The sequence below is a fragment of the Vigna angularis genome, chromosome 4 (assembly GCF_016808095.1).
Source record: "Vigna angularis cultivar LongXiaoDou No.4 chromosome 4, ASM1680809v1, whole genome shotgun sequence".
NCBI lineage: Eukaryota > Viridiplantae > Streptophyta > Magnoliopsida > Fabales > Fabaceae > Vigna > Vigna angularis.
This window is the reverse complement of record NC_068973.1, coordinates 35,996,052-36,137,941: the sequence shown is the minus strand read 5'-3', so window position 1 is coordinate 36,137,941 and position 141,890 is coordinate 35,996,052. Positions and strand designations below refer to the sequence as shown.

The 141,890-nt window shown below is 31.5% G+C and overlaps 13 protein-coding genes and 2 non-coding genes across 31 annotated transcripts; 6 read left to right on the top strand and 9 right to left on the bottom strand.

Moving 5' to 3' along the window:
* Window positions 1-11,601: 11,601 nt before the first annotated feature.
* LOC108330084 (uncharacterized) lies at window positions 11,602-17,073 on the bottom strand. 5 transcript variants are annotated; one of them, XM_017564562.2, is made up of 10 exons: window positions 16,879-17,073; window positions 16,098-16,186; window positions 15,846-15,960; window positions 14,844-14,880; window positions 14,380-14,449; window positions 14,096-14,200; window positions 12,925-13,075; window positions 12,710-12,792; window positions 12,048-12,141; window positions 11,602-11,961 (listed from the first exon to the last, which is right to left on the bottom strand). In XM_017564562.2, the coding sequence occupies exons 2-10, from the start codon at window positions 16,126-16,128 to the stop codon at window positions 11,871-11,873; spliced, it is 777 nt and encodes a 258-aa protein (XP_017420051.1). In that variant the 5' UTR covers window positions 16,129-16,186; window positions 16,879-17,073; the 3' UTR covers window positions 11,602-11,870. The 5 variants fall into 5 exon arrangements, with proteins under 5 accessions (XP_017420051.1, XP_017420052.1, XP_017420053.1 ...); XM_017564563.2 differs by lacking the exon at window positions 16,879-17,073 and adding an exon at window positions 16,680-16,729; XM_017564564.2 differs by lacking the exon at window positions 16,879-17,073 and adding an exon at window positions 16,674-16,692.
* Window positions 17,074-36,783: 19,710 nt separating this feature from the next.
* On the top strand, window positions 36,784-41,147 carry LOC108331791 (uncharacterized). 9 transcript variants are annotated; one of them, XM_017566722.2, is made up of 6 exons: window positions 36,784-36,933; window positions 37,494-37,922; window positions 38,102-38,706; window positions 39,322-39,375; window positions 39,670-39,792; window positions 40,919-41,147. In XM_017566722.2, exons 2-5 carry the CDS (start codon window positions 37,524-37,526, stop codon window positions 39,764-39,766), a joined length of 1,155 nt encoding a protein of 384 aa, XP_017422211.1. In that variant the 5' UTR covers window positions 36,784-36,933; window positions 37,494-37,523; the 3' UTR covers window positions 39,767-39,792; window positions 40,919-41,147. The 9 variants fall into 9 exon arrangements, with proteins under 9 accessions (XP_017422211.1, XP_017422212.1, XP_017422208.1 ...); XM_017566723.2 differs by having other exon boundaries at window positions 40,916-41,147; XM_017566719.2 differs by having other exon boundaries at window positions 40,850-41,147.
* A 1,798-nt stretch (window positions 41,148-42,945) lies between these two features.
* LOC108330487 (U-box domain-containing protein 14) lies at window positions 42,946-43,881 on the bottom strand. The gene has a single exon (XM_017564970.1). The coding sequence runs from the start codon at window positions 43,879-43,881 to the stop codon at window positions 42,946-42,948; it is 936 nt and encodes a 311-aa protein (XP_017420459.1).
* Window positions 43,882-46,532: 2,651 nt separating this feature from the next.
* On the bottom strand, window positions 46,533-49,001 carry LOC108331507 (GTP-binding nuclear protein Ran-3). The gene is made up of 8 exons (XM_017566222.2): window positions 48,857-49,001; window positions 48,710-48,779; window positions 48,454-48,510; window positions 48,228-48,345; window positions 47,494-47,583; window positions 47,221-47,400; window positions 47,041-47,118; window positions 46,533-46,751 (listed from the first exon to the last, which is right to left on the bottom strand). The coding sequence occupies exons 1-8, from the start codon at window positions 48,857-48,859 to the stop codon at window positions 46,682-46,684; spliced, it is 666 nt and encodes a 221-aa protein (XP_017421711.1). The 5' UTR covers window positions 48,860-49,001; the 3' UTR covers window positions 46,533-46,681.
* Window positions 49,002-50,617: 1,616 nt separating this feature from the next.
* On the bottom strand, window positions 50,618-52,944 carry LOC108331506 (GTP-binding nuclear protein Ran-3). Its single transcript, XM_017566221.2, has 8 exons — window positions 52,786-52,944; window positions 52,634-52,703; window positions 52,416-52,472; window positions 52,194-52,311; window positions 51,619-51,708; window positions 51,337-51,516; window positions 51,168-51,245; window positions 50,618-50,827 (listed from the first exon to the last, which is right to left on the bottom strand). The coding sequence occupies exons 1-8, from the start codon at window positions 52,786-52,788 to the stop codon at window positions 50,758-50,760; spliced, it is 666 nt and encodes a 221-aa protein (XP_017421710.1). The 5' UTR covers window positions 52,789-52,944; the 3' UTR covers window positions 50,618-50,757.
* Window positions 52,945-55,215: 2,271 nt separating this feature from the next.
* Window positions 55,216-56,528, bottom strand: LOC108331351 (protein DUF642 L-GALACTONO-1,4-LACTONE-RESPONSIVE GENE 2). The gene is made up of 3 exons (XM_017566003.1): window positions 56,459-56,528; window positions 55,875-56,369; window positions 55,216-55,748 (listed from the first exon to the last, which is right to left on the bottom strand). Exons 1-3 carry the CDS (start codon window positions 56,526-56,528, stop codon window positions 55,216-55,218), a joined length of 1,098 nt encoding a protein of 365 aa, XP_017421492.1.
* Window positions 56,529-69,765: 13,237 nt separating this feature from the next.
* LOC108330823 (probable boron transporter 7) lies at window positions 69,766-77,085 on the bottom strand. The gene is made up of 14 exons (XM_017565391.2): window positions 76,310-77,085; window positions 76,104-76,215; window positions 74,988-75,107; window positions 74,799-74,881; window positions 74,485-74,677; window positions 74,245-74,383; window positions 73,988-74,153; window positions 73,739-73,905; window positions 73,410-73,583; window positions 73,224-73,319; window positions 71,130-71,422; window positions 70,690-70,951; window positions 70,461-70,607; window positions 69,766-70,374 (listed from the first exon to the last, which is right to left on the bottom strand). The coding sequence occupies exons 3-14, from the start codon at window positions 75,080-75,082 to the stop codon at window positions 70,348-70,350; spliced, it is 1,842 nt and encodes a 613-aa protein (XP_017420880.2). The 5' UTR covers window positions 75,083-75,107; window positions 76,104-76,215; window positions 76,310-77,085; the 3' UTR covers window positions 69,766-70,347.
* Window positions 77,086-79,249: 2,164 nt separating this feature from the next.
* LOC108332005 (probable 1-deoxy-D-xylulose-5-phosphate synthase, chloroplastic) lies at window positions 79,250-86,320 on the bottom strand. 2 transcript variants are annotated; one of them, XM_017567085.2, is made up of 10 exons: window positions 85,950-86,320; window positions 84,267-84,386; window positions 84,006-84,170; window positions 83,641-83,791; window positions 83,155-83,423; window positions 82,360-82,651; window positions 81,430-81,722; window positions 80,638-80,916; window positions 80,166-80,450; window positions 79,250-79,752 (listed from the first exon to the last, which is right to left on the bottom strand). In XM_017567085.2, the coding sequence occupies exons 1-10, from the start codon at window positions 86,088-86,090 to the stop codon at window positions 79,597-79,599; spliced, it is 2,151 nt and encodes a 716-aa protein (XP_017422574.1). In that variant the 5' UTR covers window positions 86,091-86,320; the 3' UTR covers window positions 79,250-79,596. The 2 variants fall into 2 exon arrangements, with proteins under 2 accessions (XP_017422574.1, XP_052732709.1); XM_052876749.1 differs by lacking the exon at window positions 85,950-86,320 and having other exon boundaries at window positions 79,251-79,752; window positions 84,260-84,384.
* Window positions 86,321-89,010: 2,690 nt separating this feature from the next.
* On the top strand, window positions 89,011-92,413 carry LOC108331305 (EG45-like domain containing protein). Of its 2 annotated transcripts, XM_017565956.2 has the most exons (4): window positions 89,011-89,059; window positions 91,240-91,362; window positions 91,554-91,854; window positions 92,106-92,413. In XM_017565956.2, the coding sequence occupies exons 2-4, from the start codon at window positions 91,245-91,247 to the stop codon at window positions 92,110-92,112; spliced, it is 426 nt and encodes a 141-aa protein (XP_017421445.1). In that variant the 5' UTR covers window positions 89,011-89,059; window positions 91,240-91,244; the 3' UTR covers window positions 92,113-92,413. The 2 variants fall into 2 exon arrangements, with proteins under 2 accessions (XP_017421445.1, XP_052732660.1); XM_052876700.1 differs by lacking the exon at window positions 89,011-89,059 and having other exon boundaries at window positions 91,096-91,362.
* Window positions 92,414-94,903: 2,490 nt separating this feature from the next.
* Window positions 94,904-96,560, top strand: LOC108331025 (uncharacterized). The gene is made up of 6 exons (XM_017565637.2): window positions 94,904-95,143; window positions 95,220-95,262; window positions 95,344-95,499; window positions 95,698-95,793; window positions 95,875-95,952; window positions 96,268-96,560. The coding sequence occupies exons 1-6, from the start codon at window positions 95,025-95,027 to the stop codon at window positions 96,352-96,354; spliced, it is 579 nt and encodes a 192-aa protein (XP_017421126.1). The 5' UTR covers window positions 94,904-95,024; the 3' UTR covers window positions 96,355-96,560.
* A 13,140-nt stretch (window positions 96,561-109,700) lies between these two features.
* On the top strand, window positions 109,701-109,807 carry LOC128196398 (small nucleolar RNA R71). The gene has a single exon (XR_008248681.1). It is a non-coding gene; the product is annotated as a small nucleolar RNA R71 (small nucleolar RNA).
* Window positions 109,808-112,584: 2,777 nt separating this feature from the next.
* Window positions 112,585-112,656, bottom strand: TRNAG-UCC (transfer RNA glycine (anticodon UCC)). Its single transcript has one exon. It is a non-coding gene; the product is annotated as a tRNA-Gly (tRNA).
* Window positions 112,657-116,578: 3,922 nt separating this feature from the next.
* On the top strand, window positions 116,579-123,640 carry LOC108330687 (pleiotropic drug resistance protein 1-like). Its single transcript, XM_052876580.1, has 24 exons — window positions 116,579-117,036; window positions 117,175-117,295; window positions 117,413-117,501; window positions 117,611-117,695; window positions 117,799-117,958; window positions 118,065-118,141; window positions 118,253-118,306; window positions 118,398-118,488; window positions 118,583-118,884; window positions 118,972-119,253; window positions 119,362-119,678; window positions 119,761-119,921; window positions 120,119-120,222; window positions 120,320-120,476; window positions 120,548-120,655; window positions 120,739-120,902; window positions 120,994-121,326; window positions 121,590-121,880; window positions 121,969-122,052; window positions 122,145-122,278; window positions 122,391-122,618; window positions 122,716-122,887; window positions 123,028-123,282; window positions 123,373-123,640. The coding sequence occupies exons 1-24, from the start codon at window positions 116,714-116,716 to the stop codon at window positions 123,628-123,630; spliced, it is 4,350 nt and encodes a 1,449-aa protein (XP_052732540.1). The 5' UTR covers window positions 116,579-116,713; the 3' UTR covers window positions 123,631-123,640.
* A 1,563-nt stretch (window positions 123,641-125,203) lies between these two features.
* Window positions 125,204-128,108, bottom strand: LOC108330586 (probable protein phosphatase 2C 22). 3 transcript variants are annotated; one of them, XM_052876581.1, is made up of 4 exons: window positions 127,541-128,108; window positions 126,628-126,831; window positions 126,206-126,417; window positions 125,204-125,974 (listed from the first exon to the last, which is right to left on the bottom strand). In XM_052876581.1, exons 1-4 carry the CDS (start codon window positions 127,664-127,666, stop codon window positions 125,410-125,412), a joined length of 1,107 nt encoding a protein of 368 aa, XP_052732541.1. In that variant the 5' UTR covers window positions 127,667-128,108; the 3' UTR covers window positions 125,204-125,409. The 3 variants fall into 3 exon arrangements, with proteins under 3 accessions (XP_052732541.1, XP_052732542.1, XP_017420566.1); XM_052876582.1 differs by lacking the exon at window positions 127,541-128,108 and adding an exon at window positions 127,241-127,466; XM_017565077.2 differs by lacking the exon at window positions 127,541-128,108 and adding an exon at window positions 126,980-127,212.
* An 8,824-nt stretch (window positions 128,109-136,932) lies between these two features.
* On the top strand, window positions 136,933-137,742 carry LOC108331207 (protein CHLOROPLAST VESICULATION). The gene is made up of 2 exons (XM_017565853.2): window positions 136,933-137,220; window positions 137,296-137,742. The coding sequence occupies exons 1-2, from the start codon at window positions 137,126-137,128 to the stop codon at window positions 137,654-137,656; spliced, it is 456 nt and encodes a 151-aa protein (XP_017421342.1). The 5' UTR covers window positions 136,933-137,125; the 3' UTR covers window positions 137,657-137,742.
* The last annotated feature ends 4,148 nt before the right edge of the window (window positions 137,743-141,890 follow it).

Genomic DNA, 141,890 nt, shown 5'->3' with positions numbered 1-141,890 from the left:
TACGACACAGAAACCCAATTACAAATTAATGTTGAAAATATAATTAGAATAAAAATGTATGTATTATTAGAGCTACATATATAATTCGTTTTTTATGGTTGCATGCACGTGAGTTGGTAGAAAGATATGAGTGACGCCATCAGAATGATAAAAGTTTTCTCTTTTCTTTTACTTTTTAGACCTCCAATATCTTTTTTAATATGCTCTGAGAGTCCCCAAATGTCCATCTTCTTTCATTTTAGACAGTTTTCGATCAAAATTACTGAATTGTAGTAAACTTCAATATTTGTGTGTGTGTTTAAAAAATTGATGTACGCCTTTTAAAAATACTATTGACGACAATCAAAATTAATAATGATCTTGCTAAAAAGTTGACGATTAATATTATTCATTTAAAAAAATATATATATGCACTTTATGTTGAAAATATTTATTGCAATAAATTATATATAATCAAGTACAAATTAATATAAAATCTACGGTTTAATTTTATATGCTTTTAATGTAAAGATTTTGATAAGAGAATAAAATTATAAAGATATTTAATAAAAAATATTATATATAAATGAAATTTAGAATGAAAATTTAATTTCTTAACACTATTTAAATAATATTGCTTATATTGAAATAAATGTATGATGTATGTATTATATGAAATTAAAGTACGGATGTTGATTTTTAAGAATAATATCAATGTTCTCCACCTTCTTTTTTATATTTCATTTTTAGGGTGGTTAAAATATATATTTTTTCTATAAACATTGTTCAGCAGTATCTTAAAGTTTCATTTTAGCCAAATAACTTGATTAAGAAACAGGTAAAACTTTAGCAAAATGAATTGTTTGATTCAACTTAGTGGACAGAAGCTTAAAAAAATAGACTGCATAATACAAAAATATTGTAATTCATAAATTTGCTCACCTCATTTTGTCGACATAAAAAATCGAAAATATTTAAACTTTTTTAAGAAGAAAAAAAAATATGTTAACTTATTAACATTTAAATAAATAAAAAATCCTTTTTAAATTGAAAAAAAAAAACATTTGGATAGTGTCCCAAATTGTGTATTTTACATGAAATGGACACATTAATCCACACACGAATTTGTTTAACTATTAAGAATTTTATGGAAAAAAGGAGGGGTTTCTTCCTGCACCCCTAACTTTTTCAAAATACCACAATTAACCTTTGACTTTGATTAGGGTTAAAAAGGTTAAATAGGATAAAAATCATCCTTCTTTCATAACTTTTATCTCTTATATCGCACCTCCAACTTGTGTTCACCAAGTCCTCCCTCACTCCTTCACACACTGCACCCATGTTCGTCTCGTACCATTCTCACTTTCATTTACTCAGTACCTTACGATTTTCATATCCTGCACCCTTTTCATATTTTCATCGCTACACCTTCTTCTTCATTTTTGTTTGTGATATTTTACAGCATTTTTGTGACCGTTGTTAAGCATTCATTTGATTCGTTTTGATTGATGTTCGTAAGGGATTTTTGGTTGAGAGGTAGATTGTTTTTGGTGAGAGGTGCATTAGTGAAACTCGGTTGGGACTAAGGTAATACTTCAAATCTGGTTAAGTTGTTTTCAAAATATGTCTAAATGGATGCCATGGATTTAAAAAAATATATCGAATTTCGAAATCCAGTTTATAATATAAATTGGATTTCAAGTTTAGATTATGTACCAAATATCAAAATATGATTTGGATATGTATTTTTGAAAATTGGTTGATGTCTTGGATTTTGAAAAACACTGGATTTTGAAATCTAGTTAAGTTAGTTACAGAATTTCATAATCCGGTGAAGACTGATTTAGGGAAAGTATCAAAATTTGAAATTTGGTCAGGGAAATCATTGAATTTTAAAAACTAGTTAAGATAGATTTATGGAAGATATCGGATTTCAAAATTCGGTTAAGGCATTTATTGGATTTTGAATTTTGATTAAAGTATTTACCTAATTTTAAAATTTGGTTAAGACATTTACTCGATTTTAAAATCTAGTTAGGAAAGTTATTAAAATTCAAAATCCGATTAAAGAATGTCCCTGATCGAGTTATGAATTTTTTTATTTGATGTCTTTTTGTGTTCTTATTTTTAATTTTAGTTATTTGTTCAGTTCTGGTTTTGTTATTTTTCTTTTTAAGTTTAGTTATTTAATGTGTTTTGTTTGATGATTTTGGAATTTATTTGTTACATAAATGACAAGAACATGTGGTGTTTCTACATAACGAGTTGAGAGCTCGGAACATGGTGAAGCTAAAAGGAAACCATGACATCTCCTCGCAAAGAGGCCATCATGGTGAAGCTGGAGAGCATGCACCATTAGTTGGACCTGATGTTAATGAGCAACATGAGGATCTTGTTGAAGAAGAACACGAGGATGTTGCTCAACAAGAAGATGAATTAGGTGGATATCCTGGAGGCTTATAGGACACTTCTTTGCTGACCAACTATGTTGATCACGTTGCATTGCGTTGTGGGAATGTTAGGTTAGTAAAGTAGATGAATATTTTTTTATGTTTTTAATGCTTGATTATGTATTTAAATTTTATATGCAATTGTTTTGCCTAGAACAAGGAAAGATAAAGTTGGTCTCTCATGGACAAAAGTTAAACAATTTTAGAGTATGTTATATGATTGTTTAGAAGTTTGTGATGAACTCTAGTTTAATGCATTTTTGCTTATATTTCTCATGATTACCCTAATAAGGGATTGATGTTGGCATAGAAAGACAAATATTTTACATCTTGTTAGTGAGATAACCATCACACTAGATGACGTGTTGGCACTCCTACATCTGCTTAGTGAGACAATTTTGTTCCAATGAACCATTAGACTTTGATATTTCTATGGAAATCCTTATAGACCTTTTGGGCATGGAATGCATGAGTGTTACATATGAGTTTAGGCAATGTCGCAGTCCCCACATAAGACTAAGTTTGTTGATAGACGTATATAATAATTCTTATGAGAATCAGCATTAGGAGTATGTCGCACGAACCTATTTGTTGCACTTTGTTGGATGCACAATTTTCATGGATAAGAGTGCCACATACATTTGTCTATCCTACTTGGTTCGGTTTAGATATCTCTAGTCATGTGATAGACTTGTATGGAGAGTTGTTACACTTGTACACCTATATGAACACCTTGGAGATATTGACTTTCTAGAGACTAACCAATTAATTGAATATCTGACTCTTTTACATGTACACATATTGTTGTAATTTGAGATAATATCTTTAGAATCTTCCTAATTAGAGGAAATAGATACATAATATTTTATTTTATTTTATTTTTCCTAGTTTTCCTAGTTTCCCTATTTCCCTTTTTAGGAGAACTAGATTATTACAAATAGAGGGTATGAGAATGTATTTTTTATGATTTGAGAATAATAAAATAAGTCTTATTTTCAACTTCGTGTCAGAGCTCCTGATCTTGGGGCTCGATTCCGCTGCAACAAGTCGCACCACTGCTGCTGTCCGACCACCGCCGCTGCCGCCGTCACCGGTTGGGGTCGTTAATAGGGCAGAAAGGTGCACCCAACACCGGCGATCACAACGCTGGAAGTCGCTCCGTGAGAGGAGCAGCCACGCGCCGTCACCGTCACCGGCGCGTGTAGCCCACGCGCCCAGCTCTGGCTGACCCACTCACCGCCATCGCCACAGACAGAGTCATCGGAGCCCCCTGAGTCTATTCCTAGGGTCAGTGATTGTAAGACCCATAAAAAAATATATATATATATATATATATATATTTCTAATAGTAATTTTAGCATTTTATTAGTAATAATAATTTTAATGGATAGAAAAATGTAAATTTTTGGATATAAAATTATAGTAATTCTAGAAGGAGAGCTTCAAATTTTTGATAACTTATTTAGGATTTTTTTAGAAAAGTGAATAGTGAATAGTAAATAGTAAATAGTAAATAGTGAATAGTGAATGGTTAAAAAAAATATATATTAAAATAAATTGTGGAAGAGAACACTCCACGTAGAATTAATCATTCAGAGATAAGAATGGTGAATAAAAAATAATTTTTGAATAGTAAAAATGAATAGTAAAAGTGAATAGTAAAAATGAATAGTAAAAATGAATAGTAAAATTTTTGACTATAAATAGCCAAGGGGGGAGGCTGAAGATTTACACCAAAATTCTAGAGAAATTGTGAGAGAAGAGAGTTGGAGGAAATTCTAGTTGAAGAAGGGAAATTCTGGAAGTTTCCGGAGAACGGTTTGAGAAGAGGAAACTAAGTCTGGAATAGAGGTAAGGGGAGCTAACTTTGAGTATTTCTTTTTGTATTATCTTAAATCTTGAATATGGAATATTTTGTTTCTGTATGATCTTGAATTTAAATAAGAGTATGCTTTTGTGTTGATATCCAAGTGTGATAGTTGTAAATTGTGATGTTGAATATGTTATGCCATTTGTATGTTATTAGTTGTTTATTTTTGTATTTTGGAAGGATTAGAAATTGTCTAACCGGCTCTGCCAGATTCAATTTCTTGTTTCCCCAAACATTTTATTGTTTTCCTTATTTATTTTTATTGTAATTTGGAAGGATTAGAAATTGTCTAACCGGCTCTGCCAGATTCAATTTCTTGATTCCCCAAATTTTTTATTTCTTTCCTTACTTATTTTATTACATTTTTGGAAGGATTAGAAGTTGTCTAACCGGCTCTGCCAAATTCAACTTCTTGTTTCCCCAAACCATTTATTGCTTTACTTATTTATTTTATTACAATTTTTGGAAGGATTAGAAGTTGTCTAACCGGCTCTGCCAGATTCAACTTCTTATTTCCCCAGACATGTATTGTTCTTGTTATTTAATTATATTGTATTGTTGGATGGATTAGAAGTTGTCTAACCGGCTCTGCCAGATTCAACTTCTTATTTCCCCAGACATGTATTGTTCTTGTTATTTAATTATATTGTATTGTTGGATGGATTAGAAGTTGTCTAACCGGCTCTGCCAGATTCAACTTCTTATTTCCCCAGACATGTATTGTTCTTGTTATTTAATTATATTGTATTGTTGGATGGATTAGAAGTTGTCTAACCGGCTCTGCCAGATTCAACTTCTTGTTTCCCCATAAAATTTTATATTAAGATTATTTTTATGATTGTCAAATATTGTATTCTTCTATGACCATTTATAGTAATATTTTATTATTGTTAATTATTTATAATTATCTTGTATGAACTCTATTATGGATGTTTATTGTGATGAATTTATTGAATGAGTTTGTTGGCTGAAATTGATCTTGTTGGAAGGTTTGGAGAAAGGGTTCTGTAATAACTTGTATATGGGTATTAAATATACAGATACTGTTTGAGGTTGTTGTGAGAGGAAGTAAAATATTAAAATTAGGCATTTTAGATTTAGAGCATAAGAGAATAAGGTAGATAAATTAAATAAATAAATTGTAAATTATTAAGGGCCTCCCTTTGTTGGTAGGATAGAGGAACCTTAAAAACCTGAGTTGGCACATCCCTGATCATAGAGCAGCCCTGGCCTGGTCCAGTCAGTTGTGACTAGTCATATGTGCTGGCGTCGAAGGTGAGTTTGATGCGTTCAGACATCTGGGTCCTCTCCGGTGACCAATTGGGGTAAAGAAAGATCTCTAATAGGATGAAAATAAAATAAAATAAGTCAATTGTAGATGCATAACGTTATCATGGTAAAAACTTAATATATATTTTATTTGTCATTACATTGAGCCTAGACTTTAATATGTAGTTCCTAAGATATGTTGATATATTTTGGTTGTTCCATAATCTTTGTTTGGTGAAAATACGTTGAGTTATACTCGTTATGGGCAAAATGAGTTTATAATATGAAGCATGATATTTGGCAATATGTTTAATTTATTGATACCAAAACGGGTTATTATGAATTCATGATTAAAGAATGAACATGATTGAGTTAGGTGGATAAGAGGGTATGAATTGTTGGTTTTATGAAATGTTGGGGTGGATATGAGAAATTCATTACTTATGAAATGATGTTACTACCGGGAGTAGTATGATCGAGTTATACCATGAGAGTTTGGTATGAACAAAGTAACATTGAGGTTTATAGAAGCAGGCAGAGAGGGGTCTGACCATAAGGCTTCAGAAAGTAAGACATAGTATATAAGTGAGGCTTAAGAAAGCAGGCAGAGAGCGGTCTGACCATAAGGCTTCATGAGTAAGCATGGTACACTAGTAAGATTTATGGAAATGAGGAAGATGATTTTGATAATGATGAATTAATGACATCGGAATAATGATATTATATCAATTGCAAAAATACATGATTATAATATTTTTATTACAAGTTTAATGATTTTATGATATGGTTGGCTTACCCATAATTGTTTGTACTATGATCATATAACTCATGTTATATGTGATTAGATAATGTTGCAGATGCGGTTGAAAAAGCTTAGAGATGAGAGAGATGCGGGGAAAAACTTTCAGGAATTTTTGTAAAAAGAATAAATTTGTATTGGGAAGATTATGTTGTGTAAAACTTATAAGTTGAAATTTCAATGGTGAAGACTATTTGTTTAAAGTTTGTATGTTTGGTATTGTACTTTGGAGTAATTGAAATAAAGTTTGATTGTTTATATGAGATATCAAATTAATTTAGTCTCTACTATCAGTAATACCCTTTAAATTATTTGGGTGTTACAGTGATGACTCGTTTTGGCTGGATTTGAGTAGATTTGAGTTTTAAGTTTTGATCTTTTTTCCCGGTGTGACCCACTCGCCGTTGCCGCCACAAAAGAGTCGACGGAGCCTCTTGAGTTTGTTTCTAGGATTGGTGACGATCCGTTTGCCCTATATTTTAGTAGATCTGAGTTTTAAGTTTTGCTCCTTTTTTTCTAGGTGTGACTCATACGCTGTCATCATCTTGGAGACTCTTGGTTGCGTTCTACAGGATGTCTGAAGTAAAAATTATTCCTTTGAAAGCAATGGATGAATCAATGAGTAAGCCCTTTGGATCATGTACTTTGTCCATAAAAGGTAAGATTTGCCTCAATATTGTTGATCATGTGTCTCAAGGTATTTGGATCCTTGATTCGGGTGCAACTGATCATATGACACCTTTCAGTGTGTCCTTCAACTCATATGGTAAAAGAAATAAAGAACAACTTATTACAGTTGCGAATGGTCAGGGTATACCTATATGCGGCTCTGAGAATATAATTTTGGACTCATTTATTGTATTAAAGGATGTTTTACATGTTCCTCAATTAGCTAATAGTCTTATCTCTGTGCAAAAACTCACAAAGGATTTAAATTGTTCAGTAACATTTTTTCCAACTTATTGTGTTTTTCAGGATCTTGCCACGGGGAAGACAATTTTAACTGCTAAGGAGCAAAGTGGGTTGTATTTTTTAGTGTTTAATGACCAAAGCAACACAAAAATCATGAGTCAACAAGCTACATCTGAGACGTGAGCAAAATCTCAAATATGGTTGCATCATCAAAGGCTTGGGCATCCTTCATTTAGTCTTATCAAGTCCTTGTTTCCCCACTTGTTTACCAAAGAGTCTGTTGAGTCTTTTAAATGTGATATTTGTCAATTGTCAAAACATCATCGTGCATCTTATCCTATTAGTCACAAAAAATATATTTCTCCATTTGATTTAATTCACTCTGATGTTTGGGGTCCTGTCATAGATTTTATTTTCGGAGCCAAATGGTTTGTTACCTTTATTGACGATTGTACCCGTGTCACGTGGACATACCTTATGAAAAATAAATCCGAAGTTTTTCAAATTTTTGTTAATTTTTTCCATCTTGTTCAAAATCAATTTGGAAAAAATATCAAAAGAATCAAGTCTAATAATGGTACTGAATATGTGAATCATGAATTTCTCAATTTTTTGTTTCATAATGGTATTGTTCAGGAACTAACTTGTGTTAACACCCCTCAACAAAATGAGGTTGCAGAAAGAAAGAATTGTCATCTTCTTGAAGTAACTAGAGCTCTTCTTTTTCAAATGTCTGTTCCAAAAAATTACTGGGGAGAAGTTGTGTTAACTGCCACATATCTCATCAACAAGTTACCCACTCGTATCTTAAATGGCATTAATCCTATAGAGTCTTTATTGTCTTTTCTTCCTTCTTGTTCCCTATTAACGAGTCTACCTAGTCGAGTCTTTGAATGTGTTGTTTTTGTTCACTCTCATCATCCTAATCGTGGTAAATTAGATCCCAGAGCTCTTAAATGTGTCTTTAATAAGGTATCCTTCTAATAAAAAAGGGTACAAATGTTATCATCCTCAGAGTCATCGCATCTTTATCACCATGGATGTCACCTTTCATGAAACACAATCCTTTTATGTCAGTCCACCACTTCAGGGGGAGAAAGCACTTGAAGTGAATGAACTCTACTTCTTGTCATTACCATGTTTGTTTTTGCAGGATGTCCAAGACTTGAGCAATGAAGCTACCATAGTCCATAGTGAGGAAGAAGACAGATTTTTTGGCAAAAAATATGAAAGAAGAGAACAACCCACTTCGACTCTCAAGCAAGAAAAATTGTCTACTCCGGAGGTGAGGATCCCTGAAGATATCAATGAGGAGGAGGTAAGTATTATTGAGGATTTACCTGTAAGTATTACTGAGGATTTACCCATTCCATTGAGAAAGGGAAGAATATCATGTGCTAAATATCCTATTTCTCAGTATGTTTGCACTAGCAATCTCTCTGATAAGCATAGAAGTTTTATTGCTGCCATTGATGCCACAAAAATTCCTACCTCAATCCAGGAGGCCATGAGACTTGAACATTGAATCAAGCCATGAAAGAAGAAATGAATGCATTAGAAAGAAATTCAACTTGGGAGACGGTTGATAAGCCAAGAGACAAGAAGGTAGTAGGGTGTAGATGGATATTTACAGTGAAACATACGGCAGATGGGACAATAGAAAGATATAAAGCTAGATTGGTGGCAAAAGGATATACCCAAACATATGGGATTGATTATGAGGAGACATTTTCCCCTGTGGCAAAGATGAATACAGTTCGAGTTATTCTCGCTTTGACTGCCCATTTACAAAACCAATGGTTTCCTTGGGATACAGACAAAGCCAAGGAGATCATACTCTATTCATAAATCACTCTTCTACAGGTAAATTCACTCTATTGTTTGTCTATGTGGATGATATGATTATTGCAGGAGATGATGAAACAGAAAAATTGACATTAAAAGAAAAATTGGCAGCTCAATTTGAAATGAAAGACCTAAGAAAACTCAAATATTTTCTAGGAATAGAGGTTGCCTACTCCAAGAACGGAATTTTCATCTCCCAAAGGAAATATGTACTTGATCTCCTCAAAGAAGCAGGAAAGCTAGGATGTAGAACCTCAACAGTTCCTATAGAATAGAATCACAGAATTGGAAGTGAAGAAAGTGCTCCTGTAGAGAAGGCTCAATATCAGAGATTGGTGGGGAAATTGATTTATCTATCACACACAAGACCAGACATTGCTTATGCAGTTAGTGTAGTAAGCCAATTTATGCATGATCCTAGAGAGAGACACATGCAAGCAGTTGACAAAATTCTCCAATACTTGAAGTCAAGTCCAAGAAAGGGGCTATTATTCAAAAGAGAAGACATTGACTATGAAGATATATATTGATGCTAACTATGCAGGTTCTATTACTGACAGAAAATCTACTTCTGGGTATTGTGTATTTCTTGGAGATAGTCTAGTAACATGGAGAAGCAAAAAGCAAGATAGGGTATCTCGTTCTAGTGTAGAAGCTGAATTTTGAGCCCTTGCTCAAGGAATGTGTGAAGGACTCTGGATGAAAATCATTTTGGATGATCTTAAAGTCAAAGTGGAGAACCCGGTGCAACTACACTGTGACAATAAGTCTGCTATAAGCATAGTCCATAATCCAGTACAACATGACAGAACCAAACACATTGAAATTGACAGACATTTCATCAAAGATAATTTTGACAGAGGCTTTGTGATTACAACTCATGTTCCTACAGAACTTCAAATAGCAGATATTTTTACAAAAGGGTTTCTTAGATTTCAAGATCTTGTAGACAAGTTGGGAATGATTGATATTCATTTACCAATTTAAGGGGGAGTGTTGTAATTTAAGATAATATCTTTAGAATCTTCCTAATTAGAGGAAATAGATACATAATCTTTTATTTTATTTTATTTTTCCTAGTTTTCCTAGTTTTCCTATTTCCCTTTTTAGGAGAATTAGATTATTACAAATAGAGGGTATGAGAATGTATTTTTTATGATTTGAGAATAATAAAATAAGTCTTATTTTCAACTCATATATTGTTAAATACATACCTCTAAGTTTCAACCAAAACAAAGATGAAATGTGAAATTTATTGAAGAAGAGAAATAATAACTTTGTTGAAGGAGAATAACGGGTTGAATAAGAATGAAAAATAAAGAAAAGCGTCATTCAATGCTTTGTGAAAATAACTTGAGAGTGTAGAGAAAAGCAAATATAGGAGAGCCAACAGTAAATACGGGTGACTGAGCAATAATTATTATTTATCTAATTATTTTAACAATTTATATACATAGGGTTATAATGGTCATCATAGTGAAATTTGGGGAGCAGGAAGAAAAACACGGGGTTGTCGGAAGAAAACTAAAAAAACACATCGTGAAGATGAACAACATAGAACAACACTAACTAGCCCAGTATCCCTTTTGGCCCAAACAAATTCGATACCAAAGGCTTTTTCATTCTGTACCCCTATAACTACTAACACGTTCATATTAATAGATACGGACTAAAATATACTCTTTCTAAAAGGCTCATTCCATACAGCATTTTGAAAAGTTTATCTTACAAAACTCTTTCCAAAAGGTATCACATTTTAAAAAGTACATTCCAAAAAATTTGTTGAATTATATTTTATGTATTTCAAAAATTTCGTTTTAGAAATCTCATTTTGAAAATTGCGTTAAAAAAAACTAGAAGATTTTTAAAACAAGTAATCTGGAAGTTTCTTATACAAAAACTAAAACGTCATTTTAAAAATGAGGGAGGTGCAGCTAGAAATTATTGGAGTGCTATCATAAATAACTCATTTTTCGTTTTAGTTAGTTTTAGCTTCAATTAGAGAGTTGCTCCCTCCACCAAAGCCCATTGCAATTTGCAACTCAGATATGATAAAAAACGAAACAGGTGTTGCTTCCTATACCCATCATTTTTCTACCTGCACCGTAACACTTCCGGAATTTACTTTTTGGAACACAAACAGTTCCGGACAGCAATCACCCCTTTCTATTACTCAAAAAAAAAATCCTGAAGCTTTTTTGATGGAGTGGATGAAGAAATGTGATAGGATGCAGGAAGCAACACCCTAAAAAAACAATGCAACATGTGGATTCAAAATGCATTTACATAACTTGGGTAAACAATTAACGTTGATTTTTTCCAAACATCTTATATTCAATGGTTTTACAATAAAAGTAAAAACAATATGAAACATTTACTCTTAAGAATTGACATAGCTCAATTAAGAGAATTGGCGAAGAAAATAGTTAACCTAACGACATCTGCTTACAAAATTAGAGTTTATTTAAGACAGAATATGAATACAGAAAGCAACATAGATATCCATGCCCAAATGAAATAAACAAAATTTGCTGGATGTAAAGGAAACTATCCATGTCCTTCCATCAAAGCACTAAAGGTTAAGAACATTTATTGAGTAGCATGAAAATATAAAAGAGAAGGAAGCAGCTATACCATAACCAATATACCCCCACCACACACCACTATCTATTCTATAGCGCCTCTTTCATTCGCCTAAATTAAAAACTATCTTTTTATATTTGTCACCTCTTTCAACTTTTCTTCTCTAGTTCAACCGAAACCCCTCCAATCCCAGATTTGCAGTTAGCCACCTGCAAACTTCATCAGTCTCTTCAGGGATTGTATAGTGACCCAACCTGCAGAACAAGAATATGATATTCATTACACTAATGTCATCCACAAATATGATTAGTGATAGCCTTAGCAGCACAAAGCAGAGTACCCATTGTAGCTCCTAAACATAAGATTTGGGAATCCTGCTGAACTTAAGGCTATTGCAGACTTCTCTCCGTGTTCGTATGCAACCACATCATCACCTGCAAAAACAATCCAAACGTTGATCAGGAATAAATCAGGACTATGCTGCATGATTCAAGATTTTACCACATGACTTCAAAGTCTGCACTTTCAACAGAAAATGGAAGCAGAGTGTATTGCGGCAACTTGTACAAGCTCGCATACGTGATGTACAGAATGAATACTATACTTTTGTTAGAAGTTCAGATAATTCATAGAAGCCAGAAAAAATTTCAAAAAGTTGAATCAAATGAAGATCTTCATATGGTGAATTCAAGAACCGGTGAATATTTCAACAAGGTGAATTGCAACATGTGATAATTCTTGTACAGATAATTGCAAGGAATTCTTCAAGTGAAAATTGTTCACTTTCACAGTCAGTATTATGTACAGGTCAAGAGTTTTGACAGTGACTCCAACAAGGCTTTTCCTCCATATAAATGTATCAAGGAGATGTTTAATTCTGAAATATTGATTCGAAAAACAAATATAGTGCGCCTATAAATGGAAACTGGAAAGGAAAAGATTCCCAAGAATAACAATTTTAACTTTTAAGCTATAATGATATAGGGTACAACTTATGAATACCTTTTCCATGGCAGAGAAATAAGGGCAACGATGCTGCACGCCTTATACCATCACGTGATTGTTCAATTTGATTCTTCAAGGTCCTGGATCAATTACAAGCTTCTAAGTTGATTACATAATGTAAAGCTTAAGGAAAAGGCAAGGACATTATTGGTGGATGTGTAATATTAGTAGATCATTTACATATTCACTATGGCAAATGGTAAAAACCAAACCTTGCACAAGGAAGCCAGCCACTCAAAGAAACAACAGCACTTAAGTTGATAGGGTAAATGTTTCCATTCCTATAGTGCCCCAAAACATGGCATGTAGCTGAGTAAAGTGCAGTTGCAGCACCCATACTGAAGCCCCCAATACCAAGTTTGACTGCACAGTAAACAGTAGAATTTAAAGTAAATTACAAGCAACTTGAATTTAGTTAAAACATTCCTACGAATAAAATATAAATGTATAACTAACTGCCTTTACTCTAATCTATTGATTTACTAAATACCAGTTCACTCAATATGCATATTAACCTAAACCCCTTATTGGTAGAAAATGTGGAAGGTTATTTCAAAGGCTCAGGTGTGGACTAGTAAGCTTGCAACTTTTCTAGTTCTACCAGCATACGAAATTCTGTGCAGATAAATACGAAATTTAGAATAGTTTTCTGCTGCTACTTAAACAAATGATTGTGGTGCTTATTATTCCTGTATGTACTAGCAAGGAAACAGTAAAAAGATAAAATAAGTTGTTTTCCTTAGTAAAAAATGCTCTATCTCTTTACAATACTTTTCCCCCCAAACAAGTATGCATATAATTAGAGAATGCTCAATAAAATGAGTTTCTCTACAGCATAACTAAGTTGAATTATTATATGGAATCTACAAAAGAATATAGAGAGCATAAACCTGCTGATTACTTCAGTAATCTTCAAATATTTTTGATAATTTCATTGAACACTTCTAAAATACAGGAAAACCCTTTACTTTTTTACACTGTCATGAGCAATAGCTCACTTCATGTTTCCATCCATATATGGCTAAGCAGATTGTAAAAACATATATTAAAAGCTAGCAACGGTCAGTAGGGGGGTTTATTCTGTATTTGCGATCTTAGCACCAAGTATCATGTTTTCCATTAGTCATTTCCTATTAGATCTAGTTAATGCAGTAGATTGAGAATGGATTCTCTCTTGTTCAAATTTCACACGACCAGGTCATGTGCAACTTTTGTGTCAATCTTCACATGATAGACACTAACAAAAAGAGAGACACATACAAAACTGGTAAATGGCCTATTATAATGTCAGGGATCCTTTCCTATAATGAAATATAACCCTTGAGCAAAAAATAAATGCCAGATCTTATCAATGGGTTTCTTAAGTGATCATGGAAAACTTACTGTTAGGAGGCTCTGTTGACAAAAGATTGGCAACATGTGCTGCAGAAGCATCTAAACCCTCCAAATCACTAGGAACATCTTGTGAAATCTCCCCAACATCAAACCCTGGTAGAAATGCCTCAATCAAATTAGAGTATTCTTGACAGTTAAAAAGGAGCTGGCATTATAGTTCTACATCACATATACTGCAGTGTAGAAGCAAATTTTGAAGTCAAAAGGTATATGGTAAACGAAAAATGATGTTTGCAAGTGAATTACGTATAATTTCAAGCATTGAATCTTACAAGCAGTGCAAGGAAATCCACCGAATATAGCTACAGGCCGTGTAGGAGCAGTTGGGCAAATCCATTTAATCTGCAACATAAATTACGAGAAAACAGATGGTGACTGATTGAGTACCATGAGCCTATTTGGATGAGCTTGTTTATAAGCTCCTTTTAAAAGAGAATATAAGAAGAAAATTGAAATTAGTCATTTTATAAACTAAAACTAGTTTATGCATAGGTTAATTTTTAGAACCTTTCTCATAGTTTCTCTAACTTCTTATTTTTAACTTATGTATAAAATAAATTTAGCTTATGAAGAAGTCACATTTATTTTTTTCTTATAATTGCTCTTCCCTAAAAGGGCCTATGGAGAAGCTCGTTGAGACATCCCAAGTGCTTTCCAAAGATTGCATACTAGCATGTGGTGCAACATCAGATGTACAGTAACTACTGAAAAAATTCCAAAGTATGCTTATTCTTACATTTGGAAGAGGAAGAGATTCCAAGAGTTGGGACCAGCTGCAAAACAAAATAAAAGTCCAGTTTATTCACCATAGGCTAATCTGGAACTTGTGAAATAGCTATACAAACAAGTTAAAGTAAAAAAACGTTCAGGTTATGTGCTAAGGATTATACTTGAGCAGATTAAATACACATGAGAATTACATCACCCCTACCTAACTTTGGGCCTTATATTATAAATGGCATAATTTACATTTATGAATACAGACAGTAATCAACCTGATTTCAAATTCTTGATGATCAAGAGTTTATTACTTAAGCATTGGAACTATTTGTATCTTTGTTTGGTGAAGAGACCTACACGACTTTAAGTTTTGGTAACATCATAGCTAGTGAAGTGGTCCCCTTTCTATTTTTTGGCATATAAAAATCTCAGAGTCTAGGTTTCCTTTACTGCAAACTTTCAAGCTAGAAGATGAAGTAAAATGAATTTTATAATACCTTTTTGGTGGCCAGTACTTTTTGTGTCAATCAATTGGCAAGAATCTCCCAAAAGAGGATATGGAGTCTAGGAACTTATTTAATAAACAAACTTCACCAAGATAGGACAACATATCAGCATTCGCTTACCCCTCTCTTAAATTTATTAAAAGAAATCAAATCCACCATTTCATTGAAAGCATATTCTCAAGCATGAAGAGAAGTCTCCACTCAACTGAGTCTGCCAATAGAAAAAAGGAATAAACCTATACAAATATTAAAATTCTAAACCTCACCCACTCCAAACTGTTCAACCATGCAAATTGACAAGGACGGTCATTGAGAAAGTACATGGCTGTTTATTGCTAAGTATAATGAGCTTTATTTTTCAAAATATAACCTTCTAATTTCATTTGCCAACCAGCCAACAAAGAAGAAAACTTTTCACTTAAATAAATCTTTAGATGTATTCCGATTCTAATAAAGATAGCATCCCTCATTAAACCATATGACTGCATAGCATATTCATGTTATCGATATACCTCGAGCCATTGTCACCAAGGCCGTGTAGCCAAACTATAGTTGCCTGGTGTTTCCCTTTAGGTCTGACCACATGGGTCCTCCCAAACTCAAATGCCCTTCTAGAACTCCCACTACCTGAAACGTGGCAGCAATAAATTTCATTTGAAAAATGCCAGAAATCCAAGATGATATAGTAGCTAGAAAGGTTCGCTAGTAAATCAATATATGCAGAGTGCAGGAAGATGGAATGGCAATGAGGAATAACAACTGACCAGAACTCATTGAGGAGCTGCTGTAGCTCATATCTTCTACTCAAATAGCTAAATGCTCAGGTCACTGCCACAATGCTTAAGATGAGCTTCTGCAATGAAGAGCACCAACATCAGCAATCTCTATTTATACCCAAATGGGAGGGATGGCAATGGAAAATAAAAATATGAATGAATCTGCATCTGCTACCCTGCTTACAACACTAGCTAAAATCTCGTTGAAAATTGACAGAAAGTGAAAAGCACTTAAGAAAAGGAGATAGAAACAGATGCAGCCAAAAAAATCTTCTTTTAAAAAAAAAAAGTCTTAACCCTTTTGTGAGCAACAATCCACAATAAATGTAGCACCAAAAATGCAGAGAAGGAGCCAAGGCAAGTATTTTACTTTGTAATGCACAAAGAGAATAAGATTGGAGAATCTATTCTCATAGAAATTGAGTAAAGCGAGGAAAGCACTTGGCCTAAGACAACAATAAGAATATTTGGCTATTATAAAATCCATTTTTTTCAGCCATTTGCCATCTTGAATTTTCCAAAAGAAATAATGTGCAAATAGCGTTAAGTAAATGAAGTTGAAACCTTTACTTTGCAATGGTGTCATTCATAGCTGGTGGTATGAACTTGACGGTATATTTATCGTTTATATGATAATATATTTATGTACACACACATATATATATATACCAGAATCTTACACAAAAAAAGAAAAAATTAAAAGAAAAGGAAGATTGAAAGGTGAAAAGGAAATGGAAAAAGTGAGCAAAGTTTTGTGCTTTGCACAAACCTAAACAACTCTAGCTGGTGAGAAACAAACCCAAAAAAGCATTAGAGCTTTTTTCTTTTCTCCTTGATTTGTCTTTGTTGGCTTCTTCGTTCCCACCACTTTCCCCAGCTCTTATTGTTTCGTTACTTCTCTCTTCACTCTTCGCACTTACAACACAAAGCCCCAACCATATACATGTTTTTTTTTCTTACAACCGTTTGTCGACCCAAAAACCCCTTATTTCGTACTCATAATCACCTTCAACTTCAGGGATAATACTATAATGTGTATGAGTTTAACTTAATTTCTTAAAAAAAATTGATTAAATAATTGCTTATTTAGACTTAATTTGACTAAGATTATGTATCATACATGAAGTCAAATTGGTCATATAGAATTTATAAAATAGAGCTATAACTAAAATATACCAGTATTTCAACTTATATATATTTCAACTTATGTAATTTAAATTCATAGTAAAAAAATAATTTCAATGTTTATATAATATATAAAAAAATATGATAAATAAATATTTGTGTAGATTAATTATATTTTCAAGTTATGGTTGACAATTAAATTTTGATATGAGATTGGGTTTAATTATTAATGATTTATGCTAAAATTTATTTAGAAATACGTTTAAAATATGATAGAAAGAAAGGAACATACCACTCAAATATTTAAGAGATATTTTCTTTTTACTATTTACAAAAGTAGCGTATAAAATGCACTTCCAGTAGCATTACTTAGTCTAAGTGAAATTAAATTTGAATATCTCAAAGACAATCTTTAATTTGAGTTATGTAGATAAGAAAAAATCCGCTAAAGAATATATATACAAAAAATAAGTTTCAAATGTTTTTCTTTCGAAATATACCAATATTTTTTTCAAAACCTAGCCTTTTCAAAATTAACTCAAAATAGATCTTGCTACGTGAAAATCTCCTTCATTATTGAGATTGTTTATACTTTTACTTTTTTAATAAAATGGATCTTGCTACATGAAGATCTTGCTAAGCTAAAAGTTTTAAAATGTATTTCTGGGTTACTTCATTTCAATATATATATATATATATATATATATATATATATATATATATATATATATATATATATATATATATAATGATTGTTAAAATACATGAGTAAAGAATAATATTACTGTAGTGATGTGGAATGTATATGTTATAATATATTAATCGTTTAAGAACAATTCATTATACTCTTTACACGTGTGTGCATGAAAAGCATCACTCGCTTACATGACTACAAGTAGGTAAGTTTTGAATATGACTTCATTAATATATATATATATATATATATATATATATATATATATATGTGTGTGTGTGTGTGTGTTATATATACAACTATATATATAATATATAACCTAAGCAATTATTTATTTAATAGTAATTTTCGACGAGACTCTTAAACAAAACATAAGTTTATTATTCTTCAACAAAATTTGTGTGTGTGAATAAAGTAGAAAAAATATATAAGATATTATAATAGTAAATAAATAAAATTTTGTAAAGAAACTTGGAGTGAAAACAGAAAAAAAAATTAAAAATAAATTGATAATTCTTTGAACGGATATAGTTGTTCAACGAAACTGAAGTTGCAAAATTTGAATGTATTATTGGAAAAAAAAAATCTTATTGAAGTCAATTCGTTCAACCAATCTTTAAAAAGCGCTTAATGTAAGTAGTCTATCTATAATTAGTATTAGATGTAACAATCCAATTATTGAACTTGTATTACTTTTAATACAGGTTAAAATTCAGTGTATACCATTTTGTATACATTATATATCTTGAATAATCATTTTGTATACATTATAGTTTGAATAAGTTAACATAGTTATGTAATCATGTGGTCATTATTATTTATTAGTGGACGAAAATAACTCCACAAAAGATCATCAGAGATATGAGTTAATCATACCAAATCATCACAAACTTTGACTTCTTCAGTTATTAATGACTCTTCTGGATCGTGATCTTCATATTTTATTAATCGTTACAACCGGAATCAGCTGCATCTGCAGTGTTCCAAAATTGTATGAACTTTGTGTATTTTAATTTATATTTTTTCAATTTAGTTAAAATTGTTTTTGTGATGAATTAACTGAGATTAAGCATTTAACTTTTAATTGAAGTCAGAATACTTTAAATTAAAATAATTAGAGTGGTTACTTTGAAAAAACAATTATTAATTGTCTCGGCAATTTCGTTGTCTGTATTAATTATTAAAATAAGTATCGATTTATTAAAAGAAAGGTACAAATTATACCTAAAGTACATTAAAGTGTGATGAACTTTTGTCGTTTTCTTAAACAGAAACATTCGATAAATCGACAACCTTCTTTCCAAGGTTGACTGTTTAAAAGTAACCGCAGGTTTGGGCGCGGAAAAGGGATAAGATTTTCTTTTATTTTTATTTTTTACTATTGCGAAATTAATTTCTAAATTTAAAAATATAATAGAAATATTAAATTAAATACATGAAATAAATATTATTCTAGAAAAAGTTATATATAAATAGATTACTCCTACAAACAAGGGTTTTTAAAAAGTGACGTTATTATTTTTTAATTAATAACCTAAACCTATAAAATAAAATAGAAACATAGTCTGTGAACAGTTTGAAAGCAGAAATTCCAGCTAGTATATTGAAATGGTGTTTGTCGGGAATCTATAGAGATTTAAAACTATTATCTCGTCGTTGATATTCTGTATGCCACTTACAGAAGTTCCTTCAGAAATATATTTTATTTTATTCTTCTCCAAATTATTTATAATTAAAACAACATTAAGATATTGTTTTCTTTGTGAGTGGGTTAGGGTTGAAAAAGCTGTGTGAGGTAGGCTTCGAAAAAGTTATTACGGGGATGTTGCTGCTTTGCTGTAGAATATATTGGATGTTGGACAACTTTTATTTCTTCCAAGACTATATTTATATTTATATTTATATATACACGCATTCATTTTCTTTCAAACAAAAGAGTGGAATCTTTTAGTTCTTAACTAAGAATGCAAAATTAAATACATAATTTGGCATAACGTGGATAAATTAATTATAGTTTTAAGGTTTAATTAAGTATTAATTTTCTCATTAACTTTGATGTTTTGAATTAGATTTTTATAACTTTTTCTCAAAAAAATATACATTCAATGTTTTTATATTTTTTTAATTAAGTTTTATCAATTAACCTTTTTGCCTATTAATGATACTATATTTTAATTCAATAAATGCATGATGACAATTAATTTGGCCACTATTTTTTGTAACTTGAAGACAAAGAAAATTTTTTGTAACTTGAAGACAGAGAAAATATTGAGAAATTTGTTGTGAGTTGCACAATTATACTGTGAAGTGGATTAGGTGGATCGAGTTACAACTTATAAATATGATTTTTAATAGGATAATTGTTGAAAGAAATATTGTTAAGAGTAAATACCTTAATTTGATCTTCTTCGCATGTCTTGACCTTGATTCATACAGACCAAGGTTAAAAAAATTCACAAAACCAAAACAATTTTATTGAAAAAGTTTACCAGATCAAAATATTCACAAAAGTCTTATGGATCAAAGTTAGTCTATAAACCTTTTTTTTAGAAAAAAAGTATTCATTTTGAATACAATAAAAAAATATAATTAACTCATAATTTGTCGCAAATATAAATATTTTTAATTTGTCAAAAAAACTATATAAAAATATTTTAATCAAATTAAGATATACTTTATAAGGGTTTTTAATAAACTTATTTACTTACTTATATAAAAAAAAATTACACAAAGTGTGACATCCCAAAAATACAGTGATAACTATAAATTCAGAAAAATCACATTTAATAATAATTCAATACAGTTTTCCACTAAAAACAAAAAGAAGAAAAATTAAAATTTAGAACGAACGAACGTTCAAGGACGAACGTCCTTGAGTACAGTTCCATAGCTAAGGACGAGCGCGCAAAGCCGCACGTCCACACAAGAGTTTACAAAATAAAACCGAACGTACAAGAAACCTGACCGAACGATTTACACAAGACAAATACCGAACGGTCGAAATCAACTTAAACGAATACAAGAGATGGTCGAACGACCACTCAATTCAACAACTACACTACTGGCCGAGCGGTCTCACTGCTCGGTCTTCACTTCCAGATCTACCAGATTCTCTTCTTCTAGCAACTCTTCTAAACGCTCGTCTCCCTCTGCTCACATCCACACGGATGATCATTGCAATGACAAGATGGACGTACAAGGACAAAGGACAACACAAGGAAAACGAAAGGGTAAGCTTACGTAATTTAACTCATGCATCAACATATAGATTCCAGCAAACAGTTCATTTCACACATACATATCAACGTACGCATTCATCATACATCACATAATTTTTCGCACGTACATAATAAAACTCAACACGACTGACTGTCCGGACTGTATGAAATCTGCGTAGTTACAGGCGTTCGCGCACCCGGGTGGTGTGGTAACTGGCATCCTCATCAGCTGCCACCCGAGGTTAGTACGCTCGTCCAAAGTACCTCTAAGGACGACGACCTCCTGCCGTTCCCACACATGACGTGCGTTCTCTACTTGAGGACGAGCACTCACGGAACATCAGGATCGAACAACCAATATTAACTTCCCACAATCATACTTGACAATTTCCAACAATTTCCAAGAGTCGTTCCTACCTGGAACGCTCGTTCAATATTCATAACTTTCATTTCATCTCAGATACTGTCCATCATTCACTATTCATCAATCCATAATCATTTTTCATCTTAATGGGGAAAACATCAAAAATTGAACATTCTATCTCCAAAGAAACGAGAACGAACGCTGTGAGCGAGACTAAAAGAACGCTCGTTCGTATTAAAGTACGAACGGCAAAGAAACAGTTACGTTCAGGAAATGGCCAAGTATGGTACTGTTTATTGGACGAACGCTATTTAGTGGGAAAAGAGAACGAGCGCTCAAAATGATACCGAGCACTATTCGGACGAACGCTCAGTTGGAGACCGAGCACTATTAGAACGAACGCTCAGTTGGAGACCGAGCACTATTAGGACGAACGCTCAGTTGGAGACCGAGCACCATTTGGACGAACGCTCGAGGCCGAGCACTATTTCGGACGAACGCCCATTGTAAGGCCGAGCCTCATTTATAACGAACGCTCGGTATGAAACCGAACGACACTTTGAGAGTACGTCCAGTGTAAGACCGGACGCCTTCCAATACGATCGTCCGGTGTAAGACCGAACGATTTTCTGGACGAACGTCAGGTGTAAGACCGAACGTTCAATAACTCAGATTGATAGATCTTGAAAGTAAACTAAGGGAGTTTGAAGAAGTAATACGAACGGAATATGCACTGTTTCATATATATATATATATATATATATATATATATATATATATATATATATATATATATATATATACAAGTACAAAAAGAAAGAAGTTTATCATACGTACAAGATTCAACAGTGCCAAACCGAACGCTCAAACAGTGCATTCTAGGATGAGGACGCTCGTCCTCAACCACAGATTTAGTCAAACGACAGAATCAACATTTCAACCATATTACTAAAGAAAAACCGAACGGTCAATGACCGTTCAGAACGAACGTACAATGTCTCATGGAAGGTTCATTTCTCATAAAATCATATTCATCTCATTCGTTCATATCAACCCAAAATCTCAAATTTCATATATCTCATTTTATCCAACATCTCATGCATAATATGTAACTTAGTCATATATCATTCTCATTCCATAAAAACGAACGTTCATAAAATCAACCACAGCAACATCATACAGTGAAATAACGAACGTTAATATCATCATTCATATCGTCCATCATGCATTATCCTTATACAGTAAAATAACGAACGTTCACATACACACATACATCCAAACAGTTAAATTAAGTAAGCTTCCCTTACCCGGAAATGAACGAACGTTCACAGACGCACACAGACGCTCTCCACTCAATCCTTATTGCCAACGCTCGTTAATCCACTATTCAGACGAACCCCAAGGTCAAACTCAGAACTTCTCTACTCAAAGAAAATAACGAACGCACAACTCAGAATTGAGTTTGCATGCACGAAGAACGAACGTCAGAGAGGAAGGAAAGGACTTACCGGTTCAGTTTTAACGAACCGAACGTCCTTCTGGAGTCTTACGTCGAGCGTCCTTCAGCTGCGCCGGAGATACTGATCGGAGGAGGTGCAGTGGTGGTTCCTTAGAGAGGGAAGGGTGCAGAGAGTGTAGAGAGAAGGAGGAGAGAACTTAGGTTTCTCAGAAATGCAGAAGAGAGGTGCGTGCAGGGGAAGTGGGGAATAAGTTCAGAATTCCCACTTGCCAGCGCACGTTCGCACACCACCAGCGCACCCCATCCCGCCAGCGCACGTCTGCACTCTGCCTGCGCACTCCACTACGCCTCTGACAACCCACGCCGGACGGTCGACCACTGCACTGTTGCCACGCGTCTTCCACCACCGCGGACGCACGTTCAGGCTGACACACTGTTCTCCACTACGCCGGACGCACGTTCTCTCTGACTGTAGATGCCGGACGTCCACTCTCAGGGAGACACGTGTAATCCACTACACTGGACGCACGCTCCCACTGTGCTCTGACTCAGTTGGGCGTGCGACAGCTGGCGTTCGGCAGAGGGTATTGGGCACTGTTTGTCGGCCATGTGTACTGCTGAGATGGCGCGCTCTCCTGCTGCCACGTGGACGCCATGTGGACGCACGTTTTTCTAGGCCTGACACAAAGGATCTTAAAATCCTTGATAACTATATATATTTTATTTTCTTTGACTAATTAAACATATTTTTAACATTCTTTAATTTGTTTTGTTTTTGAAAACTTCATTTAGATCTCAATCAAAACTAGATAAGACGTGTCAATTTAAAAATTTAAAATAATAAATTTATGGATTTTTTATTATATGTTGTTTATATTTTTTTTAATGTATAACTTCAATTTTTACGAAATATTTATTTCTCTCTGATAATATATATTAAGTTAGTATGACATTTTGACTAAATTCAATGTTTATTCATCTTGTTTAGGACTTTATCTGGATGTATTACGTACTGTTTTACAAAATAAAGTTTTTTTTTAAGAAATTAATAAATAGATTATAGTGAATAATTTAATTAGAATATATGTTATATTTGATTTAATAACATAATAATAAATATAATATAAAAATTAATTTAAATATAATAAAATTACAATAAATTAGACTATCTAATAAAATATATAATTTTATATATGTATATAAATGATATTGTTTCTAAAAGTTAATTAAAGTCTTATAATATGATCAAAATTACCTTAACCCTAATCATAACCCACTTAAGATAGTGCTTTGAGAGTTGAAGTTCTTTTTACTCCCATTTTTAGAGGATCTTCTAAAAAGAAATCAACTTTTTTAGAGATGGACTAGGATTGAATTATAAACCAAAAGTCAAATTGACGGTTCTAGTGACCGGAAACATCAATTGTTGCCATAAGAATTGCGTCCTAACTAGTTATAAGTGCTTAATACAACAAAAAAGTTGTTAAATTAGAAAAAAGAAAAGAGAAAACTCATGTGAACAAATAATGGGAGCCGAAGAGGTATGAGTAATGAGAGATAAATGTGTGCCCACTAATAAACTATGAATTGACTTTATCTCTAGTCGATGTGGGACTTCCAACACACCCCTCACATCGAGATATATACATCTCGAGCACACCCGTGGGATTAGACATTTTTAATGGGTGGTCGATAGCGACCCGATAGGGGGTGGAACAATATGTCCAACAAACAACAGATATCGCTAGGATAGGCTTTATGGCTTTGATATCATGTTAGAAGTGGACTTTAAGCCTAACTCAACCCTACAAAATCGACTTGTAGGGTGAGGTTTGTACCTACTTATAAATTATGAATTGGTTTTATCTCTAGTCGATGTGCGATTTTCAACAAAGTGAGTAAGAAATTAAGGAAGCAAAGAGAAGGGTGAGTAATATTAAAATTTCAAAAATAAATTAGAAAGCGTAAACAAAAAAAAAGGGTTGGTGTAAATAGAAAAAAGATGTACAGTGTTAGTACATGGATCGAGAAGGGCTAGGAGGTACCGCATTACCCAAATAGTCACAATATTTTTGGATAAATTAGCATAATACATGGAATATTAGTGCTTGAGTGCCAAATAATTTAGTATTAATAATTTTGGAAGATAAAATCATTGTCAGTTAGTAATCAAAGGATTTAAATAATGGTATGTTTATCAATTTTGAGCAATGAAATGAACTTTTTCACAATTTTAGGAACTAAATTATAATATTCTTAATTCAGGAACCAAATCAATATTCTTCGGATAAATTAGATGGTCCGCTCGAACCCTCAAAATTTACATGTGCATAAATTGAGAAAGGACTGTTAAAAGAAAAAGAAACAATTTTATCTAAATAAAAAAGTATGTGAACAATTTTCTTTTCTTTTTTTCATTTTGGATGTCGAGAGTATCTCTTGATGCTAAAATGAGAAAGTAATATATATAAATTGAATGTTAAAACTCTCACATTAATTAGAGTTAAAGTCAATTCATATTTTTTATAAGTGGATGTAAACATCATCTTACAAATTGATTTTGTGAGATTGAGTTAGACTTAAATTCCCTTTTAACATGAGTGATTAACCTCTCTTAGGGTTTCATTCCCATAAATTATATATATCTTAAAATGTGAATACAACTTTTTTTTTTTTCATTTTAGACGTGGAGGGGTCTCTTAACGTTGAAACTTAGAAAATAATATCTAAATTAAGTAATTAATCTTTTTTATTATTTGATTTTTCAATATACAGAGATTATTTTATGAATCTTTTAAGGGGTTATATTTTAATGAAACATAAACTCAATTTAAATAACAAATTGGCATCATATTTAATCAAATAGAATCCAGTTTGTACTTTTCTTATACTGATGCAACTCTTTCATTTTTACCTTAAATTTGATACTGAAATATCCGAATGCCAAATATATCTATGATGTCAAAAGTTAACGTATTATTTGAGATTCAAATTATTTTCATCTTGTACTAAATATCTGTTTGCTTGGTAGTAAGGACATTTTATTTTTTACAAAATAAAGAAGAGTCATTAGTCATGATATATCAAATGAAATAAATATTTTATGTCATTTATTCCGTATATAAAAATGATTAATAATTGTATAAGAAAGAATTAGCCTTGATTCGCATAAGAATGATTCAACATTTGATATTAGTGTGAATTCATTTTTCTCTAAATTATGCTAACAGTGGATGTTGACGATGAAATATGCATGATAGACATTGTGATTGTCATACCTACCTATTGAGAGGATACTTAAATATTAATTAGTAATTTGTCCATGGTCTTTTGATAAATTATCACTAATAATATATCTTAATCTTTTATACGATGAAAATAAATCTATTAATCTTTTATTTTATTTTAAATTATTTTATATTATCTTATCTTTAACTTATGTATCATAGTCCTTAAAACTTATAAATACATAATAATATCATATCAAATACTTATTCATTAGTTTATTACTTTAATGCACTTTTCATTATCTTATATAAGAGTTTTTTTTGACGGAAATGTGGAGGAATGTTTTATAAGTGAATCTTTTTAATAAATAATATTATTTTTAAACTTGGAAATACTCCAATTAAGTTTATACTAGCTATCAATACCATTATGCGATTAAAAAATAAAAATAAATAAGTAAATTAAAAAGAAAAGAAAAATATAGGAAATCACACTAAAATTGTATAAAATTACATCGTACAGAAGAAAACTATTATGAAAAAAAATCATAATTTTCTTAACAAAAATTATTTCATAGAACTCCATATATGGAAAAAGACAATATATCCTTAGTATATTGAAATTTTTATCAATAGTTGATTCTCTCACATTCCAAAAAAAATCTTTAATTTTTTAAAGTTTTTGTTTTGTAGGATTTAGTATTAATTTTCTTTAACTATCTCTATTTTTTTTTTGTAATTTGAACTGATTTATTATCTTCTTCAATATTTTAATCTTTTCTCTCATATAATAATTAGTCCATTCAAAAATTATTTTCATTTTTTCACAAAATGAATCTTCCTTAAACAAAGGAGTATGAAATGTAACTGAATTACTATGAGTTGAATATAATTATTGTAAATTCTATAAACTATTTTAATAATGAAAATGATATTTTCTTAAAAAGAATTAAATTTCAGTAACACACCACCATTAAAATTCTTAACAAAAAAAACTATTCATTCACAAATATTATCATAAAACTATTCATTTATCACTAGCTAACAACACAAATATTATCATAAAACTATTCATTTATCACTAGCTCAAGAATAAGTAAGAAACCATGCCATAAATATTGACCATAAAAAACTCCACCTTAAGTTTTGAGGGTAGACTACCCCTCAAAACTAAATATACTCTTCTTTTCATCAAGTATTCAAATTTTGCAACAAAAACATTTTATTTAGTATGCATAAAGTTACTATATTATTGAATTGTATAGCTGTTTATATCAACACCCAATTTTATTTGAATAGTTTTAAAAAAATTAAAAAAATAAAACATATATATATATATATATATATATATATATATATATATATATATATATATATATGTGTGTGTGTGTGTGTGTATGTATAAGTTAAAAAAATAAATACTTTATTTCACAAAAACATTTTTGGTTTCTGATATAAATTTAAAATTTTTTAAAGTATTCAATTTCATTTATTTAAATAGGTTGTTTTTTTAAAAGAGCAAACAGACAATACATCCTATATAAATGTCAACTTCACTAACGGTAGTAAATGGAAAAATATTAGCGAACTTTAATGTTTAAACGTCTTTACCTTTTATTTTTTAATTTTCTTTTAATGGTTTTGTTTTTTTGGTTGTGTTGTTGAGTATGGGGTACTGGTTAAATTTACTAACCAAGTTATATAACAACTCCAAATTCATTCAAATTTAATATTTGATTTGAATTATTTTCAAAGAAATTATCTTTTTTCCTTTTATAATTAAGCAAACTATTTTCTGTGTGTTTGACTTTGATTTAGTTATATTTTATTTTAATATAACAAAGTTAAATTTATTTATTTATTTTGATGACTTTTGTGTGAAAACTTAGTATTTTAGGAGTAATAGTGTTTTAAAATAGTAAAATTTCATTATTTTAATGATAAAATGTTTAATTATAAACAAAATCTCATAAAAGAATTTAATTACTTAAAAACATAATTTTTCTAAAAACTAATCTTTAAGATTTTTTTTCCTTTTTTTCTAAGTTTTCTCATAATTTACTCATTTATTTAAAGATTTGAGACGGTATGATTATTTCTTAAGTGAGCTCATCAAGATCAATCATTCAGTTTCTTCATTTGGAATAGTTTTCAACTTTTTTTTCCTCATCTTATTCGTTTAATCTTTGTTGCACCAATAATTTTTCCTACTTCCATGTGCCTTTTTTATATTTTTCTTGATGGTCAATGTCTTGTTGGTATGGTCAGATTGTTTTAATGTTGTCGCCAAACTTTTAAAGGGGTACCCTGCAAGTTGGGAAGAGTTTTTGTTGTTTAAGATATTGTGAGCAACTTGGTCAGGTAAGGAAAACTAATATTGATTTGTGTTGAGTAATTTTTTTATTTTTTGGATGATTTGCACATTGTTGCCATTTTGGAATTTTTAAAATGAAATTGGTTATTATGATAAATTTGGTTTGAAGTACTTTTGATGTGGAATGTAAGAGTTGAATGATAATTATGTGTTTAAGTAAATTGTGATTGTTTGAAGTTGCTTTGGTATGTGAATGAGACAATTTGAAATATGAGCAATTAAACAATTAGTACAAGCTAATTGTTTGTAAAATTATGTTGAAACAAGATACTAAAAGAGGAGTACTAAAAGTGATCAGTTGAATAAGTCTAATTATCCTCGATCACAACAAAAAAATTACGGTTTTCTGATACAACGTTGAGCGGTAATAGATTGGCGCTAAGCGGTAACAGATTGGTTCTAAGCGGTAACAAATTGGCATTGAGCACCAACCTCGTATTGCAAGTTTAGGAGAATTTTAACTCCAAGACACTAAGTGTCATATTGTTACCACTAAGCGTCGTATTTTGCTAATGCTTTGGCACTAAGTGGCAATGGGGCACCATTGAGCGCCATCTTCAAACTGCAGGTTTGGAGCAATTCAACTTCAAGACACTAAGCCCCATAAATGTCGTTGAACTCCACTTTTTTGTGAGAGTTTTGATGTTTAATGTTAGTTTCTCTATTGGGCCTCTTTTTCCCTTTATCTATTTTTTGAGGTTGTGGTAGATATTAATTATGTTCATGACTTTGATTGTTATTAATTGAGGTGACAATGTTGTTGTGAGAATGTGTGATGATGGTGTTTAAGGATTTTGAAGAAAAAAAATTGTGGTAACTTTGGTGTATGCATTGATGTATGGATTCAGTAAGGGAGTACCATGATATTTTAACCACTCACACTCACATGGAGTAAAGTTGGTTATGTGGTAAAAGTTGCACAGTCTATGGGCTTGTTTCACCTAAGGCACGAAGGGGATTAACCTTGTGTGTGGTAGGGTGACGACCCCTTGGTTATGGTTTTGTAGAGCGGTAGAGACCACAACAAGTGATCGCCTGTAGTGAATTCCTATCACAAAGGTATGTATTCGAATAACTGATTTTAGTGTAATTATTTTAGGTGCATATATATTCATCGTATTTTATCCATGCTTAGTTTGTATTTGATATGGTTTAGTTGGTTTAGGACAACTATTTTATACACTAACTTACCATGTTGTGTGTCATATGTCTTTTTGTATGTTTGTTTGTCTTTGTTGCAATGATCACCTTCTAGTATGAGCAAATGAGAAGGTAGGTGATGATGTGCCTCTAGTAGAAGGCTATGATGTTGTGGAATAAAATCTTTGGCTCATAGTAGTTTTTGTATAGGAGTCAGTCTTTTTTGTTTTGAAAAACTTTTGTTATTTATAGTTTGGTGTTTATATATATATATATATATATATATATATATATATATATATATATATATATATATATATATATATATATATATTATTTTGGTTATCATTTTGGATAATGCATTAATATCATATATATTTTATAGCTATTTGTTTTGGTTTATTGATTTTATAATATTTTATTTAGTAGTTTTATACTATTTAATAAGGTGTTTTATCTTTGGTATCAGAGCATCATTCTTTACAACACTTGTAGGTATAAACATGCTTATTTTTTGTTATGTGTTCTTTGATAAGTTTTGGTTAATATGTTAGCTTTTTAGAGTTAGACTGGTGATTATTTTTGTATGAGTAGAGTTATGATACCTAGACCACCTCTTTCTCCTCCTCTAACCTTATATATGCCCAAAATGGCTAGGGCAATCGAGTCAACGACAATGGTTCTTCAATAACAAAGTGTTGTCATGATGCAACAACATTAGATGGCCTTTCAACAAATGGAAGCCTCTAGGCTACCTTCTAAGGTGGCCCAAGAGTTGCACCTAGCAACATTAAGGCAAATAGAGGAAAATAGGGTAACAATTGGTCCTTCACAAGCTTCACCCCCTCCATAAAAAAATGAAGTTTGTAAGATTTTCCACAATATCATCCAACAAAGTTGAATGGAAAAATAAGCCTAGATAAAGCAAATTAGTGGGTGAAAAATATGGAGAGAGTTTTGGTGCAAAAATGTGCCTAAAGGATAATAGGTTGACTTATATTGTTCACATGTTCATTAGAGAAGCAAAACATTTGTGGGCTACCATGAGGATGATGTTAGAGGAGAAAGGCGAAGCGGTGAGCTGATATTTATTTAAGAAGAGCTTCCTTGTTGAATAATTTCGAGGCAACAAAAGACATGTTAAAAAAGTGGATTTCTATAGCTTATGCAAGGAAATAAGTCGATTGGTGAGTATGCTGAGACGTTTAAGCACCTGAGGCATTTACACATCATAACTATGGATGAAGAACATGACATGAAGTTCGAGAATGGTTTGAGAAGTGATATCAAGTGGATGATCCCATATCACTTTATGAAGGAATTTCCTGCCTTAGTAGAGAATGGAAAAGTGATGTAAAAGTTAAAGGTTGAAGCGGAAGCTCTAGGCAACAATAGAAAGTAGGAAAACCATATTATAGGTCTAAGCGAAGGCAAAAATATAGGAAGGAAACATACTTTAGGCATCTGCCTCAAGGGTCTAAGGGGTTTTCTTCTTAGTCATAATCTCAACAAATCAAGATCTAGTTCTATTAATATGGAGAGAGCCACATTTGGGGAACTTATGCCCGTAATTGGCTGGTACTATGAGGTGACATGGTTGCTAGAAAAAGGCATTTTATCAGAGAATGTCCTTCTAGCAAAAGCATAGTGACAAAACCTTTATCTCAGTCTCAATCTCAACAGAAGAAGTATGTGACTAGCCTTAAGATCAAGAAGAGTTTATCCCATGGCGAGAGCAGAGGTAGCGGGTTCAAGCAATCTATAGTTAGATGTTGTGTGATAACTGATATAAGTTTATGTGTTTTGTATGACTCTAGAGTGACACACTCCTTTATATCAGAGTCTTGTGTTTAAAAGTTGGGTTTGCATTTAAGGGAGTTGTAAGTCTAGGGACATTTTAACTCTAGGACACTGATTGCCATGTTTTTGTAAATGCTTTGACGTTGAACGACAATAGTATACTGTTGAGCGTCATCTTCAAACTAAATATATAGAACATTTTAGTTTTAGTATGCTCAACACCATAAGTGTCGATGAACTTAACTTTTTGTGAAATGTTTAGTGTTGGATGACAGTTTCTCTATTAGCCATGTTTTTTCCTTTATTTGTTTTTTGAGGTTCTCTCATGGATATTACTTATGCTTTTGACTTTGATTGTTATTAATTAAAATAATAATGTTATCTAGTTTGGTATGTATTTATGATTATTATTTTTGATAACTACATTAATATTATATATGTTTTATAATCTCTTATTTAGTCATTTTATATTATTAGATATGTTTTTACATTTTACAATATATAATAAAACAGTGTAAGTGACATCTATGAATATATTTGAATTTAAGAAAATTACAAATAAATTCACCTAAAGTTTTTTTTTTCATTTATAATATGATGCAAATATGTATTTATGACAATAGAAAGTAATAAAATTATAACAATATAGATAAATATAAAATATCTTTATAATTTAATTATATATAGTTTTTATTTATTTTATAGCTAATATTTACTTATTTAATTTAAAAAATATTATATTAAAAATGGTTAAACAGAAAAACAGTTAAATTTATAGAAATGTCACTTAAAGAGTAAAGTTGAAAAAGAAAAATGTGTACACCAAAAAATAAATCATCTTTATAATATATATATATATATATATATATATATATATATATATATATATATATATATAATAGTGTATATGTAACATCCCAAAATATAGTAATTACCATAAATCAGAATTAATTACAATTAACAGTGAAGTGAACAGTCTTTATATTCCTAAATGAAATTCAAGAGCCGAACGGCTGCAGTACAAAATAACGAGCGTATCATAGCTACAGGAATTAAATCAGACGAACGGTTTTACCAAAGAAATAACCGAACGTCCTCATAAGTTAATATTTACAATCTAAACATCTACGAGCGCTCTAATCAAAATGAAAGACGGACGTCCTACTGCTCCGCTTTCACTTCCACTTCAACTAAGTTTTCTTCTCCCTCGATCACGTCCTCTAGAGTGGCTTCTCCTTCTGCTCACATCCACACGGATGATCATTGCAAGACAGGACGAACGTACAGATACAATGGACAACACAAGGAAACGAAAGGGTAAGCTTATATAATTTAATTCATACAATCTACACATACATTTAACATTTCAATTCACACATACAACATGTAACTTAACATAGAATAACATAGAAATATGTATGTATGTATATATATATATATATATATATATATATATATATATATATATATATATATATATATATATAAGACAGACCGTCCGGACTGTATGAATCTGTGTAGTTACAAGCGTCCTTGCACCCGAGTGGTGTAGTAACTGGGATACACCAAACAGCTGCCACTCGAGGTAAGTCCGTTCTTACGTCGCCCATGTTAACTTATGGACTAAGGACCTCCTGCCGTTCCCACACATGACTACCCTCCTCTACATGAAGATGAGTATCACGGAATATCAGGATGGACAACGAGTCTTAACTTATCCACAGTCATACTTTACCAAATTTAATATTTAACATATCCGAGACGTTCCTCCTTGGAACGCTCGTCCAAAATCCATACTCATATAATCACTCAATATAGTGTTCACATGGTAATATCTTATAATTTATCATCATTCTCATCTTTAAATTTAAGAGCATAAAAGGATGAACGTTCAGTCCTTTGAAGAATTAGAACGAACGTACAAATAAAGTACTGGATGGACGAACGTGACTCTCTGTTTGGTCAGTTAAATGAACTGACTCTATTGAAGGTATAATGATACTTAGAAAATTTTCATGAAAAAGATCTTGGACCAGATTCAATGTACCAAGGATGGTCAATAATACTTAGAATTTTCTTTGTAAAATTTTGTATATGAAGAACCGATGCCAGTATTTGAACGAACGTAAGAGGATGAATATTATAATATTTGAACGAACGCTATTTACGTTCGTTAAGGAATCAAAGATAAGGACGAGCGTGCGGTTTAAGACCGAACACTACATCAAAGCGAACGCTAGGTAGATGACCGAGAATCAACCATGACGAACGCTTGGTATAGGACCGAGCGCTCTTTTTGGACGAACGCTTGGTTTAACACCAAGCGCTATTTAGAACGAACGTTCAGTATATGACCGAACGTTACATATTTTAAAGTGTAAAGTATTTATATACAGCGAAGCTGAACCGAACGCTCAGACATTTAAATGGGGACGCTCGCTCTCAAGCGGAGTTCTTCCCAAATGAAAGAATTCCATTCTAAGTTATTTTCAGGGAAACCGGACGGTATAAGACCGTACGGTGACGAGCGTAATTCATCATAGGGAGTGATTTACGTTTCAGATTTTCCAACAATAACAGATTTCAGATTTCAACATTTAAACTTATACTTTATAATTCATATGATTTTCAATTTATAAACTTTATAACATTCATTCCAATTACTTCATATTCAACATCATCATACAGATGTACTTCATACAACATAAACATCTATGTTCATAAGCACACGTCTCAATCATCATACATCATACATTCGCATTCATACTGCATACATGCATTTCAGTCATCAACATGCATACGTTTTCATACATCCAGATCAGATCACACCACATTCAAGCATAAATTAAACATATAAGCTTCCCTTACCCTGATTGACAACCAAACTTGTCCTAGATGCAAAAGTGGCTTCGTCCAACTACGCTTCCCTTATGTTCTTGACTCTTCCAAAACAAATCTAACCACAGAAAACAGAACACTTAGACTACCTACTTGCATGCAACTACAACCCTAGTTTCCCAGAAACCTAAGGACGAGCTTCTGAAGGAGACTTACCAGTTTCAGCCTTTGAAACTGTTCGGTCCAGTTGGTAGCTTGCAGTTGGGCGAGCGTTCCTACGGTGCTGCAAGTTGATCGGAGAAGAGGCGTGGGATTTACAGTAGAGAGAAGTTGGGAGTTCTAGAGAGAAGTTGGAGAAGAAGAAAGGCCAAAGTTTCGTGAGGAAGAAGGTGAATGCAGAGAGTGAGAAGAAGTGTTTTCAGAGAAATAAATTTTTCTTCCCAACGTCAAACAGACATGCACTCTCATACTGACACCTGTTTCCCACTACAGATTTCCTAAGGTTCTAAAATGACACATGACAGACGTGCATGCGGTGCAAAGTAGGTTTTTAATTTCCCTGAGCAGTGATGTGGCGTGTATTAATGGTGATGTGACAGGGATTTGCAGTGCTGATTTTCTAGGGTCTCACAGTATATTATGAAATTAAATATAAATAATTTCTATAACTTCATTGTAAATATTTTTTGTTTATTTTATAAGTATTTTAATAATTAAAAAAATGGTGAAATTTTAAAAAACGATCTTAAATTTAAAAAACACCATAAAATTGATAAAATATTTATTTTAATTTAGGAATAAAATATTGTTACCTAAAAGGAAACATCCTTTATATTTGTTGATGATTTCTATTTATTTAAGTTTAAAAAAATATTAAATTAAAAAAACAGTTAAATAGAAACAAAATTAAAATTTGAAAAAGTCACTTGAAGAGTAAAATTGGAAAAGATAAATCATGTGTATGTAATAATATAGATACTATAATAAATATAATAGTATATATTATGAAATTAAATATAAATATTTTTTATAATTTTACTGTAAATAACTTTTATTTATTTTATAGATAATTTGATAATTAAAAAATAGTTAAATTTAAAAATACGATCAAATTGAAAAAAAAATGTTAAATTTTAAGAAATTCATAAAATTAATGAAATAATTATTTTGATTTAGAATGGATACTTTTTTTTTCTTTTATATATATAGAGTGAGAGAAAAATAGATAAAGAAATAAATAAATAGATAAAGAGATAGATAGATAAAAAAGATACATAAAGAAATAGGCAAACATAAAATAGATAAATAAATATATAAATAAACCAATAGATAGATAGACATATAAATAAATAAATAGATAAATAAATAATTAGATAAATAAATAGATAATAAACCTTTGATTTTTACAATCAATCAAGTTTTATTAATTAGTATAGCACAGGTCACTCTAGGTTTACATATATTTTAGAATTACTTGATGGGCATAAATAATATAAAATATAAAATTTGATGATAATCAATATTAAATGACAAACTAGTTGGTTTTTGATACAGTAAACAAAACTTATATAGTAAGTGGATTAGAAATTATTTGGGTGTTGTTCCTTCCATCACTCCAAGTATTTCTGCATTTCCTCATTATTTTCTTTTATTCCAAAAATACTCTAGACATCTTTACTATTTATACCTCCTCATTATCCTCAATAATCTTTCTCTCTCTGCATTTAATTTAATGGAGCATTCATATGGCTCAGATTTGAACTTGTGACATATTGCAAAATATAAAATTTAGAGAAACTTTAATATTAGTGCTTCTACCACTTCCACCTTATAAACTTAAAAGTTAGATGCAAATACAAAATAATAAACATAATAATATTAATAGTAAATAATAATATATTATTATTATTATTATTATATACTAACTTTATAATAACAAAATAACTAAATAAATTATAAATCTTTAACAAATAACTTTTCTTTTATATTTTAAGTATTTAATAATATTTTTATATTATTTATCTAATAAATTAAATACTTTATTCAAGTTATTTGAATCATGTAAATAATATTCAAGTTATTTTATATTTTACAATATATCACAAGTTCAAATCTAAGTCATGTAAATGCTCCATTAATACAGAGAAAAAAAGAGAAAGATTGTTGAGAATATAAATGTTCCATTAATGCAGAGAGAAAGAGAAATATTGTTGAGAATAGTGGAGAAATGTAAGGTATTTTTGAAATAAAAAAAAATAGTGAGAAAATGTAAAATATTTTTAGAATAAATGAAAATAGTGGGGAGGTACAGGAGCACTTAGGGGTGATGGAGGGAGCTAACACCCAAATTATTTTTCTTAAAAAATATAAATTACACCGTACCCAGCCTGCAAATGGCCCAATGATTTGCGGCCCATTTGGCTATTTTTATCTCCACTGCGCCTATAAGTCGCACAATTATGCCATTTTTGACAATAAATTCTGAAACCCTAACTTGTTCTTTTTTCCATAATCAAAGATACTCACAGGCGCAGCGATTAGTTCAGATATTGTAAGCGATCTCACATCGTGAATCGTTGATACAGGTAATTTTTCATCATCTTCATTTATTAGAGCTGTTTAGGTTCATTCCACATACATCTATTTTAGGATTTTAGTTGCTTTCAATTAATCGCGTTGACAATTTTTATAGACGATTTTTTTCCTTCATTGCAAATTTTACTGGAGATTTGTTTTGTTTAGATTAGCAATATATATATATATATATATATATATATATATATATATATATATATATATATATATATTATGAATTCATTCGATTGACGCACACTTGATTGATTGGTGATTAGCGACACCGATCAAGGTTTTGAATTGTCGTTGTAATGGTTTTCTGATGAAAAATTGCTGGCAAGTGCAATCTATGCATTCACAATCGTGGTCTGAATTGCGATAGAGATTCGGTTAATCTTGACTTTGCTACCGCCGTAGGCTGTTTAAAACCTTAATTTTGATTATATTTTCATCGTTGGTAGAAGTTGTTAAATATTTTCTTGGAGTTGTATATAGTCTATAATCCTTCTAGTTTATCTGAAATAAACATTATTTTATTCTGTGATATTAACGTAGAAGTATAATGCCACAGCTTCGTGTCTGAGTTGAAGTAGTCATCACCATGACATTGAGAAAGGGAAGCAAAGTGGAGATACCTGGTACTACTGATGGACCTAGTGTGGAATGGCGATGTGCGCGAATAATTTCTGGTAATGGGCACACCTACAGGGTTCAGTATAACCGTTCTAGTACAACAAGTGAGTCTAGCATAGTAAGAGTTTCAAGGAATGCCATCAGACCATCCCCCCCTCCAGTTAAAGGTATTGGGAATTGGGCAGCAAATGATCACGTGGAGGTTTACAATTTTGGTTCTTGGAGAGCAGCCACTGTTTTGAAATTCATTGATGGAGATTTCTTCTTGGTAAGGCTATGGGTATCTTGCAAAGAGTTAACGGTACTCAAGGTAAACATGAGGGCACGCCAGACTTTTCAAAATGGTCAATGGGTTCTTATGTCAAAGGTAAATTTCTATTTGCTCAACATAATTGCTTATGATTTAATTTTTTTTTTAATGTTAGCTAATACTCCAAAGTTTGGACAACTTTCTTTATGGTTGAATTTCTGGTTTATTCATAGAGGCTCCTTGACTACACTTACATTGAATTCAATGTCCTGATATTTTGTTCGTGCTTGTTCCAGGGATCTGGCAAGTCACCAGTTGGGAAGTCTAACTTGATTTCTAACAGCTCTAAGGATCAGCCTGAAAATAAGTGCCGAAATATTTTTTCTCAAGGATTAGATGCCAGTGATCACCAGGAACGCGTGGTCTCATCTTTAACGTTGAAAAGAATGTCCCCTTTTGTCTCCTCTTATCCCAGAAAATTAAGGACTATGTCGAATATGGGTGAGTGTGAAAGATTCAAAGCTGTAACTACAGCCCCCTTGCTGCAAAAGGTACATGCTGTTGTTTACCCACAAAATAATATGGGTGAAAAATGCATGCATACTTCCTTTACTAATGGTACCAACAAATATTATGAAACAGGAAAGGAGAATTCTTGTAATGTTTCAACACACTTTCTTGAACGAATTGAAGAACCTGATTATTCTTGTAGTGATCTGAGTTCTGTTGGCAGTTGTAGTGTGATTAGTAGTAACTCAAATAAAATTTCCAGTGATACCTTAGCAGGTCCTTGCCAAGATGAAGATACCCTTTGCAGTGATGCAGAATCTCTAGATGTTGGAGATGTGGATAAAGGATGCTCCACTTCTACCAGTGAGGTTGCAGCAGAAACAATTCATAGGTTTGAGTTGAATGCATACCACAGTACCCTAGAAGTTTTGTATGCCTCTGGTCCTTTAAGTTGGGAAAAAGAAGAAATATTGACTAACCTTCGTATTTTACTCAATATTTCAAATGATGAACATTTGATGGAGATAAAGAACTTAGGTTCATGTGGTCAGAATTTTTAAATGTTTACATTTTAATCCCTCATTTGTACAGCCTTATTAGGTTCTGAAGAAGAGTACATATTTTTGAATAAATATTTTTTCTTCAAATTTCTATATTGGGGAAATTATGTTGCTATACTCTTTATGTATTTGCTATTCTCTTAATCTCTCTCTTTGACATTTGATTTTGTAATTTTTCCTTTTCAATTGGTACGAGTTCGTAGCTTCTACACGTGCTATGATTTGCTGATATGAGATATTCATCTGATTGTCTCTGACTACTTGTATATCATGTAATTTCCAAGTAATGATTAACGACTTCATGAATTTGCATTTACAGCTTGATTATAGTTCTGAATTTAATCTGAAGTATTGCTTAATTTGAATAAAATATATTAGCGATCTATTTTATGGCATCATCTTTCTGCCATTTGACTATTATTGATGAATCAACTACAATTTTCCAGGGCCAGTGTAGGAGGCTTGCATGCCTTGCTTCCAATGGCTAAATATGATACTAGGTTTGCTTCTCCTCTCTCTGCAAATTAATTGGTCTCATCTACCAATAATTTTCTTACTGAGATTTGAAAATTCTGACCACTGTATATCACTCATGTGATTCAAGAACATGATCTCGCTTTTAAATTGCAGATGTAATCCTCATATGGCAGGTCTTATTGTGCAATTATTCAGATAATAATAATTTAATTCATTTATTTGCATACGGTGTGAAGTATCTTCACTGTTACTTGAATACTTTATCCTGTAAGGAAAAAGAAATGATGCTAGGATGTTCAGAATCTGTTACATATCAGGTATCTAATTGCCCTGGATTTCTGTCCCGTGGCCTCTCCATTATGCATAAGCAGATGTGTGGTGTGTTCACATGGAAGCAAATTGCAGCTGCAATAGTGCTTTGCAGTCACTACTTCAAACGGGTAAAAATCTCACATCTCGGTATTTGCATTATTGACCTAATTATTTTAGGGTCGTTTGCTCAAATATCATGTAAAAATATTCTCTCCATTCCCTAATTTCATCTCACCACTGTCTGACAGCTGTATCTCCTTATTCTTCCGCGTGTATTGTACAATTTGCATTTCCCAATCCTCTATTTTTACTAGTCTATTGCCCACCTTTGTCCTCTAAGAAAGGACACCTTGGTTCGCTTCTGTTTTTCCTTTTGCTTCTTCATTTTGTGCAGCACTTTTTTGAGTAGTTAAATTATGCCTTAAATATGCGGCAAATGTGCATCTTGTAGACTGTGACTAATTTTGTAGGCTTTGATCCTAAAGGATTAAATTACTTGTTTGAATGTACATAATTGTTTTGGTCAGCCCATTATATACCGTCTTATTGTACCTTTTTTAAACTGGTCACTTAGTGCGCATATTTTTCTAAACTTTCTTAGATTTGGATCTTATAATTTCCTCGAGCTTATAAAAAATTTAATTTTGTTCTCTTCACATTGATGAAAATGGCATATAATGGCAACAGGTTAGCAATGTTTTTAACAGGTCTTGGGAAAAATACTCCATGCAGTAGTTTTTTTAATGGAAATTTGACTGTATCTAAGAATTTGTAAAGTAACATAGGAATACGCATGCACCCGTCATACTCAAATCAATTAGCTCATTTCCTCTTTTCTTTCTATAGTGGTTTCTGAGCATGTATCCATTGATTGCTTTGACATGGAGCAGCATTTTCTATGTATATTCTCATTGAGGTTAAATTTGTTTTTTTTTTGCCTCATTGTTTTTGTCTCCAATAAATTATATTGTTTGTTGGGTTTACGTACTAATCGCTAATGAGATCCGTTGGTGACATTCTGTTAACTTTTGCAACGTGATCATTCTGATTCTCAACTGTCTATTTTGAACTGTTATATATAGGAATAGAAAAAAAAATATATCGGCTATTCATAGACATAATTCCCTGTATTTTAATCCTTTGCACTTTTTTCTAAAACTCATTTAGGTCATTCTAGTTGTGTAGTTTTTACGTGGACAATTTGAATCCCATTTGATGAGCTGATCAATGTTTTGGCTTTTGCAAATCAAGAAGGCTTGTGGAAGCGAAGCACCTGGGAAGATGTTGTATTAAGCAAATCTTATGCATATTTGGGATTGCCTCTTTATCTGCGTGTATGTCTGACTTCGATTTCGGTATATGAATTTGTCTGATCATCTTAAATCAGTATTTATTTGATGCCATTATGTGCTGTTAAGTTAATCTGTTAAAATTTTGTATGATTGCAGCCCGTGCTGTGTAAATCAATATAGGTTTCATTCCATCAGTGTTTAGAGTTATTACTGTTCTCTTAATGTGCTTTAAGATCGAAAATCAGTGCTATAAATGTTTACAGTTATTATTCATATCTATTGTCCTAAGCTAAATTCATTCAGTTACCCATTAACAAATTTAGCGCAAGATACTATCGCCTCTTTCATGCTTTTTCATATTGTTCTTTATTATATGGAAATTTGAACAACCAACCAGTTTATCTATCGTGGATTTGTGGACTATAATGCAATTGTGTCTCTCAATTAAGCATGTAAATTACTAAATCACTCCTAAACTTGCATTTAACGACAATTTAGTACGAGATGATGATGTTGAGCAAGGAATTGCTTATGCAGTTTGTGATATAGTAGCAGAAAGTTAAGTTTGTTTTCTTAATTTTGATGTCTCCACTATTCTTGTGACATGGCAAATCATAGATCTTCCAGACATGACAAGAGCGAATAAAACGTTAAGTGAGTATTTTTGATAATTTTCTAAGGTATTTTGTTACATGCGTAGTTGATTCCTATGTCGGTATTTGTGGTGCAAGTAAGATATGGGTAATGTCGCATGTAGATGATGGGACGTGAAATCTTAAATTTTTAGCAATACAAAGTTTTAAGATCATGGTAACAAAATTTTTATTACTATTTACACTACTTTTTATTACTTTTTTTATTATTTTAAAAATATGAAAGATCACTTTAATTCGAACAATTTTATCTTTAAGTAGTTTCAAATAATCTTTTTCTAAACTTATACTTGAAAAAGTAATTGCTGGAGTAGGTTGTTTCTTTGAAAGATTGGATGATATTTTTGGATAAATTAGCATAATACATGGAATATTAGCACTTGAGTGCCAAATAATTTAGTATTAATAATGTTAATTATTATTATAGTTTTGGAAGGTAAAATCATGTCATTTAATTCTGAAAGGATTAAAATAGTATATATTATCAATTTTTCGCAATGAAATGATTTTTTTTTTACAATTTTAAGAACTAAATTATAATATTTATTAATTTTATAAACTAAATTAATGTTGCTTAGATAAATTACATGGTACCTCTTATACTGAATTATATTATATCTTTCGAACCCTTAAATTTACATCACTTTTATACTGCGCAATTTATATAAACTGAGAAAGGTATAAGTTAAATAAAAAAATATTTAATTTGACTCAAATACTACATTTTTCTGTTTCATTGTAGAGAGTATCTCTTGACCCTAAAATGAAATTATAATAACTAAATTAAATTATTAACCTCTCCTAATGTTTGGCTTTTTAATATATAGGACTGAATTATATGTTTACGACATAAATATTTTCTTTCTCAACTTTTTCATTAAGACTCAACTTTATTAGGAATTTTTTTATAAGTGACTATAATATGTATTCATGCGAGTCACTCATCAAGATGAATTTTTAATTTTGATACATTTTTTATAGTCATTGGAAGACTTAGTAAATGCCAATAAAGCATAAATCAAATTCATATAAAGTATTAACATTATTTTTCACCTAGCACTTTAAGATGAAGAGCTTAAAACAATCTTGGCTGTATATTACTTAACTTTCTTATTTCTATATTTCTATGAAATTGAATTTAAACACAAAATTGAATATTCCAAGCCAACACTATGATATTTGAAGCCAAAAGTTAGTCAATAAGATTACATAAACAAATTTCTTTTCGAATCAAACAACTCCAGTTTAAGGAAGAGATGGCTCAACATTGTCATGATAAAATTCAATCGTCTAAATTATATAATGATTGCAAATTGAAAAATAAAAATTTAGCGAGTTAACCATGGAGGGAGCATACTTCCATATCAGAATCCAAGCTCACCTGTGCCATCTTCTTCATCAACAAATCCGCCTTGTCACGAACTCTCACCGAACCCCTCACACAAAGATCAGCCAAGACGGTTGAAAATTCTGGCAACATCAAAGCCTCAGTCACACAATCTTCACTGTCATCAAAAAGACGAATAAGGATATCAGCAGCACCCTCCTTGCTCAACAGAGACCTACCCTTCAACACATTCAACATTACTCTAATTATCTCATCCGTTTTCTTCAAACCATTCAACCCTTCATCAAACCTCGCAAGGAGACTGAGAACAGCGAGAGAAGTTCCTGCCAAGTCCTCGTTATCAGTACCCTTCACCACCTTAAGCAGCACTGCCACTGCCCCGGCTCGCACTGCCAGAGTGCAGTTTCCATGAAAATGAACAAGCTCAGCAAGAGAACTCAGAAGGTGGTTCGCATCAGAACCGTGACACCCTTCAACTGCTTTCACTAGCAACTGAACTGTGCCTGCCACCCCAAACTTGGCCTTGTTTTTGTCATGCATGGCCAAGCTGCAAACCAATGAGGAGGCCAGTTTGGAAGAGTCGAGGGAAAATGATGAGTTGGTGATGAGGGAGTTGAGGTAGTAAATGGTTTCCATGTCAGCAAGAGATTGCTTCAGATCTGGGTTGAGGGATAGGTTGAAGAGGGTTAACAAAGAAAGTGTTTGGATGATGGGAGAGGAAGAGTTTGTTAGTGTGGCTATTGTTGGAATGGCTCCTTCTGTTTGAGCCAGTGAGGTTCTGTTTTGGGAACTGACCTTCGTGATGGAAGCCAGCATTTGAAGAGCTTTCTCTTGAACTTCAACCGAGTCTGATTGAACCAGAAACACACATTCATTGATGGCATCAAAAACACGAGACGAGGATGATGATATTACCGAAGACATCTTTTCTTGGCTTTTGAGCTAGGGTGCCCGTGTTGAATACCACCTTTCAACAAGCCAAGTTTTTCAGACTTTGGAATTGAAGTATTTAAGAAACTTCAACTTGAAACGTATACATCTTTGGTTCTGTAAATTATGTGAATATATAGATAGTTTCAATGTCTCATTAGCATTGGAAATGGCTTCATTTCTTTTAGATTTTTGTCCTACTCTTGGATGTTCCAACACATTTAATCTATATCTCTGTCATTTCTCATTGGTGGGGAACGGGATATATGACTATAAAATTAATTCATTACTTTGATATACGTTGTGGGCAACTAGACAAATTAATTCAAGGAACATATGAAGGTTAGTGAATGTCTACCACACATTTTATTACTCGAGTTTAGTATCCTTTGTAATCACAATGACAGATAGTCTACTACAACTTTTACATTTGCGGACATTTTCACAAAACATAAAAGTTTAGCTCTTCACTTGTTGATAACCATAATTGGTTTATAGAAGATTTTTAAAAGTTGAGTTAGCATAAACATAATTTTTGTAGTACTTTTTCCTTAATCATTTAACTTTTGTTCGGTCTAAATTCACGTAAGTAAAAGCAAACTAGAGTAAGTGGACTAAAAACGTTAAAACCAAAGAATAAATGGAATAAAAAAAAGCTTATTATACTCGCTCAAAAAAAAAATTATATAAAGAGAACAAATTATTGTAAATAAAAGAAGACTTCAATATCGTGTTAGTGTTTGTGTTACCGTCTTTTACCTTGTCTCTTTTCCTGTTTTTATTCCCATGTTAGTATGTGATAAAAATAAGATGTTATAATCAGACGTGTGTCAGGTCATGAGGTGATTATAGATGTTATAATATCGATTGCTTCTTTACATTTATAAATATTAATATTAAATACATGTTATAATCGATTTCTTTTTTATTTATAAATATAAATATTAATATACATATTATAATCGATTTCTTTTTTTTATGTATAAATATAATATCATCAATTGTAAATCTCTCATAATTGACTTAATCAAATTTATTTTCATCATCACATATACTATGGATACTGTGAAAAAACAATTCTAACAAACAGAACACTATTCCGCGAAAACAAAAACTCACCCGAAACACTATTGTTAAAATACACTAGTGAACTTTAAAGGTGCAATTTCATTTCAACAGGTCCCAACCACAGCCAAAACATTTCTTTATAAATTTAGTGAGTTAAACATTTTATAAAAAGTACACTGCCTACATTATTAGATTGTATAAATAATTATTGGAAATTACAAGGCATTGAAGACTATCAAATACATTTCGAATTTCCAACAAAAATCAGCCCAAATAACTAGTTATAAATATTTACTAGATTTGCTTGAAAGATAAAATATAGGCTTAATAGATTTTAAGTTGTCTGCGTGATGACCTGGTAAACAATGAAAGGTTGAGGTGGATTTTACAGATTAGGTTTTAGAATTTGGGGGAAATTTAAGTTTGGGCACAGGGCGCCGAGGTTTGCTTGTGCTCGTGCAATATCTTCTCCACAGAGGACCACGCAGCCGCTGCCATCGCCTGCGACAGCACCTTGATTGGGGCCCCGACGGGGTCCTGATCTCATCATCGACGACGGTGGGTGATTTGCTGGAAGCTTGCACACGGAGGCACATGTGCTGATTTCATTTGGAGAAGAACGGTGCATTTCATTTCGGGCTTTGAAGCGCACACGATGGACACCTTGGAAGAAGTTGCGCACACGGTGATTGGCTTTTAAAAGAGAGAGTGTTGATTTCATTAAAGAAGGGTAGTATGGTGACAGGGGCAACAACAGGTCCAGCAGGTTTGGAGGAAGCGGTGAAGAGGTGCTGATTCATTTTTTTTCTTAGAGAATGAACATCCAGCGTGTGCACGGGAATGTGGAGCAGAGGTAGAAGGCGATGATTTTAATTTGAAAGTAGCACGCTGAATTCATTGGTGAGGAAGGGCACACGGACACTTCAGGAGCGATGGACGGTGACGACAACACACCATTTTTCTGGGTTTTTCTAGGTCTTAATCGCGAGGAAGAAGATGATCTTGTTGGTGGTGATTTGGGTTGCGCGAAATTGATGATGGAGGATAGGTTCGAACCTGGTTTTGCGATTTCTGGCATGGTGGTGATAATGATTGCAGGTTCTTTGTAACATTGACGGTGTGGGTGGTGGCAGCACAGTTGGATAGGGTTTGGACTTCACTGTTGCAGCACGACAAGGTGGTGGTGGCGGATAGGGTTTGGCTGACGTGGAGGAATTAGGATTTCTGTTGTTTGAGGAAGGGAAAACTGACGTGACAAGAAAAAATAAGTCGCCCAAAGATTAAAAAAAAATTGAAAAAAAACTGCCATATCATCAATTTACTAACACCGTTAGTATTTTTTAACAAAAGGGATAACATTGACACAAAATTTACTAAGTCAGGACTAAGTAGACACTTTTTTAAAACCAATGACCAAATTGACACAACCGAGCATAACTGGGGACAAAAGAGAATATTAAGCCTAAAATATAAAGTGATTACTGTATAAACCTTAAGGCGTACCATAAATGCAAAATGTATCTTGTCGGGCGTCAAACACACTGAACAACCGGAATGCCGAACGTGATAACCAAACAAACAATCGAAAACACCTCATAATGATTGAATTTGAAACCTCAAATCAACGACCAAAAATGTCAATAATACACAACCCCAAAAACATATATTGTAGCATACACAAATACCGGTCACTACTAAGGAAATGGTCCACAGACGCACAATTACTCTACTCAAATGTATCATCGTCGTCGTCTGGAAGGGGCTGACTAGCAGCTGCAGCAAGCTCAGCCTCATGTCTGCAAAAGCCACCAATTCATACATTATAAAAAATCTAAAACGAACAATTCTGGATGACCAAAGACAATAATATTTTCAGTCTGATCGCTTGGAAACAACTTGTGAACATTTCTTATAGAAACTAAAAGTACAACATAAATCATGACGACAAAACATTAGGCCATCCTTAAATTCAAAATGTAATCACACAGTTCTGTAAACCTACTTCATCATCCTAGAGAAGCCGTGACTAAAAAACTAAAGGTTGCAGGTAAATAATCAGAATTTTCTTAGGGACAGGTAACTTACTGTTGTTGGGCTGCTAAATCAATTTGAACTTCTGGTGGAGCCAACGCAGGAGATTCTACAAAGTGCAAGTTAGGATCTCTGCAAAATTGACACAAGTAGTATAATTTTAGTAGAAAAGCATTAACATTGTAATTGTCTTATAATATGCACGGCAAATAAATTTAGCAGTTTTGGAGATACCCTGCAAGTTTCCTAGCCAAGTACAAGAATGGCTTTTCAAAATTATAGTTGCTCTTTGCAGATATCTCATAGTACTGCAAGTTCTTCTTTCTGTGAAAAGTAACCTGCTTGGCCTTCACTTGCCTATTCTTTACATCAACCTTGTTACCACAAAGAACAATTGGGATGTTCTCACAAACCCTGAAAAAACAGTTTGGCAAAAAATGTCAGATCTGATGTAAACGGAACTTATATGAAGCTGATAAACGGGCTTTAACAAATTCATTTACGAACCGACAAAGATCACGGTGCCAGGTAGGAACATTTTTGTAAGTTAGCCGAGCAGTAACATCAAACATGATAATAGCACATTGTCCATGAATGCTGCAGTATAAAGAATATAAGGAACCGTGTTAAAAGCAGAGGGATATATATATATATATATATATATATATATATATATATATATATATATATATACACAGAGAGAGAGAGAGAGAGAGAGAGAGAGAGAAACAAGCTTAGCAGTTTTACATCACGGTAGGAAAGATTACATAAACATTTCCAAAAGGAACAAATTAAATATCTCAATGCAGTTCTTAAATGCTATATTTCCTACATATCCAAGTCATCCCCATGAAGATTTAACAGTACAGAAGCAGGAGGCCAGGTAATTTTCACGCAAAAACCTCAATGCAGATAATAAAAAAATCATGGAATCAATGCCCAAGAAAGAATATGATAAAGCAAATAAAAAATCATACAATCTTGATATCCAAAGAAGTAACTCTAATGTAAGAAGCAAGAAACGCATAGATGATGAAAGCTTGCAACACGCAGACAGAAGAAAGAATGCTGTTTCATTATAAGCACTAAAGAATGTAACAAATTTGCATTTCCCGCTTGGGTTGCAGATGATCACAAAAATCGTATAGAAGTAAACATTAAAATAACAAAGTCGCACATGCCATAATGAATACCAAAGAGTCTGCTGTTCTTGTTCACGCAAAAGCCAGAAAAGAACTTACTAATATCCATCCCTGAGACCACCAAACTTCTCTTGACCCGCAGTATCCCAACAGTAGAAGCGAATCTTTCCACAGTTAGTGAAAAAATCCAACGGGTGAACTTCCACACCAATAGTCGCTGTTTGGGACAAAACCATGACAACAAATTAGATAATCGCAAATAAAAAAGAACATACAAGCACAAATCATTAGCCACAGAATAAATGATAAGGAAAAAGATTCTCACGTTCGTATTTCTTTTCAAATTCACCGGTGAGATGCCTTTTCACGAACGTTGTCTTTCCTGTAAAGACGTAAACTTTTAGTGGTGAATAAGTCGATAGCGAAATTATTTATTAGAAAGAGCCTAGATCGTTACGAAAGAATACAAAAAACCTGACAAAAAATATATATTGCGAAATAACGTCAAACCCTAAACCTAACGGTTTTGAATCGAGAAAGAACGAAAGTGGATCACCGGAAAGAAGGAAGAGGTAATTCACCTGTTCCACCGTCACCGACGATGACGAGCTTGAAACTCGGGTAGTCAACTGTTTGCTGATTAGGTAAAGCCTGCGACGCAAACATTAGTGTTAACCGAATGAACAGAGAAAAATGAGAAAAACAAAAGAGTGAAAGAGAGGGAGAACCATAGTGAAAGCTGTGACTGAAAGAGAGAGAGAGAGAGACAGAGCAAAGAAAGCAAGGGTTTATAAAAGTTCGCGTTTCTTCCAAGACCCTCTTAGCGTTAACCTCACGCACCTCTTCCAACTGGACTTTGCCTTTCCGGTCTAATACTACTGTTTTTCAATTAAATGGACTTTATATATAATTAATTGGGTACTTCTTATTGCACCTCCATTATTTCTTCTTGCACTTTTATATATATAAATATTTGAATTGAACTTCATTTCGCGCCGTTTGACGAAAACGGCACTGGAAATCCTATTTATGCAATTATCCCAATCTATCCACTTTTTTGAAAACTAAAATGCGATCAAAACCAAAGCAGTGAAAACGAGTCTAAACTTACGTTTACAAATATCATTAAAAAAAATTATTTTTTAATTCATTATATAATATTTAAATTACGATATTCTTTATATTGAAGAGTCATGTTCCCTCCACCACCCTATCTTTTCTCTCCACTTTTTCAATTTCTTTTAAATCCTAAATTTATCTTTTTTACTTTTACCGATTTTATTTTTTATTTTTTAAAATCCTAATTTCAATTTTCTCTCACTTTCACTCTCAACAGCAAGTCACCACCTCCACTATCACTTTCTTTTTTTCTCTTAATTTCCACTCCCGTTAACACAATTATAATCTACTAAACATTTCTTTCCTACTTTTTTGTCTTTAAATAATCAAACTTGAAAATTTATGTTTAAAATTACCTTTGTACTTACAATGGTACAATGAAAGAGAAATATATTTGATGAGTACAAAATAAAAAATGAATAAAAAAATAGTTAATTTAGTTTATCTTTTTCTTTTTCTATCAAATTTTGTGTTAACTGAAGTGGAAATTAAAGGAAAGTGAGAAAGCATGGGATGGGGTTTATTACTGAAAGTGAAAGTGAGAGAAGACTAGAATTAGAGTTTTAAGAAATAAAAAGTAAAAAAGATAAATTTAGAATTTAGAAAAGATGGAAAGGTGTAGGAAAAAGATGGAGTGGTGAATATGTAGTCCAAAAGTCACGTGTTTCTTATTTGTATCTTTCCTAATTTTTATAACGTCATGGACTTGACAATTATTGAGAAAAATAGTGATAAATAATTTTAATCCATGAGACAATTTTGATATCAAATTATATTAAAAGTCGTTCACAACCGTTATTGTCTTTCTTATTGTAAGAATATATATATATATATATATATATATATAAATATATATTCTTTCAATATTATTTTATAGCTTAATAATATAATATTTCTATGTTTATTATTTTAAATTATAATTTAACAGCAGTTTAATTATAAATCAGTTTCTCATGAATTCAAATCTTCTTCCAAAATAAGTTTAGAAATATAGCCAACCATAAATTAGGAAAAGTCTAATTAAAGAAATTTATGTAAAAACCACCAGACCTTACCTTTATGTGTCTGAAAAAATAATTACTATACCCTTTCAAATTCAAATATGTAAAAACCACCAGACCCATTATTTTAATTGCTATAAATCTAATCAATATTAGGGAGCTAAGTACCACTACAAAGCAATTTGTTTAAAGTTTAAAAACAAATTTGTACTTTGAAATGCAACCAATTTTTCACTCTTGTTGGACGAAAAGATGGGATCGCATACAGCCTCGTATATTAAAAAGACAAAATTGTCTGAAACAATCAATCCACATCTTTCTAACACCCATAATATAGTAAAAGATATTAAAATTAAGCAACGCATGATCTCGGATAATAACTGAATTCAGATATCGAATTCAAATCCAAAAATGTAACACTACAGCCCCAAAATCACTTCACTTCAGTAGAGCATACAAAACAAAAAATAAGGATGACATTCCATAAACACATTACACTAGTTCGTTCTCTACTCAAAAGCGTCATCGTCATCGTCAGGAAGGGGCTGACTGGCAGCTGCAGCAAGCTCAGCTTCATGCCTGCAAAAGTCACCAATACATAAATTTAGGAAATTTAAGATGAAAGAAACAATCATATCAAATGAGAACAATAAGTTATAAAGACCTTTATGAATCAAGCAATGCATTTGGGGAATTTAAAATATTCGATAGGGAGGTTAAATTAATTCACTTTGTTTGGATGATAATGTTGACAGAGGAGTATGGGGAAGAAAACAGTTCCCATGCCCCCCATGATTAAACCTAAATTCTCCTCACTTTTTACAAAACAAAACAATTCTCCGCACTTTTTACAATCCAGTTTGATAAAGCATTTTTAACTAAACGCAAATTGGCAATCATAAAACATAGATGGGCTTACTGTTGTTGTGCAGCTAAATCAATTTGAACTTCAGGTGGAGCCAATGCAGGAGATTCTACAAAGTGCAAGTTAGGATCACTGCAAAAATGACAGTGGCAAAATATAAGTTGATACGCATTTTAAAATGTAAATCAATAGAAAACATGAAATGAAAGTTCAGTGGCTCTACCCTGCAAGTTTACGAGCAAGATACAAAAATGGCTTCTCAAAGTTGTAGTTACTCTTAGCTGAGATCTCATAGTACTGCAAGTTCTTCTTCCTGTGGAAAGTAACCTGTTTTGCCTTCACTTGCCTGTTCTTGACATCAACCTTGTTACCACAAAGAACAATTGGGATGTTTTCACAGACCCTGAACAATCATTTGGCAGAAATCGCCCAAGATGTCAAATACAATTCCAAAAAACTTAGAGACAACATATTCAAAATGGTTTAGAGGACTTCATTAACGAACCTGCAAAGATCACGATGCCAGGTAGGGACATTTTTATATGTTAATCGAGCAGTAACATCAAACATGATAATCGCACATTGCCCATGAATGCTGCAGTATAAAGAATATAAGGAATACTGTTAAAAGCACATAGAGGGATCAAAGAGAGACAGAGAGAGAGAGAAGCTTAGGAGTTTTACATCACAGTAAAATAAAAGATTAAATAAACATTTCCACAAAACAACTTAAATATCTCAATGTAGTTTTTAAAGGCTATATTTCCAACATATACAAACAGTACAGAAGCAGGTGGCCAGGTAATTCTCACGCAAAAAACCTCAATGCCGTTAGTAAAAAAATTCATGTAATCAATGCCACAGAAAAAATATGCTAAAACAAATATAAAAAAAATACAATGTTGATGTCCAAAGAAGTAACTCTCAGAAGCAAGAAACGCATAGATGAAGAAAGAATGTAATTTCAAATATAACAAGTAAACATTGAAATAACAAAGTCGCACATGGCATAATTGAATACCAAAGAGTATGCTATTCATGTTGCCAATAGTTCACGCAGAAACCAGAAAAGGAACTTACTAATATCCATCCCTGAGACCACCAAACTTCTCTTGCCCCGCAGTATCCCAACAGTAGAAGCGAATCTTTCCACAGTTAGTGAAAAAATCCAATGGGTGAACCTCGACTCCAATAGTCGCTGATTGGGACAAAACCATGACAACAAATGAGATAATCGAATACAAAAACGAACGTACAAGCACAAATCATTAGCCACAGAATAAATAAGGAAAAGATTCTCACGTTCGTATTTCTTTTCAAATTCACCGGTGAGATGCCTTTTCACGAACGTTGTCTTTCCTGTACAGACGAAAACTTTTAGTAATGAATAAGTCGATACCGAATCTGTTTAGTGTAGAAAGAACCTAGATCGTTACGAAAGAACTCGGAAAACCTGACAGATAATACCTATTGCGAAATAACGTAAACCCTAATAAGAGTGAGAAAAAAGAAAAACTGACCTGTGCCACCGTCACCAACGATTACGAGTTTGAAACTCGGGTAATCCACAGTTTGCTGATTGGGCAAAGCCTGGAAATTAAAGATCCAATTTGAATCAAAAAGCTACAGGAAAATTTGAAAAACAAGTGATTTTGTAAGCAAAGCATCATACCATAACGGAGAGAAGGTTGTAGGTGTGGACAGTGGAACTGTGTCGTTTTGAAGCAGTGGGAGAATAGGTTAGAGAAGAGAGACGGAGCGAGGGTTTTTAAGAGAAAGAGTTTTCAAGCTTATTTATAGATAGACGTAAGAGCGTCTCTCCCAGCGTCAACATGACGCAGCATTCTCCACCCTTAGATTAAATTACAGATTCAATCTCATTTTCAAATTTCAAACCACCACCCTCACAACTGCTTTTGCACGTTATCCTACTTACTGCCACGGCCTATCCAACCCCTACTTCTTCCTATTTATTTATTACAAAATAAACAATATTAATAACGTTAATCATATACCTAAAGTTTTTAGCCTCATAATAAAAAGTTAATTATTTTAATTATTATTAAGTTTAATTATATTTTAAATCTGGATTAATTTGATAACTTTCACTTGTTCTTAATAAATTAGAGTTAATTATTATTTTGTCTTTATTTTCGTCAATTTTATTTAATGTTATTTTAATTTTTTTTAATTTAATTTTGATTTCTATTTTAATAAAATTTGTTTGATATATATTTTTTCATTATGTCATCTAAATGGTTAACAAAAGAAGGTACATGATGGGAATAATTCTTATGACACAACGATATTTTATTTAAAGAGTGAATTATGACATAACATTTCTTTTTTTATTCATAAACGTTAGGATTCACTCATGTTTTTTAATACGTCAATGATGTTATTAACAATTTCTAAAGAAAAATTCGATAATCTAAAGAAGTTTGATAATTCCAGAGACAAGCTCAATAATGTCAAAGAAACTCATTCTAAAGAGAAATTCGACCATCTTAGAGAAATATTTTTAATTTATTATGAAAAATGATAATGAATGAAGAATGGAATTTGTAATGGTGAAAAAATGATGATGATGACTAGGTTTATGGAATGGGTGAAGGGAATGGTGGTAGAAAATCCAGATTGATGAATGAAATGTGCGTAAAATAGATGATTGTTAATAATGAAATTGAGAAATGATGATTTTTTTTGTGAGTTTTCTGGAAAAAAAATGATTGGGGAAGGGGTTGAAAAAACTTTCAATACAGGTTTAGGAATTTCGCATGCACAAGGGTTTTGCGATTCATATTCACAGGGAAGGTCAATGACCACGTGCTTGAGATGGTTTCACGTTTCGTGATGGTGTGATGCAGAAGATTTGGTAGGTGTATGAGTGTTCGAAGATGGAATTATGATTCTAGCACATATATGTTTTTGTCTGGCGTTGGCGGTGGACTATAGTGTTTTACATCATCGAACACATTTGTATTTTGACATCCATTTGATGATTTTGTATGGAACAATGATATTCGCACACCCAAAAACTGTATGCACTTACACTATCTTTTACTATTTTTTTACAAATATAAAAATTTATTTTTAATGATTATTTTACCTTTATACTTAAAATAATAATTTGACAATTCATTTTAAAGATAAAATAATCATTAAAAAATGAATTTTTATATTTGTAAAAAAATAGTAAAAAATAATGTCAAATGATTTGAAAAAAAATTGGTGTTAAAATATCATCGTCTTCTTTTTATGTAAGCAAAATGTGAGGACGAAAGGTATTTCTGTAATGTTATTTTTAGAATTATAAATAAGAGGTCACCAACATTACTTATATAGTTATTCCTCTTTCTCGTTTTGGACATTACACAATGCATTGCCTTCCAACAGTAACACACTTTAGTAACCACACTTAATTTATTGTTTCATGATCTACTTATTGGTATGGGAAAAAGATTAAACTTGATAACTTTCAAAATATGCTTACCATAAATGCATTAAGTTTAAGAAGATTTTGACAGTGAAGAACCAACCCTATTATTTACAAAGTTTGAAATTGACAAAGTTATAGTAGCACATTAAAACCAACAAAATTAAATACGAAGTGTATGTACCAAATGAAATCAACAATGAAAAAGTCACTGATCCACATGAATTAAAGTTATTGGCATTCACAATCTCTGATCATGTGAAGTTATGATGCACATGTCATATAACTCTAACTCATTAAAAAAATAGTAGAAGATGTATCAGCAAATGACAGGACATAACATAAAAAACTCTTCCATCAATCAATGGAGTCCAAATTTAATCAGCGCATCAAGCCTCATCTGGCTACTTGATTACGATGTGAGACCCGAATAGAAACAACCACCTTCCCGATAAGGAACAATCATAGTCATGAAATTCGTAACCACAACGTTGAAGTAAATGCTGTTGGACAATCTACAGTGTTTTGAATTACTGTTTGCCCGTGTTAAAGCCAACAAAAGGCAAAAGCAATACAATACCACAGACGCCATATATAAAAGCCATGTGTGCATTCTACATTTGATTCATAAGCTGGTTTATCTAATTCTCAAATGTGGTATATTCCCTAAGGTTTACGGAGACTGTTCAAGGTTACATCATCGATCACAGGTCCACACAGCGAAGCGAGGTCATCACTTCTCACTGTGTAGAAGGTGCTAAGGAACACAATATGCGTTCTTATACCAAGAGCCACAAACATGAGACTTGCACGCTTAAATCCACCTTTGCCTTTGGAAAGGTAAGGCACCTTCACACTGTCTTTGCCTGCGTATACTTCAACACTCAACGACCCTTCGCACGAATCACCAGCATCTCCCACAGCAAAGGAGAGGACGTAGGTTTTGCCTGGAATGGTTCTGGCCACTTGTGAAATGGCACTTTCTTTTCCTCCTATCAGCTGCACGGCTCTTTTCCCTTCAGGAACTGAGAAATGCTCCGAGTCTATGTATTTAACAGCTTTTAGGGACTCCACCACCCATCCCGGTAGGGGAGAGTGGTCACTGAGGTCTACAATGTTGGGTGGGATAAGCACACCCGATGATATGTTCGGGAACACATATGGTCCTTCTTCAAACCCACCATTCTTCAATACATTCTCTGTTGGGTTCAGAAAACATGTTAGATTTTCTTCAAAGTATAGAATTTGATCTTGAAATTACTGATTTAATTGAAATAAGAAGTATAACTAGAATTTGAATAATGTGAGTGATTCAGTGGACATACTGGTAGTTAGTCTTGGAGGGTAGAGAGCATGGAGAGCAATAGAATCAATGATTGGTCCACAGGCAGGGTCGTCTTCCATCCCTGGGTTATGAAAAACCATGTCTGAGAGAGAGTAATCTGCTTGGAAGGACCATGCATAAGCATCCCAACCATTTCCACCATACACAGTTTGCATTGGGAGAACCACCCAGTCTGGAGCCACAGACACATTGAGCTTTTCCTCTTGTGCACAAGTGCGTGCTACCACAAACGTTAAAGAATAGAACATTCCCTTCACCACTTTTATCTTTTGCTTAATAGAGGCCTCATTGCCAAGCCTCACCGCATAAGCTCCATTTGGCACCACAAGCAACATGTCATCTTGCTTCTGCCCTGATTTTATGTACTCAACCAAGCCAGAGATCTCCCACCCAGGTATGGCGTGGGGTCCCCCAGTCACCACCGTGCCCTTCATGTCCCGTGCCTTTGGGCCGAGCTCAAACTCTCCATTTACTACTGATCCTGCGACCATTAATAATATATGTTAATGTTATACAGTGCTGCCATATATCTAATCAAAATATGCTGAGTGTTTTGTAGCTTACCATCCCCAAAGGAGAAGGCAACAACATGGAAGCAGCAGAAGAGCGCCAAAAGAAACGGGAACCTTCCCATGTTAGCCGAGTTGTGAAACTGATAAATCTTAGAAGAGAAAGAGAGAAAATTGAGAGAATAGCTTGTAGCAGAGAAGAAACTGATAGTGGTCTTATATGCTTGTTTTGTTATGAAAAGGCACCATGGTTTGTGAAATAGCAAATATGCCATTCATTCTGACTTTTTTTTTCACATTTAAATATGAACTGATTCTCGGATATTTTCTGGTGTAGGTTGCAGACAAAAGCTGTTCAATATCACATGCTCTTCAATGGCCTTCATAGTATGTAATATATATATATATATATATATATATATATATATATATATATATATATATATATATATATATATATATATATATATATATATATATTATATAAACTTGTGGATATTACTAGTGCAAGTATATGGATCTTTGTTATATTTCGATATTTTGTTTGTATAATTTTGATTTTTTAAATAAATATTTCAATTATTATTAAATATAAAAAATATTTAAATGTAAGTAATTATTAATAATTAAAAAAAAACTAATATTGATGATATTTTTTAGTTATTATTATTTAGTTAATGTTATTTTTTTTATCAAAGTCTTTCAAAAATATTTTAATATATTGACAGAAAATATTTTTTGTGATGGTAGCTGAAATTATTTTTATTAGTTGATTTTTTCAATTAATTGTCTTGTTCATCAATGTCAGCTAAAATGTTTTCTAATTGACATTAGTAAAAAAATATAAAAAATTTCGAAGTTAATATTTGAAAAAAGAAATACAAACAAACTATAATGAGGTGATAAAAAAAATTCTGAATACATTAATAAAAAAATAATTATGATATATGGTATAAAAACAAATATAATTTATATATGATAAAAAATATTTTCTCTAATATTGAATCAAAAAATATTTATTGATAATAGTTTATAACAATAAAAAATAATGTTAATTGTTTAAATAAAATATAAAATTTATTAAAATATTATAATCAACAGTAATAAAATATAGTTATTCCAACAATATTTATTCTTAATGAAATTCATTATATATTCAACTAAAATTTATCTAATAAGAAAATACGTATTGAAAACAGGTGAATTTAAAGATATATAAAATTTAAACTATAAGTTTTTTGTAAAATCAGAAAGTGAGACTGTATTTTAAACTAACTTAGTTACTTCAACATATTATATTTTTTCTTTCAAATTTTTTATGTTTTTTTTAGAAAAAATTGAATACTCCATGTAAATAAATTATCTCTTAAAATTCTTTGAAGATGAAAAATGAATGAGAAGACATGAAAAAATTAAAATCCTTAGTTATATAATCAATTTCTTTAAACCCTAGAGAAACATGACATGTGTAATTCTTGAGAGGATTACGGCGGTAGCTATGTTCGAAATTATAATTTTAAATCAACAAACTATAATATATTAATATTAATTCATAACAGATGTCAGCAGTTTAGATAAACCTGTACTAGACGGGCCGCTTTTGAAGAAAAAAATATTCTTAATTTAAAAAATAAATTAAAAATTTGTTTTATATTTTTATTTCATCTTTCATTTTGATAGGGAAAAAGTTTCCATTTTGAGAAATAATTCATTTCATAATTTTCAAAGTATAAGAATAATTATGTTAAATTTAATCTATAGGCTTCACATTTTTATTGTCTGTATTCTTACTTAAGAAATGTTTTACATGGCTAATTTTGGCTGTACAATTTAGTTCGTTTAGTGGACATGTGATTTTTTTTTATTCCTACCTAAGATTTAAGAAATTAAATTTACATATTTTATTAAAAATCCTATAAATAGAAAACAATTATTTACGATGGATCATATATTTTGCTTCCTACATAAGATTTAGACGACATTATTATTTTTACACTAGATCATATAGTTTTATGAATTTTTGGATTGGTTTTATTATTGATGTCTTGGTGACATGTTGAAAAAGCTTATTGTGTCTAAAATAAAATACACATAAAATTGTAGTCGGCTTAATAAGATTAACTCATGTTAGCATAACTCATTGACTTCATACTGGTGATATTTAATAATTATTATTATTTTTGTTTGAAAATTTGTTTTTACAAAATTATATTCGTATATGATAAAAACAAAGGTGGACTAAATTCAAAATTATGTTTATTTTATTTTTAATTTATTCATATAAATTAAGTTAAATCACTTTTAAATCTCCCCTGTTAAATACTCAACACATATGTATTATATAGAGATAACATGTAAGTATAAAATAAATTGTAAATATAGAATTATTGAAATATATTTAAACTTTACAAAAAGTGAAAAAAAGGATTTGATGTTTGGATAAAAAAGAAAGCATATCATATCAGTTGCATTTTTAACCAATCTAATATAATTTTTAGTATTTTTAAAATTACTCGTGTTTATATAATTTTAGCATATACATTGATTTGATTTGGAAGGCAAAAGAATATTGAAAAATTAAAAAATCACATGTTGTGGCTTATTATGACTTGAAAAAGAAAGAAAATAAAAGAAGAAAGGGAAAGAAATGTGGAAAACAATTAGAAAGAAATGATGAAAGTTATACCTAAAGGTGGAGGTTTGAAAGGTGACAAATGATTGAAAAACCAAAAATTTGGAAAAGTGATATATAGAGGTGGGAAATTTGTGTTTATAAAATTTCATTATATACAATGTGTTTCAAATGAATGATTAAAAAAACTGAAAAATGTGAAGATGTGATTTTTTCTGACCGGAATGAAAAAGAGAATAAAAATAAGTAAAAAATATTCTCATACAATTTTGGTCCACAAAATTATCAAAACACTTTTTTTTGGGACAAATACAATTTTAGTCGACAAAATTATCAATTTTTGTTTTGAATCTAAGGAAAAAATTAACTTTATTTTACTTATTTGTTTGTTAGGAACTCATCATTGAAAATAATGAAATAAAAGAGGTGAATCTGGTCTTATCAACATTTTGATCAATCATTTTTAACAATATGTGGAGACTTGTCTATATGACTAACAGATCCTATGTTATACAATAACTATAGGTTGTTGGTCAGGTAATGGTTAGAGATGTAGTTAGAAAGATTGTGTTTTGCTGCTTGTTTTTTTTTTTTTTTCTAAAATGGTTATCTAAAATCAACATGATTAAGGCTGGTCTTTCATGATACTCAAAAGAATATTTATAGTTATTATGCAAACTCAATGTACTGGTCAATAATGACTCTTACTTCAGTTAGTTATGGTGACTTGCATCCTGAAAATACCAAGGAGAAGTGATTTGTCATATTTTATATGTTGTTTAACTTGGAACTAAGAACATATCTAACCGAAAACATGACAAACTTAATTGTTTACGAGACAAGTAGAACTAGAAAATATGTGAGTTGTTATTCATTTATAAAACTTTGTCATATACAATGAGATTTGATTTGAAAGGTGATGAATGATTGAAAAGTTAAAAATGGTGATGGAGTAATCTGAATTGGAAAAGAAAGAAAAATAAAAAAAGGAAAAGAAAATAAATGTGGAAAAGAATTAGAAAGAAAAGAAGAAAAATTATGAATAAATGTGTGGAGATTTGTGTTTATACAATCATGTCACATACATTATGCTCATTTGGTTTGAAAGGTGAAAAATGATTGAAAAGTTGATAAATTGAAGGTGTGGTATGTTTTAACTTGAAAAAAAATGCAAAAAAAAAGAAGAAAAGGAAAGAAATGTGAAAAAAAAAGGAAAAAAGGAAGAAAGTAAAAAAATAAAGGTGAAGAGAATTATGTTTATACAATTTTTTCATATATAATGTGCTGATTTGGTTTGAAAGGTGATGAATAACAGAAAACCTGAAAAGAAATGAAAATTAAAAGAAAAAAGAAATATGAAAAAGAATTAGAAAAAAGAAAGAAAGTGATAAATAAAGGTGGGAGGATTTGTGTTTATACAATTTTACCATATATTGTTCTGATTTTATTTAGAAGGTAATGAATAATTGAGAAGCTAAAAAAACTAGAAGGTTAGGGTTTTATTTTTATACAATTTTGTCTACATTGTGCTTATTTGGTTTCAAGGATGATAAATGATTCGAAAACATAAAAATTTAAAATGTAGTCTTTTAAGACTTGGAAAAGGAAGAATAAGAAAGAAATATGAAAAAACATAGTAAGAAATTAATAAAGTGATGTATAGAGGTGGAAAATTTGTGTTTATAAAATTCTATCATATACAATGTACTCGTTTAGTTCGAAAGGTGATAAATGATTATATCAATTTTTGTTTTTTCTAAGAAATATACTAGTTTATAGAATTCTATCAATTTTTGTTTTGAATCTAAGAAGAAACTAAACATTCATTTACACCTATTTGTTAAGAACTTGTCATTAAAAGAAATGGAATACAAGAGGCGGGTCAGGTCTCATTAATATTTTGATCAATAATTTTTGACAATATGTTGAAAATTGTCTTTATGACCAACAAATCTTGTGTTTTGCAATAATTACAAGGTCTCATTAATATTTTGATCAATAATTTTTGACAATATGTTGAAAGTTGCCTTTATGACCAACAAATCTTGTGTTTTGCAATAATTACAAGTAATTGGTCAAGTTGTTATTGGAGCTATAGTTGGAGAGAGTGTGTTTTGCTGCTTGTTTTTTCTATATTTTTTTTGCTAGAAATGGTGATCCAAATTCAACATGGCTAGGTTTTGTCTCTCATGACACTCAAAAGAATATTTACACGTAACATCAATGTCTTGTCTTGGTGAATAATGACTCTAACATTAATTGCTTTTGGTGACTTACATCCTGTAAACTCTAAGAATATGATGTTTGATATTTTATATATGTTGTTTAATGTGTGACTAGATGTGGGGAGATTTGTGTCAATATAATTATGTTACATATATGATGCCACTACAAAAAAAAGGTTATTTAGTGGAGGTTTTTTTTTTCCGATTTGCGGGAGTTTTTACCCTCCACAAAATAATTTTCGGGGGTTTTTCAAACCGCCGCAATTTGAGTCCCCACAATCTATCTGCGGCCTGGTATCACATTCAATTTGCAGAGGTTTTTCTGCGGAGGGTAAAAACCTCCTCTATTACTGACTATTATTTTGTGAGAGTTTTTAACCTCCTTTATTTTCAACTATTTGATCACAAAAGACTTATATTTTTGACAACAAAAGACTTATATTTTTGACACTATTTTTGTTTGATGATTATTAAAATATACACCTAATATCGTTTTTTTTCTAATTTCAAAATTAAGTAAATTTAAATTCTTTTTAAAATTATTAAATACCAAACAAATATGATTCCTCAGAACAAAAGTTCCTAAGTAGGAAGGAATTTAGAAAAATAAATTGAAAAATAATTGTATAGTTACAACAGAATAGGCTAGAAGTCAATGTAATCTCATTGCAGAAGTAGTTACAAAGGAAGAAATGTTACTCAATTCATAATAAACTAGGTATAGTTTTATCCTAAAATAATATCATAAACTCTCTAAATATTACTTCCACCATATGATTGTCTTGTACCCAAAGGAGACTCTCGCTCATTTGCATCACTAGCTTGCTGAAATAATATAAAAAAAATTAATAAAATAAACTCAATTTCATGTGCTCATATTTTGAAAATAATATATAAAAAATTAATTAAATAGAATTCAGTTTTAAAAGTCATTATTCAAATTGTAGTAGTTTCCATTTAAGGCAACCGAGACAAAAAATTAGAATGTCATCATGGTTAAACCTTTTTTAACGTCGCCCCCCATACCATATTTTTTGAAGTTTAAACATAATGTTCATTAGGTCCAACAAAGTATGATTTCTGTTTTCTTGGTATTTTTTTAATTTTTCCAAATAAGCTTTTGAACAAGACAGGCCATGACTTTAAATATTCCTCCCAAACGTCAACTTCAGAGCTACCTAACATACATAAACGAAGTGTTTGAAATATTCATCAAGAGGGTGCCAAAGGAACAAAAAATCAATTTCACCTCTCATGTATTATAGTACTGTTTATATCATCAGATATTTCTATAGAAGTTCAATCAATCCTACAAGTTTTCCAAGTCAATAAAAAGTAATTAATTAGTTACTTCATATGATTAAATAAAATATATTGGAAAAGCACGACTTATCAACATCTGTTAAACTCATTTCCTAAACTCAATTGCATGTGCTCACAGTAATTACAATATATCAAGCATGCTGATTTGGTTTAGAAGTGAAAAATGATTGAAAAGTTGAAAAGTTGAAAATTTAAAGAGGGATTGATGTTTATACAATTTTTCTACATATAATATGTTGATTTGGTTTGGAAGGTAATGAATGATAAAGAACTTGAAAAATATAAAGATGTGGTCTTTTTTAAAACCGAAAAGAAATGTGAATTAAAAAAGGAAAGAGATGTGAAAAAGTATTAGAAAGAAAAGAAGAAAGTGACAAATGGAGAAGAGATGTGAAAAAGTATTAAAAAGAAAAGAAAAGAGATTTGCATTTATATAATTTTGTCGTATGCATTGTGCGGATTTGGTTTAAAAGATAATGAATGATTGAAAAGCTGAAAAATTAGAACGTATGACATGTTCTAACTTGAAAAAGAAAGGAGAATAAAAAAAAGAAAGGGAAAAAAAGTGGAAAAAAATTAGAAAGAAAGGATAAAAGTGATATATAAAGGTTGAGATGTTTGTTTTTGTACAATTCTATGGTATACATTATGCTGATTTGGTTCAAAACATGATGAATAATTAAAAAAATATAAAAATTTGAAGTGATGAATAGAGGTAGGTAATTTGTGTTTATAAAGTTCTACCATATACAATATGTATGTTTTGACTTGAAATGAAAGGAAAACAAAAACAAGTAAAAAATCCTCTCATACAATTTTGGTCCATGGAATTACGAAAACACATTTTTTTTTCAGAAAAATTGTGAACAAACAATTTTTTTAAACAAAATTGGGAATGTACAATTTTTTTTGTACAAAATCTTTCTCTTCGAATTTTTTGTGGACAAATTTACAAATCCTCCCAATATATAGAGTTTACTCAATTTTTGTTTTGAATCCAAGGAACACCTTAACATTCATGTACTTATCTGTTTGTTCAAAAGAATATTTACAGTCACTACGTAACCAATGGGAGAGACGTGGTAGTAGCACTTGAAACCAAAAACAAGGAGAAGTTCATTGATGGTACTCTTCCTTGTCCACCCACAAGAGATCCACCGCACGAGGCTTGACGTAGATCCAATCGGATGGTGATGTCATGGCTTACTCGCTTCATGACTCCTTCGATCAAGCAATCAGTGATGTGGATTGATACGACATCGGAGATTTGCATGGATCTCCAGGATCGCTTCTTTCATACTGACAAATTCTGGATTTATGATCTTCAGGATCATATTCTTGCTTGTCATCAAGGTGACTTCAGTGTTTCTGAATACTATACGAAACTAAACATATTGTGGAAAGAATTGGAGCTCTATCGATATGTTCTGACTTGCACCTGTTTGACACCTTGTGTGTGTGGTCTTCTATCTAATACAATGTACATTGCATTTCTTCATCAGTTCTATCGTATACAAAAATAAAAAAAGAAAATAAAATAAATGTGGAAAAAATTAGAAGGAAAGGAAGAAATTACATATATATATATATATATATATATATATATATATATATATATATATATATATATATATATATATATATATATATATGAGGAGATTTATGTTTATACAATTAGGTCACATAGATTATGCTTATTTGATTTGAAAGGTGAAAAATGATTGAAAGGTTGAAAATCTAAAGGTGTGGTCTATTCTAACTTGAAAAAAAAGGAAAAAAAGAAAGAAAGGGAAAGAAATAGGAAAACGAATTAGAAAGAAAGGAAGAAAGTTAATACTAGACACAATTAACTTAAATATCCTAAACTATACTGAGAAGAAGCCTAAATGTAATTATTATGGTGATTTGATTAAATATTTAGCTGGAATAAGTGGGATGAATTATTTCATGAGATGCAAAGAAAATCCTAACAGAGAAGCATTCAAAAGGTAAAAACTTTTATCGTCAACTACTAAAGTAAATGTTGGTCCTTCACAAACTATTTCTAAATTTGACTAAAATGAATCTCGAATGAAGTTGGTGAGGATGTTTATGAAGTGAGCTTCTTTTTTATTTGTGAAAAATGAGAAATTTTGTGACTTTGTATAGTTCTTACTACCACGATTTGAAGTCCCATCCCGCATTACATTGAGAGGTGAAATGTGGGAATTCTATGAAGAGAAAAAAACAAAGTTGAAAATTTTCTATCAAAGTAGTGTGAAAGGGTTTGCCTAACTACAAACACATGGAGTTCAGTCCAAATCCAAAACTACATGAGTTTAACCGCTCACTTTATTATAATGATGACAAACTTCAAAAGAAAATTTTGAATTTTTTTCAAACAACGAGATATTCAGGGGAGCTCATTGTTAAACATGTTGAGGCTTGTTTGAATAATTAGGAATTGAAGCGAGTCCTTAGTAACATGTGGATAATGCTACAACAAATTATGTTGGGGTTCGGTACCTCAAAAGAAAGATATTATCATGAAACTGTTTTGTCTTAAGGGATAATATGTCCATATGCTTTGTTGTGCTCAGATTTTAAGTTTGATTGTGAAGGAAGACTTAAAAGTGATCAAATATTCAATTTAAAAATTTTGTAGTGTAGTTAAATATGTGAAATCTTCTCCAGCTAGATTTGCTAGATTCAAGGCATGTGTTGAACAAGAAGGAATTTCTTATAAAGGTATTGTTTGTCTTAATGTTGAAACCAGGTGGAATTCAACTTACTTAATGCTAGAGACAAGCTTGAAGTACAATGATGACTTTGTCTTGCTAGATATGCAAGATAAGAAATTTGGTGTTGAAATGGCCAAAAGTAATGGTGATGTGCCATTAAAAGAGGATTAGGAGTATGCAAGGTAGACATTCCACCATTTTTAAAGATGTTTTATGACTCTACCATACGAATTTCTAATTCTTCTTATGTCACTAGTCATATGTATATGAAGGAGGTGTTTGAAATTGGTAAAAAGATTTGATAATATTTTGATAGTAGTGATGTGAGCATAAGATTGATGACAATGAGGATAAAGGGTAAGTATGAAAAATATTGGAGAAATCCTAATGCAATTAAAATCAGAAGCATAGAAAGAAAAATTGAAAAAGCCAAATTTTGCAGAGCTTATATGCAAACGAAGATGGAAAAAGAACAAGAACCAAATTAGGGCTTCAACGAAATTTTCCTTAATTTTCTTTTTTAAAAATGCAAAATTTCACGTCAGTGAGCCACAATCCAAAATCAACATGGCTAAGTTGGGTCTCTTATGATACTCAAAAGAATATTTACAATTGCTACTTAACATCAATGTATTTGTAAATAATGACTTTTATATAAGTTGGTTTTGGTGACCTGCATCTTGTAAACACTAAGGAGAAGTTGTTTTATATTTTATATGTGTTGTTTAACTTGATACTAATGACCTATCTTATTGGAAACATGACAAACTTATTTGTTTATGGGACTAAGTAGAAGTAGAAAATATGTGAGTTGTCATCCATTTATATAGTTTTATCATATATAATGTATTTGGTTTGGAAAGTGATGAATGATTGAAAAGCTAGAAAAAGGTAATAGAGTCATCTATTTTGAGTTGGAAATGAAAGAAAAATATAAAAAGAAAAGGAAATAAATGTGGAAAAGAATTAGAAAGAAAGGAAGAAAGTATTGAATAGATGTTAAGAGATTTGTGTTTATAGAATTATGTCACATGCATTGGGCTAATTTGGTTTGGAATGTGAAAAATGATTCAAAAGTTGAAAAATCGAAGATGTGGTCTGTTTAAGCTTGAAGAATATAAATGAAAAAAAAAGAAAGGAAAGAAATGTGAAAAAGAATTAGAAATAAAGGAAGAAAGTGATGAATAAAGGTGAAAGAATTTGTGTTTATACAATTTTGCCATATACAATGTGCTCATTTGGTTTGGAAGATGATAAATGATAGAAAAAATGAAAAAGGTAAACATGTAGTTTGTTCTGAGTTGGAAAAATATGAGAATTAAAAAAGGAAAGAAATGTGAAAAAGAATGAGAAAAAAAGTGACGATAAAGGTAAGAGAATTTGTTTTTATTAAGTTTTGCCATATTCATTATGCTGATTTAGTTTTAAAGTTAATGAATGATTGAAAAGTTGAAAATTGAAAAGATGTGACTTGTTCTGATTTGAAAAAGACAAGAGAATAAGAAAAATAAAGGGAAAGAAATATGGAAAAGAATTAGAAAGAAATGATGAGCGTGATGTATAAAGGTAATAGGGTTTGTCTTTATACAATTTTATTGTATTCATTGTCTTGATTTGGTTTGAAAGGTGATGGATGATTGAAAAACTTAAAAATTTGAAGATGTGGTCTTTTTTTACTTGGAAAAAAAAAGAAGAACAAAGAAAAAAATAGGAAAAAAAATGTGGAAAGAAGTTAGAAAGAAAGGAAAATTTGATGTGCAGAGGTGTGACATTTGTGTTTATAAAGTTTTACTATATATAATTTGCTGATTTGGTTCAAAATGTGTTGAATGATTAAAAAGTTAAAAAATCTGGAGGGTATATTTTGACTTTAATAGAAAGAAGAATAAAAACCAGTAAAAAAAACCTTTCATACAATTTTTCTTCACAAAATTACGGAAAACATATTTCTTTTAGTCAAAATTGTGAGTGAATAATTTTTTTAAACAAAATTGGGAACCTACAAATTTTTTTGAACAAAATATTTCTCTTAGAATTTTTTACGGATAAATTTGCAAACCCATTCAAGATTGACAACTGACTCAATTTTTGTTTTGATTTAAGGAAAAACTCAACTTTCTTTTACTTATTTGTTTCTTAGGAACTCATCATTAAAATGAATGAAATAAAAGAGGTGAGTTTGATCCCATTAACATTTTGATCAATCATTTTTGCCAATGTGTAGAGTTGTCTTTATGATTACAAATCTTGTGTTTTTGCAATAATTGCAAGTAGTTGGTCAGGTTGTTGTTGGAGAGATTGTGTTTTACCGCCTTTTTATTTATTTAGTTTCTTGCTATAAGTGATGATTTAAAATGAACATGACTAAGTCTGGTCTCTTATGATACCAGTAGAATATTTATTGTTGCTATATAATATCAATGTATTGTTTGTTGTTTAACCTGAAACTAATGACGTCAGAAACATGACAAACTTAATTATTTACCGGACAAGTAGAACTAGAAAATATGTGAATGTTTATTCCTTTAGAGTTCTATCATATACAATGTGATGATTTGGTTTGGGATGTCATGAATGATTAAAAAGCTAAAAAAGGATTATGAAGTAATCTGTTTTGACTTGGAAAAGAGAGGAAAGAAAAAAAAAGAAAAAAATGTGGAAAAAAATTAGAAAAAAAGGAAATAAATGATGAATAAATATGGAGAGATTTGTGTTTATACAATTATATCATATATTGTGCTGATTTGGTTTGGAATGTGAAGATGGATTCAAAAGTTGAAAAATTGAAGGTGTGATTTATTCTAACTTGGAAAAAGAAAGAAAAATAAAAAAAAGGAAAATGAAAAAGAATTAGAAAAGAAGAAAGTGGTGAATAAAGGTGGATGAATTTATGTTTATAGATATTTTTCATATACAATGTGTTAGATTTTGTTTGAAAGATGACGAATGATAAAAAAGGTGAAAAATTCAAAGATATGGTATGTTCTAATTTTGAAAAGAAATGTTAATAAAAAAAGAAAAAAAAATGTGAAAAAGAATTAGAAAAAAAAGAAGAAAGCGATTAATAGATGTGAGAGGTTTTGTGTCTATACAATTTTGTTGTATATAATGTGCTGATTTAGTTTGGAAAATAATAAATGATTGAAAAGATGAAAAATTAGAAGGTGTGGGTTGTTGACTTGATGAAGAAAGGATAATAAAAAAAAAGAAAAGAAAAGAAATGTGAAAAAGAATTAGAAAGAAAGGATGAAAGTGATAAATACAGTAGAAGGTGTATAGTTTAGTCGTGTATGTTGTACTAATTTGGTTTAAAAGGTGTGGTCTTTTTAAACTTGGTAAAAAGGGGAGAATAAAAAAAAGAATAGGAAGGAAATGTGAAAAATTAGTAAAAAATATTCTCGAATCATTTTGGTCCACAAATTTGTGAATGCACATTTGTACTAGAAAAGAATTTGAAAGATTTTTGAAGATGTTGTTTGTTTTGACTAGAAAGAAGAATAAAAATAATAATGAAAATTTCTCTCATATAATTTTGGACCACAAATTTGCAAATGCAAATTTTTTTCAGACAAAATTGTGAACGAATAAATTTTTTTAACAAAATTAGGAACTTCACGTTGTTTTGAACAAAATCTTTTTCATAGAATTTTTTTTTTTGACAAATTTTCAAATCCTCTCGAGATAGATAAGTGACTCAATTTTTCTTTTCAATCCAAGAAAAAAACTCAACTTTCATTTATTATATTTCTTTTCAATCCAAGAAAAAAAATAAATAGTTTTTTTGCTTTGGATTTTGTATAATTAAAAAGAAAATTAATTTTATGATAAATCTGTTAACATTTTTTCTATAGCTTAAAAAAAAATAACGTAAAGTCTATTGTTTAGAAGAAACTAATTTAAAAAATATTAAAATTTAAAATAATTAATTTTATTTATATTTTAATATTTTATAAGAACTATTTATTTTGAAAAATATAATTATTAATATAATAGTAATAATAAATTATATTTTAAAAAAATACTAAATTATATTAAAATTAGTCTATTATGAATATTCACAATCAATTATATCGTTTCCATGCAAATATTTTCTTTCTTGGGAAGAAATTTTAATCTTACAATAATTTTTGTTTTTCATGTTTTTAATTTATTATTCTTTCTTATTTTTTCACGGTGATGTTTTTCCACTCCTAGAAACAATAAGAGGGATGGTAAATCTGGATTAACATTATGATTAAAATTGGATGCGATTTGTTTTTCCGCAAATGAGACTTATTTTTCTCTAAAGTCATTAACTATTTGCACACAACATCAATACAAATGTGTGTTACACTCATTTAATTTATTGACCAGTCTGGGAAGTGTGAATGTTTTGAAACTGTGGGAAGAAGAGATCCAACATGCATAAAATTAAAATTACACGAATTTTACAACTGCAGTAATAAAAAATGGAATTGATGTATAAGCACCTAAAAACAATCATTCTTCTATAATTTTGTTCCAAAGGTATACATGTATGTTTACTGTATACAAAGTAAAACCAGATTCTATTTCTTTGTTTGTCGTTGAATGCTACAAACAACAAATTCTGCTTACAAACTTTAATATACCCTATCAAAGAATTGGTGTTAACTAAAAGCTAAAAAAATGTTCTAATGATATCTATCTATATTTGAACTATAAAACATATCTATAACAATTGAGTTTTCTTATTTCCTTGCTTTCCCTTTCTTTTTCCCCTCACAACAATCCATTATTTTTCGTCCTCCCACCCTAGGAGGAAATTTATCCTTGATCTCAACATTTCACCGTATTTTTAGGCCAATTTTGAAAGCCTGTTACAAAGTTCAAATGCCTTTTTATCGACTTCTCTTTCCTTCTGCATTTCATATCTTTCAGTTTTCACTGATTGAATCCTTTCTTGTTCCACTGAAGATCATATTCAACTTTAACTAACTACAAAACTATAATCTTGAGGAACACTATTATATCAAACCCTTTCTGCATCCTAAGCAATGCTATGCGCAGACAGATTTCACCATCTTCAGACAGCATCTTCTCTAGGACAAACCTGTGCAAGTCCATCACACAAACACAGTAAATACTAGACAAGTATAGTAAATTGAAACCTTAAAGGATTCTATTCAAGTCATTTACGTGAACTTGTCTGTCATCACTGAAGCTATGATTTCTGCTGGTAGTTATCAGTTTCAACTCTCCCCTGTTGGTTGTCATCTCATCTAATATCTCTGCATAGCAGAAGTCCTCTTCACTTCCTCCAGTATCAGTATCTGACTCCATATCCTGATAAAAAGATTTTTCAAGTCCTAAGCTGAAAAGCTTGGAATACACAAACAAATTACTAGAATTGAAAGATCACCCGTACCATAGCAGGTGGAACTCCAGCAATTTCCTCATACCCAGAAGCATCTAGTTCTTCGAGATGGTTAGGCTTGAATATCTTTGGAAGCAAGCGCTCTCTTATGAATATGAGAAGGAAGAATGGTACAGGGAACAGTATTCCAACAAAAGGAATCCAAGTTACCCCGTAACATATTAAAAAATATCCTAACTGTATGAGTGTAAATGTAACTATGGTCTTGAATGGTACTTTCTCCAGAAAAGAGGCATGAAAACCTTCGAAAATTCTGCCCAATCAGACAATAACCATGACAAAATACAACATTAGCTTCTTACAGTAACGAAAATTATGCTTGGGAAACAAGTATTATCATCACAAAGAAAACTTTGATAGCCATGATCATTAATCTCTCAAATTCAAAACATTAAGCAGAGAAAATAGTTTACAGAAGTTCATGTACTTACTTGTGACGGCGGCCTGGGGTGATGAAGAGGAGCAATATCCTTTCCCAGAACTGATTTCCTGGGAGACTATCAATTGCCATGTAAGCAAAATATCCCCATAGAACTGAGGTTGGTATCTCTCTGATTACAGGCATGGCTAGGATTGAGACACCAACCAGGACAGACTGCAAAAGGTTCGTCACTCTTTGCTCATGAACCTCGACTGGTAGATATTCATATCTCTGTTTCTCATCAAAACTTTCTTCCGCACCACCATTGTTCCTAGATTCCTTTGAACTCTCCAATTCTTTAACCTGCACCAATTTCAAAACATTCTTACCACTCTTTGGACATGTCATTTCCCAAAACAAACCCAGTTTTTTTTTAAAAAAATCCCTAAATAGATGTGATACTTTAATTTTGGGTTAAATATGTTTTTCGTCCCTTAAGTATCACACGATTTTGGTTTTAGTCCCTATTCGAAACTTTGATGGTTTTTAGTCCTCGTAGTTTTGAAACTATTAGTATTAATCCTTAAAAATGAACGGCGTTAAGTTTTAGTAGATGTGGCAAACGGCGATGTCCAGCTGCGCTCTGCACTCTCTGCCACGTTGCTGGCCAATAAGAATCTGACACTCACGTGGCCATTCTCGTTCTTCCTCCCTCACCTGACGACGAAGACGAAGATCTAGCTTTTCGCTGCAGTGCTCCCCTGGCTCTAGCTCTCTCCAAAGATATAGTTATTATCATTTGAAAGAAAATCACGTCTGGTGTAACAGTTAGTTTCAACTTTCAATCTCCAATTTAAAAGAAAAGGTTAATTTGTAGTATGGTCTGTCTCCAGGAGAAGGAAAGTGAGATACTTTCCCTATCACCAAAAAGCAAAGGCACAAAAAAAAGTTTCGTCTCTTATGCCCCATGAGGAGTTTCTTCCTTGTAGAATCCTGTAAAGAGACGCATCCAAATGCTTTGAATCCTCAGTCTTGGCTTCAAATTGAAAGAGGGAAACTTCCCAAGTTGTCATCGTACCCTTCCTCTGCCTCAATGTGAGTTTTTCTCTCTGAACGGGTCCTTTATTTCAATTGAAGCTTTCCCTTTCTGCCAATTTAATTAGGTGTTTTTGTTTTTTGGTGGGGTTGGGATGGGATTTTGTTTGCTTTTATGTACTTTAGAGAATCTTTGGTCAAGGTCAGCCAGCTGTTAATGAGAACTGCATTTCTCAAAATGTTACTTTTACAATTGGCGATGAAGAGATAGTCTGTGATAGACAAAAAATTTCTGAACTTTCGACAGTGTTCCTGGAGAGAGATAGAGGCGGGGGAGCGGTGTAGCGAAAACCTAGATCTTCGCCGTCGTCAGGTGAGGGAGGAAGAACAAGAATGGCCACGTGAGTGTCAGATTCTTATTGCCCAGCAACGTGGCAGAGAGTGCAGAGCGCAGCTAGACATCGCCGTTTGCCACATCTACTAAAACTTAACGCCGTTCATTTTTAAGGATTAATACTAATAGTTTTAAAACTACGAGGACTAAAAACCATCAAAGTTTCGAGTAGGGACTAAAACCAAAATCGTGTGATACTTAAGGGACGAAAAACATATTTAACCCCTTTAATTTTTATTCTAGTCCTGTATGTGGAGAGTCAAATCTTGACTTGACTTGTAATATAATTGAAAATAAAATCTATTATTGGTATAATAGTTGAAACAAAAATTTAATGAAAGATAAAAGAAATATAAAATTTTACAATATATTATTATTCAAATAATATTTTAAAAATTTTAAAAATACAATAGGAACGTGAATAATCATAGGCCAACGTTGTATTATTTGCCAGAATCAAAGATTTACCCAGGCTAACTTAACACATAGTCAAATATTCACACTGAGTGTATATTGGTTTCATTTTAATAATTATTATCTTCTACTTTTTTTTTTCATGCACTTTTAGGTTGCAGTAAATTGAATTTCAATTAGGCGTTACTACATATTAAAATTTTCTTTGTTAAATATCAAGATACATGTATTGTTCACATAAGTTCTTTTCCAAACATTGCTACATAAATTTATTATTATATTTTAAGAACCAGGAGTTCTGACGCAATAGATGATCCTTACCTTTTTCTTAAGAACTGCTAAACTCTTTGTATGCATGGGGGACTGTGGAAGGACTCCATTTGAAGGAGGAAGACCAAGGAGCCCACAAATCAGAGTCTGACAACAATGAAGGTGTCAGCAACTTTATCAACATGGAATAGCACAGAGCCATGTTTTAAGAAGGGTTTCAGAGACAGATTAACAAACCATTATTCCAAGCAGGAAAACATCATAGTGGTAGGCTGATGGTTTTTGAAGGTTAAATTTTTTCTGTTGTGTCATCTGCGCAGCTACACTGTGATCAAAAAAGTATAAGCCTGCTATCATCAGAGCTGGAATACTTGCCCCAAATACAAAAGCTGGGGGTACCTTCCACATATCCTGCATTTTGCAGTAACTGTTAGATGGATGTTTAGATATGCCTATATTCAAATCATCACTGATTTCTGTTCACAATGATGAACTCTCAACATGACAGTTATTCAAATGATCACTTTGGATGGGAAAAGTTGTACTCAATGTCTAAGGGTAACTACCTTCACTACTGTCCAGTGATAGAGTGATTCAGGTTCCCACGGTAGAGGAGAAAAAAGCCTTCTAGGAATGCCATCTGGAACTTTTCTTGGTACAGCATAAGATAGTGCAGTCCATAACACTACCATCAGTGGAATCCCATAATCTGCTATAAATCCTCGTAGCCACCCTGCGCTGGATGCCAGAATAAGAAACAAAGAATTGACAGGGTAAATCAAGCTTTATCTTGCAAGATATCATGCATCATTTACCTGTTCCATATTTCCACGCTCTTGCTCTTCTGCTTATTAGGGCAGTGAAAAGTAATCCAATACTGAAAATGATTGCAAGTAATCCATTTGTATACAACCAGCGGAATTGAAATTCCTCTGCAGAAGAATTTCCTTTATTGACCACGTTGAACTCTCCTATCAATCCCTGTGGTTCAATTCAAGGTTTAAATACCAGTCATGTTGAGTTCTGCAGCACCAAATTTACAATCTGTTTTGCTAGGAAGAGAAAGCAACACCTTTACAGCCTCTTGAAAGAAAAGAACAGTTATGAGCATGGCAAATAACTCCCCAGCAATTCTTGTAAACCTTGAGATAATTGAGCAAGCATTAAAAATTGCAAGCACCACCAGGAAGAATCCCGTCCAAACACAAACCCTGCAGCACAGGTGAGCATTGAAGTTAGACAAATCAGTAATGCAGAATGATTCAGGAAATGAGAAAATGCAGAAACAGAATCATAATGTAAAATGCCGTACCAACTAAGCGCAGCCAGAAAGAGCTCTCTACCCAGTGCAGGGGTTCTTTCGCAAATAGTGTACAAGTAAGTGTACATTATGACAGTGGGTTCAGCAACACCTAAAATTAACAAAGGTTGGCCACCAAATATTGAGTGGATAATTCCACAAATAGCAGTAGATGTCATTGTTTCCAATATGCCCATACTTCCATCTGTTAAAAAAGACCATCTGGAAGCTCAGTAATAGAAGAATCAACCATGATATGGTATCCACCAAATGACAATATCTATTTGCTCAAAGATTTGAGTGTTCATAGAAAGAGATTGTTTTACCCGTATCCCTATGAAGTTGCTGTCCAAAAACAATAACAGGGAGGGCAGAGGCAAAGAATATGTAGAAAGTTGGAGCCCATGTGCTGACAAAGAAGTATGAATCAAAATTTTGTTGATATACATGACATTATAGTAAAGAAAAAGAAAACCTCAAGTTTGCAATGTGTTCCCAAAAAAGAGAAGAGTTACCTAGGACCAGAACAGATATCACAAATCCAATCTTGTTTATAGCACTGAAATCTTCCCTTGAAATCTTCAATTATTCCCTTAAACGGTGCTTCCATGTTTTTTCACTGCTGATGGAGCAAACTATGCACAACACAGATTAGATATACCAATTGACAACTTTTAGAAAACTGATTGCATTTAAAGATACTACCAAATGTGATGTAATGCGATGAACTTTTTGGCTGGTGAAATCAATTAGCATGCATTTAAATAAGAAGAAAGAAAAGAATGAGACAAAGATAATGGAATCAAAGACACTGAAGAACAATAAAGAAGGGACGAAATTGACACTTAAAGAAATCGCAGCCAATAGTTGGATACATGTGATGAAAATGCATCGTTTGAGTTACCGCGTGTGTACACCACAAAAAAATTTTAAAATATAGGAAATCTTGGAACCCATTCCTTGTTTTTATGGTAATCTAGGAAATCAAGGACCAGTCAAAGATTACACACAGCATATGAACATCGCATGATCAATGATGATCTGCTAGTACTTGACGGTGGGATAAACAGAATGTATGTTATTTATTATGAACAACTTTACAACATTATGGGTCGGTGGTTGCAAAATTATTTAGAACTAAAATTGAATAAGAAGAACATGTTTGGGAAACTATAAAATCAATATTATTTTAATAATGGATAATGAATTATATGATTGATTATTGTTATAGCAGATTATAATCAGAGTCAATTTTAAACTTATTTTTCAGAAGAGAACTTTTTTACTAAATTTCAGCAAATGTACAAACATTTCAGCTTGTTTTATGTACAACACCAATTGAAACTAAAAAGGTAAACTTTCCAAAACACACTCATAGTGACACGACTTATGCGTAAAATACTTCTCTTTTAGAAAAAGGTCCATCATAAAATTTTGATTGAAGACAAAAAGGTATCTAAAATTGTTTCATGGGAAGATAAACAAATACAGTATGAAAAGAAAAACGATTCTTAACCTGAAAATTAGACAGGTAAATATTTACATAAAATCAGGCTTAGGTACAACGTAACGTGAATTTAAACAAGAAGATGAAGATGATGAAAGAGGAGTAATGTAAAAGGGGTGCTCACTGCTCAGAAGACACAGAAATGCAGCAATGTAGGCAATGAGGAACTGATAGAAGCTAGGCATCGGCAATGGCATGTATATAAGGCAATTGAGGAGGCCACAGCAAAACCATGACTTCAAGAGAAGAAAAGGAGTTATTAATGCAGGTTAATTAAAATTAGAACGATCATTAATTGAGATAAGTGAGAAAGGGTGAAAAGTGAAACACCTGAAGAATGAAGAGGGTCCACACGGACCTGAAGAAACAAGAGAATTATGTATGGATGGGATGTATTTTGGTTGGTGAAACGGTGCAGTGATGGGACGAGGGAAGAGGGACACCACTGTAGGGAGGGAAGAGGGTCTCAGTCAAATGGCAATGCAAAAATTAGAAACTAAAAACCAGTATTTGTTGGTCCCATGTAATGGAGATCCGATTGAACATCCTAGGATTTCGGAGGGGTCCATGCTGTGGTGCGGTGTGGTTTCACACTCCCCCTTTCTATTTTAAAACATTACTCCTTCAATAGGTTAATTAAGACAAAATATGAGGTTTATTCAGTACACTTCCTTGAAAGTTACCCAACAATGCAACTTTTTTAGTATAGTGTCGTTAACCTCAAATATTTTATGTCGCAATCATAATAAATAAGCTTTATTGGATTCAATAACATTATTTTGTTTAGTTTATAAGGCAAAACGTAAAATGGTTATCGTAACTTGCCTTTCTTCGTGCTTCGTTTAGGGTAAACCAATCTTCCAACTTTCGCCACATTTCTAGCAAATAACATAGCCATCTGCTTCCGCAACAGCAGTGAATGAGGTGAAATAAACAAAGCAAAAAAGTTATAAAACAAGAAGATAACTTGGAGAAAAATTGGCATGTGATCGTGCAGGGTGTGAGCTGGGAAGAAGAAAGTGCGTGAAAGTGAGGGTGAGAGAAACGACAATGGGCGAAGCGCGTATGGCACTGGCTTTAGGTAATTCATTTGGATTTTAATGTTTTGGTTGTTGGAATTTGAAACATCCATTACATACATTCCATTAGTTTGTCCTTGATTAGGTTTTCATTCTTTGAATGCAGAGGGGGCAAATTAGCCCAACTGTCCCATTCCATCAAAAATCCAAAATGGTTTTGGTTTACTTCACTCTCCCACTTTCATCTTCTCTTTATCTCAAAGGATGTTGACAGCAAGACCACCATTACTTTTTCTACACCGACATTACAACTCTTATTACTATTATTTTAATAATTTTATAATATTTAATTATAAACATACTTAGGATGACAATAGATGGGGTGATGCTACCTGCAACTCGCATAACAAAATTGGATCTACTATTCACTTGGAAAAAAAAATCACGAATTTATTTTATCCTATAGATATCATTGACTATCGTTTTCAAGCCGCAAATATTAAAAGAAAATATTTTATATATTTTTAAATAAAATTCAAATTAAATTAAAAAAAAATACAAATAATATTTAAAATATATATCAAATAAAGTTAATGAATAACTAAAAAAGTTACAAATTAATACAAGTTAGTAATAAAATATATATCCACATAAATTCAAATTAATACAAATTAATAATAAAATATATATCTTTTATAAATAACACTTTAAGATTTATGTTTGTTTTTTCATATTTTCATTTTGATCACTTAATTCCTGAAACAAATACCATATAAATAAACAATCAATGACAAAGTGATGCTAATAATAAAATTAGATTAAAATATTATAAACAAAAGTACTAACATTATTATCAATTATCTCCTCTAATATTGTAATAAGCTTCATGTTATCCACTTTAAATTTTGAAGAACTTGAAAAAGAAAAATAAATTCATTTGTCATAGCCAATCATTTGAATTAATATAAATATGTAATTTGAAGTGTTCATTTAATTACCTTGTATGTTACTCTATAGTCAATCTTGAACACACATCAACGTCTCTAAAGTGTTTGGGTGTAATCTATTGCTATGTGAGTAAGAAATCGATCACCAGTACTAAAAGAAGACTCAGAAGCAACTATTGAGATATCAATGACTAAAAAATATGTTGCAATCATTTGTAAGATTGGATATTTTAATCCATTAGTTTTCCACCAAATTAAAATGTCAAATTCTTCACTTGAATCTGATAGTGTTGGTTCTCCAAGTAATAATCAAGTTCTAACTTATAATTAGATGGTTAATTTTTCTTTGCAATATGATGTTTTGCAAAATCTCTCTTTCGAGCATATTTTCTTCATCAATAACTTGCCCTACATTTATGTTCAGATTTTGATAAGAAGAAACTGACTTCTTACCTTTCATGTACATTTCATACTTTCTCACCAGGTCCTTAAAAGGAATTTTCACCTTTTCAATTTCAAATCAAATTCATTACCATATATTTGGGGGAAAAATAATTCAACAAATCAATTTTATACTTGAGATAACGTAATACCTATAGCCATCATTCCACTGATCACACTCCAATACTACCTGTTAAACTTTAATACCATAAATACAGTCATTTGTTGAATAATAGAATTGGGAGAGTTAAGTCAATCCATTAAAGCCAACTTAATTTCATATACATTTGGAAAGAAAATATTGACAATTAAATAAAAGATACCAAAAAACAAAAAGATACCAAAATACAAGAGTATCAAATCATAAAATATTTCTAACTTTTGACAAACTTCATTTGTCAATCATGTACGCTAGACAAAACTTTATATTGACTCTTTCATTGTGATAAACAATCAAATACATATTTTTATTGTATGACTACTTAAAACATTAAAAATGTAGAATTCCACTTAGTTATGTAATCAACAACTAATTTTAATCAATGACCTAGCATTTATGTGCCTTGAGGAAGCTATGGAATTTTATTTTATACAAACGAAAGTTAATATATAAGTAAAATATATTTTTTTAATTTTTTATTAAATTTTATGTATTTAATCTCTCAAATTTATAAAGAACATTTTGGTCCCCGTCATTAACAAAGTCTTTATTAAATAATTACGGTTATTAATACTTATCATTCTCTACTAATATTTTTGCTAATACCACCTGTCATTAATTTTAATAGGGATATTTTAGTCAAAAGATATATAAGGGAAGGAACATTAGGCACTGAGTTTTATTAAAAGATAAGTATGAGTTCATTGTGGAGTTTTACGAATAAGCACGAAGGGAATATTTTTTGGACAAATCTAAAACTATTGCATCCAAAATGCACATTCACAACACTCCATCACAATGACATTCTTATCTTACAATTCCAAATTAAAACTACAGCATCCAAAATTCACGTTCTCAACAATTTACACTGTTAGACGTCAAAAAATAAAAACTGCCGTTAATTACCTTTTCACTATTTAACAACAATTACACCATACAAAAAAACGGCATTCTTGACATCTTTTCTGTCCTGTTGCCCTTCCAAATCGAAGTTATCCAACTTCAATTCATGGTATTTGAAAAAGGGCAGGACAAGAAGCAAATAACAAGTCAGGAGGAACACATAAACTGCAGAGCTTCCCGTGTACGGCCTAGCAAACTCAGTGCCGTGGCAGCAATGTGGTGTCCACTCAACCCCGCTTGGTCAAGCTGTTCATTTGGTGATGCATGTTCAATATATCTGTCAGGTAAGACAATTGGTCGCCACTGGAAAGTTCATCCACAAAAAACATATCACACACTTGTGATCACAAAAAATAAAAATTTACTCATGCCATGCAGACTTGCTATGTCAAAGCTGTGTGTGATTAGAAATGCATAAACATAATATAAAATCAGTGGATCATCTTTAAAACAATATAAAACTAAAATAAACAATTTGCTGCATGAAAGGGACCCCAAGCAATCTCCAATTACATGTACAACACAGTAGAGATATCTTAGTGCTGAAAAGATAAACTTACAACTTCCCACCAAGAAATTCAAACAGGTAGAGAAATTTGTTAATTTTGTATCTTTACGCCAGTTATAAATAGAAGGTGAATAGCACATTCATAATCCAAAATATTCTTAGAACCTAGCAGTATAGCCTTCCCACATACACAGCTTGACCCAATTACCTTAATTCTTCCATCGAGTAGTCCATTAACTGCAATAAACTCGGCAACATGGGAACCAAATCCTCCAATAGATCCTTCCTCGACAGTGATTAGAAAAGAGTGATGTTTACAGAGCTGCCTCAGAAGTTTGATGTCAAGGGGCTTGCAGAACCTTGCATCAGCAACAGTCACCTCAATGCCAAGTTTGGCAAGGAGTGAATGAGCCTTTAGGCAGTTCTGAACCATCGATCCGTATCCCAGGAAAGCAACATCTTTACCCTCAACAAGAATTCTTCCTCTTCCAATCTGTGAATGAATAGATTACAACCACCCCAAATTTAGAGATGGCAGATATATAAAAAAAATATTATGACAAATATTTGGGGAAGTTAAGAACGAATGACGCTTCCTTAGGTTTATTAATCAGTTTACCCTATTCGAAGTTTCAGTCTAACTTTCAATGTATCGAGAAAATAGAGTGTCGCCTAATTACCTTGATGGGGATTCCATCGCCTCCAGTGTAGCCTTTCCCAACCAGGGCACCCCTTGGATAGCGAAAGCAGGCTGGTTGGTCATTGATATGAGTAGCAGTAGCTACCATGTGCATGAGTTCAACCTCATCAGATGGTGCCATGACAATCATGTTTGGTAAGCATGACATAAAGGTTATATCAAATGCTCCACATTGGAGGGGACCATCAGAACCTACCAATCCAGCACTTGTAATGACAAAGCGCACTGGAATTCTCTGTTGATCAACATCGTGTATCACCTATATGTGGTACGTAACATGTTAAAAATCATAATTGCTTAAATCGTATTATTATGCAATGAGAACTAACTATATCTTTTCTCGTGCAAGAGTAAGTAGGCACTAGGCAGGCACACTTCCACCCACTCGCATAGAGCCATATTAAAATTACACAATGGTGGTATAATGAGACGAGACAATTACTTTTCTTTGTTATATATTTTTGTTAACACGGTGAGAGATCCTCCAGTGTACCAGAATTCCTGAAGGTTCATACTTTTTACAGTACAAACACTTTCAGTTAAGTCCTGATAATTTGACTCCCTAAGCACAACCAGATATGTAGTGCTGTTACCACTTTCATTCACTTCATAATAACAGCAAATTAATGATGACAATATTACTAATTCCATTAAACTTAATGATCTATACCAACCACAAATAATCTATTCTGAAAGAAATCCAAATGTTCTATGAACAATAAATCAGGGTTATCGTGGTAGTTTACGGCTTTAAGCTGATATAAAGTTGAACCTGATCATAGGCTCTTTGCAGAAAGGAAGAAGGTATAAGGCAAAATGGCTTCAATCCACCACATGCCAAACCAGAAGCAAAGGTGACTGCATGTTGCTCAGCCATTCCCACATCAAAAATCCTATCTGGAAATTTCTCCTGAAACAGTTCAAGGGATGACTCCATCGCCATTCCAGCATGAACAACCACAATATCTTTGTCTTTCTCTGCTTCTGCAACCAAAGTCTCCACAAAGCAATCACCGTATGTTTGAGGCCGAACAACATTATCTAACGTATCATATTTAAAAGGATCTGAAAAGTAAACATAGTTACTCAATAATAATTATGTGGCCAAATCACATCAATCAAATTTTCAAAATGACGAGAAGGTCAATCCCATAAAGAGCCTAAACTATAATCCCCTGGCATTCAGAAGACATGACTTTGCATCTAAACAATAAATATGTAGTAGAAGCCATAAGAAGCCACTGCTGGCTTCAACTTTTATCAAAATAAGGTCAAAATGCTTGGGAATACTATTGAAAGGGAAAAAGGAAAACATGAAAACACTCAGTGAAAACATCTGAAAAAATATACTGAGATTTTAGTTTTGGTAGAGCTCAATGGTGTCTATTAATCCATATATCAGACTCCAGTAACTGATATGAGGTTCATTAGTTTGTTATGTTTTGTTTACGTAGTATCATATACTTCATAAGCAAGTTATCTTCCAGCTACTGCGTTGAATCTATCTATAAACTAATCAGTATACAAAGATATTCATTTTATTTTCTTGAAAAGCTAGAGCATTTGAAATAAGAACACAACCACGGGGACAAAAGTACAAAAAGAAAGAACTATAGTGTAATCACATAATGGCTAGATAAGCTATTTTGCTAGAAATAACATGCAATGGAACAATTAAAACAATATAATTATCATAGGTTACCAAAAGAAATGCCACCATCTTGTTTCATATCTGTTATATCACTTTTCTGATTGTTTTCATCTCCCTGACTTTCATCAGTTATCACATGTACCAAGACGGGTCCCATTGAATCCAGGGAAGCAACTTCTTGGAGAACGCATATTAGATCCTCAACATTGTGTCCATCCACTGGGCCTATGTAGTACAACCCAAGCTCCTCAAAAAGAGTAGAACCTTGGGGACCTATCATACCACGGGCATATTCATCAACTTTAGCTGCCAACTCATGCATACCAATTCGTTTAGTAACACCCTGTTATAAAGCAGACAAGTTTTCACTCGCTTGAACATGATTTGAAATTGGAGCACAAAGCATTGAGATGTGAAAATGAGATCTAAATGAAGGATCATCATTAAACCCTATTAGGTATATCATTTGTTATTCTACATACAAAAAAATATATATATAGATAAAAATGCACATCAAACCACAGATTTGGGGGAGTGGAAAGCATATTTGTACATATATTTATCTTTCTTAATGCACATGGTGGAAAATCTTAGTTGTTACACTATTTTCCACAGGCCCCATATTGTACATAATAGCATTGCTCTTAATGTACAAACTCAATCCATTTTATACTAAAGTTATGAGTTATTTACCGTTGAAACATGCTTCCTTTAGTAGGCTCGTTTCAAGTTGAATGACATGGCACTATCACATGAACATTGCATGCCAACAGCATATACTGAAGACTACTGATTTGAAGCTATCTAGTATTCTTTTCTTGCAGAGGATGAAGAAAAGAGGCATACCTTGGCAGCTTCTCTAAATCTTCGGAAAGATTTACTGGACTGGAGCTTGCTCAGGGTACTAGATAGGGCATTGACAGATGTCTTTGGACTCTCCTCGATTTTTGGAAGTAAAGAGTGACGACTATCATTCAAAATCACAACCATATTTGAGTCTAAGTATCCTGCATTGCTCATTGCCTCATATGCCTGACCAGCCATAGTTGTCCAATTGCTGATAACTGCAACTACTCGTTCTTGCCTGCCCTTAATATCCCGGGCAACTGCCATACCTGATAAAATAATACACATATGACTTTGAGGTCAATTAAATTTCACATTTCGAAATTTTATTTATTCATTTAAAATGGAAAATGCAGAAAAAGTACAATTTAGCAACCCAACAAATTTACTCAGACCAGTCAATGACAATAAAAGCATATAAACACAGTTTGAATAGTGTTTGAAGAAACAAATATTATTAAAAAGGGAAAGGTCTTTACAAACTACCAAGTCCAGCAGAAATACTGTTGCATCCATGACCTGCACCAAATGCATCATATTCACTCTCAAATCGGGAAGTAAAACCAGAAAGACCGTTCTTTCTTTTCACTGTTGTCATGAGAGATCGCCTTCCTGTAAGAATCTTATGTGCATATGTCTGCACACAAATAATGAAATGGTTACATTATCCAAACCAGGTCATTCATTGAATTCTTATAAATTGGAATATTCATTGTTCTGTGTCAAAATGAGTTCCTTGGAAACAATGATTAACAATTTGCAATTGGCATTCAATTTTCATGCCCAAAATGAGCGAAGAAAATTTAAACGAGAGGGACACTGTCCTTTTGCATGTAATTTAGAACACTTACTTGATCCCCAACATCCCACAATATTTTGTCCACTGGAGCATTGAAAACATAATGTATTGCAACTGTCAGTTCTACCACTGCCATACTTGCTTTCGCTGATATTTGTGTACGTGACATAATAGAAGACAAATCTGAACGAATTTCAACAGCTAGTTGTTTCAGTTCCTGCAAAGACAAATATTTAGGTAATGAGATACTTCAAGATTGTGAGAAGAAATAATGTAAAAGCAAAATGAAAATGATAATGAGCTTACAGTTAACCTTAATAGATAAGTTCTTCAAGCAAAGAGGGTTTTCAACCATATCAAGAATGGGTGTTGGAACTTTCTCCCAGTAGTAATCATCATTATCAAGCTGTGCACATACTCGATCAACTAATCCCTGCATCCACAGCCCCATTAGATTCTACCCACTCTTTCAGTAACTAAATACATGTAAATATTTGCTGTAATATTGTTCGACTGGGAAGGTAAATAATTTTGTACAAGTTAAGATTTGATGCCTCATTATTTCAAAATGGACTCAGTTCCAATATAACAGGATCATCAAAATCTAAGATGAAATGACATAAAAAGCATGCGGAAGACATCATTGTTCAACCAAAGGGTTATCAAATTGAAATTCACATCATAAATTGCCAGGATAATTTTTTATTCATGAATCATAATTTGTATTGAATCAAAAGATTCAGAAACGTGAAAAAATAACTTCAAATATATCATATAGTTTTCAAAGAAATCATTTGAAACTAGAAATAGATGAAACAGTTTTAACTGTAAGTGTTATCAAACCGGTTTATTAGATCTGGATTTGTGGAAACGATGCAATGAAATAGCCAAATAGAGTACATGCACTGAATGAATGGTTGACAATTGACAAATAAAGTAGCAGAATAATCAAATAGGATGAGCTCTGTAGTGTTCCTTCAACTCCTTCTCATTTAACAATTTAAGTTTATATGACTTCTTAATTTCTCACGGGAACTGGTGAAAGAAAAGTAAAAAAAAAAAAAATAAGGAGCACTGAATCATGTGATTCATACCAATGATCATTGCATCATCATTTATGTATTGAATAATACAAAGTCTTTTGAGATTCATTTCGTGATATGAATCATATAAAATCATTTGGTTCAAATAGTGAATCATAAGATTCTAAAAACTATGACAAATAGAATAGTCCTTTTGGTCGTCTGTCACCTCAATGATGATACATTTAGTGCAATAGCCAATTTGCAGTTGGTGACTCCTACCTACTGATTATCCAGCCACTTAATTCCATGCCAAATTAAATTGTCCATGTGATCCCAATTTCCCAATTATGAGAACTAAAAGACCATTGAGTCGTATCATAAAACATAATTCATATACTTACATTAGCGAAATAAAACTATTAAATTGAAGATTGCTTGGGCTAATTAATTAAAAGTTTTTTTCTCTCCTTCAAATTCCTCAATTTTCAGAAGGGAGATAAACTAAGTGAAAGGAGATTTTAGCCCCCTCCATTCCTCTCTGCTTCCCTCCTCTTCATGCTGTTATTGTCACTCCAAATGCCATCAAACACATAATTACCTCAATGTCCCTTATGTTAAACACCATATCAAGTCACCCAAACTATCCCATTTGCACAAAGAATGCTTTTATAGAACTAGAAAGCATACAAACTACCCAGTTCCCAGAGTTAAACACTTTTGTATAAAAGACATAAATCAACAGTGCGAACTTTATTCTGCATAGATCCTCTTTCTCTATTTTCCGTAGCATCTCTATTCCCTCCGGAAACCAGATTTGATTAATCAACGGAACAATTCACCATGTTAGAAGAGTTAACAAAGACAACTAACTAGACAAATCCTAGTACTCTCACATAAGCACGGACTGAAATTCAGGTGAATTGTGTCTTCTGCAATTCATGACACGAGACAATTGCGAATGAGATAGATACCTTCGAAGTAGAACGAGGGGACACCGAAATTGTAGAGAGTTCCACGTGGAGGGGGAACAGGGAGGTTGAGCAATCCACTCTTTTACCCAGAGAGTGGAAAGGAACTCCGAAAGGGTATGTAGAAGAAGGAGTAGCAGCCATGGAGAAAGTAGCAACCAGAATGTTGTTACTATGAAATCTTCAAAATTCACAGTTCAAGGAGAACCATGATTATTGAACCCAAAGCTATTCGCTATTTCGCACGTACAATGATGAATCCAAAATATCAAAAAAAGACAAATAAAATCAAATTTGATATGATGTGATAATTGAAAATGGTAGAAAATGAAGGCAACACAAGATAGCGATTAACCCCTGACGAAAAGGGCCCCGTTTTCCATGGCTCACAAAACTTGGAACCATCACAAATTATAATATAACTATTGGTTTAATTTCTCCAACCACGCTTTAATATCTACTTTACATTATAAAACTAAATAAATCTTTAATTTTATTTTTTATTTTTCATTAAATTTAATGTAAAAAATAGAGAAATTTATTTTTATTTCAATGTTTATCATTTATTTACCTGTCTTAAATGACGACTTGTCTTTCAGATAATAGTTTACAGTTAAGTAAGACCGACATTTATATTCTTTTTATCTCATTAAATGTTTATATTTATTTTCTATCTTCAATACTTTTCCCAATTTGGTGCCCTGTAAAAATTTTACTTCTATTTTGTTCTTGATGTGTTTGTATTGTTTATACATATTTTTAAGCGTTAAAATTTAACACATTATTTTTTTAAAATATATTTTGGAAAAATGTATAATATGATGCAAAAAATAACTTAAGAAAATATTACTTTTATTGAATGAGTAAATGAAAGAAATAGAGAATGCATATCCTAACTGGTTACGTTACATTGATGGTAATTGATAAATAGACGTAACAATCATATCATCCATCAAATTTAAACGATATTTAACATCAATAAATGAAAATCTTTAATAAATACTTAAATTTATAAGGTAATTAATTAAAGTATTGTCACTTTTAATTCTTAAAATTATGATAATTATTTTTATTGTGTTTAGAAAAAAATGAAAAAAATAATAAGAATAACTATTCAATGGGTAGATGATAAATAAGACTTGGACTTCCAAATCTCCTGCAAAATTTGGCAGATTAGATAACAGTTTTTAATTCACTATTTCATTTTAATTCATTCTGTAAAATTGATAAATTAACCGGCAATCCATATTTTTAAAAGAAATAATTTAAAATATTAACTTTTTTTTGTGTATTTATATTATCTAAAAATATAAATATACGATAAAAATGTAATTTAACTTATTTAGACTTATAAATTAAGTTTCATTATTTAATTATAATAAAATAATTTAACAATAATAATTATTTTAATTTATTTAATTATAAATATTAATTTACAGTGTACTAAAATACGAAAACAATATTTAAAATTTAAAAAAATTACAGTGTTTCTATTTAATTTATTTAATTAAAAATAATGTATTTAAAATATTTGCAGTTTACTAAAAATATGAAAACAATATTTAAAATTAAAAAAAGAATTGGTTAGCCAACTCACTAACCTATCTTTTGACAAATAGATTAATATCTTTAATCCGTCTTCCTATAAACCAATTCGTGTGGTGGATCACCAATAAGATAAACTAACTATTTTATTACAATGAAAAAGAGATAAAAATTGATAACTAATATAAGATTGTGTTGAAGATGGTTCTTTTATTGTTATAGAAAATGTGGAATAGGTACAAAAATATGCCATGCATCACCAAATAAATAATCAATCCCCCTGTTAAAAATTCCACTCAATTGATATTTTGATAACTGTCATTACAAGCAAACACCATACAAAAACAACATAACTATATAAACAGTGATGTGAAAATAAGTTGATCTGAAAATGAGTTGTAATCCATAAGCTAACTTGACTTATTACGGATTTAACCTGGATTGAATTTGAAAAAAATATAATTTTTTATGTGGGTTAGTTTTTAATCTGGTTCACTAAGAACTCGGCTCACACGGTCGAACCTGTGGTGAGTCGGATTGGTTCACCAACCTACCTAATTTAATTAAATTATTTATTATTTTGCATTTCAATATTATTAGTTAGCATTTTTTTTATTATATTATAGATGGTGATAAAAAAGATGTTTCAAGAGAGAAAAATATTATGGATTTATTTATTCAAGACTCTAATATTATAAATGGACAATTGATACAAAAATTATCAATATTAAAAACTTATTTATTCGCCTTTTGTATATGTTTTTGGATTATGCTTGATTGTATGATACTTTTTTTTAATTGTCTTTGGAGTTTAATATTATTTAGTGTGAAATTTATTTAAATTTGAATGAATTTTTTTTTTGCTTTAAGAAAAATTGATAATTAAATGAGTCAGTGGACTAGCCTGTTTAACCCACCAACCCGTGATGGGTCGGGTTGGGTTCAAATTTTTTCAGCTCGCTAATAAGTGAGCTGGATTAAGTTGACTCTCTAAGTGACCAATCTATAGTGGACCTGGCAATCTATGGTGGATCTAGCCGGATCGGGTTACCCGTTTTGACAATTCTATATATAAAGAAAAAAATATATAGAAAAGTCATTTCAATTTGGCATCCGTTCTAGCATTATTTGCAACCAAGAATAACACCTATATTATATATACTTAACATGTAAGTTTAATCATTACAGGAAAAGTAGTTAAAAATGATAAATACGAGCAGGTGGGCAAATTTTGATTTTAATATTTAATTGAAAGCATTTTTCTTATAAATTTAATATATCATCGAATTACAAATCATATTGTATAAAAGAATTAACAATCTTACAGAACGGATATTCTAAATGGGGATGGAGAGAGTATAAAAATGTAAGAGTAACGTAATATCAGTTGTATAGCAAATTACCACCTTTTAATTAGCATTTAATACCATCCGTTAATGGTCATAAACAATATCAGTTACTCATCTTCCTCACCGATTACAGTATTTAAGATATCATGATCAGTATTGTTGTTGCTCCAGTTTCATTTCCCTCAACCTCATATCTCTCCTAAGTGAAGAAGCCATCAGGTACCTCGTCTCATGTCTCTGCTTCCAATTTTATTTTTCATCTATTATTTCTTCAAAAGTTTATATTAAAGTAGTAAAAGAAAGTGACATTTGTCCACTGGTATATGATATAATTTGATTTTATCTATATAATTGATGCTAGATTTTTAACCCACTTTTTCACCAAAGAATTTTGAGTGTATTAATCAAGAAAGTCAATAATGAGTAATACAATAGACACAAATTTTATAAATTCTTTTAACTCAAGGAAGATAATATATTTAAATTTAGGGTTTGCTAACGTCGCTATGCCTGTTTTTCAGTTGGTACATTTTAACAATGTGTACCGGATTTTAGTAGACAAAAATGTCCTTATATAATATAAATTCTAAGTTTAAAGGTTAAGGGTATTTTAATAATTTTCATTCTCAAAATATCTTACAAAAAATGATTTTATAATGAGTTTTCATTTTATAATTTTTGTCTTATGTAATTTTATCCAATTTTCACAAGTATAAAGGAATTGGTAAAGTTTTCATTTTATAATTTTTGTCTTATCTAATTTTATCTAATTTTCACAAGCATAATAACATAAAAAGAATTGGTAATTGGCCTGAAAAAAAAAATCAGAAACACTTAAACAATTTCTTACAAAAAATGATTTTATAATGAGTTTTCATTTTATAATTTTTGTCGTATATAATTTTATCTAATTTTCACAAGCATAATAACATCAAGGAATTGGTAATTGGTCTGGAGAGTATAAAATTGAAGAGATCTTGAATGAACCTTTGTAATATGTCAATGACTCAACCCTTTACAAAGACAACTTGTTTAAAGACAAGTGCAAGTGTGAAAGATGAAAGAAAAATGGTTGAGAGGAATGAGAAAGGTGAACAAGAGTTTGGGTTTTTTTTTTAGTTGAGAATAAAAATTATTAAAATACTCTTGACTTTAAAACTTATAATTCATATATATATATATATATATATATATATATATATATATATATATATATATATATTTCGTAGCTTAAGATGTGAATGTAAAGGCTGGAAAACTGCAAATGGTAGCTTAAGATGTAAGGACATAACAAATAGTTGAACGAGAATGAAATTAAAGAAGGCAGTTATATGTGAAGGTCATACAGTCAAACCACCTTTTTCATTTTCTTTGGGGGCTTCATACAGGATCGACATGTTTCTCATAATAACAAATTTGAGGATATATTAGAAAATAATATTTTATTGGAAAATGAAAACCTAAGTTAATTTGAAATTTATTATTGAGTAAAATTAGAATAATTGTGTGAAGATAATATGAAACTCTTTGTAATTATTTCAACTCCTTCTTCTTCCAGAAATAAAAAAACAGTATGGACAGTTTTATTTGGCTAAGAAAAAAATGAACCTTTATTTTCTAGAAAAAAGCATTTATTTATGTTAGGTAATACAATTAATGTGGAATCCACTGTCTTCTCAAATTCACACTGAACATTAAATTTCCAAATGTGTTTCCAGTGTGAGCAAATATATAAGGAAAATGATACTAACACTCTTTTCATTGTTGGAATTTATTAAAAATATTCTCTTTTAAAAAATAATTACGAAATGTACCTTTTACAAAAAATAAAAAATAAATAAATGAACTTAATTAGTCTTCTTAAAAAATTATATCAGTCATAACGTAATTTTAATAAACGTGTATTGTTTTTATTTTTGTGAATATAAACACTCATTTTGAATTTTTTAAAAGATTTAAATTACCTTCATTTTAACAAACTAAGGTTATAATACTATGAATTAAGAGATTAATTAAGTTTTAAGAAAATAAGATTTAAGTGTAACTATAATTTTATTTTATCTTTAATGGATATGGATCCTTTAGAACACTGTTCATAAGTAAGAGAAACTTGATATTGAATAACACCAAAAAAACAGTACCTTACTAAAATAAATTTTAAAGGATTCTGAAATTCTATGGAAACTCAAAATCAAAAACAAAAAAATAAGAAAAAAAAATACAGCTATATATTTTAATGATCATAAGGGATAATGAAAGTAGTAAATGCTTGACGTTATGCCGACCAATGACCACAGTTATGTATGCTGACTTTGTAGCCCTAATTATAATTTATTACTACAAATGTGTTCAACAACTTGGCCTAAAATTTTCGAGATTCCTTAATTTATTTTATGCAGCTTCGATGTCTTCCACTTCCTCCCTTCGCCTGATCCTCTGCACTCTCTTCCTCTCCTCACTCTTCCTCCGCCACTCTCTCGCCGACGTCGGCACGGCTGCACGTTATGGCCCTCCCTTTTTGCGTAAGTATATATATATATATATATATATATATATATATATATATATATATATATATATATATATATATGCATAACACAAATGTTACTTCAGATTAATCTTTCATAGGAAAAACTTTGATGATATGTACATGGTGCCAAAATAACACGTGTTAATATTTGAATCGTGTAACTGTTTATGGTGACACGTGCAGCCACTGCATGCTACGGCAGAGACGCGTCACAGTTTCCGTCGAATAACTTCTTCGGTGCCGTGGGGGAGGGTTTATGGGACAATGGAGCAGCATGTGGAAGGCAGTATCAGGTGCGGTGCATCAGCGCTGCGGCTCGCGGAACTTGCATTCCTGGCCAGATGATTCAGATCAAGATCGTTGATCGAGCGCAATCATCGGTTTCTAGGCCTTCTTTAGCTGGAACTACGTTGGTCCTCTCCTCCAAGGCCTTTCAGGTCATCGCCAACGCTTCTGCACCGTTCATTAACGTAGAATACCAACAGTGAGTTCTCTTTTACCTTTTCATCGTTAGTATTATAGTTTATTCTTAATTACGTTTCGTGTTGGTTTCTATCAAGATTAGGTTGAAAAATCAAACGTTGAGCGCTTCTGTTATGACTTTCCTTACCTGCAACAAGATTAATAATTATGATTCTAGAATCTTTGGTGAATGGATGATGAGCGGTTGTTGGTTTGATCGATTTAGAGTGAAATAATCTCAACTGAAGATTCGTAATTTGTCCATTTTTGCAGGGTTTGAAAACGGGAACAGATTCTTTGTTGGCATATTTGTTACTCTGAAAATTATTCTCTGTAATGATTGAGTAATATGCAGATGAAGTTGCATTCATATTTTAATAATGGTCACTATCTGATGAGATCTGCGTGTTCTTTTGTTCCTAACCTGGTCATTCAGGCCGGTCCAGGTTAATACTTTCTCTCAATTTATTTATCGAAAACTCTAACTCTCAAGGATTTTTAACTTTTGTTCAAGGGCCATTTTCAAAATGTAATAATATTAATTACTCTTTCCTTTTTTAATATACTTTTTAGTTAGTTTATATGTATATATTTATTGTAATGTAAAAATAAACAAGTATAAACTAGAAAACTTTGTGAATACTATATTTAAATTAGGTGAATTTATTATTTTTTTCTTAATTTAAAAAAATTTAAATACAATTTAAAAAGTCGGAAAAGATACAAAATTAAATGTAATCCAGGTAAAAAGAAAGTTTTTTCCTATGAAAAAAAGAGTGAAACTACCTCGAATCATTAATGAATTTAAATATTTCTAATTAAATATTTATTAAATTATTTTTATGTATATAATAATGAAAACTTTTACATTTTTTATTAAAATTTAATTTTAATATTGACAGAACAATGTGACAGATATTTGAGGTTAGTTTATTTGTTTCCCTTTTTTAAAAAGTATAAAAATTAATTAAAAATATTTAAATTTATTATAATTAAAAATTTAATTAAATAAACAATTAATTATGTTATCTTAAGCCATTAAATAGGCCTAAGTATCATTTTTACCTCTTTTGTTACTGACGTTTTAAATTCAGAAGCTACGGAGTTATATATATATTATTGTTTAGCGTCAGCTTAAAAGGAAAAGAATTTTGGAAAGGAAACCAAAAGGCTACGTCAGACATTAGCGCCAATTTAACAAGGCAGCTACAACAGTAAAATTAATTTTTCAAATAATAATAAGGAAATAGAATATGAAGAGGTCTATTCATTCGTATAGTCTATATGTTATTAGATAAATATTATTAGATAAATAGAATAATATTATTTTAATACACTTAAATGCTTACTCCATGCTGAATTTCTGTTTTGTATCCGATCTTATGTTATAAAAATTGTATGAATAAGATCCTGTTCGTTAAAAAATTGTTGACATAATCACGAACAATAGATATCTAAAGAGAGAATAAAATAAACCCATAATATTTTTAAGGAGAATTCTCTAAAGAGAGATCCAAAATATTTGTAGGAGAAGAAGAAAAGAGAAAGAATAAAACTAAGAGAAGAGAAAAGGAGAAAAGAATGATTCTAATAATGTGTTTTGGAACGAAGAAAGTGTTCTATTTATAGAGTTCATGGATCACACCCATAACATAAAAATTTCTTAAAAAATAATTTTTTTAATAAATATCAACGTTGCAAAACGTTGACAATAAAACACTTTGGCTCTTCTCTTCTTTGCTGTGCAGCATTTTCTCTGTAATATTCAGCATTTTCTCTGTAAAAAAATAACTCACAGGGAATTGCAAAAATCTTTTTGGAACAACCACTGAACTAGGATACTATAAAAAAAATTCAAGAACTGAAAATAATATTTTCCTCATTCAAGAACTGAAAAAAATAACTCATAGGGAAATCATATTTTTCTCATTCAAGAACTACTTCCCTGCTGTAAAAAATGCATTAAACTGAAAATAAAAATCCTCATCGTCAGCGTCATTCCAGTTAGAAAAATTAGTTGGTGGTTATAGACTACTAAAGTTGTCGTTAATCTTTAAATAACATACATCAAATGTTATTAATACTTTCTCATAAATTATAAAAATTGAATACGTATATATAGACATTAGTTGGGACCATGAACAAGTGGTGTCCTAAACCACAACATATTAACACGCCGTTTGTACGGATTTAACACGAAAGAGATTTAATTGATATAAATTTTATTAAGTGATGATGTAATTGACGCATTTTTTAAAGATAGACTAATTTAACATTTTCAAGTAAAACTGAGGATAATATAAGGTATTAACCCTTTTCCTTATTACAATTTCATATCAAATCACATTATAATTTTTTAAAGAATTATCTTTCCCTATCTATTAAAGAATACTGCGCAGGTCCTTTGATACCAAGCAGTTCTAATCATTGAAATAGACAGAATCTACACAGAAAAACACATATCAACGATCCCATTATATCCTAATTAAACTTAAATTCATCAATGGCTTCTAAACCACGTACATAACCTAAATCATCCTCCTCTCCCCAGTAACCAGGAGTTGTAACATATTTTTCTATCTTCAAACATGTGGATAAAAGATTAAAAATCTAAGAAAAAAGATAAAAGAAAGGATATTTCTTTTCTTTTATAGATATTAACATTGATAAAAAAGGATTTCTACTTTATTATTTTCTATTTATATTAAAACTTTTTAATAGTAAAATAATTAAAAGTATCTTATAAATGTTCTATCTTATTTAAAAAAATTTTTGAACAAAACTTAGAGTTTTATGACGTAACTAATAATGAATGATAGTTTTATATGAGATGTTATTAATTGTTTGGTAATTTTGTTAGAGTGACTTATATAATTATAATTGTTTTAGAGGTTACTTTGTAACGTAAAATGACCAAGTAAATCCTTATACGGGGGAAATGGACTTAATTTTGTACTTAGCAAATGAATATTTATTTTGGATACCGAGTGTGAAAAATATATTATGTTGAACTATTTTATCATTAAAATATACTTTTAAGTAATTTAAATCATAAATTAATTTTTGAAAATAATCTTCAAGAGACTAAGAGAGACCATAGACGTCGTGCTCAGAAGCTTGAAGAGAAAAGCGTTCATCTCAATCTTCAATTTTTTTTTCTTCTTCTTCCCTTTCGTATCAGAGCCTTGAACGATGTCGTTTGGATCCTCTCTCTTGTCGCATCCGCATTCCGTTAGATTCTTGTTCAACAACACCGGAAACTCTCGCTTCAAAGCCGCTGCCGAAGTTCCCGATTCCCTCTCCGAGGATTGGTACCTATTCTTCCTTACATATATTCATCCAATTCCATTTTATTCTCCAATATTCCGATTCCAACACCGCCTGCAGGTTCAAATCTCGCAAGAAAAGGCCCTTTGGTCCACGATTAGATGTAATAATCACTGTCCGCCACTTCCCCTCTTTTCTTTCCTTTTTCGTTGTTCCTTTTCTGTTAAATTAATGTTTGGTATAGTTTAGTGCAGAAGATGCGGTGCATTACCAGCTCGAAGCCTTGAAGTGTAACGATCAACCTCGTCAAGACTATGGAATCGAGGTTATGTACAGGTTCGCCGGATTTGATCCTTTTGAAAGGTCTACCTATTTTGGGCCTTTCTTTGATTTGGGCCAGGTTCGTTCGTTCGTTCGTTCGTTATGTTAAAGTTGTGTTCTTCTTTTAAAGTATCTAGAGGAAATTTATTAACTTCTGCAGTAAAACCATGCTAATGGTAATTTTTTATTACTTCATTGTGTAAAACTTCGGTATACACAATGAAATAATTTCTTGTTGAAATTCATGCTAAACAGTAATACACCTCTGCATGTGTAGTTTGAAAGGTTTAGGCGTATTTTTCACCACTCTACTTATCGAGTATTGCTTGGTCACAAGGAGAGAAAGATCATGAGCACTTTGTTTGTCGAGGAGGTAGAATGTTTGTTCTTGTTCATTTTTTTTTTCTGTGTTATCTTAAAAAACTGATGTTATGGAGTGATGAACTTCAAATAGAACAAATACAAGCAGCGGGTTTGGATTCGTGGAAGTCGACCGGAGGAAGAAGAGATATTTCAATTTACAATGGTTCAGGTTTGGTCACGATTTCTTCCGATACATCGTATCATCGTACTCATGTTTGTGAGGGATTTAATACTGTGTTTGGTTCATTTTGTTTGCAAAAATTGTTTATTTTTGTTTGGAAGTACGTAGTTAGGCATTTTGTGAACTGTGGATTACTGCAACAGTATTTAACTTTGATGATTCTTTTCTTAATTCAATGATAGATATTTGAATTATTGATTTCTTAAATTAATTATAGATTACCTGTTCCCTGTTGTTATCTGATTTAGTTTAATTTAGCGCAACCATGTATGCATCTGATGTTTGTTTGCTTGTCACTGGCAGAGGGTTGGTGGATGCTGGGATGGTTACTGGTTGACAGAATCTCTGCTTCACGACACTGATACATTTGCTGGTGGGTTAGCTTATTAAGAATCGTCTAATGCAGGAGGAATCAGGTTCACGAGATTACTGTCAAAAGCATGAAATAATCTGCAATCACCATCCTAATCTGTAAAATTTGGCCATGGTTAATCTGTAAAATTTGATTATTGGATGGTATGAATAGAATTTACAACACGGCACACCATGTACTTACAAAATATGTTCTTAGATATTAAAATTCTATACTTTGCATTTGCTTGCCCAAAGACGCAAACAACTGCGTCGTGAGGCGTAGTCTTTTTAATCGTGCTACAAGCAATTCAGAAACTACATCTTCTGCTGTTTGGTTGTGTGAAGACGGGTCAAAGATGGCCCGATTAACCAACAAGAAACCAAACAAATGCAACTAACTAAAACGACACCATTCAAATTTATCACTTCTCTAAAATACAACCAAAATAGCATATTTCACTTTCTTGAATATGACATTTTGGTTTTAAATTTTAATTAAAATTTAAAATCATCATCTATCTAAAATTCAAATTAAGAAATGCTCATGGCCAAAATATAATCAAGATTTTAAGATGACTTAAGCTAAGAAGGAAGTGCATGGAAAATATCTGAACACAAACAAAACAGCGATATTTCCATAAGATAGAAAGCCTTTGTAACAATTAAATTGTAAACGGTACAGACTAAAGTTGCAGTGAAGGCCATTCATTATTAAATTCTGCATTTTACATCAGTAGAACAAGGGTAAACAGGGATGACCTTAATTGCTGGAAGTGCAAAAAACCAAAGACATCAGTGACAAGAATCTTGGAAAATAGAGAGGAGTTTTGAGGATGTGGCAGTGCACAACCACTTCCAATTATTCGTATGCTAACCACACACATATTATATATAAATCAATTCTAACATATCCATATGGTGATGCAGGTAGTGGCCCAGATGAAGGTCACACTCGCTGGCACTTGGTAGTATCATAACAAAAAAATCCCAGTTGTGATTACTAATTTGTTGAATACTTGGAACTAATAAAATGACCTCAAAAGGGACTTGAGAAGGGCACAATCTCTACCTGAAGGGTGTAAGTATATAAAATTATGAGACGGGAGGAGAAAAGGCCATGCACATCGAGAAATATATGTATCATGAAAAGGCTAATCAGCAAGAACCAGAAGAAGTGAAAGAGAGATGGAGGGAAAGCCTTGAGGTTACTATAATTACCAAAAAAGAAAAGGAACAGATGTTTGAACGATTTGGGAATGGAATTTTGAAACCTGCAGTAGCTGGGCCCAGGGCAAAAAAGCACCCACGCTAGGAAGGAATGGACCTGTATTTACAATCACATCTATTTATATTTTTTTGTCAATGGTTTTAAGTTAAGGTAAAGGATCATAGTACTTCTAAAGTAAGAAAGTATAAATATACTAAATGGAAATCAAAGTGTTTATTAGTTTAAAAAAAAATCAAATTGTCAAGATACATAAAAAAAATGCAAAGAACTTTTGTAAGTGAATTTTTTCCAATTCAACTTACCTCAAACCCACAGTGGATCAAGTTAACACTTAAACATATTTTGACATATTTAATATTTAGTTAATATGTAATAAAAATAAATGCAAATTAAAATTAGGATACAATTTGATATAAAACAATTATTGAAATAAAAATATGAATGATAATTAAAAATTAATTTTTATATTAATTAAATAAATAATTTGTGTAAAAATATCATGGTAAATGTTATCAAAAAGAGAAAATATAATATTTTTTTAATATAATAATTTTTCAATATTGGTAAGAAATAAAACTACTAATATTATTATTATTTTTATAATATTGACTATATTAAAATAAATAAAGCCAATATAATAATTAAGAAGAGAAGAGGTGATACAATATTTTTTAATATATTAATTTTAATAAATTTTTAATACGTAAAAATTTAAGATTATTTCATGACAAATCACGTAGTTATTAATTTTTGCGTAGCTATATTACAATGTGGGGTTTTTTTTCTATCTTTAAAAATTTGAAATCATATGTTAATAATATAGTATTTATTATTTTATTTTAAATACAAAATGTTAAAAAGGAATACTAATCAATTCTTCAATTTTCATAAATCAGGATTGACAGTATTTTAAGAAAAAAAGATAAAACTAGAATATCAATAGATAAAAAATTGACAAATTATAATGAAATAATACTATATACAAAAAATCATTTTAGTATTAACAATAAATAATATAAAATTTACTTTATTATTGGTAAAAAGGTAAAATTTTAATATAGTATTCATTATCTTAATTCTTATTTCTATCCCTTTTTAACATTATTGTTTTCTAGAAATTTTTAAAATCGCTTCACGAAAACTGTATTTTAGGTTTAATCCATATATATTTCTTTTAGCAGTGTGACATGTTTTTTTGTGTTAACTTATTTTAAAAATTACAAATTTGAGTTTGATTTTAAATTTATTATTGGAAGGATTGAATCATATCTTATGGCATTTTTTCAGTTGTGAAGAATTCGTTAAATGCATGCATCACTTCTTAATAATGTTGAAGTTATCTTCGATTTTGATAATTTTTGTAAGATTAAAATTAATTAATCATGAATTAACGTTAAAATAATCACGTTAAAGTAAAGTTGTATTTATATTTTAACAATTTCAACCTAAGCACTAAAGTGGTAAAAGATTTTTGTGACTTCTTTTATGATTTGTTCACATGTGAGAATTTGTGAGAGATGATTTGGGGAGAGTGCTTGAATGAATTTGAGTGGATTTGAGGATAAATTTTTTGTTATTTGTTTGAGTGGATTTGGAGGTAATTGAGAGTAAATTTGGAAGTAAAGTTTGTGAAAATTAGTGTAGGATTTGATCGATGTAACAGATTTAAATTTTTTTTTAATTGGTAAAAATTAAAGATTACCAAAATGCCCATAGTTATTAAAGTAATATAAAATGTTATTTGTTAATGTTATATTTAATTGTAAAAGTGTTTATAAAGAGTAAAAATATTAAAAATATTAATTAAAATTAATTTTTAAAAAGTAACAAAATTAAAATTTAGTAAAATGAATTGGAGAATCTATCTGATTTGCAGTTCATTAAGTTCACAATAAATACAAGTATAAAAACTAATGTCAAACATAATAACATTCAAAAATAGGTAATGTAACATATCAAACACATAAGTCAATTTAAGAAAAAAAACTCGTGTAATACATTCAGGGAATAGTAAGCAACTTAATCATCTAAATGATGAAGAATTAAGTTAACATTCTGATTTAGGTGAGCAAATTGTCGGTTCATGTCGAGGGATAAGTTTGCCAAGTTATCTTCAATATGTTGAACCCACACCTGCATTTGTTCCATATCCTGCATTCTCTGTTGCAAGTCTTGTACCTTCCCACATTTGAGTCACCATATTAGGATTTGAAAGATGTGGAGGAGGTTGCACAGGGTTCTCATGATGGTGTGATTGCTTTTCGTTGTCGTCATCACCGACGTCGTGTTGTCAAACACCATTGACATTAAAAATATTCAACCTCATCAAAGAATTAATTGAAAAATGATGTCTGGTCCCAATATGAGTGCTGGCATCGGCATCAACATGTACTCCACAATATTGCATTATTTGGGTGATAAGGACACTGTATGGTAGGGGTGTGTCATCGGCCTTCCATTTAAACATATGCTGCATGATGTGATGAGGTCAATTGATAGCTATATTATTTTTAAGCACCCATAACATAAAGATATCCTCCTGCAATAACTTTGCAAAATTTCCAGTTCGTAGAGTCAACATGTGCACAATAACATAATGCAGAAGTTTATCATTAATATTTAAACAACCAACCGTTTTAACATGTTGACTCTCATACTTCATATTAACAACATTCAACCAATTAGCAGGTTTCAATTTAATTATTCTCTTATTGACCTCACTGAGCAAATATCCATTTCCAGAAATCTTTAGATTTGAATAAAATACTTTGATCAAATCTGGATAGAAGGGTCCTGTAATGTCAGAAATTCAACCACTCCTTAAAATAGAAGATGATGTTGTAAACAACAACTTAGGGCAATCAACTGATGTTGAGAGAAGACCATAATCGATTGCAAAGCATTCATAGACAGTGTTCATAAACTTATGCACGCTGAAGCTACTGAAATTAATATAACATGCATCATTTTTCCTCATTCATAACTATTCTCTGTCTGCAACATAACTTAACGAAACAAATTCAATCAAAACTTTATAACTATTAATTAATAAAATTTGGCTGGGCTCAATTTTTATACATTTATAGTATACAGAGATGGACCAATAACATACCATGCAAGATTTGTTCCCATTCAATACCATCTCGGTCCAATAACAAAACATGAAGCATATATACTTAATGGTAATTAACACACTCTTAAATCTCCCTTCTTGATTTTAATATTTTAAAACCATCGTGACATTTTTTTTTAAAAATATTCTGTTACACATTTGGACAACAAGACAATCTTTTAGAAAGTAACACTATAAAAATTTATTAAATAAAAATTAATTTAGAAAAAAATTTAATCATAATATTAAATAAATTAGATATTTTATAAAAAATAAATATTAATTTCTAAAATAATTTTTGTCTTATCCATTCTAATAAACATAAGCTTCTTTAATCTGGAACCGTTCAAACCTACTCCTATTAGAGTAATATTCACTTATCGAAACTAATTTCAATAGTTTGATATTATGATGATATATCATTATACTATTATTAACTACACTAATATTAAATATTTGAGGTAATTATTATTTTAAAAAGAACATAAATCATGAGATATGTTGATACTATAAATATAATTAGTATTTTTTAAAAAAATATCCACTTCATAATTCCTTATATTTATTATATTCATAAAAATCATAAATATAATTAGTATTTTACAATTGGATCACACATTCTTTACAGTAAAAAAAAACCATTCCAACGCTTTAAAAATTACCATTTTCACCTGTCCGCAAATCTATGCTTAAAATTCTCGTAATGTTAAGAAATATTATCTTTTTCAAAATACAGTTGAATTTAGTTTACTAACAATAAATAAATTACAAAATTTATTCTATTATTAAAACTATTGTTTAATTAATTAAATTGATTTTAGTAAACAAATTAAAGTTAAAAGACGAAAAACATTTTAATAATTTGATTTAAATTTAAAGTGTTTTTTTTTTCATAAATATAAATGTTGTATATTTTGTTTTGTTCCACTACAAATAAATAAGAGATGAAAGTTTGATAGTAACAAAATATTAAGAAATGATAATTTAATACACATATAGTAATTTCGAGGAGAGAATAAGTTGTATATTTTAGCATATGGGGTGATACAAAATATTATAGCTGTGAGATTTTTCTTTTAAGTCTCAGGGCTGACCATGGCCCTTTTCATACTTAGCCCTATTTTTGGTGACCCATACTTTATGGGGCTTTTACAAAGTTCCTGACCCCAAAACCCGGGTTGTGAACAGGTTGTGTGAGCTTTTTAAATAAAGGGCTTTTTTGGAGGTATTTAGTTCTGTGGGCTTTTTAAATAAAGGACTCTTTTGGTTTTGTGAGTTTTTTTTGCCAACCCATGTGAGCTAGGACCAAACCTTATAATGGAAGTTTATTTGACGGATCTACAAAATATATTAGTTAAAATGTTGGCATTTGAATAGGTCTTGATACTTGTATTTCAAACTCACATCTCTCTCTGTATAAACTATTACGCTCTTCAAAAGTAGTTTATAAAAGGTATTTTGAAATGAAAAAGAAACTAAAATTAATGCTTCAGGGATTTAATTTTAATTAATTAAAGTTTTTCAAAAATTATTTTAAAGTAATTATTATAAAAGTTAATAACTCTATAATGTGTGACATTCTGTAATTTTGTTTTAAAAATGAAAGATCATACAAAGTATATGAGGAAAGTAATAACATTGGAGCCTTTTAATGAGCATCCCTGTTTGGCTAAAAATTATAAAAGGATAAATATCGACCTTTATATATTTTCGGATCACATTAAAAATGATGCACAATCTATATGTTTAGATATCTTAAGGTAAGATATTGACATTTACCTTGATGATGAGACACGTAAGATTATATAATTTGTATTCTATCTCAACTGTTTTTTTTTTACTTACTTTCAATTTTAATAATAATACTTTTATATCAATTGATAGTAATTTTTATTTTAATATTTCCTTTACAGTTAAGCGAGATCAATAAAAAATATTAAGTGTAAAAATTATTTAAAGTTTAACTCTAACTTTATTATTTTTATTCAGATATGTAGAATTAAAGTTATGGAAGAAATGAATTGGTATTTTCTATTGTACACATATGTTTGGTATTTAAATCAATGTATTAATAATTGAAAAAAATAATATCAACTACACAATGACGTTTTTTTTAGTCATACGCAGGCTTCTTCTTTTTTCATAAGTGGGTTAGTTTTGTTTTGGAAATTAGAGATCTGAGTTTGATTTTAAATTTGTTATTGGAAGAATTGTTTTGAAGAAGTCATTAAAATTAATGCTTTTTAATAATAATGAAGTCGTTTTTGTATTTGGCTACTTATGCGAGATAAAACTTAATTTATCATGAATTAACATTAAAATAATTATGTTAAAGTAAAATTATAACTAAATTTTGGCTATTTTGTACCACTGTAATACCACTGTAATACCAATGATGAAGGAATGTTTGCATTAAGATTTCTATCTTTAACTTTTGTTTTTATTGTAATGAACTTTCTTATTATTTTCATGAACTATCTTTCACTAATTCAAAACTAATTAAGAATTACATATGCAAAACTAGTTGAAACTTTCTTTGAATTATTTTAAAGTTGATGTTCAACTCAACATTTTTTTTAAATACCATTAATACCGAAGTCTCTAAAGACATTAATGACTTTAGTTGAATTATTTTAAAGTTGAAGACGTCAATCATTGTAACGATTTTAGTTCAAAAAATTTACTCAAACGTCGTCAACATATATCACGACTTTAGTTGAAATTGAATTTAGGTCAATCTTAAGCACAACTTCAATTTAGTAAAAATCGTCAAATGTTAAATACTATACAATTTCAGTTGAACATTATCTTCCAAAAAAGTTGTCAAAAACTTTCACAATTATAATAATTTAGGTTGACATAGTCAAATCTAAATATAACTTTACTTGAACATGATTATTTTGAGGTTAATTCGGGATTAATGAAGCTTAATCTTGTACAAGTAGTCAAACACAACAACGATTGTAATATTATTAAGAAGTTCTGTATTTGACAATTTTCTCAAAACAAAATCATGCCCACGAGATATGATTTTAGCCCTCAAACCCTGTAATTTCGAAAATAAATTAACGCACGTATGAAAGAAAAAAAACTGTCATATGCATATGTCTTTTCTTTTAGATGTAATTACACATAATTGTTTTTAAATATGAAAATTATTTTATGTCAATTCATGAGTCGAACTTTGACATTACAAGACTTTATAAATGTTTTTTTATCAGTATATATATATATATATATATATATATATATATATATATAATATACACATACTATCTCTATACACTTATCCAAAGTGTTATAATTAATTTATATCCTCATATTTTTTAAAGTATAGGTTGCAACATATTTTAATTATTAACAAAATTGTAAATAAACTAAAAGTACATTTATATTACCTTTTAATCTAAATTTTTAATTGGTAGAAACACAAGTGGAAGATATAAAGCATATTTATTTGAGAAATTTCATAAATATTGCAGTGGAATTCGTCTTATTGAAAAGGAGATGTAATTATATTAGCAATCCATTTTGACTTGATATGTTCATATATAATCATGAATTGCTTTCAAAGACCAACAAACACATCAAGTGCATTATGGTTGCGAGTTGAAGCAAAGAAATTGAAGAACTCTCCAATTTCAATTAACGTAACATAACTATAATTATTCAATACATATATAACAACAATTTCAATTAATTAATTTTGTGCATATATACCTTCAATGCATCACCAACAATAACGACAAAGCAATTCTGAGGTATTTCTACGTCAACCCATTTGCCTGATCTCGATAGCATCTGCAAACCCTGAACTTCATTTCGGCACAAAACGGTTAAGGTGTCTTTGTCAGTGTGACCATTAGAGGCACCCTTGTTTGCATCAGTATTGTACATGTTCAATCGTATCTGGGTACAACTCTTCATGTTTTCAATCTGAAATGTAATGTTGGGGAAGGCCATAACCCTCCACAATCATTTTCAAGGCCAGTAAGCTTATTTCTGTCATCTTTAAGCTCATACCCTTCAATATCTCACTGCATGCAATCAAAATAATACATTAAACAAGGTGATTTATACGTGTGTGATCTCTTAAAGAGTAACGTCTTAAGTTATGATAATTTAGCTGAATACTAGGAAGGATCCGACATGAATTGAATGAACAATACCAAAAATTTGGGTTTCCTTGAGGCCACCCGAGGTTGGTGAAGGTCTCAACTGATGTTGAGAGAAGAACATCATCGATTGAAAAGCATTCATAGGCAGTGTTCATATACTTATGGACGCGGAAGCTACTGAAAGGCTTTGGACTTATGTGTTGTTGCTTTGTTTGTTGAGGCAAATGAAACAATGTTTTGACACTCTTAGCTCTTCAATGGAGTTGACCCCATCATCACACCTCAAGAGGAAGAAACCATGACTCTCACATGCCATCTCCTTCCACTCCTCACTTCCTTCCTCTAGTGTCACCCCCCCTTGCAAAAATCAAAACATGGTAGCACCGTAACCTCATTCTCAGATGCCATTTCCCTCTCTCTCTTTCTCCTTCTTGCTGTCTATTTCTCTCTGTTATGTAGGGATCTAGATGGTGACAGAGTTAATATAGTGTAACGATAAGAGAGGAAGATATTAATAAACAAGTTTTGATAGAACGGGGAAACCATTTCTCAACCACCGGATTTCATCCGAATAAGTTAATAAAATCAAAATTAAAAGTAAAGGTAAAAAAAAACAAAAAATAATAGAATAATAATTAATGGTGGATAAAGAAAAAAAAAAATCTCAACAACCAATTTCGTCCAGATAAGTTAATAAAATAAAAATTAAAAGTAAAGGTAAAAAAAACAAAAAATAAGAGAATAATAATTAATGGTGGATAAAGAAAAAAAAGGAAAAAGAAAATAATAAAATAATTTTCGTTAATGGAGGACACATCACTAGAATATTTTTGAAATATTAGTTTGATATAATAATAATTTGAATCAATATTATACCAATAATTATAAGCAATAATTAAAAATAATATATTTGCTAAGTGTCAGTTGGTTTTTAAAGAGAAAAATATATTTTCTGATAATAATTATAATTAATGTCTTGAATATTATTTGATTTGTTTTCTTGGAATCAACACCATTTTTTTTCCTATTTTGTTCATTGTCAATTAATTCACAATTAAAGTCAGATTTCTATAATATTACAATGTGTATATAAATATGCATCCTCTCATAGAAAAAGGGGGACGAAAAAAAAAATAGAGAGAAACATGCAGAAATAATACAAATAGAAAGAGAGAAATAGAGTATAGAGGAAAATAGGTTCTCACACATAACTATTCTGTCAACGACAACCACCAAGGAAGAACTAGGATAGTACCGAAAGCTAAAAGGTTATGTCTTCTCTACACCATTCTTTTTCTCTTTTTATTGCACTTTGAAGTTTTTTCTAAAAGGTATTATTTTTTATAACACACAAATAACAATTTTTTAAAATCATAAAATAAAGGGTACGCGTCGGCCTATGGCCGGTTTCTTTCTTTTTCCCACCATTCTTAAAATAAAAAAAAACACAAAATATTTAAAACAAAAAAAAATGTCAATTTTATTAAACTAAACTTTTTTTTACCAGAACTACGTGATCCCTGATTTTCCATCATGAATGGAGATACGTAGGAGCAAGGTCAATCCTTGTCGGGTTCACTTCTCAAAAATCCAAAATAATCCATAATAAGTTTTAAACAAACTCACAAACCTTTTTCTACCTAAAGAACTATTTGCTTGTCTTCAAGCAAAGAGAATTCAACTAACACATAGTGATAATGCACACAGAATGATTAATGAATTTAAATAGAAATATACCGTATTATCTCAAGTTCAATTTAAACAATGATATTCCTCAAGCACACACTTCACAGTGTTTTTAGAATGATGACTAACTTATTGGGTCCCTAAGTGCAATTACTTAGTTGAGGTATGACACTAAACATCAAGGCAAATAATATTTGGAATTTTATTTTCTCTTGAAAAAAATTTCTATTAGGTTCCTCACTTAGAAGACACTTTCTGCCAACTAAGCATGGATCTTCCACTCAATCTTTTTTTACTTGCCACACTCAGTCTCAAAGAAGTGTCTCTTCCCCAGTAACATATAGTCTCCAAGGGGTTCCAATTTTATTCACTCAATATATGTTTTTCAATCTTTTAATTTTTTATTTATTTATTTTTTTATAGACAATTCTCCAGTAACCAAGTGTAGTGAGTGTTACCATAGAAATCTAAAAAAATATATTTTCTATCTTATTTATGTACCTCTCAAAAATTATCTTCCTTTAAGTGTCATAGTGTCAAATCTCACTATGTCGTGTGTGAAGTTTCCCAACAAGCAATCAGAAATATATAATCATAGTGTGCTTAAAAAAATGTCATTATACAAATATAGACTCAGAGTTAAGATGAAACATTTCCATTTAAACATGAGATGCAATATGCAAATGTAAAAATGATGTAAGATGTCATGCACAAGAACACCCCAAGCCTAAATATTTACATGGTCCCCAATGTATAGAAAGTAAAAAGTGTAGGAGCTACAACTCACAAGATTACTGATGACGAGAGCGGAGCATGGTGAAAACTTCTCGCAAGAGTTGTTCCACATTGTTTTAATGGAGAAGTTGAGTATCCCGAAGCTGTATAAACTCTTGATAATGTTGGAGTTGTTGAGTTTGGAGTTCATTAATGGACTGCTGGAGATGAGCAAGTGTGTCAACAAAGGAGGGTATAGAAACAAGAGGAATTTGAGAGGAGGGTCTTCTTCTCTCTCTTTTTTTCTTGAAAACATAAAAACTATTGATAGTAATTTCCATGTGGTGATGTGAATGAGCTCCTTTCTTGGGTACAACATGAACAAGACTCACCCATTCACTATCAGAAATTGGATAGATATTGCCAGCATCTAATAGTTTAATTACCTCTTTCCTTACCACTTCCTTCATAATGGGGTTGAGCCTTCTTTGTGGTTAACGCATAAGTTTAAAATCCTCTTCCAAATAAATTTTATCCATGCACACAGTAGGACTAATACCTTGCAAATCCTCAATTTTCCATCCTATGGCAAATTTATACTCTCTCAACACCTTTAAAAGTTTATCTTCCTCAATAATAGTAAGTTCACTGCTCACAATTATGGGGTTAAGCTTCTGCTCATCTAAGAACCTATATTTAAGGTGAGAGGGAAGTTGTTTCAATTTTATCTTAGATGTATCTTCTTCTTTGTTCTCACTCTTGTGTAGGTCTTCTATCCCCCTTGTGGAACTAACTAATGGGTTGAGGAGTTCTAATTGATGAGCATACTTCACTACCTCTTCATCATTAATTTTTGTACTTAACTCTTTTGCTTCCATTCCTGATAGTAGAGCTCTCTCTAATGTATTCTTCCTTAGATGGTAGTATACCTCCTCTAACACAAAAGACTCAATTATTTCAGCCTTGAAACAATCCTCTTTGTCCAATTTATGTTTCACTGCTTCATTTATAGAGAATGTGACTTTTCATCTCCTACTCTTAACATCAATTCACCTTGTTCCATTGGGACTTTAGCATCTTCCTCCATGTGAAGAACCACAAAATCAGATGGAAAGATAAATTTATCCACCTTCACTAAGACATCTTCCACAATTCCATAAGGATAAGTCATTGAACAATTTTCCAATTGTAGAGTTATCATAGTAGGCTTCACTTCTCCAATACCCAGCCTTTTAAAAATGGACAAAGGCATCAAATTGATACTTGCTTCAAGGTTACACAATGCCTTACCCACTGTTATATTTCCAATCTCACATGGAATGACAAAGCTTCCTGAATCCTTCAACTTGGGAGGTAATTTTTGTTGAATTATTGCACTGCACCTGTGAGCATAATTGTTTCATCTTCTTGAAGCTTCCTTTTCTTAGACAACAAGTCTTTCATGAATTTAGCATAACTTAGCATTTGCTCCAATGCTTCAGCAAATGGAATATTAATTGAAGCTTCTTAAAGACATCAAGAAATCTTGCAAATTGCTTCGCTTGTTCTTGCTTTTTCAACCTTTGAGGGAATGGAATTGTAGGAACATACTTACATATTTTACTCCCACTTTCTTGATTTTTTTCTCCCTCATTCTTCTCCTCACATTTTCTCTCAACTTCATTCTCTTCACTCTCTTCTACTGTTTCATCAACTCTTTTTTTCTCTCTCGCTCCATCTTACTACTTTTTTCATTCTCTAACACTCTTAGACTTCTCAATTGAATTTCCTTACATTGTTCCCTTGGGTTTGGTATGGTGTCACTAAGAAGTGTTCCAAGAGATCTCTTTGAGAGTTGTCTTGAAAGTTGACTAATTTGGTTCTCCAAATTTCTGATGAAAGCTTCCTGGTTCTTGAAGTTAGTCTTTGTCTCATTCATGAGATTAAAAGTATGCTCCACAAAGGTAGAAGTTTGTAGAGTTAGCTTCTCTGATACATTTTCCAACGTAGACATCTTGTTTCCTTGATTGTTAGGTTGTGCTTGATATTGATATGGAGGCCTTGGTTGATTGGATTGGATTGGATTAGTCAAAGGTCTAGTTGGTTGATGCCTCTAATTTGCATTAAGGTTGGTAGAAAACTGATTCTGTTGTTGTCCCACTACATTCACATGTGCCTCTTGTTGAGTGGCCTGACATTCACCATTCTGATGCATTCCTCCACAAAAATCACACATTGGAGATATTGTATTAACATTATTTTCTTGCATATTTCCCAACTTCTGAGTCAAATTAGTGATCTGCTGTGTTAACAACTTGTTTTGGGCTAGGATAGCATCCAAAGTATTAACTTCCAACACTCCAACTTTTCTATTTTAACGATCAAACTGCATATTCACTGTGTTATTTGCCATTAGCTCAAGAGTCTCCAAAAAGCTTCCTCTGGTATTTTCATATTAAATGATCCTCCACTTACTGCATCCAAAATTGCTTTAAAAGAGGGTGAAAGACCATTATAGAAAATTTGCACTTGCAACCATTCTGGTAGAGCATGATGTGGACACTTCCTCATTAGCTCCTTGTATCTTTCCCATGCCTCATATAAGGATTCAATTTCTTGCTACACAAAGGTAGTGATCTCATTTCTCATTTTAGCTGACTTGGATGGAGGGAAGTATTTGGTTACAAATTTTGTAGCCATATCCTCCCATGTAGAAATACTCCCTTAAGGTTGTGATTGAAGTCAACTTTTGGCTTTATCCCGTAGTGAAAAGGGAAAAAGTCTCAAGCGAATTGCATCATCTGAAACTCCATTAATCTTCAAGGTATCACAGATTGCCAGAAAATTCTCCAAATGAGAATTAGGGTCTTCTGATACTGCACCTCCGAATTGATTTTGTTGGATGAATTGTAACAATGCAGACTTGATTTCAAAGTTGTTGGCTTGAATAGGAGGTCTCACAATGCTCCCTTGGTAACTATTAGGATTTGGCATAGAATAATCACGAAGAGTCTTTCTCATAGGTTGTTATTCTGTCATTGTTGATGTCTCCTCATCTTGCTCAATTCGTCTTTGTTCCTTTCTTCTTTCTCTCTTTCTCCTTCTTGCACTACTTCTGTTGTTTCTGGCAGTGCGTTCAATTTCTGAATCAAAAAGCAAATCTTCTGGAGCACCAGTACCTCGCATAAACGACTTAAAGACACAAAAACACAATACACAAAAATTACACGACAACAAAATAAATGAACACAATTAAAAACGAAAAGCAAAATTTAGAAACGAATTTTTTTTCTCCTAAAATCTACAACTCAGATCTTAAGCCAATTAGATCACTAATATCAACTAAAATCAATCCCCGACAACAGCGCCAAAAACTTAATGCACGTTTGGCAAGTGTACCAATCATTATTGTAGTAATAAAGTATCGTCCTCTGGGATTGAATGAGTTGAGTACTAGATTACTAATTCACGTAATTTTGAGCAACAAAAATATCAAGTTAAATGATGAACATAAATAAGTGATTAGAATTCAAATAATATAAACAATGTTAGATAATTGATTTCATACGTTTTCATACAACTTCCTCCCCTTTTCAAATTGATGTGTGAATTGTAATTATCCACTTGAGTTTAGTAAGAACTTGTTTACCCCTAATTCCTTAGATAGATAAACTTATCTATTGAATTCGAACCCCCAATCCCTTAGGTCAGTTACAAAATTCAATAAAATCATGAAGAACAATTATTATCTCAATTACAAACTAATTAGTTGTGCCCAATTTCTCAATTGTGACAACATCTAATATGTTCTATTTATAATCGCAAAAATCCATAATTTCCCAATTGTGAAACTGTTCATAGAATAGACATTAGAACTAAATAGAACACTGAGACAATTAAAATTAACAAAACATCAATTGAAAAGGTTTAGAAATTATAATCAAAAGTACTACATCAATCCTCTAACAAAAGGAAATTTAGCCCTGCATAATGTAAAAATTCAAATGCAAACCAAAAGAAGAAGAAGAAGTGTTGAAGCTTTTCCCTGCATCTCCGTGCGTTTTTTTTTTCTTTTCGTTTTTAATCCTTCCTTTTAATCCCCCTATTTAGGAGAGTGATTACTCTCTCTAAGTAACGGTCATTAATTTCTATTTAATTTAAATCTCTTTAAATCCACGTTATATAAGAGGTTAGTAACTGCTCTGAAAAATTCAACCGTTCATGGAAAAATCCACAATCTGCTTAGGCTCTTCTCTGTTTCAATTTTGCACTTCCTGAAGCAAAATCCACAGGTTGTGGTAAAAACCGCAACTCACTTGTGGAACTTTCTGTTTTGTCTTCTATTCTTTGTAGCATAATCCACAGGTTGTGGAACTCTCTGTTTTGCATCTGCATTTTGTACATCAATTCATCCCAAGTTATGATTTTGACACTTAGAATCACCAATCTACAAGAAAAACACAAAATTCTTATGTATGATCTGAAACAAGGATAATGTATGATGAAATCATTCAATTAATGCAATTATGTATGCAAATGACCATTTTATTCACAAATCACAAAGGATAATGTTTTATATTGAATTTTTTTTATGACATCTATATATTCTAACATGTACAAACAAAAAACAATAATTCTTACAAATCAACCAGCTTTTGTATCACGGGTACCATCAATGGAAGTTCATCAATTATGTTACAGATATTGACAAAATGTGACTACTCCCATTTATGAGATGTGAATGAGAATTAGTTGCAGTGATGAATACATATATATAGATATGTGAATGTGAAGAAGTTGGTATTCTAAAAGGAGGTATATATAATAGTTGTTGTCATCGTAATAAACACAGTCATAAATGATTGAGACATAGCCATGCACTTCACCACAATTCTTCATATTTCCCATGTTCATTTTGTCTCCCATTCTATCTTTTAGGTTAACTTCATCTCCATCTACCTTTTCTCTCCTCCTTCTCACCTTACCTGTCATTTCATTCATCTCATCTTTCTATTTTATACTCAAATATACTGTATTTGTTTGAAAAAAATTTGAAAGGAAGTGGTATATGATTTAGAGAAATAACACTGTGATATAAATTTTTTACATTTATTTTATATTATTCTTTTTTACTTACTTTTTAAAAAAATAAAAAAATTATTTCTTTTATAACTATTTTATTTTTGTAATATTTATCGAACATAAATGTATTTCATCTTATCATTGTTTTATTATTTATCAAGAATATTTCTGTACACCACCTTACCTGTCATGTATATGTATATAGAATATATAAAGTTTACAATTGTGATAATAAACTTTTAACTAAATTGATTGGATTTCTCTTTTCATAGTGTAAAGGTAATTTGGAAAACATGAATCATATTATTATTTATTGAATTATTAAAATTTAGGGTTTAGGGAAAATATGCGTCAGCCGGGAGTCGAACCCGGATCTATTGCTTGGAAGGCAATTATCCTAACCGTTGGACTACTGACGCTGCATTTTGTTATGATTTAATTCAAGTATTAATTTTATAATAATTTTATAATATATTTATAATATACAGGATTTATAATATATAGGCATTTCCACGGATGCATGGAATATGCTAAAGTAAAATTCCCTATTTAACTCAAATCAAATGCTTTGTTTAATAGATAACTAAATTAATATAAATACTCTTACGAATCTCCTTTTTATTAATTTTCATTAAGAAAAACATGTTGAAAAAAAATGACAAACATCAACTTATGATGTCCGACATCAGATGTTTTAGTCATAATTCAGTTATCATAACTTAGTTCAAACAAAAAAAGAAAGTACTAAAATGATTGCTTAGTTGAGAGTTTATAAAAAAAAAGTCAAATTCAAAAGCCCCACTTTTTTGTTTTTGTTGTTCACAAAGAAAGTATTAGAGATTAAAGTGTTGATGAAAAATAAGTAAAAGTTTATGATTTTGAGTACAACACATGATCACATGCATGAAGGAAGTATAAAAAACTAAGACTTTGTTCACTTGAATGAATTTGGAAGAGAATGATTGAATGAATTTGAGAGAATTTGAAGGTAAATTTTTTGTTGTTTATTTGAGTGAATTTGGAGGTAAGTAAGAGTGTATTTTGGAAGTAAATTTTTTTAATTTGTCACATCAATCAAATCTTACACTAATTCTCACAAACTTTATTTTCAAATCTGTTCTCAGTTACTTTCAAATCCATTCAAATAAACAATAAAAAAATTTATCATCAAATTCTCTCAAATTCATTTCATCACTCTCCTCCAAATCCATTCAAGTGAACAAAGGGTAAAGGTTTGGGGTTGTATTTATGGTAGGCATGTCCATGGATATCTTATATTTAAAGATATGATTATGGTGGTGCGTTTGGTGGTGTTGGTTGAGAAATATTTGAGTTTATTAGAGGTGAAATGATGAAGGTGATGGATGATGAGAGACACTTAACATTATTTTAGGTGAAGCAAAGGCCAGGTAGCACATGCATGCATATATATGCAAATGTGAATGCATGATAAGAATGGACATGCATTAGTGGAGAATACGTAGAATAATGATGTTGTTTGAAATATAATAATGGTGAGAGAAGTAACATAGGCGTTGACTCTTGGACCATCGGATCTTTTCCGGATCCATGGGGATTTTGGGACACATGGGATCTCTTTTGTTTTCTCTTCTCATCTTCATCTTCAACATTCTACCTCTTCTCTTCCACATGCAAAAATAATGTCTTCAAAATATTCTAAAACGAATTAATTCTACAGCATTAAATGGAAAGTTTAACGATATATAAGAAAAGAAATACTTCTATCATGTTAAGTCTACTATATAGATAAATTATATTTTATTGATCATCAATTTTTTCTCGGTTTATTCTAATGTATAATTTTCCAATCTCATAAGGACATTTAGGTATTTAAGTATAAAATTCAAATATAAGTGGTGTTAAATCTTTTGTATGAATAACTTATACCTTATTAGTGATCAATCTCTTCATATTATATTTGATGTATATTTTCCTAATTTCAAATACACTTTTAAGTATTCAAATATGAATGATATTAAAGCTTAAGAAAATAATGTTAAATTTATTATATGCATAACTCAATCATTAATTTTTTTTCTTGGAATGAAGTTTGCAATTTCATGTTAGAAATTCATGTTTTTGGTAAAAATTATATTTTGGTAATAGGTATTCTTTCTATCAATTAAATGATATCGTTAGGGTTAATTACCAAATATTTTAAGTATTATCTGCTTTGGAATCTTGTCTATCACGGTTTTGTTCTTAAAATATGTATCAATAGGCGAAAGGAATATTTAAACTCTACTTGACCTCAACTCCTAAGAGTGTGGTAGGAACATAAGTCTTCTAGTAGAAGTCTAAGGGAAATGACTAGATGTCCTCGATGGAGAGCTTAAGGGATCGAATGTTTCATTATTAGTCCCACTATAGACGCCAAATGATCTTATCAAAATCTTGGATTTGCGGACATGTAACAAAATCCTAGTTGTGACTTTAAAATCTCTTGTTGATCAGAACGGGGTTCCTTGCTATTGAGAGAAGAGTAATGATACCATGACACACCTTTACATTCATTTGACACAGGTTACAAGGGTAAAATAGTCAAAAAAGTGTAAACTTTGTATTGTTTCAAGAAAGAAAAGAATAAAATATGAATAAGGATAGTGTCAAATGAATGTAAAATATTTAGGTGTGTCAAATAATCTTTAATCTTGAGATAAATATAAAATATTTAAGTGTGTCAAATAATCTTTAATCTTGAGAGAAATGTGATACACCTACAAAAAGCTCTTTTAAGTGTCAATAAGAGAATTTAGGATCTTTATGAGTACAATAAGTATAAGTTACTATGAAGTAAGTATTTATTGTAAATACTAATTGTATTATTATAGAATCAATATGAATCATGGATCTATATTCTAATTGGAATAATACTTATCTGAGTCATATAATAATAACATAGTTAATAATAACATAATGATAAATAATAATCATGATACCAAATTATTGATATTAATTATGATAAATAAATATAATCCAAATAGACATAGGTTTGACTACTCCATAATAAAAAAGTTTAATAATTTTTTATTAAATCATCGTGTTTTTAATATATCTATTAATGAGATTGAAACATGTACTTGATTATTCATTTAAAAATTTATTAATCCTAACAAATATTTAAGAGAACATTATAAATTTTGTATAAAGAAAGTGTGAAGGAAGAAGTCATTCTTACGCAGAATCTGTATTTTTCTTAAGCAGCCATCTCTTAATATTGTAACAAATATTAAAATAATTTTAGGTCGGCATAACTTGGCAAGTCCATATACAGATGGAACTTTGCATTTCTTTTATTACCTTTCTAACTCATCACCAAACTTCAAACCCAATCTTCCCGAATCTAGTAAACCCTACTTTTAAACGCATACATTTTATTATTACTACTACTAATAATGTTTCTTTTTCTTCTGTTTTTGAGAGAGGATCCATATTTTATTAAATACCATCAAATTTCTTGGGTTCTGTATTCTGAGTAGAGATCCCTCGTCTATTGATTTATTACTACCAAAATAATGATAGATTCCTGCTCAACTTTTTATTTTATTGTTCAAGTCAGAACATTCAGGATCCGTTATTTATAGCACCACTTCAGTTTTTCATCATTTCCTGTTACCCTTTTAATTGGATTGTTAATTCATTTCGCTATTTTTTCTCCAATTTTCCGAACTTTATTTGGTTAAATTGTAGAGAGAGCATTTTATTATCTAATCAACTAATTCAGGGAGATAAGAAATAAATTAATTTAGTTAAAGACATTAACTTTGTCTTAGTTTGAGTGGTTTATTCCTATGAAAAGGTTTGTGCGTGATGATGTGTATATATATATAAGCCTCCATATTTTTATTTTATTTTATTTTAAAAATTTAACATAACACTAATTACTTATCAAGTACACATATATCATTTCCGTAATTGTTTTATTAAAATAAAAAAATTATAAGATTTCTTGATTTTTAGTAAAACAACCTTAAAACAAACAAACGGAAAGAGTACAATGTTGTCAAAAAAAAAAAAGGATGTTGGACTTGGCATTATGTCATAAGAGAAAAAGGGTACAATGAAGACGTGATTATTTTATACAAGAGTGATTAGTTTAATTTTGTTATCTTTCTGGTGTGATAACATATTAATCAGTAACGTGAGAGGTTTGAAATGGGTGTGATTCTGAGGACCTGTCTTTTAATTAAGAAATTCACATTATTGAGCCAACGCAGAAGATTGCATGTAGGATTCACAGTCATTGCTTCCAACCACTATATAAGTAGGTGCCTACATTCCTAAGCTTCCGTTCATCCTCTTCTGTTATTAAGACAGAATGCAAGAAACCATTTCCATTTATGTCATTCGTTCTTAAACCAGAAACAGGTGGATTAATTCATTGCATTGCATGCACATCACAAGTTTATCATAAACTCTCCATATCAGAATTAGCTTCCTTGTATGAGTTGAAAGATGGAAAATGATGAACTGAGAGCTGCAAGTGCACGCATAGGGAGCTCCAGCGTGTGGAGAAGCAGTGGTGTTGATGTGTTTTCAGGGTCTTCAAGAAGAGAAGAGGATGAACAAGAGCTTAAATGGGCTGCCATTGAGAAACTTCCCACGTATCTACGCATGACTAGGGGCATTCTCACCGAGGCTGAAGGCCAACCTCCTACGGAGATTCATATAAACAAACTTGGTCCACTTCAGAGGAAGAACTTGGTGGAGAGGCTTGTCAAGATTGCAGAACAAGATAATGAGAAGTTCTTGTTCAAGTTAAGAGACCGCATTGATCGGTAAGCTACTAACATATGTGTGTGTGTGTTTTAGATTTGATCGCTTTGACTCGGGTATGGAAAATAATGGATGTTTTAGGCCGTCTGTGCGTGTTGGATCATGTATAAGGAAATTTATAATGTGTGTTGAAAGTGCAGTGTTGGACTTGAAATTCCCACTATTGAAGTCCGTTTTGAGCACTTGAATGTTGAGGCAGAAGCTCATGTGGGAAGCAGAGCACTACCTACAATCTTTAACTTCTGCATTAATTTGTTGGAGGTAATTGTAAATGGTCAATAGATTTGGATGTTGTTACGAGAGTTGTTTCTGAAGAAGAGAACACTGACAAGTTCAAATGTGTGTCTCTGTGTGTGCATTTTCTCTTTCTTTCTGAAGGGGTTCCTCAATTCTCTTTACCTTATTCCCAGTCGAAAGAAGCCATTCACAGTTCTTGATGATGTCAGCGGAATCATCAAGCCTAAAAGGTAAGAAGGTGGAGTTGACCTTTGTGGAATTGGTATGTAGGAATGTTGAGGAACTAGACTAAACTAAACTATCTTTTCTCAACATATATTTTTGTTTTGGCTTATGCAGAATGACACTTCTTTTAGGCCCTCCAAGCTCTGGAAAGACCACATTATTGTTGGCACTGGCTGGAAGACTTGGCAAAGATCTAAAAGTAAGGACGTGTGAGATTTGCTTTTGTTTCAGTAATTGCTCAGATGAATAAGAATCACTTAAAGGTTTATGATTCGTTCTACTTTATTCCCGATGAATTGCAGTCTTCGGGGCGAGTTTTGTATAATGGTCGTGGGATGGAGGAATTTGTGCCTCAGAGAACATCGGCTTACATAAGTCAAACTGATCTACACATAGGAGAAATGACAGTGAGAGAAACATTGGCCTTTTCAGCAAGGTGTCAAGGGATTGGAACGCGTTATGGTCAGTAATCCCTTTGAAAACAGGAGCCATTCTTGATGTCAGGTCTACTTGTCTTTGAAGGATTATCTCACTTAACTTTGATTGAACTGTTCCCTATGAAATGCAGACATGCTGGCAGAACTGTCAAGAAGAGAGAAGGCTGAAAACATTAAGCCAGATCCTGATCTTGATATTTATATGAAGGTGACACGAGATCAAAATTAAATATCAAATTTTAACCACTCGCAGTTTCTTGACTCCGCAGTGAATATGTTAGAAATGTATGTGGCTAATCTAAACGTACTAAATTTGCAGGCAGCAGCACTTGAAGGCCAAGAAACCAATGTGGTTACTGATTATATAATGAAGGCAAGACATTAAATTCAGCAACTTTGTAAGATGGTTTTAATTGAAAAAAGAAGGAAGAAACTTAGTTGTTCCTGTTTGAAACATTTGGCAGATTTTGGGACTAGAAGTTTGTGCGGATACCATGGTAGGGGATGACATGATTCGGGGTATTTCTGGCGGACAGAAGAAAAGAGTCACAACTGGTAAACAAAAAAATATTGTTTTCTGTTTAATATGTAATATTTTAATATTTTTTGAGACTTATAAGTCGATATTATTTGTGTCTATGAATTATAGGTGAGATGCTAGTTGGACCAGCAAGAGCACTTTTCATGGATGAAATTTCAACTGGTTTAGACAGTTCCACCACATTCCAAATGGTTAATTCTCTAAGACAATCTATCCACATTCTGAATGGAACAGCTGTGATCTCTCTTCTCCAGCCAGCACCAGAAACTTACGAGTTATTTGATGATATTATTCTCCTCTCAGATGGTCAAATTGTGTATCAGGGTCCAAGGGAAAATGTGCTTGAGTTCTTTGAATACATGGGGTTCAAATGTCCAGAGAGGAAAGGAGTAGCAGATTTTTTACAAGAAGTAATTCTAACTTTCCATATACTTGTTTTCCTTTTTTCATCTTTAAAACACACACAACTCAGTTCTTCATGTTTACATGTATGACAGGTAACATCAAGAAAAGACCAAGAACAATATTGGGCAAGTAAAGATGAGCCATACATCTTCGTCACTGTTAGAGAGTTTGCTGAGGCATTTCAGTCGTTTCACATTGGTCGAAAGCTTGGTGATGAACTTGCCACCCCATTTGACACGTCCAAAGGCCACCCTGCTGTGTTAACAAAGAACAAGTACGGTGTTAGCAAGAAGGAGCTCTTGAAGGCTTGCGTGTCCAGAGAATTCTTACTTATGAAAAGGAATTCGTTTGTCTATATTTTCAAGATGTGGCAAGTAAGCACAGTTCTAGCTTCAATATATTTATTTTCCTTTGTTAATAAACTGCAACTGCGCCGGCTAGTTCATGTAGATTACTTCAAGTTTGGTTTCTTTCATTTTCAGTTAATTTTAACGGGGTTCATAACAATGACACTGTTCCTGAGAACTGAGATGCACCGGGATACTGAAACTGATGGTGGTATCTTTATGGGTGCATTGTTCTTCGTACTAATTGTGATTATGTTCAATGGATACTCCGAGCTATCCATGTCCATCATGAAACTTCCCGTTTTCTATAAGCAAAGGGACCTTCTCTTTTTTCCTTCTTGGGCATATTCTCTGCCTACATGGATCCTTAAGATTCCTATAACCTTAGTGGAAGTTGGTATTTGGGTTGTGATGACTTACTATGTAATAGGATTTGATCCTAGTATTGAAAGGTGAGAATCTTCTATTAATTTTATAATGCCTAGACTTTAGACTTAGCTTGGTAGTGTGCCTACTAATACTTCCTCATGCCAGGTTCATCAAGCAGTACTTTCTGCTTGTTTGTATCAACCAGATGGCATCTGGACTTTTTCGATTTATGGGGGCAGTTGGGAGGAACATCATCGTTGCAAACACAGTTGGGTCATTTGCTTTACTTGCAGTTATGGTCATGGGTGGATTTATCCTATCTAGAGGTAAAGTGTTGATAAAAGTACTTCAGTTTACTTTGCAAAAGTAAACTGAATGTGTTACTAGAAGTTATTGCAAAAGTATTGGATTGTCCTTAAGTAGAGTGATCCTTGTAAAAGTAGAGTGATAATGCATGTTCCTAAGCATGTTCCAAGGTATTTTGATGTCAAAATCTGACAATGTAGCCTCCTTTTTTAATCAGTTGATGTGAAGAGGTGGTGGCTGTGGGGTTACTGGTTCTCGCCCATGATGTATGCACAGAACGCTATAGCTGTTAATGAATTTCTCGGAAAGAGTTGGTTACATGTAAGTCTCTATACATGTACGGGAATACAAATATGGAACTGGGAAAAAAGTGTGAATCAGATTTAGATGACACTATGTGAATATTTCTGCATTGAAGGTACCCCCAAATTCAACAGAACCATTAGGAGTGAAGGTGTTGAAGTCAAGAGGGATATTCCCTGAAGCATACTGGTATTGGATTGGTGTTGGAGCTTCCATTGGATACATGTTACTGTTCAACTTCCTTTTCCCCTTGGCATTGCAATATCTTGACCGTAAGTACCTTTACACGAACCTTTCAGTTTTGAACTGACATTACTCTAACAACGGAAACATTTTGCTGCAGCATTTGACAAACCCCAAGCTTTAATATCAGAAGAAGCCTTAGCTGAGAGAAATGCAGGCAGAAAGGAACACATCATTGAATTATCGTCTAGATTCAAAGGCTCTTCTGGTGGGTTGCATGTTCACTCACGCAGTCACATTTTCTTCCTGTTTTAATTGCACATGTTCATGTAGTGTATAATTTCAATGCAGATAAAGGGAATGAAAATCGCAAAAGTGTGTGCTCCAGAACTCTGTCAGCAAGAGTTGGCAGCATTGGTGCAAGCAAGCATAACACAAAGCGAGGGATGGTTCTTCCTTTCACACCCCTTTCTATTACTTTTGATGAAATCAGATATGCGGTGGAGATGCCACAGGTACAAGAATTGAATTTCATAGTGTATGGTGTCCCTCCGCATGTTTTCCCATAGTTTTTCTGGAAATAGATTCCGATTTCTATGTTTGCAGGAAATGAAGAACCAAGGCATTCTTGAAGATCGACTTGAACTGTTGAAGGGTGTCAATGGAGCTTTTAGACCAGGAGTTCTGACAGCTCTGATGGGTGTAAGTGGGGCTGGTAAAACAACTTTAATGGACGTGTTATCTGGAAGGAAATCAGCAGGTTATATTCAAGGGCAAATCACTATATCCGGTTACCCTAAAAAGCAAGAAACTTTTGCTCGCATTGCAGGATACTGTGAACAGACCGATATCCACTCTCCCCATGTTACAGTGTATGAGTCTTTGGTTTATTCTGCATGGCTTCGGTTACCACTTGACGTTGATTCTGCAACTAGAAAGGTAAACTTTTGAAAATGAGATCATACATTGTATATTAACATCAAGAGAATTCAGTGCATCCTATTACTTCTTGGAATGAGGAAATCTTGGGTGTTTGATTGGTTGTGTTGTGCCTAATAAGATCCGTGTTCGTGCTCATGTTAGAACTTCTTTGTGCACACACAGCAAATGAAATGACATTGCAACATTGTAGTACTGTAGCTTCTTCCAAATGTCCAATGAAACCATTTCAGTTGCTTACAGACCCTATTGATTGATAACAGATGTTCATTGAGGAAGTTATGGAGCTGGTAGAGCTGACTTCACTGAGAGAAGCCTTGGTGGGATTACCAGGAGTGAATGGCCTATCCACGGAGCAGCGAAAGAGGTTAACAATTGCAGTTGAACTTGTTGCCAATCCATCTATTATATTCATGGATGAACCTACCTCTGGCCTTGATGCCAGAGCTGCTGCTATAGTTATGAGGACAGTGAGGAATACAGTGGATACCGGGCGAACCGTGGTCTGCACAATCCACCAGCCTAGCATTGATATATTTGATGCTTTTGATGAGGTCAGTGACAGTTTTCCTTCTCGTAACTTGCTTACAAAAATTCAGTGTTTCATTTTAAGGCTGAACATATATATTGTTATGTTGACAGCTACTTCTGTTGAAGCGTGGAGGTGAGGAAATATATGTGGGGCCTCTAGGCCAACATTGTTCTCAACTGATCAGCTACTTTGAGGTCTGCACTGCATCATCTCTAACTAGTAATTAATTACTGCTAAATACTATTTTCAACCAGTTTGTTCATCAAGTAACATGTGCTTGGTGTAGGGAATTAATGGGGTGCCAAAGATTAAGAATGGTTATAATCCTGCCACTTGGATGTTGGAGGTTACTTCAGAAGCACAAGAAGCAGCTCTTGAAGTTAACTTCACTGAAATATACAAGAATTCTGACCTATATAGGTGGGAACAACTAGAAATTCGAACCAAAATCCACATGAAAGCATTTCCCTCTGAGCATTAGTTACTGTTAATATGTTTTTCTATGGTTAACCAATATTACACATTAATTCAGGAGAAACAAGGCCTTGATAAGGGAACTTAGCACACCTCCAGCAGGTTCCAAAGACTTGTACTTCCCCACAAAGTACTCACAGACTTTCTTCACTCAATGCATGGCTTGCCTTTGGAAACAACACCTATCATACTGGAGAAATCCCCCATACAGTGCAGTGAGACTTTTATTCACAACAATCATAGCCTTACTGTTTGGGACAATATTTTGGGATATCGGCTCTAAAAGGTACCAACATGCAACCACTAAACACAATTTCTCCGAATAGTTTCTAACTCCCTTACAATTTTTTATGTTACAACCTTAATTTATTTATCTGATGCAGGCAAAGAAGACAGGATATATTTAATGCAATGGGGTCCATGTATGCTGCAGTGCTCTTCATCGGGATACAAAATTCTACATCTGTGCAACCTGTTGTAGCCATAGAGAGAACAGTCTTCTACAGAGAAAGAGCTGCTGGAATGTACTCAGCTTTACCATACGCATTTGGACAGGTATACTTAAATTGTTCATCCAAAACTAAAGAACATTAACAATCAATTACCAAGTAATTCTCTTAGTTATAGAGCACTAATAATCATGAAGTTATGGAAGTCTAATTTTGGCTAACTCGCCCCACAATTGAAATATTCAGGTTGCCATTGAGATCCCATACATACTCATACAGACCCTCGTGTATGGGGTGATAGTGTATGCTATGATTGGGTTTGATTGGACACTGAGCAAGTTCTTTTGGTATATCTTCTTCATGTTCTTCACCTTTTTATACTTCACCTTCTATGGCATGATGGCTGTGGGTCTTACGCCGGATCACAACGTTGCTGCTATAGTTTCCTTTGGGTTCTACATGATATGGAACCTCTTCTCAGGATTTGTGATTCCAAGAACAGTAAGCTCATCTCTCCCTTTAGCTTCATTTTAATACACATATGCATATGGTAAGTGATTGACTGAGAAATGATATTTTATACTGATACAGAGGATGCCAGTGTGGTGGAGATGGTACTTTTGGATCTGTCCTGTGTCTTGGACCTTGTATGGATTGGTTACTTCACAATTTGGTGACATAAAAGAGCGCATAGAGAGTGGAGAGAGTGTGGAAGAGTTTGTTAGGAGTTACTTTGGGTATAGAGATGACTTTGTAGGTGTAGCTGCTGCTGTGCTTGTTGGGTTTTCACTACTTTTTGGATTTACCTTTGCCTTCTCAATCAAGGCATTCAATTTCCAAAAGAGATGAACACTTTACTTTGCACAACTTGTAAATGAAGTATCACATTTCATCCAACAACAAAGAAATATGTAGAAACATAGATCACTATTCTGCTTCGAAATTTCTGCTTCACTTTGTTGTCGTGATGTTACAATCCATGTTCCTTGTTCTACAATACGGTTACATTGTACTTGGGTGTCGTAAGTGTTAATTAATGGTGAGTCCATTGCCTATGTGAATGTGCTTGTTTTGTTGTTCTAAGAACAGTCCAAGAAAACTGAGTCAACAAAGAGACATACATAGCAGAGAAAATGATTTAATAACAAGAGGGAGAAGAGAGAGAATTGGAAAGATAATATTGAATAATGTAAGAATTATTTTATGTGCAGAAGATGTGGATCAGACTATCTGTCCATCTTTATCAAATTGTTTTCGTTTTAATGCGCACTGCAGCAACGTGCAATTTATTAGGGGAATCATCAATAATTTAATCATGTTACGTCACACTCACTGTTTATTATGATTAAAATTGTGACGTCATTTGTTAATTCACTCATAACTAAATATGCTCTATTATACTTTATGTGGAAAACTCATTTGAAAATTATTAAGAAAAGAGAAAGATAAAAATAAATAAATAAATAAATAAAAATGGATAGGCATAAGAAAGAAACTAGAAAATTTTAATCTTGGATTATTTTTAATGAGTGAAGTAAATAGTGAAAATAAATTAATTATATGATGAAAATAAATTATAAACTTTTACTTTTGTTTTCGCTTGACACAAAAGTACCCTTTTCTAATTTTTCATAAAATAATAATTTAATTTTGTTCTGTATATAGATTATTTAATTACTGTGATTGGATTGATGGAGTCGAAATTATTCTATCTCAGTTATTGGTTTTTAAATTTAAATTTTAAATATGCAGTTGTATTAAATATTTAAAGAAAGTTTTTATCAGACATAACTATTTTATTCCGTTCAAACAGGATTTTTTTTTTCTATTAAAAAATGCTTGCAATTTAAAAACGAAAAAACAATTGATATTAAGATTTCTTTCAAACTATCTAAATATTTTATCACTGAATACATTAGTTTATTTTTATGTTTCATCGTGTCTTTCTGCCATCTATTATTTATTTATTTAAAAAGCAGTGTTTTTAATCTACAAATGTAATGTTAATGTACTTAGCTTTTCTTTAAAAGTTGTCTGAAATTAAAGTTCAAATTTAAAATCAATACGTTTAAAAAACATAAAAACAATTACTAAAAAGGACAACGGACACAAATCACATTCTGACAAGCATTATATTAAGTGGGCGTTTTAGCAAGAACAATATTTGAGTTTAAGAATAAAATGAAAATCGTAGTCCTCATGTTCTCTTCAACTAAAAAAAGTTTTAGAAGTGAGTTTATCTGATAGTTAAAACGAAGAGCGTCTTGCGATCAAACAATAAAAAATAAAGTGTCTTTCAATCCTTACTTAACCAATTAAGGTTTAGTCGTAGATACAACTTTGTTTGTTGAAGGCATCTCATATTTCATTCACACTCAAACAAACTGGAAATTATGTATAAGATCACTGGTGAATAGTAGAGTTGAAAAGAAGTAGATTGTGTATTGATTATGCAGAAATGTAACAAGAATGAGGCAGAGACAGTGGAAGTGATTCTAAAGATCCAAAGGACTAAATTAAATGTCGACTAGATGCCGCATATGTTACAGTCAAAGTATTCTCTCAGGCCTACTACACCTACAATTACAAATGAATCTTAATCCTCAAAAAGAAGAAAATTGAAGGAAATCAATTACCCAAGCTATCCAGGAAACTCTGCAACTCCTTCAAACCTTCAGCAGAGAAGCTCCGGTGCACTCTAGAGCGAGGGGCCACCAAGTTTGGAGGAGGTTGCTGCTGGAAGCAAATCACAACTGCAGACAAATTGTCTCCACTCTTTCTCTTTAAAGCCTCATCAACCAGATCCTTACTGCACAAGGTTGGGTCATTATGCTCCTGGAGCCTGCGCCTGGCGAAATCCACTGCATTTTGGCTCCTGAATACATCCCAAATCCCATCACATCCTATGATCAGAAATTCGTCCTCGCTCGTCAGTTTTGTACTCATAAGTTCGGGTTCTGAAGTCAGTGGTCCACCATCTTTGCTCTTCATTCCTTCCATGTGCCAGTCACCAAGTGCTCGAGCAACATTCAGTTGCCCGTTAAGATATCCATCGTACACATACCCCCCAGAAGCCTCTATTCGCTTCCTTTCTTTGTTGCAACTCGGTTTATGATCTCTTGACATTTCAACTGCTTTCCCACGACGGCACAGCACAGCTCGACAATCTCCAGCATTTGCCACCACCAACAACCTGCAATCACAAACTATCATCATCACACAACTCATCAAAGGTATCTCATACCTGTTGTCTTGTCACTTTCATGTCGGTAAAGGTTCCTCATCCTCATTCCAATTATTTATGGCTTTTGCATTTCCTTAAAAAAACAGTGGAAACTTACCCAAAGAAAAATCACTAACATGGTTTCGGCTATTTGGGAAAAAAAAAATAATATATGTACACCCAGATTATCGAAATCCTAACCTTCCTATAACAAGAGTAGCTAATGCAGTGGTGCCTGATGCAAGTGCACCATCCAGCGAGCAAGCTTCTGCAAAGGCATTGTCTGTTTGCAGAAATGCCGAAGCAACTATCCTTTCAATGTCTCCGGGGAAATCTTCGTCATCGAGAATAAACTTCGGCAGATGCTGGCAAGCAAAGTCAGCGGCATGCTTTCCTCCATGTCCATCAAACACCTGACCAAGCCATCGACCATAATCATTACCTGACTTTCACAAAAGTTTTCAAACAAATCCAAGAAACAAACAAAATTTTCTCCGGGATCACAACGTTGTGTCAATAGTCCATATTGGTGAAGCAATGCATATATTAGCATCAGAAAAACTAAAATTCACTAACACAATAATCACTATTAATCAAGTTAAGCACCAAAAATAGATAAATACCCCATAGAAAGCACTGGGTCCATCTATACAATTCTTGAGTCCATAATCGTGCATAAAATTGTCAACACAAACATATACATCTTCCATACTTGACCGAAATCCAATATCAGCGCAAGCTCCAGAACGAAGCGTTGGAAAGAAATCAGACTGGCAATCTTCGGTAACATCCCCTGGCTCAGATACATCAGACAAATTTGTTTTCATCTGTTGATTTTGCCAGAAAAGTTAGAAAAAAGACAAATGGAAAATAAAACTTAGAAAAAAAAAAAAAATTCAGAGCATAAAGGAACTTGGAACTCCAGAAATAACATATCAATAGCAGTCCCAATACTCTAATGACTGTAAATTATACCAACAAGCAAAAAAAACAGACAAATCCATAGGAACCCAGGAACGTTAGCACACCCGAGGTAACCATAAAATTGACAAGACGGAACAAAGTTCAATGCTATTATTTACACGGTTTTATTAAATTCAACACCTCCACGATCTGACATTTTTTACCACACTAACCCAACATCAGTGTTTTACGTTACTTCTCCCCACCAAACTTTCCTTTTACCCTAAATCCCAATTCTAGGTTTCATCTATAAAGAATGAAAAGAAATATAACCTATATGAGCTAAAACAACTTGCACATATATGACTCAACCACTTTCCTTTGCAACAACTTTCCAAAATCTCCCACTGCATCAAAATGGCAACGAAAAGGAAAAGAAACGGCGTTCAAAATTGTCAAATATAGAAATCATAGCCATTTTAAGGAACTCAATAATTCCATAACTGCTCAAATAACAAAACCACAAATCAGCATTTTCCTGTCTAAAAGGATATAAATAAGCCCACACACTAACATGCTAGCACAAAATTACATATTTAAGGAAAAGATCAATTTTGTGAAAGAATAACTCACGAGAGAAGCGTGGCGAACAAGTTTGCATTGGCGATGTGAAGGTGGGTTGGGATTGGGAGGTCGAGTCCCACTAGAGCTCCTGCTTTCACTTTTACTGCAACAATCCACCCCTTCAATTTCTTCCATGCTTCTCCACCATAAGATCCAAGTCAAGAAAATCGAAACGGGTTCGACACAGATTGCAAAAAACAATTGGGCAGCTATAATGATTGCAAAAATTAGGTTTTTTTGGAGTTAGGTTTGGCGGGTGGGTCTCTGCGATTCAGAGGGAACATGGCGTCGCAAATGCAGGAATTTTGAGAACGGATTTGCCAATATGACACAAGTGTTGTGAACATAAAGAGAGACAGGGAGAGAGAGAGAGAGAGAGAGGGAGGGGAGAGAGAGAGAGAGAGAGAGAGAGAGAGAGAGAGAGATTCACCGTCGTATCTGAAGGCGGTGGTCGGTGGTTGGTGGGGTTTTAACTTTCAAAATGCGGTGGCAGGTTCGAAACGACGTCGAATCGCTATGTAAAGTTTTGAGCTTTGTTAACGGCAAGGGATTTCTTTTTTAGTTTGAGAGGGGCGCGTCTCTTTCATAACATATTAATAGAAAAATAGTAATATTAATAAATATCTTTCTTTTCCCTATACATCTAATTCAGGGACCTGAATGCAGAGATTAACCGTGATTTACATTTTTGAAGTTTCAATAATATTATTAATATTAATATAACAGTATGAAGTAAATGAAAGTATCTGAAAAAACAAAAAATGATGATTAGATTTGTCTCCAATCATCACACCCTTCTTCAGTCAACACCATATCAGCATCAACTTACAATACAATTTATGGAGTGGCAGCTATATACAGCTGTAAATTCTTTTCAATTTACCATTACTAGAATCTTGACTCGTGTAACTGATGATAAATGTATTTATTTTTTATAAGGACAATTGAAATTGGATTGTAATTACAACCCATTATTACTGGGATGGTGGTTGTCTTCCAATTTTGATTTATTTTCTGTCATCAAATTTAATATTGTAAGTTTTGTCAGACTTATATGTCTAACATAGATAATTGTTGGGTTGGTTAGTTTAGTTTCGATAATTATTAGGTTTGTTTGATCCAGTTTCATCTACGTTGGGTTGGTCTTATATGATATAAAATATCATCAAGTTATTAGTGTCATGATAATTGAGTTGTTCTACGTTTGGAGGATTGTTGGATTGATCTAATATGATCTGGATGATTGTCGAAACAGTTAGTATCATAACTGTCAGGCTATTCTATTGTGTTCTAAATTATTAATAAGTCAGTCTGTTTTGGTATAGATGACTGTTGTTGCTTTAGTCTGGATGATTATGGGGTTAGTTTGGTTAAATTAAAGATCTTTCAAAAAAATACAAAAACATTTTTCATGACGGTTGAGATGCAAAAATGTTATGAAAAAATTATAAATATATGTACCAAAAAAATCTCACATGCAGATATATGTACCGTGGTCAACGAAACAAAAAAAGAAAACAATAAAAATTTGATAAAAACATATGAGAAAAAAATGTGCATCTTAATAGAGAAAAAGACAACATTTGGGAATAAGTAAACCTTAAACAAATCTATGTGCGAAAGAAAAGTAGAATTTTTGGTGAGTCGAGCTTATGTTGTATATGTGTCAAGTTTATGTCCACGTTTGTCCTCCCGAACTTGTTGAGGTTGTCTCCTTCTGAGCTTGTCTCCATATTTATCTTGCAGAGTTTTTCTTGTGTCAAGCTTGTTTCTTATTTCCTATAGAGCTTGTGTCAACTTTTCTCTTGCCGACCTTGTATCCTGCTAAGCTTCTGTAGGTTGTCTCTTACTGAGCTTGGTGAGGTTGTCTACTGTTGAGCTCGTTGTTTGTCTCCACCGAGCTTGTGACACGTTTCTCCTGTCGAGCTTGTTTGCACTTCTAACGTTTAGGTCAAGGTGAAGAACTAGACTGGGTTGCAAGCTATTGGGTTGTCAAGCTGGTGGGATGGTGAAATCTTGATTAGGAAACAAAAAGACCTTGTTTATACTTTTAGCAATTGGTCGTCCAGGTTGATGGTTTGTGTTCCATCATGTTAGGTGATCGTCTGGGTTGTTAATGACCGTCTCGGTTGATGGCTTGTCGTCTAGTCTATTTGTTGACTGTCCGAATTGATGGTCTACTGCCCGCTCTGTTAGGTGACCGTCCAGATTAATGGCCAATTGTTCGGTTTATTAGTTGACTGAACGATTATAGGTACAATTGCTTTGATTTTAAATGTGAATTTGGTTTATGAATTCGTAAACGATTCCAATATTATGGTCAACAATTTGGCAATAAAAAATGCAAAAGCAAACATGCAAATGATGCACAAAACCCTTATGAATCTTAATATATCACTAAAAATGGTTAACTATAATTTTATGGTGGGTTGAGCTTATGTTGTATATGGGCCAAGCTTGTCTCCATGTTTCTTCTATTAAGCTTGTGTCCGGCCGAGCTTGCTAAGGTTGTCTTATGTTGAGCTTGTGTCAACGTTTCTCCTAGTGAGCTTGTTTCATGTCAAGTTTGCTTATTGTCTTTTGTCATGCTTGCATGTCTCTTGAGCTTGCTTATTGTCCAATCAGAAGTCTTTCATGTGTCAACAATTTTGCTTCATGAGGTTGTCTCCTCTTGAGCTTGTCACCATGTTTCTCTTGTCAAGCTTGTTGTTTGTCTCCTATTGAGTTTGTGTCAGTGTTTCTCCTATCAAGTTGATTTACACTTCTAGCATTTGGTTAAAGTGAAGAACTTAGTCGGGCCATGAGCTGCTAGGCTAGCATGATGGCAAAAACAAAAAAAAAATGGAAGAGTACAATTTATAGTGCGTCGAGTTTATGTTGTACATGGGTCAAGTTTGTCTCTACGTTTGTCTTGTCGAACTTGTCTCCAGCCAAGCTTGCTGAGGTTATCTAAACTTGTTGAGGTTCACATGTGAGTTTGTATCAACGTTTCTTCTGTCGAGTTTGTCTCATGTCAGACTTTTTTTTATCCTCTACCGAGCTTGCTTTGTGCAAAAACATGCTACTTGTCTAGTCAAAAGTATTTCACATGCCCATAATTTTGCTTCATGAGGTTTTCTTTTCAAACTTGTTCCATGTTTCTCATTGAGTTTGCTTCATATTTCTAATGTTAAACTTGTGTTGACGTTTCTCTTGCTAAACTCATTTGTAGTTATAATGTCTTGTCAAAATGAAAATTTTGGCCATTGAGATGTTAGGCTACTAAGCTAGCAAGATTGGTCATATATCTTCCAGATATTAAACTATTGGCCATGTATCTTCATGGTATGAAATCACATTGTGAAAGATAAAAAAAAGCATGTTTTACAATAAATTGGTACACTTTTTTTCCTTTTATAATTAAAGTTTTATACAAAAATGAGTTGTTTTGATTGACCTTACTTTTGTGATGATTTTAATTATATTATTTATACATTACGTCCAAATTATAATTTCTAAAAAAAGTATACCATCAATTTATCAAACATTTCAAACATAATTACTATATGTAATCAACAAACTTATTGCATTTTATAATTTATGATCAAATAGTAATATAACATATATTATATTATTAAGGTATATTTTTATTTACAAAAAATACTGAGAAGGTAATCTAATTATCATCTAATTACTATTTTTTTATAAGAAGTTAATATCGTTTTAAAAAATTAGTTGAAATTATGTTCAATAAGTAAATAGTGAAAACAAATTTTACATAAACTAAAATATTTAGAATTCTAGATATAGTCACGTACTCGATATTTTATCTAATAAGTTAGAAGAAGAATATTCAGAATATTTACAAAGTGTACAAGTTATTATATAGATTAAATAAAAACATTACTACATTTCATCTTATTTCGTAAAAGTAAAGCCGATAGAATATATATATTTGATTCACTCCGTAAAATAGATTACACAAAGTTTAAAAAAAAACAAAAAACTGATCTAATAAAGACATTAAAATGAACCTATTTTGATTATATAGTATTTAATATAGGACAAACTTGGATCAAACTGATTCATGAAACTATATTTAAATTATTATGATTATATTAGAATATACACTGTTTTTGAAAATTAAATATCTAATTATACTTTTTAGTATTTTTAATAGAAAAACTAATAATAACATCTTTAAAAAATGATATTAATTTAATCCCTATAAAATATAAACATGATTTTGTCCATCTCAGTTTTTAGTTAGTTAAACAACAACATCACATGGCTAATGGCTTCAACACGTGGATTAAACAACCAGTGAGTTTTTGCTTTATACAACAACCCATCTAATGCTTCGTTTATATCTACCACGTCCATCCCATAAAATAATTATTATATTTTTTTAAAATTTAAATGATTTTATTTTAAAACATGTATTGTTTTATATTTTATATTTAATTACATATTAGATAATTATAACTGAAATTTCAAAGTTAAATTAATAATATTTAAACCTTAAAATTATATATTTAATTTTAATTTTTTTAGTTTACTTAATATTTTTAATTTTTGAAACAAACAAAAAGGACATATTCGGGACCAGACTGAAAAGTGCAGCTTATTTAGAAAATACTATGGACATTTTTTAAGCGATGCTTTAAGTTAGAATAAAACATGTGACAACTTTAATTATCTTAGTTAGAGCTAAATCATAATTTTCACATCTTATGTTTCTTTTTGTTTCTCAGACTTGTAAAATGATGATATTGATAATGATTATCATTATTTCAGAAACTATATATGATTAATCGAATTGCAACCTGAAAACTAGAAAGTTTGAGATGATAGAAAATGTTAATGACAACTTCACAAGTTTGTAGCATCGTTTCAATTTTATCATTATATCAATTATTTCTGAAGTTTTCCCCCAAAATAAATCAAAAATTGTGTTGTCAATAAATAAAAGGGATAATTATTCTCTTAATTCACATGTAATGTAAAAGCTATACAATAAAAAAAATTATATCATTATCTTGTAAACAATAAAGATTAATTTGACAAAAAAATTATACTTAATTTAAATAAATTATCTTTACCTATAATTATTGATTAAAATACGCTACTAGATCACTTAGTACTATTTCTTACAACTTCAGCCAAGACTATTTTTTAAAAGACAAATAAACAGTATAAACTCCAAAGCCGCTCCGAAAATATGCAATGAAGTGCGTCATGTTAAAAGATCTATTTCAAGATCACATTATTTTTTAAATTTTTTATGCAAGTCTCCATGATAATAATGACATGGTTCAATTTTTCCTGTCACCCATCATTTTCCTATTTATTATTGGTTATTCTCCATTTTATATCAGTTGATCATAGATTAATTATACCTAATACCACCGTAATATTATTAATTTTTCCACTCCTTTTTCATTACTTTTAACAACCAAACATACATTATTTTTTTTTTCCTCACTCCAAATATGTCTTATAGAATATTTCAGTAGAGTAGATTGAGAGACACACATTTCTATTATCATTTTTTTCTTATTTTTTTTGTTTCTGAATCACTTATTCTAACTTGTTCAAGTTCAAACCGAACAGTGAATACTTGTTAAAAGCACTTCGACGTTCAAGTCAGATTTTACTTAATGAACTTAATTCATAGTTAAGTATTAAAACTCAATTAAACGAACTTTATCTTGGTAGCTTACCCCTATATTTATAAGTATTTCGTTAACCTTAAATTGATGTTGATCCAATGACAAAGATATTTTGTGAATCTTAAATTGATGTTGACCCAATTATAACCTAACACTCACATACCCACTTCACCTACTTAATTTATAATTTAATAAATAAACCAAACAGTCTTAAATATATGTAAGAATCGCCAAAGATAATTTATTGTGTAGCTTACCTCGAATACTACCATATACCATACAAAATATTCTTTTTATAATGTATAATTATTATTCTTATCCAATCTAACAAATATATTAAAGGCTTAAATGTTTACTTCGCCCCCTTGTTAAAACACCTCTTGAGGGAAAAAAAACAATAGAGCTATTAAAACTTACAAACAATTTAATGTCAAAGCACCATGGTAACAAAGATGAAAAAGCAAAAATACCAAACAACAAAAGTAAGAGATAAGAATAGACCTGTCCAAGATTGGTACCATCGAGCTCCTTCAAGGTAGGCCTGTACTCATGCATAACCCAATTGGTCTTCTTCTCCTTTGGTGCACGACCAATATAGAAAACAAGAATCTTTTTCATTCCGATCAAAGCAGAACCAGACTTAATCTTTTGATTCTTCCCCGTTGCTTTCCAATACCCATGTGTCGTACCTCGGTTCAACCTGTGCCCATTGGGATACTTTCGATCATGTGGACAAAAGAAGAGCCACTCTGGATCCTTGTTTCGTACCACTGACAAATCTACATCAAACAAACCCCGCCCCAACAAGCACGAACAATATAAGCAAATCAAACAGCATAGCCACTTTCCACATCAATGTTTACTAGTAATTCCATATCTAACAATTCAAAACTACCTTTCTTCCTCAAAATAAGAACCAAACTTAAATACACTACCTAGAAATTTGATCTCCAATTAAAATCCACACTTCATCCTTAAACCATCTTCTAATCAACAAGATAAAATGTTGATTATGATTACAGAACAACAAAAGTTGTACTCAATTTTAGTTCAAAAGAACCATCATTAAGGCCTTGTTCTTTTGAGTGGATTTGAGGGAGTGAATTTGAGGGGATTTAAGAGGATTTGAAGATAAATTTTGTTGTCGTTTATTTGAGTGAATTTGGAGATAAATGAGAGTGAATTTGAAAATAAATTTTTTTAATTTATCACGTCAATACATAACGGGCACCCATGAGGGTAAAAATTTAAAAACTCAATCAAAAATTAAGTTACTTTAATAAACACATTTATAATCTTCAATCATTAATTTCTAAAAACATTCCTTCATCATAACGTAAATAAAAAGTTTACGACAATAACTTTTTTTAAGTAAAATCTTATTCCTTTGGTCAAGTGAAGTGTTATATATATATATATATATATATATATATATATATATATAAAATTTTATATAGATAAATTATTGAAAGAGGATCATTAGTGTGGAAGATAATTAATTGTGAGAGAAATAGAAAAAAGAGAAAAAAATGACAAGAAGAGAAGACAGGAGAGAGAAAAAAAGTACATAAAGTTGTCGTTTTTATCAATTTAATAGATAAGACTGAATTGATACAAATTTGAAAATATAAGAACTAATTGTCTATATTTTTAAAATTAAGTATTAAATAAAAATTCACCTGTTAATATCGAAAGAAATAAGCATTTAAGCCTATTTTAAAAACCACGAAATTTATTAAACATCTTTATTATATAACACTTAAAACTTACATTTAGTTGAACAATATTTATTTATTATAACTAATCTCAAATTATTATTTAGGATAAAATATCATTATATTATTAATAATTATAATATTATTATATATTTAAAATAAATATTATTTTAATGAAAATATTCACCGTTATTTATTAGTATTATATAAAAAAATTCCACCTCCTAATTCCTTTCTTAGTTAAAAACGGAGGAGAAAAAAACAATGTAGAGAGTGCTGACGCAAATGCAAAATTGGTGGAGAGGGCAATCAACGTACACGACTTGTCCCATATTATGTCTTATCAATAAAAAATGACAACACATATTTTCAAAAATTAAATTCTTTTCTGGTTCGTTTGTTGTCGGTTACTATCATATAAAAATAAAAATTAACTTTTATTTATATATATACACTTTTTTTATTGATGAAATATCACGTTATACAAGAAAAGTGATTTGAATACCTTTTACTTCCTGTTTTAAAAATGATAGAAACATGTTTAGTTGCATTTCAAATTCAACAATGCTTAATACGATATACTGTTTTTATAACAACATCTTTTCCATCTAATAAATAATTTTTAGTGTACAACTTTTCTTTTCCATAAAAAAATTAAACCAGTGAACACCAGAAAATAGTTCTGGTTTCACGAAATCACATAAAACTATATTCTCTTAACCGACTGAACGTTATAAGAATCGTCTTTGATCATATCAACGTGATACTAATTGTGGAGGGCAAATCAAAAGTGCTTAAATAACATATCATAAAAAGTGCTTCTATTCGTGAAGAAATTAAAATTATCTAGTTACCAACATTTTCTAAGTATTTTAAATTACTTATGCAATGGTAAGTTTTAGCATCTCTTTTTTTAGCTTTGCTTCAGATACACTCATTCACTTAAAAAGCACAGTCATCGTGGTTTCTTCTAACAGTATTATTCTAAGGAGGTTGTCTACTTTTTCAAAAAGCATGTTAGATCTTATGTTTTTCTTTTTTTACTTTTTTTATTATCTAATGATGATTATTTTCAGAACACCCTTAATAAAAGTGTAATTGTAGAGTTAATTCATACATTATGAAGGATAAATCAGTGAAAGAATCAGTTGTTTATGCCGACAAAGTCATTAATTAGCTCTGTTGTTGGATAGGAAGTGCGATTGAAGCATTCTTATTGCTGACGAAATTACTTTTTTTTTTTTTTTTTGCTGCAATTTTTCTAGGTTGCTTATAAAACTAGGTCACCTTGTTCTCATGTTAACCTAAAATTTTGGTTTGTTTTGTAAGCAAGTACCCATACTTTTATGAATGGATATAGCCGGTATTTGTATTTGTACTTGATGTTGGGTTAGCTTTTTGTATCGTTTAGCTTCTTTTACGATAAAAATAAAAATAAAAAAAGTGGTCATTTATCAAACATTAAAGGGCTCCTCATTGAAAATATATATGAATGTATGTATATTGAGTGTATAAGGATGCCCGTATTCAGAGATTGAAATTTAACTTGAAATCAACATATTGGAGATGACTATTATTCCGTAATATATATTTGTTGGAATAAAAAAATACGTATATAATAATAACAAAAGTTTATGTCTAGAATTTAGAATAAATTATTGAAATTAAAGTTTTAAATAAGGTTGACCTGATTATATGATTTTTTTAAACTATTTAGATCTAATGATAAAGGTTTAGTATGAGTTGGTGGGTGAGGTTGAAACAACTAGGAAAGAAGGAGGAAAGGAGGAAAAATAAAAAACGAAATCGAAGTCGTGACTATTTTCCTAATGTTTGTATTTTATGGGAGAGTCAAAATTTCCTAAACATTTAAATTTTCTTTGGGAAGTGTAAAACTATCTAATTGCGTATTTGGTTAGTGAAAATATTATTGGTTGAAGGTTGAAAGAGTGCGACAAGTGTGTCTTCTACTGCCAATGCGAAATTGGTGCAAAGACGGCACGCAATAGAAGTAACCATGGATCCATCACCAACCCACAAAACGCTAAACACAACCAAATCAAACCGAACAAGGTTGCCTTTTCCATTTGGAATACCTCAACCACTGTTTTCTCCTATTCACTTTACACACGCATACTACCTATACATATATTTCAACCTTTTCAAATGCCTCCACCGTCTCCTATTCACTTATAACTTCAAACTTTATAACAAAATCCTTAAGAACCATGAGAACTACTTGCTTCTTAAGCCTTCCCCCTCCCACTTCAAACCAACCTTCCAAAGCTTCTCCCATCCCCGCAAAGCCACCTCGTCTTTCATCGTAAGTTTAACGTTTATACATTTGTTGTTTTCGTTATATGTCTTACAATCTAACGTTTTTACATTTGTTGTAAAGGGTGGAAAACGACGCATGTTGTTGGAAGAGACGATGCGTTGTGATGGGAGTGGCTTCCTACGTGATTGGAGTAGAAATCTGCAATTCATTCACACTATCTCATGAAATGCATCAAATCACCACCTTCCCGATTGCTCACCAACTATCCAATGTTTCTGACACCGCCGCCAAATGGAGCCAGAAAAGAACGTGCCCTCCCTGGCAAGGCAATTCACTCGAAACCATCGTGCCGGAGAATCTTCCACGGCCCTCCGCACGCCGGCGGTACGAGGCCGTCCGTTCCTCCTCCAAGACTGCGCCGCCGCTCTCCGCCCCAACTAAACTTATTCCAACCGACCACGGCAGTTGCTTCTCCATGTGAAATTCAACATGCAAATGCAATCATCACTTGCTTGTACATAATTATTATTTGTTATTAATAATTGATTCCCGTTTTTCACGGATTAATTTCCTAATCGTATTCATATGCACGTGTTTATCTTATTTCAATGAAAACTTCGAAAATATCTTACGAATAATTGCGTGTAGTTGTGGTAGTACTCCATTGGATTTATGCAGTTTAGTTATTGTAGTACGTGTAGTACAGATTTTTCTAGTTCGTTACCCTCTTAAACCATGAACAAACGTTGTACTACATTGTGAAACTTTTTTTTTCTCTTTTCATAACCCACTAAACTAAATATGTTGGGCCTATTGGGCCTTTTCCATCAGGCCATTTTTCACATCCAAAAACTAAAATACTGAAAACGTTGCAAACAGAAGCTTTTTATGATTATAAAGTGGAAGAAAGAGCATGGTAACAAAGTAAAGGAGAGTTAAGATGTATTAAAAAAACATTAAATTTGAAAGGAACATCGTGTTTCTAAAATTTATTTGTATATTTAATTTCATATTGATGACTCTGTTATCAATTTTTCAAAATATGTGAATTGCTTCTCCTTTTTTATATATAAATGAAATATTTCGTAACGTTTTTACAGTCACAAAGTTAAGAAAAGATTAAATTCACGAAATCCTTTTGTATTTTAACGAGTATTTTATAATTTTGAATATACATGGACGAAAATTAAGTTTAACGAAAAGTTAGTTTTACGTCATTAGCCTTGAAAAATAAAATATGCATTTGTAGTTTTCCATTATAAATCCAATTACAAGAAATAAGTGCCACTAAAATTTCTTAAAGGTGAACGGTGTACTTATAAAAATACGGGTGTTTTTAACAGTCTTTTGTTGCTGGACCCAAAAAGTTGGCCCATAGAGAGATGGATCAATTGCTTGTAAGCAACGAATCGGATTTGATTTAGTTTTTTTCTGTGTGTTACTTTATGTTTGAAAGTTGGGAAATTTATTCAAAAAGAATTTAATGAAAGTACAATTTAGATAAATTTAGACATCTGATTTAATTCTACTTAAAATTTCCCAAATTCCATTTAAGTGAATTTTATTAAACTTTAAATTTTATCAAAAGTAATAATTTATAATTAAATTTTAGAAAAAATATTACATAGTTCAATAAATTTATCAGAGGAAATATTCAGTATTGTGCGTAAAACATAACATTTTATGGTTAGATGTGATAAAAAAACGTGTTTAGATCATTATTGATATTGTTATTAATATTCAACACATAAGTGTAGAGAGGTTAGATGAACTATTGGACAATATATTTAGGTGAAGGAACGAAATGTGATAAATTTTCACTTTTTTTTTTTTGCCATTTTCTCCTCTTAAATTAATTTAAAATGTCACTTGTTAACCTGCCTATAAAATAGAACGACTTTCTATGGATTAAATAACAATATAGTTTTATTTTTTTCACATACATATGATATGATATCTTTAGACACTTTTTTAGAAGTATTTTTTGAAGAGAAAAAATAAAAAAGGATTTTTATGCAAAATTTTAATTAGTTTATATAAATATATAAATTAAGAAACGATAATTCAGTCAAATTATATAAAATATTTTATAAACTAATTTTTGTATAACTAGTTTTAGTTTATAGATAATATCATTTATTCTTTACGATGTTTTTTTAAAAAGTTTCTTTAATATATCTTGGATTTATTCAAATTATTCTAAAATATATTTTTAATCATTTTGAAAATCAATCCTTTATGTTTAATAACTCATTTTCATACTTTAATTTTTCTTTTTTTTACTTAAGTTCGTTCTTTCGTAGACAATAGTAGATGTTTTTTAAATATAGGTATTAAATTATAATTATTTTTTCTTCAATATGCTTACTTCTAAGAAAACTAAAAAAATAAAAAAAAATGACAATAAAAATGGTGATTTGGAGTGAGTTTCAAACATTACTTAGGTTTAGGTTGTATAATGCTTATATGTATTGGAGTTTCATCATATATTTTACATCTCTTAGGTTTTGTTCCTTTGAAGGGATTTCACTGTTTACGGAGATTAGTGAGGATGGATTTGCAAAAGTAGGTTTGTTCTCTTTGCATGATTTGCGCCGATTTGCAACGACGGAAGAGTGAGGATTTGCGAAAAAACACTGTTGAATTCATCTCGCCAAAACTGCAACGATTTGCGCTGATTTAGGAGACAAAGACTTATATGCCCCCGATAACTTGAAGTACGAACATTGTTCTTCCATACATCTTTCGAAATATATTAACGGGGTTATTTTGTTGCAGGTAGAAGCTGTGTCATTTACTTGAAGAGGAAGAGAGTTGGAGGAGCAAGAAGGTTGTTGTTGATGATGAGGAAGCCGATGAATATGAGAAATGAAGGAAGGAGCAGTGGTTGAAGAAGTGATGGAAGAAGCCAGGTATTCGGTTCGAAGAAGAGGGTATCCGGTTAAGAGTGTTGTTGAGTCGCACGTAATCGGTTACACATTGTAGAAGACAGGGGCGTATTCGGTTACACATGCCGTAACCGGTTCAAGCTTCAATGGTGAGATCCAATGGAGGCGTATTCGGTTAGACAATGTGGTATCCGGTTTGAGCTCGTCCAAGTTATCGAATCACCGAACACTCTCAACCAGAAAATACCTAAAACAATCTGAACCATGTCGTGGCAAACTTACATCGACGACCACCTTCTCTGCGAGATTGAAGGAAACCACCTAAGTCATTCGCTATCATCGGCCAGGACGGCAGCGTTTGGGCTCAAATCCTACACTAATTTTTACAAACTTTACTTCCAAATCCACTCTCAATTACCCACAAATCTACTCAAAAATACAACTAAAAAATTACCTTCAAATTTACTCAAATCCATTCAAATCATCTTCCCCAAATACATCCAAAAGAACACACTTTTAAACATTCAAAGTATTCGAAATTGTATTTCAAAATTGAAAGAAAATACTGAAATTTAGATGAAAAAATATCAAAGATCAAAATAGATTTTTGTGCAAAAGTAACAGTATGATGTATAAGACACACAGTGTACTTTCCAGAGTCATTTTTATTTTTAGAGAAATTCTGGTTCATTCAAAAATAGGAAAATTATAAGGGAAAAATGAAATACATATAAGTTAAATTGTTGTGGAATTGGTCACAATCAAATTTCTTTCTATATATATATATACATATATATATATATATATATATATATATATATATATATTTCAAACTCATTATTTTTAATTGTTTTCACATTGTTCCTTCTAAACTTATCTTTCTGTCTCCCTTATATAGCCTGTTGTACCTAGGTCAGTAGGTACCTTGGGAAGATGTCAAGGACAATATTTAATAAAATGCATTAACTATTTCTTCAAGTACAACTGTATTATTGTCTTGGGTGGATAAAAAAAATTTTAATAACAAAATTACTTTAGAATATTTCGTTATTGCTTTTAAAATAGTATTATTTTAAATATAAGTTAAATCAACCTAATGAAAATTTTGTCATAAGTTGAGAAGTATTTGAACAAGTTGTTAACAAAAGCTTCCATAAATACTATCAACTTTTACATTTTTGAGTGATTTCTTTTAAAGGGTTTATATACAAGAAATCATTTATATTTTTAAAGTGAATAACAAGAATATGTGTTGAGAATGATGTTTAGAAGAAGATATAATATTGATGAGATAAGAGTTCAATTATATAAAGGATTAACATTATTTTTTATCAAAAATTTTAAAAAGTTAATGAGTGTTTTATCTTTATAAAGTATTTTACTTTCTTATTTTTATTTAATGTAAAACTTACTCTCACACTTAAATTTCAACAATATGATACCGAAAAAATTAAGGATTTTATTTAAAATAAAACTATTATTTTCCTCCCTATGGCTAACGTGTTAAATAGAAAAAAAAAAGTGGTAGATTGTGAAGAAGATAGAATCTGAAAAAGTAGATTGTGTTGTGTCATATTTGAAAAACTCCAAAATTTAAAAGCATAATGAAGTTAAAGAGCCACTGAATGTGTGTGATAGATTAGATGGAATGAAGGGTATCATTGTGTTTGAATTTTGAAGTAAGCTAAGCATGCAAGATCCATATATCTTAGCTTTTGTTTGTATACCCTTTTCTAGTCAATTCCATGATGGGTAACTTATTTCCAATCTGTTCACTTTAACGTATTTTTCTAGTCTCATAAAATTTTATATATCATAATTTCTTTG

Bases quoted from the DNA above. Each gene is read 5' to 3' on its own strand.
- LOC108330487 (XM_017564970.1), bottom strand. From the start codon at position 43,881: ATGTCTTCGGTAATATCATCATCCTCGTCTCGTGTTTTTGATGCCATC.
- LOC108331207 (XM_017565853.2), top strand. From the start codon at position 137,126: ATGAGAACTACTTGCTTCTTAAGCCTTCCCCCTCCCACTTCAAACCAA. The intron at 137,221-137,295 runs GTAAGTTTAACG...TTTGTTGTAAAG, and splicing joins AAGCCACCTCGTCTTTCATC to GGTGGAAAACGACGCATGTT.
- LOC108331506 (XM_017566221.2), bottom strand. The intron at 52,473-52,633 runs GTCAGTTTTTCT...TCGTCTGTACAG, and splicing joins CGTTGGTGACGGTGGCACAG to GAAAGACAACGTTCGTGAAA. The intron at 51,709-52,193 runs GTAAGTTCCTTT...TTTATACTGCAG, and splicing joins GGTCTCAGGGATGGATATTA to CATTCATGGGCAATGTGCGA.
- LOC108330586 (XM_052876581.1), bottom strand. From the start codon at position 127,666: ATGGAAGAAATTGAAGGGGTGGATTGTTGCAGTAAAAGTGAAAGCAGG. The intron at 126,418-126,627 runs GTATTTATCTAT...TGGCTTGGTCAG, and splicing joins GACCCAGTGCTTTCTATGGG to GTGTTTGATGGACATGGAGG. The intron at 125,975-126,205 runs GTTAGGATTTCG...TTGTGATTGCAG, and splicing joins GCTACTCTTGTTATAGGAAG to GTTGTTGGTGGTGGCAAATG.
- LOC108331351 (XM_017566003.1), bottom strand. From the start codon at position 56,528: ATGGGAAGGTTCCCGTTTCTTTTGGCGCTCTTCTGCTGCTTCCATGTT. The intron at 56,370-56,458 runs GTAAGCTACAAA...TCGCAGGATCAG, and splicing joins TGCCTTCTCCTTTGGGGATG to TAGTAAATGGAGAGTTTGAG. The intron at 55,749-55,874 runs GTATGTCCACTG...TGAACCCAACAG, and splicing joins CCCTCCAAGACTAACTACCA to AGAATGTATTGAAGAATGGT.
- LOC108332005 (XM_017567085.2), bottom strand. From the start codon at position 86,090: ATGGCTGCTACTCCTTCTTCTACATACCCTTTCGGAGTTCCTTTCCAC. The intron at 84,171-84,266 runs GTTAACTGTAAG...TTGTCTTTGCAG, and splicing joins TGAAGAACTTATCTATTAAG to GAACTGAAACAACTAGCTGT. The intron at 80,917-81,429 runs GTTCAACTTTAT...TACCACATATAG, and splicing joins TGCAAAGAGCCTATGATCAG to GTGATACACGATGTTGATCA.
- LOC108330084 (XM_017564562.2), bottom strand. From the start codon at position 16,128: ATGAGCTACAGCAGCTCCTCAATGAGTTCTG. The intron at 14,881-15,845 runs GTATATCGATAA...TTTGTTTTGCAG, and splicing joins CTTGGTGACAATGGCTCGAG to CTGGTCCCAACTCTTGGAAT. The intron at 14,201-14,379 runs GTAAGATTCAAT...CATTTCTACCAG, and splicing joins TGGATTTCCTTGCACTGCTT to GGTTTGATGTTGGGGAGATT.
- LOC108331791 (XM_017566716.2), top strand. From the start codon at position 37,524: ATGACATTGAGAAAGGGAAGCAAAGTGGAGATACCTGGTACTACTGAT. The intron at 37,923-38,101 runs GTAAATTTCTAT...TGCTTGTTCCAG, and splicing joins AATGGGTTCTTATGTCAAAG to GGATCTGGCAAGTCACCAGT.
- LOC108331305 (XM_052876700.1), top strand. From the start codon at position 91,128: ATGACCACAGTTATGTATGCTGACTTTGTAGCCCTAATTATAATTTAT. The intron at 91,363-91,553 runs GTAAGTATATAT...TGACACGTGCAG, and splicing joins TTATGGCCCTCCCTTTTTGC to CCACTGCATGCTACGGCAGA.
- LOC108331507 (XM_017566222.2), bottom strand. The intron at 48,511-48,709 runs GTGAATTACCTC...ACGTCTTTACAG, and splicing joins CGTCGGTGACGGTGGAACAG to GAAAGACAACGTTCGTGAAA. The intron at 47,119-47,220 runs GTATCTCCAAAA...TCAATTTTGCAG, and splicing joins TTGGCTAGGAAACTTGCAGG to AGATCCTAACTTGCACTTTG.
- LOC108330687 (XM_052876580.1), top strand. From the start codon at position 116,714: ATGGAAAATGATGAACTGAGAGCTGCAAGTGCACGCATAGGGAGCTCC. The intron at 119,679-119,760 runs GTGAGAATCTTC...TCCTCATGCCAG, and splicing joins TTTGATCCTAGTATTGAAAG to GTTCATCAAGCAGTACTTTC. The intron at 121,327-121,589 runs GTAAACTTTTGA...GATTGATAACAG, and splicing joins TTGATTCTGCAACTAGAAAG to ATGTTCATTGAGGAAGTTAT.
- LOC108331025 (XM_017565637.2), top strand. From the start codon at position 95,025: ATGTCGTTTGGATCCTCTCTCTTGTCGCATCCGCATTCCGTTAGATTC. The intron at 95,263-95,343 runs GTAATAATCACT...TGTTTGGTATAG, and splicing joins CCTTTGGTCCACGATTAGAT to TTTAGTGCAGAAGATGCGGT. The intron at 95,500-95,697 runs GTTCGTTCGTTC...CTGCATGTGTAG, and splicing joins CTTTCTTTGATTTGGGCCAG to TTTGAAAGGTTTAGGCGTAT.
- LOC108330823 (XM_017565391.2), bottom strand. From the start codon at position 75,082: ATGGAAGCACCGTTTAAGGGAATAATTGAAGATTTCAAGGGAAGATTT. The intron at 74,154-74,244 runs GTGTTGCTTTCT...ATTGAACCACAG, and splicing joins TCTTTCAAGAGGCTGTAAAG to GGATTGATAGGAGAGTTCAA. The intron at 70,952-71,129 runs GTAAGTACATGA...CTGATTGGGCAG, and splicing joins ACCCCAGGCCGCCGTCACAA to AATTTTCGAAGGTTTTCATG.